At 47.8% G+C, this 142,680-nt stretch overlaps 1 protein-coding gene and 1 long non-coding RNA gene across 4 annotated transcripts; one reads left to right on the top strand and one right to left on the bottom strand.

The window, feature by feature from the left end:
• The first annotated feature begins 42,717 nt into the window (after window positions 1–42,717).
• On the top strand, window positions 42,718–140,324 carry AJAP1 (adherens junctions associated protein 1). 3 transcript variants are annotated; one of them, XR_015797385.1, is made up of 7 exons: window positions 42,718–43,358; window positions 84,674–85,419; window positions 115,032–115,119; window positions 119,993–120,235; window positions 121,663–121,793; window positions 126,167–126,395; window positions 134,699–140,324. XR_015797385.1 is itself a non-coding variant. In XM_088147621.1 (5 exons), the coding sequence occupies exons 1-5, from the start codon at window positions 43,330–43,332 to the stop codon at window positions 121,733–121,735; spliced, it is 1,179 nt and encodes a 392-aa protein (XP_088003747.1). In that variant the 5' UTR covers window positions 42,718–43,329; the 3' UTR covers window positions 121,736–124,177. The 3 variants fall into 3 exon arrangements, 1 of the variants encoding a protein (XP_088003747.1); XR_015797384.1 differs by lacking the exon at window positions 126,167–126,395 and having other exon boundaries at window positions 42,719–43,358; XM_088147621.1 differs by lacking the exons at window positions 126,167–126,395; window positions 134,699–140,324 and having other exon boundaries at window positions 121,663–124,177.
• On the bottom strand, window positions 106,550–111,867 carry LOC112542257 (uncharacterized). The gene is made up of 3 exons (XR_003086064.2): window positions 111,216–111,867; window positions 109,808–110,112; window positions 106,550–107,832 (listed from the first exon to the last, which is right to left on the bottom strand). It is a non-coding gene; the product is annotated as an uncharacterized LOC112542257 (long non-coding RNA).
• Window positions 140,325–142,680: the final 2,356 nt, after the last annotated feature.

Raw genomic sequence — 142,680 nt, 5'->3', positions numbered from 1 at the left:
GGTCTGGGAGGAAGGGTCCGGGACATCTTCCTCGCCCCTTTCGGCCACTGAACGGGTTTAGGTGGCAGCAATCCAGGCCCCCCCTGCAGCCCCACGGCCGAGGGGGGCCGCCCGCTCCTTCCAGATTCCCAGGGTCTGCCGGCTTTGAAAGGGGGGGAGTGTGAACTGGAAAGCTGCTTGGATTAGCCATCCAGGGAGGCTAACAACAGAGCGATAACAAAATTGGCAGGCGGTGGAAGCAGCTGCCAGTTCATTACGAGGGGGCTGCTGCATCTAATTTGGATCAGATAGCTCCATCAGAACAGGGGAAGCTCACACGCTAATCCACCGCATTTGTGCATGTGTGTGCGTGTGTTGCCTTATCAGAGTTGCACAAAGGGCAGAGGGGCCCTGGTGCTTGATTTGCCCGGCTCGGCCGTGCGCTAGGGAGGCCCTCGGCGTAAGCCGGCTCTCTCGGCTTGGCGGAGCTCTCCGGGCAAGGAAAGAGAAAGGCACGGTCCGGCTAATTGAACGATTCTGAATCATTTTATGACTCGGAATCGATGAAGCCAGGTGGGAACAAAAGTCTGCATAAAACACCCGCTTTGTTTGTTTTGAAAGTAGCAATCCATTGTTAGCAGGGGGAACAAAAGTGGCTTAGTCCTTAGCATTTTTCTTGTCTAATGCAAATTCCAGGCTAGAACAGGGAAAGGCAAACTTTCATAGCTGGGGGAGAGGCACTTAAGTATTTGCAGAGGAGGACAACTCCGAAAGCCACGGGGGCTAAAGGAACAGGGAGAGTCTGCCTTGCACGTTGGGCTTTCCTAGAGTTTGGATTTAGCTTCCTAGGCTAAAGGAAGCTAAAGGAGTCACCGCTGACTCCTGAACCTTGATGCTCCCCAACCAGAATCCTGGTTCACTGGATTCTCAACTTGACTTCCTCCCCAACCGGCTGGACCCAGTCGAGACTGGGGCAGAATAAAGTAAAGCCAGGATAGTACTGCTTTGCCAGGAATATCTTTTCCAACCAAAGAGAAGCAAGTGGACAAGGTGGAGGCCAAGAACAAGGACGGTTGGGTGGAGATGGTTGATCCGATGCCTGAAGGAACTTAGATGGTTCTCAGGGGAGACACCCCACTGGTTAAGTTCCTGCTGGTGTCTCCTTGAGACGGTTCTCATTTAGAGTTGGGCAATATTTGATGGCTGCTAATTACTCCCAAAGTTTCCATCCATCCCTACAAAGCCACAGAAGGTGGAGAGCTCCATGGCACAGATGGGACAGCGATGATGTTGATGATGTTTTCCCCTGTTCTTGGAAGAAATGGTGTTTTTCCCCTTGCCACCTCTCTAAAAAAACCTACGTTCTACCTATTTTAAAGCCTTAGCTACATTGGGGGGTATGTTTTCTATCTCAAAAAAGCAGATTTCGGCCATCGGTTTGATGAAATTTAGCAGCTCTGCCTCACATGGTTTGAATGGTGGGCAAAACAAGATGCCTCCCCACCTGTTGTTGTGTGAGTGAACACAAGTAGGCAACCCTATCCATACAAAACGAAGAACAAACCAACTTCTCCAAAAAGAAGCATCGCTTGCCATGCTTCCGAGGGTGGCGTTTTTTCAAAGCTCTTCTGGGGAAAAAATGGCTGCCTTCTCGGTTGAGTCAACTACAAAAAACAAGGCACCCTGGAAACAGCCGGCCCCCGGAAAAGAATGCCTTTCTGTCCCCAACAGAAGTCAAAATTCATCTTTAAATGAAAGTTTCACTTAGCCCTGCTACACATGTCTTTTTTCCCAAGGTCAACAAAGACAAGATGTTCTGCCAGTAAAGATGAGTGAAGACGCCGATCATTCAAGGGAAGCCACAGGCAATGATGAGCCCTTGAGAAGTGAATCGTCATGATGAGATACTAAGTCTGAAAGCTCCCAAGTGGAGAGAAACGCTGGTCGGGCCTCCCAGCATCTCTTTCTCCTTCTCGTTCTTGAGTCTGCTGGGCGGATCTGGGCGGGTTTTATCACCCAGGACCTTTGGGCGTTCAGCTTGGATGCCAAACTCAAGCAGAACAAGGGGTCTCTCTTGTGGTTTGTGTTCTTTCCCGTCAAGCAGCGGAAATGTTGGAAGAGCAGACTGCCAAGCCAGCACGATCTTCCTTGCTTTCACAGCCCATAAACTCAGCTTCTGCCAGTCTGGGCCGAGGGCACAGACTTTAAGAACGAAGCCAACGCAGTTTGGGGCAAAAGTGGCGTCTCAGCTCATTCTCTACCTCAAAGCCTTGGCAAGTGGTGTGGGATTAGACCGAGGACCGCGGTGAATGGTGTGCCTAGCAGGTCTGAACTGCTCTATTCCTTCGTCTTTAGCCACAGTCACAACACAGGGAAACCCCTGATGAATTGCCAGCCTTCCTGCCTCTGCACCACGTTCAACGGCTCAGAGAACCGGCGTAGTTCTAAAGTAAGACCATTTCTCCTGTGAGTCAATCTTCATTCCTGATGACAGGCTTTACAGACACCATTTTCTTGGTGGCTCTTCTTTCTCCAGGGATGACTGCTCAATTTCCCACTTCTGCCTAAAACCTGGGCTTTTCTGTGATCTCCCATCCAAGGACTAACTCACTCCAACCCTACTTAGCTTCCTTGAGATCAGCCCAGATCATCTAGATGGTGCCACCTAGCCAGGCCAGCCCATAAGAGTTGGTTTCACTTTTTTCCCCCCAACTGCAAAAAGGATATCAGCGTGGTGTGCTGGCAAAGACGAGTGCTGAACAGCTGTGCCATCTGCATGATTGCACCAAATATTTGCTTGCAAACATTGTGGGTGCCTTTGCCCGGCCCCCCTTCCTAAAACTGAACCAAGGAAATGTGGAAATTACACAGTTGCAGCTATGTGTAGCTGTTTGCTGTTGGATGGGGCCTCAATTCACAAGGAGAAACGATTTTCCGAGAAGGTTGAGCACCTTGGTAATGTTCTTTTTGCACACACAAAGACCCGCAAATCTTCGCGGAATCTTCCTGATGCTTATGGCGAGTTTTTCTTCTCTGCCATATTTTTGTTGGTTGCCCTTCAGTTGTGCAAATTGAGGAGAGAGTCGCAAAGGAAAAGCAACTTGCAGCAAATGGAGTGCTCTGTAGGACCCCCCCCCCATTCCTAATTAAGGAAGGTTGAGGATTTCCTTATTTTAAAAATCAGCTGTACTAATACGGGCAAACTTCTTTCAGAACAAGGCGGGAAGCTTGAGATTAAAAGAAGAACGAATAAGAGAAAGCAGGCTATCAAAATCAGTTTGAACCGGGCACGTTAAAAATATTTATTGTGTTGGATTAGAATTGCCCCTTTTCCCCCCAGAAGTTCTTCACCTTTAAGAGCTATTGTAATTATCTCTGTGGTGGGAACGACTGCAGATGCCAAATTAATTTGCTCCACGCACAGGGGTGAGAATCTCATTCAGTTCAATGTTTATAAAGACCAAAAAAAAAAAAAAAAAATGAAATTCAGTCAATCCTTAAACAGGTACGGACGAGCTTTTAAAAATGGCATATGGAAATAGGCTAATAAATCAAAATTAATGCTCTCTGGCCTCTGCAACAGTTCAGAAGCTTTCTTCCCCTGCAAAAGGGGCGTCTGTTTTTCCCACCTATTCCTCAGGGTCCTTAGGAATTTCCTTCACATTTCCCCGGGGAGTGTTTTTCACCCAATTTTATAGCAGAAGCCACACTGCTTTTCCATCCCTCCGCAACCTTTCTGGCTGTGGACATTCCCCCAACGGCCCCGTTAAAGGAATGATTGGGGATCTGAGCAAAATGTGAAGCCAGGCAGCTGCAGACTGTTGGAGATAGGATCGTGCAATGAAAGATGGGAAATTCGCACACGCCCCTTTGGCCACTGTACCTCCTCTTCACATCCCTCTAGCCACCGTGCGAAGGCGCCCTGTGAACCATGTTCATCCTCTTAAACTTGCTTTGACTTAGCCCCAACCCTGAGAAGAGGCAGCTTTGCTATCCTCGGCTGTTTGAGTCTTCTCGTCCCTCTTCCCCAATGCTATTTTTGCCATGGACATGGTCTACCATCATGTAGATTCAACGAAAGATGGGACATTCGCATGCGTCTTTCAACAATGTGATTGAAGATATAGTCGGGGTGGGACCTGCCCAGCTCCTGTTGGTCACTTTAGGCTGCTGTAGACATGCTGTCCCTTCTGGCCACTGGTTATTGTCCCCCGTGGCCATTTTGGCTTGTGTTGTGGGACAGACCAGACCCTTGGCTTCCGTTGAGGCATCATGCTGGCTTCTTGATGGATGTAGATGGATGTCGCCCTCCAAAGCAAAGGAAGATGCCTGCTGATGTTGCACCTACTCTTCTGAGTGTAGCAGCTCTAGACCTCTTTTTTCCGAACACGTGTTTAGTGCTCTTCTGAAAGAGGGCTAGACCCATGCTTTTACAGAGGGACGAACACTTTGTGGAGAGGCTGAGACTCCTGTGCAACTCAGGAGGTTGATTTAAACTGGGAACGAGGACTGAGTTCTCAGCTGCCATCTCTGTGTTGTCAGTTCTGCCGCCCGTGAATCCATTATAACTTTTCAGCACCTTCTACCAACGAGGGACTTCTCAAAACTGTGCTTGCCAAAGCCAGTTTCTCCCATCAGACTGAAAGAGAGCTGGTAGGAAAAGCCTTGCTTTGATTGAAATATTCCACAGAGGAAAGGTTTGGATAAGGGGGATCGCTATCCTGTTTTGCAAATCCTAAGGCTACCAGCCCCCATCCCATTTCTGAAGGCTTTTCCTTCACTTCTTCGTTGCTGGGGGGGCGATGCTGCAATAAAGAGGGTTATTCCGACCCGCAGACTGTTGTTCTCTCCAATCCTGCAAGCCAATGAGTTAGAGCGCTCTCAATGTCTTCTGCCACCCCAACGGAAACATATCCAAGGGAGCCACAAAAGCTTGTTGTGCAATAAACCAGAGTTTAAGAACATGTAGGCAAGAAAATCAGACTTGATGAGAACCAAAGAGCCCTGGAGCCGCACTCCGTGGCAGAAAATGCCTGTTTTCCAACAGGCAGAGCTCATTAGTTCTTAAAGGGCTCGGAGCTTGGGAAAAAACCATTTCTTTTCGACTTTTGCTGTTGTTATTAATGCGCACAGGGCCAGCACAAACAGCCCAGCGTCTGTGTTTGCTTTTCAGAGCAAGGCGTTGGGAGACAATTAGGGCGATGATGATTTTTTACCTCTTCAAGGAAGAGGGGCTGCCACCAGGGAAACAAATGCGTTTTTTGGGGAGGGGGGAGCAGATTATGCGGGTCTTAATTGTTTCAGGGGTACTGTGTTCCCCTTGTCTGCAAAAGCGATCATGCAAATGTGCCTCACTGTAGGCAAATGTGATTAATTGCGCGATCAAGCTCAGGGAACGAGAAGGGGATTTCATCTCCTGCTCGTGGTGGAACTGTTTTAGTTGATCTAGGGTCTTCTATCATGGTTGATCTATCATGGTCTTCTCATAGATGGCCTTTGGGCTTCTGTGCTATATCCTAGGCTTCATGTTAGATGTAGCAGGAGGAGAGCCATGTTAATCCACGATGAGTTACCAGCCAACCTGAGCTTTCTCTACCTCCCCCTGCCAAGGATCTTCCCCTCTTTGTCAGAAAGAACAATTCAGAAACCAACATAGGTGGGTGCACAGGGAGGGAGCATCCTCCACTGGTGGTTTCCGGAAGGTAGCAGAAGAATTTCACCAAAGGAAGCGTACCTTGTATTGAAGTTGGAAGCTTATTGATGTATGGTTGATTTGCAGCTTCTGTAATCTTGCAACTATTGTTGAAACTGCATGCTGAAACCTTATGCTTAATCTTCTATAAAGCCCACCCATCCCATTGAAAGCTGGGCTCACTTTTGGGAGATGTCCCACTTGCATCTTTTTTGGCGCAGAAGAAACTTTTGCAATCTTTGCTCTTGGGGTGTGTTGATCGGCTGATTCACACACCGGGTCAACAAGCTCATTCCAGGGACAACCATGGTAGCCAAGAATCCAAAGGATGCTGGTAGCACCTTTTCAAGCTAACATATTTGATTAAAAGGCATAAACTTTAGTGAGGTGTAGCTCGCTTCATCTGAAGTGTGGAATTACCAGGCTTCTTCTGATCTGAAGCTTCATTCTTTCTTCCATCTTCTACTGCATCCATTAGCTACCACAAGGGAAGCAGAACGTTTGGAGCCTCTTCTCAACTTAGAGGACAACTGTGTGCTGAGAAAATGTGATGAGGAGGCTTGGAAGCTTTGAAAGGAAACAAACCGCTTCTCATGGATGCTGATTCTCTAGCTGGACTGGACCAGGAAGAACATTTGCTCCGAGAACCAAGAGAAGACCCTTGAGGATTTGCAAGATACAGTGTGAACATCATGCTCCTAAAAGAGGAAGTTTCAAGAAGAAAATAAACCAAAGGCTGGTTTAGTTTGCCACGCTTGCACTGGAAGGGAGGCAGTTGAAAGATCTGATGAGGAGGAATCATGATTCACAACGGATATCCCGTCAGATTCAATCTCTTAGTGTTCTGCAACAATGTCCCCTCTCTGAAGAGGAGACATGGATTCCCTTGTACGTCTGGACTTCTTCTGACTGTATAGAAATACCCTCTCCAACCTGCATCTATTCAGGTATTCACTTTCCAGAATTCTGCAGCCAGCAAGAAACAGAACACTCTCAGTGTCCATGATATAGATTTATATGGATCCACATAGGCTAAATTAGCATGCCTTTTCATGAGTTGTGAGGTCCAATATGTCAGTGGGGATTGGGGCTACTATCCCAGCCTTGGAGACATCCCATCTAGGAGGTCTGCAGACTTGGGGCATCTGCAAAACCCTTCTAGATTCCTCACAGTGTTTGCTCTACAAAGTTTAGAAGCAAAGGAAACAGTGAGAACAGCCTCTATCAACCATTTTGCCCCAGTGGGAGAAGAAGCAGATTAACCTTCAACTTCAGATCAGCAAACAAAAGAGGAGGAGAAGGAAAAGGACAACAAAGATGAAGAAGATCCAACTTGAGTACAATTATAGAAAGCAAATTACTCCCATCTATTTGGACAAACCAGCCAACTGTCTTAGTTTTTTCTCCTCCTCTCTCTGTTCTCTATGAGCTGCAAAGCATTGGCTGTCTGACTATCAATCATTCTAAGCAATTTTGGGAGTCCGTTTTGGCTGAAAAGTAGAATCAATATGCTTTAAATAAAGGTTAATAGTCTCTGGATCTGTCTCACTGATGCTCTAGAAAGGGTTTGTTTTGCAAGCGTAGCTAAAAAAGTTTTCTCTGGCTGACACAACACCGGTTGGATCAGGTCCGTCTTCTGAGACTCATTCATAACTGGATAGTTCACGCTTGTAGCAACATTCTTCTGAACTCTGCTTCTTGTTCCAATGGAGACGTTCCTCACTAGCCGAGAAGCAATCCAAGACTTGTAGCTCTTGAATGGAAGGCTGCTGATGCTGAAAGAAAAGCTTCTTGCTTTCCAACCAGGTTGTGTTTCGTTTGAAGTTGAAATACATCCTACCCACCTCTGGCTGTAAGTTTAAGATTTAGTTCTCAGGCTCAAAACGGGGGACACAATGAGGCGATGTAAATGACCGGCTGCCATCATGGCTGCCATCTCCTTTAATCCCGAGTCTCCAGTGTGTGTGAGAGGCTGGGAAGGTTGCAAATGGCAATCACTGACTCCGGGACACTGCAACCGTCATAAGCGCGAGCTGGTTGCCAAGTGCCCGGATTGCAATCACGGGAGCACGGGGCCCTGCAACGGTCATCACTTTGGGCATCAGTTGCAAGTCACTTATTTTAACGCCGTCATAACTTCAAATGGTCGCTAAGTGAACAATCGTTAAGTGAGGACTACCTGTAGTTAATTTTCCTTTTCTTCAGGAAGGAAGGTAGACTCACCAGGTGGTTTTTCAAACTTGTCATTCTGAAGATCTCTAATAGCTTTGGAATGGTAAATAAGCCATTTCTGAAAGCGATTAGGAAGTGAGGTTAGTGAATCCAGTGTCCTTTGGAAGGCACTCAGACACATCGGAGACTGCTGTCCTGCGGCCTCCTCGCGAGGAGCAGCCATCCGGAGCACGTGTAGGTGATCTCCTGTCCTCTCCTTGTCTGGAGAGGTTCCGAAGAACCGATCTGCCCACCGGTTATTTGGTCTTTGCCTCGGTCGTTGTCTCTGCTCTGTTGGAGACTGGTTTAGTCTGCCACGCTTGCACTGGAAGGGAGGCAGCTGAAAGATCTGATGAGGAGGAATCATGATTCACAACGGGTATCCCGTCAGATTCAATCTCTTAGTGTTCTGCAACAATGTCCCTTCTCTGAAGAGGAGACATGGATTCCCTTGTATCTCTAGCCCTCCTGATGTCTACTGATGATGGATGTTTACTCGCATTTACCTACCTCACCCGTTCAGATAAATCCCCCAAATTTGGCTGAAGCTGTGGCCCTCGCTCTGACTTGGCTTTTGATCCCGAATGGGAGGAACAAAAAACAGTTGCACGGCCCTTGCTCTAAAATGGCTTTGGGGAGACGTAGTGTGATCCTCCTTGCCACTGAACAGGTGAGAGGGCCGAACCATTATGGCCGTACTCTGGAGCAGCTGATACTCTACAAAATCGCACACAGAAGTTGGGGTAATAAAACAAGTCGAGTTAAGAAAAGTGGGGGATGTCTGTTTACGATATTGAAATATTATTTATGCCTACTTTGAGTTAGAGATCTCTGGGCTCAGGGAGTTCAAATACAGAAGTGGAAATACTACTGCAGAAGTTTGGCCTGGCTTCCAACAAAGCTCCAACAGAAATGGGGACGGCCTTGACGATCTCCATGGAATTTGAATTCTGTGGGGTGGGTTGGTGATTGGAGGGCTGGGAATGGGGGTTGTTACCCGGGTTTAAGCTTCGCTCCATGCAGGTGGGTTTTCTGTAAATTTGGGTATGCAGACAGCCATCCTTCAGCTTAGTGAGGAGAATGTCAAGTTTGTTCTCTTCCTCTGTCTCTACAGTGAATTTGATCCTTAGGCATGTGAAATTAAGTGCGTGAAGAGTGCTTTCAATCTGACATCCTTTTAGGATGATGACAGATGTGTCGCTGGAATATCTGATTCGTGTTTTGCTTTGATCTTAGGGGGGGTGATGCTTAGGTGCTGCGTGACTGCTTCTGCCCTCTATCCCGAGCTCGGGGACCCCATAGCTTTTTCCTGTGATTCGTCTGTAAATGCAGTTGTTGAATTGACGAGTCTAATCATTCCATATGTTGGGGATCAAGATTTTGGTGCATCGTTTCCATGTTTTGTTTTTCTGTTGCAGTCTGTGGATAGTCCCTCTCCCCCCCCCCCCCGTGGGTACTATGGATGCAAAATATTGCAGTGACATCAAAGAATGCCCCGGTTTCATCTTTCCTCTATGTTAACATCTTTGATCCTGTTCGGGAATTAGAGAGGTGATGTGGCAGGCTGTTTTAATCTTTGGGTTGTGTGTCAAAGTATCCTGTGGAGTTCTTTGCAAATTCCATCAGTGGGGGCATTGGGCAACGCGACGAGAGGGTGCGGGGGGCTGCCTCTCTTATGGATTTGGGGGCATCCATAGGAGGTAGCTAAACTGGGGTTTCTGGATCTCATTCTTGGTAGTTTCTGGGAGGGGATCTGCTCTTCTTTGAAGAGGATACAGAGGCAGCTGTGACTGGGTAGTTTGGGGGTGGAGTTGCTCTGGGTTCCCTGGCCGGCTTTGGTGTCTCCAAGAAAGGCCTGTGCTTTGTGAAGGTGGCCAGTTTTGTTCATGATGTCTGACATTATGATCTGAGTTCAGTTTTTCCATGGCTTCCTCTTCTTGCTTGCTGGCCTGGATGCATTTTAAGGATGATGGTTGACCTGAGGTCTGGGGAAAACCTGAGGTCTGCAAGGCTGCTGTGAAGTCTGAGATATCTGCATTTGGGGCGGTTGAAAAGCAGTCCTTTTTTGCAAGTGGCTAGTTTCCTCCGGAGAGTTCTCCATCCGAGAGATTTACGGTTCTCCTTTCGCGGTTGGACTCCAGTCAATTTTACCTCCAGGCGAGTTCACCGTACCTGCCCCGCAATTTGCTCCCTGTGCAGCTAATGATTTGCAGGGCTCCGTCGAGATGGGTTTGTGCAAGCGTTCCTTGGAGCGTATCCTTGCAGGCGTCGATTGTAGAGTTGTATTTTTGTAATTGGTAGATTAATCAGGCAGGTGTGATTAAGCAGTGGGTCATCCTTTTGCTATATCTCTTCCCTGCGTTCCGAGCCGCTTCACGGTTAACCAGGGGTTCTGTACAATATCCATACGCCTTCCATAATGTGTCCATCTGGGGTGAGGCCCTGCCCTTTGCTAACTTCCCCTGTTGCTCAGTCTCCCTTCGTTTTACCCTTTGTTTTCAGAAGGAGAAAGCAAGGAGCATATCTTTGCAAAAAACCAGCAGGATCAACCATCCCAGGATTCCCTGGGCCATTTTGTCCCACAATGCAGCAGCTTTCTTCCAAAAGCTATGAAAAACAAGGAGAGCCATGGGAAACCTATATATAGGGAGCAAAGGGGGGCCTCCATAACATCCCAGCCACCTATCCTTGCCCAAATTCCATCTCTTGAATAAGGGTACGTCAGGTGTAATGCATACTGACTCTGTTCCAGTGCTGTTATTAGCCTCTAGCTAGCCTTGGCTAACTCCAAATTGCTGGACAGACCTGGTTAGTCTTTGGGGGGGGGAGACTCCAGGACCCATGTCTGCTGTAGACAAGACTGGGCAATGTCCTTTCCCTGAGATGTTTTTGCTTGAGACAGCCACTTCCATCCGGTTGCCACGAAACCTCCAAGGACACGTTCATGAACTTCATTTGCTGATATTGGGGTCTGCGACCATTGTTAATAAGGCCTGACGAACGTTGCCTGTTGCGTGACTCCAGTCGCTGCCTCTGAACCAGGCTTCACAGTTCGGGAAGCCAAACGCAATTTATGGAACAAGCCGTCGTTACACAAAATGCAGCAGAATAACGGATGGACCCAGGCCACGGTGGTTGATTCACTAAACCAAGGTTAATCTAACTCTGATGGGATACGGTTCCCCCGCTGCCCTTGAGGACAGCGCTTCTTGAGTGGCGAAAGTGCTCCTTTGTAACTCCCTTAAAGATATTTATTTATTTATTTGTTCGTTTATTTATGTATTTATTTATTGAACTTGTCCCCGCCCACCTCCCCCCCATGGGGGACTCTGGGCGGCTCACAACATATTAAAACAATAAATAAATATACAATTAAAATTTATAACCACACACGTTTACAAAAGAAAAAGAAAAAAAAGAAGGGGAAAAAAAGATATACTGACAATGAAATGTACCCCTAGACTAGATTGGCAAGGATAGCAAAAAGCCCCCCAAAACCGATCGCCAAAGAAAACCAGACAGTTAAAAAGAGCGTTCGCTAAACCAACATCCTCTCATGAGCAATGAGGAAGATCAGCTGGTTTATTTCCAGACACGAGCAAAGTTGCTCCAAGCAGGAGTAAAAGAACACACACCAGGAGTTGTCCCCCCTCCTCTTATTTATGGGACGATCGCCATGATTTACTAAGGATGATCAGAAATATATTTAATGCACCGGAAACTCTGGACAATATTTCAGGCCGTGCATGTCCTCTAGCAAAGTCCCTCTGTCATTTCTCTGTGCAGTGACGCTTTCCCCACTGCTCGATAACCCAGAAGCTGGCTTGCGCGGATGTTCGGAAGGCGTGTCGGCATCTTTGCCACCGTTCGGATTCAGCCCCGGTTTGGGAAATGCTGTTTTGGGCAGGATCCCATCCCAAATTTAGAGCCGTCCCCCAGTCTATTTTATCTATTTTTTGCTCAAGAATTCAAATCATGGCAGCGGAGGCAGAATGCAAATGCGAAGTGACCCTTAGAACATCTGGACACACCTCGAGGGGTGGCGTGCATGAAGAGGCTGAGAAACTGGTTCAAGGCGGACCCCAAATCATTTCTTAATTTGGTAATGGGAGCTTAAACCTAAAGGATTAACATGCTTAACTTGCTTTCCAAATGAACCCGTTTTCTGCCCTTGTGTCGCACGCTTGACTCTGAGATCAAGTGAACTGGCTGGATTAAGGGTGCGTTAAATGAACATCTTCCTCACTCAAGGCACAACCACAATTCCTCTAAAATCAGAATGATCCAACCAAGCGGGGATATCTTCTGGCCTTGTGAACAATATTTTCCCCCCCAATATTTTTTTCTTAAGACATAAGAAGGCATCGCTTTCTTCTTCAGCGGGTTAAGATGATCCTCTTTCGGCAGTCGTGTCGTCATTAACACTTCTATTAATTTGTATGCTGGTTTTTTAAAATGGATCGTCTGGCTGCCGTAAAATTACTCTCCTCCTCCTGTTTTGGGTTTTATGATTGTAAGCCGCTCTGAAGACACCTGCAAGGTGAAGAGATACATGATTCAGTTAAACCGATAAGATATAACTTATTTCTTTGAGCAGATCTTCTAGGACTTCCCGGGTGAAGATTTCGTGTCCTTGTGAATCTGGGCATACATGTTGAGACCATAGATCAGTGTTTCTCAAACTTGGCAACTTTAAGATGGGTGGACTTCAACTCCCAGAATTCCCCAGCCAGCATGCTGGCTGGGGAATTCTGGGAGCTGAAGTCCACCCATCTTAAAGTTGCAAGTTTGAAAAACTCTGCTATAGAATATGTCTTTCTTTATCGCTCTTTAGAGATGTTTGAAGATCTCCCCTTGGTACATCTTTACCAAGTTGCCTTTAATTCCTCCTTTTGATTTGCAATCTTTCTGGAGCCACTTGGATGCTTCAATGAGAATTGGATAAGAAGAGTTAACAGGCCAGACAAAAGCTTCGCTTATACATTTGCATGGCCACACTGCTGTCTCTTAAATTTCGTTTTCCAGTCACCTGGCTTACCCGTTTTATTGTCAGTAGCCTATTTGTATGCAATAATCTTTTACCATTTTCATTTTTATTCTCTGTTTAGATTGCACGGAATCGTATTTTATCACATTTTATTGCTTTTGCGATAGCAGATCTTGATATATTTTAATACATCACCATATAGAGTATTAATATCAATACGAATCACAACTTGCTTGGTAGTTTTTCAAAGACTTTAGTCTTAGAGTTCTGTACTATAAATTTAATGTTTTAGTTACCTTGCTCCTAGCTTGTATAAACAGTTCATTATGTCCGAGTTTGAAATGTTGCCTTCTGCTGGTCTTGGACTAAAATAAGATAAATTCGAAATTAGAATTTGGCCCCTGGCCTGCATCTCAGAGGTGATCTTCCCTGGTGACACTAAAGGGAAATGTCTCCGGGATTTTAACTGGGGATTTTTTCCAACCTGATCTAGAGATATCAGGAACAGTACCTTGGTCTTTATCCATGCAACGTTCCTCATCTGTGGGAACAGCTCTAGCTGTTGGGCAACTGCAGAGGAACCAAGCGGTGCTGGGATGACGCTGTGGGTGGGAAGAAGCTCGGCAGTTCTCTGTTGCTATTCATAGCAAGAAGGCTGCAGGGTCTGACCTCCCCAGGAGGCACCAGGATTTGTCTCTATCCCCTTCCCTCACCCAGTTGCTCTTATTGGATCTCAACAGCTGGACCAGATGGATTTCAAATCCCATGCTACGTCGTAGCATTCCCACGATTCTCTTATGCCCATCCTGCTGCCGGTCCCTATTGACGCTGCATTTTTAAAGCAGGAAAAACCAAGTGCTGGCTGCAAGACTTTTTTGTATTCCCTGAATGTCCCAAACCCATCCGTCTTGCAAGGCCTACGAATTGCCTGCTTGCTGTCCTTTAGCAGAAGGTCACCAATTTCCCCAGACACCCAGGACTGCCTGCTTTATTGCAGGACCACTCAGAAACCTCAGACAGGGCATGTCTTGTTAGCATTATATACTGTCTTTCTCCCCGCAGATCTGTTGTTCTGCCTGTACAGAGTCTCAGGGAGTGAGCTGTACGTTTGTCCAGCCCCCTAACAGCACAGTTTGGTCAAAAGATCCGTCTGCCTACCTGAAGGCTACCATTTCTGAAACAGCATCAGCTTCTCATTTTCATTTGGGCACTTGGGGGACTGTCGTGTCCTCAAAGCAAATGCCTTGTACTTTCCATCCCTTGTGAAAGAGTTTTGGATTTGTTATGCTGTTGTGGGGATAGGGTGAAAATTTCTTTCATACTTCTCTTGGGGACATTTTTGGAGCTCATTCTTTCACCTGAAGTTCTTCTCTCCGGTGGACGATCCTTCTCATCCCTCTGAAGCATTGACGTCTGATAGAAACCACAGGGACACGATGCGAATTATGAAATTGATGGGATTGTTTGTACAGTGATGTCATGACATATGTGATGTTACGTGCCCCCACCCCCATGGCCATGTGTGCTCTGAAGGCTCCATGGCTACCCTCACTTCCCAATCTGAAAACATCCAAGGTTACTGCCCAATGCCTGCCGTTGAGTATTCATGGAAACATGGAAGCTAGGGAGAAGCAGACACTGAAAAGAGCCCTGCTTGATTCAGAGAGGACCGTTTCCCGCACACCCCCTTGTCCCTCCATCGCTAAACAAGTCCAAGAACATCTCACACTCTGCCTGTGACAATTTATCCAAAATTCTCTTCTCCCCTGGGGGAAAAAGATTTGAAAAGCTAATACCCTCTCAACATATTGAATGAGGACCGGGGGATATCATACCACATGCCACCCATATTTAGGCATATCTGCTCAGGTGGGCAACCTGGATTCCAGACAGCTGTCAGGCCTGGTATCAGAAACTCCGTGGACACTCACTTCAGACCTCAGGCATGAATGATCTGCTGAGCTGGGAGAGAGGAAGGGAGGGAGCTCTGTGGTGTAGCACCACCTCTTCATTTTGAAGTCCTGGTCAAATGACAGAATGATCCCATTGGAGAAAGACCCCAACAAGAAAAAAGTGGTCCTGTCTTAAGAAGAAGAAAGAGGAGGAGAAAGGGAAGGGAAGGGAAGGGAAGGGAAGGGAAGGGAAGGGAAGGGAAGGGAAGGGAAGGGAAGGGAAGGGAAGGGAGGAAGGAAGGAAGGAAGGAAGGAAGGAAGGAAGGAAGGAAGGAAGGAAGGAAGGAAGGAAGGAAGGAAGGAAGGAAGGAAGGAAGGAAGGGAGGGAGGGAGGGAGGGAGGGAGGGAGGGAAGGGAAGGGAGGAAGGAAGGAAGGAAGGAAGGAAGGAAGGAAGGAAGGAAGGAAGGAAGGAAGGAAGGAAGGAAGGAAGGAAGGAAGGAAGGGAGGGAGGGAGGGAGGGAGGGAGGGAAGGGAAGGGAAGGGAAGGGAAGGGAAGGGAGGAAGGAAAGGAAGGAAGGAAGGAAGGAAGGAAGGAAGGAAGGAAGGAAGGAAGGAAGGAAGGAAGGAAGGAAGGAAGGAAGGAAGGAAGGAAGAAAGAAACTGCAAGGCTCGAAAAGGGTTAGACAAGAGGAGAATTTCTGGACTGACCATTAAAGATTCATATGCTGACCTTCCAAACCACTGTGATCCCATGGTGTTGCATTATCACATGGTCATTCCAGGAAGTGCTGTAAAGAAACAACGACTTTTGCAGGGGGAGCCATACAGCCCCCCTTTTCTCTCCTGTGAAGGAGGAATGACAGCCACACTTCATTCTTACTACTATTCAGTGAATACGAGTATTCAGTGGTCTGTAGGAAAAACAGAACAAAACACCCTTCACTGCTCTTCCAACATAAGCTGTGGCAACCTACTTCTCCAATCCTAATTCTCTCTTTCCTGGGGAAGAGTCGCAGGGACAAGATACGGTCCTTCTTTTGGGGGGGCGGGGAGACCAGCCCAGCCTGAAGTCTTGCTTGCAGGGGCTGCCCAAAGGGAAAGGGAGGCCCTTCAGGAGTACGCTGGTGTGGATTGAAAGGAATTGGTATCACTTCCCCTTGTGCCAGCCAAACAGCAGCAAGAGAAGGGGAAAAAATCAATGTAGCTGGCACGGTTTTCTCTCCCTTGCTGGGGAAACAAGAAGTATTCAGATCATGTGGATTGGAAGCCTTAATCTTCCCCACCCCATCTTCTCTCCCTCCTGTGAATGACAATCTCCAGCAATTTTATTGAGTTAGATGAAGAGGGGAACAAAGACTTAAGACATGCACAGATCATACCAAATCGGGTGGAGGAGCCAGTACCGTAGAAGACAGAAATAAAATTGAAAATGATCTTGATGGGTTAGAGAAGTGGACTGAGAGGAAGGAGATTGAAATGTCATAGAAACCAATGTGAAGGTCATCCATGAGGGGGGAAAAGAAGAACTGGAGGGATGGATATGGGACGAGAGGCCTCTGGCTCGCCTGGAAAAAGATCTTGGAATATTGGTTGCAGAGAGAACAGGACTGAGCGATGTGACATGGCTACGAAAGCAGGTAAATGAGGTTGAGGCTGCCCCGACAAAAGTATAATTTCCAAATTGTGGGAAGCAGCAGCAGCAGCTCCTTTGTGTTCTTGTAGGTCAACTTCATCTGGAGCACTGTGTCCACTCCTCCTTTCAGAGGGATTCATGCAAACTGGGATAGGCGCAAAGATCGGCAGTGAGGAAGATGAGAAGAATGCCACCTAACCCCCAAAAGGGAGAATATGGAGGAAGAGGCTATATCGCACCTTGAGAAAAGAGCTGGTGGCCCTTCAATGTCCCCTAAAGAAGGCATTGGTGGACCCAACGGTTCTGGACAACTTTCATCCAGGGTCCAACCTTCCCTTTCTTGGGAAATCTGTTGAGAAGATGGCCGGGTTGCAGCTTCAGCAAATGAAGTGGATTATCTGGATCTTTTCCAATCAGGTTTCAGACCAGGACATCGTCCAGAGACAGTGATGTATATTACTCTCCAGAGTGGTATCCCCCAAGTTTTACCTTCTCATTCTTTGAGCAACCACGGAAGACCTGCTCTTCTCCCAGACACCAGGAAGAGGAACTGTTTTTGTTGGATGTTCAAGTCTCCGTTCATTTTGGTTTCCCTTGTTTTTATTCTGGTCTAGAGATTTTTTAGGCTCAAAGCTGCCCTGAGTCAGCTGAGTAGAGCTGCTCTCTGCTTTTGATAAAATAAATAAACGGGAGGAAGGGGGAATATGAATGCCATCTTCAGTAGCTGGAGGGTTGTCCTCAAAGAGGAGACCAAAACCTGTCCTTTATCATCCCAGAGCACAGGGTATGAAGGTCTCAAGTTACTGGAACATTTAGAAATGGATAGATGTTGTTATTTTCGATTATTTCTAGGTTGCCTCTGCTCGCAACTGTAGGTAGCTTGAATTTAGGAGAACTCTCTGAAGGGGAAGGCCACTGAGAAACTAATGGCCTCAGGACATGCTGGGCTCCCACCGCTGTGTATTTAAGCAGGGTGGGCCTCAATGAACCATCTAGCTACCAGGCTTCCATGAAAACACCGATGGTGGGTCATCCACAGAACGTCTTGTTTCTCTTGGCCCCTTCTATGGCTCCCTGTTAATGGAGGCCAGATGACCCTGCCTGAGCACCAGCAGGCCAAAGCCACTGATGGGCAGAAGGACGAAGCATGCAGAATAAGTACATTAGGAGACAGAGGCTCATGCCTGTTTCTCTCCATAGGTGTTGGTAGCATTGGAAAGGCTGCAGTTTCAGGGAATCAAGAACATTAGCATGCCCACGGAGTTGCTGAATGTCATCCATCAATAATGGAGGAATATAGAACAATTTTAAGATCCTGGGTGCTGAGACAACGATGTAGTAATTTTCCATATCACTTGCTGCAGCAGGGAAATGTGATAGCAAGAGCAGAGACAATGAAGCTGATGGTGGAATTCAAATCCAGCCTTGTTTTCATCCTGGTACAAATGAAACATTACAACCTTTTAATTATTTTAAGACACCAAGAAGCTGAAGCTGCGCCTGGAAGAGAAGGGAGCTAATGGGTTCTATGCAGATGTTTTGGACCTCCTTTCCAGCGAAACAGCAGGACTAAGGGGAGAGTCTGGAATTTATCATCTGAGGCACCTTCGGTTGTAAGAATATCAGGTTAAATTTAGCCTCCTGTGAAAGAGAATGGAGTTCTCATCTGGACCCAGTGTATTTATGAGTGTTGAGCAGAAAAGTTCTGCTCTGGCATTTTTCTCCTACATCCAAGGCCTCATGGATGAATTTGCTTTTGAATTTTGTTTTCCCCATGGAAAAGAACCTGGATCTTGCATATTGTTACACAGGGGTATGTCTTTCTTTTCTGTGGCAAACATTCCTCTTTCCCCCCTCTCCAGTTTTTAATTTGGTCAAAAAATGAAATTACAAACAGACAGCAAAATGACAATCATTTCAAGGGAGGGGGGCAGGATTCACTTCCTCCAAATTGCTTGCATTGCCTTTCTCCAACCTGATACTTTCTCCTCTGTAAGGATCTTGTTCAAGTGGATCCTGCATACAGTAGTTTTCAAAGAAATCTGCCGCTGATTTATTTCATACCCAAATGCCACAGCAGTATGTGGTGGGACTGAAGTGCATTTGAATCGATCGAATGAATCACCTTGTGATCGTGAAGTGTAAATCGGGTGGTGCAAATCGGGCAAAATTTGATGAGAATCTGTCTGATTTTAAGCGAAATCAGTTCAGAGAAATCTGAAACCTCCGAATCCTCCCAATCAACGTGAAGGCATCTGATAAGATCGGATGATGCCAGTCAACCATCCAACTTAATTCGGACCGTTGACTTCATTCCCAGGTTTGACCTAATCATCTTCGAATGGGATCTCTGAACTGAGCGTGGGCACATTTTCTTTAGGAACTGAAGCCAATTTTCCTTTATTTAGTTTTCCCCCCAAGCCCCCTCCCCTTCCATGAAGGAGCTTTGGCTGAGAAGCAGCGCGATGGGCTCAAAGCCATCCGGTGACCTTCCATGGCTGAAGGTGGACATCCCTTTGGGTCTGACCAACTTCTAGCCCCCTAACAAGGAAGATGCAGAATCTTTATATCAACAGTGGTGGGGCGGGGGTGGGGGGGGAGAGGTTGTTTTTAATCATTGGCTTTGAAATTGGATGGAAGGGATGAAATATCAGTGTGTGTCGCACTCGCATGAACTAACTTTAGACAGATCCAAACATCTGTACTTCGCGCTGCTAAGCAACCGGGCCCGAAGTGCTTAGCTTTTAAAAGTCTTTGAATTCCTTTGTGTTCAGCCAGATTTGTGATGCTAAATTAAGGTTGCCACCTTCCTCTCCTTCTCCTTCTCTCCCCCCCCCCCCGCAGGCTCTTCCTTTTTAGCAGGCAGGAAGAACATGGCAAGCCAGCATTTGGCGAGCTCCTTTCCTTAAAAAGGACTCACTAAAATTCACTTTATTTTCAACTGGGGACATGCCGAGCATTGAGGTGAGGTGCAGCCTCTCTTGCTGCACCATTACTCCTTATCCTTCTTGTTTTTCTGGAAGAATATTGCTTTCTTCTAGAAAGCCAGCTGTTTTCCTGCTCTCTGCAACTTCCCTGTTCCCACCTAATAGGCATATATTTCTCAGACGTTGTATTACTCCCCGGGGGGATCCGACCAGCCAGAGAATACGGGGAAGATTCATAATTTAAAGGCCATTAGAAAGAGACACAGCCTAACATCTTAAATATTATTTCTCATCGGAGCCCAGAATAGCCGTAACTGCTCCTGAAGTGCAACTTAAAAATCCCACGAGGTGTAAAGATCAAGCTTTTCGAATCCCCAAAAGTCACAGGAAAGGGGGGGCGGGGGGAGCCAGCTCTGTGAAATGGCTGTCTAGCCAAATTCTGGACGAGTTATGCAACCCAGCCTAGAATGAAAAAGGGGAATGGATGCTTCTGGCGGTTAGAAATGTCAAAGGATCTTGCAGCAGACGCTGGTGCAAGCATCTTTCCTCTTGTGGGGGAAGGAAGGGGACTCACACCCGCTTTTGGAAATGCACAAAGGGGATAGGATTCTGTTGCGGGTGTGGGTGTGTTCATTGCATTGAAAACACTTCCACACACAGCAGGGCTTTTCACTTTTGCAGAGTTCCTGCTATGCCATGCACCCTCCTATCACCCCGTGCTCATCCCAGGGAGTGATACGAAGCCGCCGTTGACAGCCAGATGTGGTTGGGAGGGCGCGGGACAATTTGGCTGTGAAAAAAAAAAATTAAACAGCCAAAGGGTCTTGTCACGTTGTATATTTTCAGATGTTGTACCTTCCCACCATTGCCACTCACCCTGAAAATCTGGACCTTTCGATGAAAAAACTCCAAGCGCAAATTTTGGACCTGCAAAACTGGCATTCAGGCGGACCGCTTTCACGCACCCCTCTCTGGCACGAGGGCGTAAAGGTTTGAACGGAGCGCGATTCGGTTGAATCGAACGGAATCAGCTTCCCCGCTTGGAAATCTTGAACTAGTTCTGACGCCCTTAAATGGATTGGAAAGGTTTTTGTGAGATTTGGAATCAGTTCAGACCATTGAGGGCAACCCACTCAATTTCCCCAATGCGTTTCAACGGGGGAACTGGATCCAGCTGGATCCGGATCAAAATTGTGGTTCAGATTGGGCCAGAATGCTATCTTCCTTGACCTCTTCCCAGGTGCTTTCAATGCTGGGGACAAAGGCATTCGGGCAGATAATATCCTCCCCCCCTCCCCCCAAAAAAGACTTCCCCCAAATACCTCCAGTGTTCAGTTCAGATTAGTCAGCAGAGGAGTAATTGGCGAGTGCAACTTAGAATTAAGTAAAAATTGTTCTTCCGCTTCCTGTAATTTCCATCAGACCTAATGATGTCCGAGTGGAAAAGCGGATAATGGCTAATTAGACTCCATTAATTATCCTGGCTAATGCCAATCTGAAATTTGATCTTGCAGGTTTTTCCTGCTCCACACCGCCCCCCCTCCGCCATCCATCCCCCTTCCCTGTGATGAAACAGAATGGGCTTGATTTCTTTCTTTCCCCCCAAAGGGAAGGAGAATTTGGAGGCCGTTCTTTTGGGCGGACGTGTAGCCAAGGGGCACGTGTGACTGTGTTGCCGTACAGTGGACAATCTAGGCCTGTGTGGGATGGCTGTAGCTGGCCTCAAGAAGGAGGCAATATTAGTATGTTCGGTGGAAAGATTGGGGGGGGGGGCAATTTATTTATTTATTTATCTTTCACATTTATACGTGCTGCCCACCTCACTGTACAAGTGACTCTAGGTGGCATGACAAGTAAAAAAAATATAAAACCTTAGAAAAAATATACAGGTGAACAACATTTGCCCAAAGTGCTCTGCATCCCTCCAGTGCTGTTTTCTGGCCCCGGAAGCCACTCTAGGTCTCTCTTTCAAGAAGCAAGGGGTGCTTTACTCAAAGCACAGTGGAAGGGCCCCCCTCCCCTCCCCAATTTGAAGTTTGGGAGCTGTAATGCCCTCTCCAACGATCTCCCTGACATCCCAAACTCCCATTAGCTCCCAGCATCACCTCCTTTCCCTCTCGCATCCAAAACAACCCCCCGGAAAAAATTAGGAAAAAAAAAAATTCAACCCTCAGAGAATAAAGTAGAAAAACAGAAGCCTCTCGGGAAGGAAAGCGTCGCGATCCTAAATGGCAACGCACGACCGAGGAAAGAAGATTCACGGGGAATTCCATCCGCCAGGTTTAACGCCAGGAGAAAGGGGTCTGGATTCAGACCCCTGGAAGCTAAATTGAGAAAGCCCCAGCCTTCGTTTGCTCATGAATTCATTCAAGAGGGATCTCTCCGCATTGCTTGGTCTTCTTCCTCCCAACATCGCTCAACAGGAGGGCCAACAGCTCTTTTGCCAGCCAAGAGAGAAAGGCCCATTTTACTCTTCGTTCCCAAGGCGTCCCTCTCTCTTCCCATCTCCAAAGGTTCTCCTGCAGGAAGGAAAACTTCAGCCCTGGGAGGATTCCATTGCCTAGGAATACCTGCATTTTGCAACCCTAACCCTACCTGGAGGAAGGAAAAAAAAGCTTGCATTTCCCCTGTTCAATAGGATAAATGAAGATGGAACTCTTGCTGGGTGGGGAGAGGCGGGTGGGACTCGCATCCATGCAAAGGCCCATCTTTCTCTCTTGAAAAAGAGAAGAAGAAGAGCGATGGCCGACCCCGTCTTCCTTTCTTGCCTTTGCCCTATTCTGCAGCTCTGATTCATCTCAAGATCTAACACCCACCAGGGCCCATTTGGGGGGCCCCCAAAGCCGCCCCAGACTGCAGGGGGGTCGACGGGGCTTTTCGTCCCCTGGAGAGGGAAGAACTCACGCAAAGTGCTTAGCCTAGTTCTGAAAAAAGAAACCGGAGAAAGAAACCGGCCCTCCCACCCTTCCTGTTTTTGCATTATTCCCCCTGAGACTTCAGCCTTCGTTCTCCACAGAAATCTGGGACACCCACTTCCTTGTAATTAACTGCTTTTATTGCGAGATATTTGGGGAGTGTGTTTGTCGGAACAAGCGTTTGGAGAATGCCTAACCTCAAGCAACGTTTTTAAAAACACCTATTTAAAAATCACACCAGGCAGGGTAAACAAACAAGCAAAACCGAATTTAACCAAAAAAAAAAAACCGAATCCAAGGAAAAGGGATAGGCCGATGGTGATCTCTCCTTTCTGGGGGGGGACCCTTTTGATCATGGTTAACAGAAGCTCTCTTTCCCCAAATCCACCTTCTCTGCACTTGACAGGCTCCAATTCAACAGCTTTTTCTCCCCTTTTAATCAGATAATGGGGCAGATCTATAAAGCATGTCGCTGGAGGTTAAATTGTCCCGGGAACAGTATTTTCTTCTCTCCTGGAGATCCTCACCGTTGATATCGAGACATTGGGCTGTAAGCAATCTTGCACAGAGGTGAGGCGATAGCTGTGATCTGACACTAATTGGGCGTAAAAAAATACAGCTGGGGGAGGAGAGATGCTGGGGAAAGGAGCCAGGGCATTATGGGTAGAAAATTCAAGGAGAGTTAAGGGAGATTTCTCAGGGTAGGAGGGCTGTGGGTCCAGTACTTCCCCACCATCTCCTTATCATGGAGCAGTTCAGAGCTGTCCCCAATGGATGGCTGCCATTCCCTCCCCCCCAGAATGCCCTCTTAAGTCACCCCTGGGCATTCTGGGAGAAAAGTTATAGCTGCCAATTGCTGATCTCATGCTTTTGCTAACCTAATGGCTGCTTTTGTGAGAGTTCTTTTAATGATTTTGGTGGGGACCAAGGACAAGCTGTCATGGTGGGGACGTGGAGCCGGGTTCGCACCACACACTAAGCCACGAGTCCAATGGTGTCTCTAGGCTGAACAGCCCCACGTGGTGTCCTTGTTCCCACTATTTGTCAGTGAGGTCCACAACTGATGACAGTGAGCCTCGGTCTGCCCTGTGTGCTCTTTCTCGCTCTCCATCTTGTGCCGTGGAGTCAGCCTTGATTCCTGGCAACTGCAGTTTTCTTGGCAACACTTTCAGACCTGATTTGCAAGGATCCAGTAGCCCCTTGAAAACGTGGATAATCAAGGCAAGGACTGGTGATGTCAAGGTAGTCCAGACAAGAAGCACAACAACAAATCCTTTATCTTTATTGTAAGGTTGCATTAACAGAATCTTGCAAGTCTGAAAGTATTTCTCCCCTCCTTTCCTTTTACTCTCTGGAAAATCAGGGAGAGTCCCTTCTGAAATGCTTCCCACACCCCTTTTCCTTCTGTGGGCTGAGACACCTTTTACACGCTGGTTGCCCAGTCTTGTGGCTCTTCCTCCTGTCTCCCAAGGTCATTCCCACAGACCATTGCAAGTATGGTTCATGGTCATCCACAGATCTGGGCATTCAACAATGCTTGCCTTTTTTAAAAAGGCAGGGATGGCTTCATAGTAGTTGAAGCATAGTTGTTGTGGCCAACTCCCTGCTCTTCACAATGATTTTGGCTTGCAATCTAGCATTGGGAAGACAGCAGAGGAATAAATATTGCAGCCACAGAGGAAGTGGTCTTATTAACCCCGATGCCTTCGTCACGGCACAAAATCAAAGTCTTCCAACTTTGAAAACCTCATGCATCCCCTGTTCCTTGATGGCCCTGGGCGGGAGGGAAGAAGGTGGGAGACAGAAACGTCTCTTTTGCTTTAAGGAGATGGCAAGGAGGTCTGCGGTCAGGCGTCCGTCACCGCTGCCAAACTGCCAACAAACTGTTGCGTGGGTGTGCAAATAGGTCTTCCCAAGGAAATTAATTTCAGGAGGAATCGATGGATCCATCCTGGCAGAGATGTCAATCTGCCTGAGGGGGTGGGGGGCACGGGATAAAAAATTGTTTCAAAATATAACAAGACATTTAGAGGACACCAAGAGGGAAATGTTAATGTTTCAACTATAAGCAGCCCAAATCACGTTCTTAGTTGCTTCTTCTCTGGCCAGTTTGGGAGGTCTGGTGGCTATTGCTACCGAACCCTTGGAAATGAAATCTGCTTGGCTTCCCACCAGCTTTCGGACCCTCGGAGGTCCTCTCTGATGCCCCCACTTCTCTTCTAGATCTGTCAACTTTTAGGGCTAAATTGGTAGTGTCTGGAGGTAGGAAACAAAGGTGGGTAGAAAAAATCAAAAGAAGGAGGAATCCCGTTAAATTCTCCCAGAACCAAATGAAGGAAGAACTGATCTGGTTAACTCCATGAAAATCCCAAGCTTCTGCTTTGCCTTATGCTCCATTTCCCCTGAACCTCGGTTTCACAAGCAGCATTTCCAAAATAGAGCTAATGAACTTAACCAATTTTTCTGAGTTCTCGTAATACATGGAATCAGAAACAGATTGGCCTTGAACAACACACGCCGTACAGAGTTTTGCATATAATGTAAATGTGGCCACCAGGCCTTTAAAGCTTCAAATATGCCATGCAAACCCAACATGGGAGCGCTGATGCAGGGAGAAATTCATCTGGCTCCCTTGCATCTGGCCCTTCTTTTTAATCTCAGCTACGTACACTGAAAAGTCCTTGGCAGCCTTCCCTCCTCACCTCCTGGCCCATTAGCGCTGGATTGGACCAGGATGGCTGAATTCCCAGGAATTAACCCAGACAGTGCGGATAGGGTAGGGGGTTGTGTGAACATCGAAGAGGGGTCAGTGGACCAAATCAGTTAACCCCCAGGGGGATTAGAGTCAGCCTTACACACACCCAATGGGAACACCAACCTGTAATCTGTTGCCTGTTTGCCTCCCCCAAGGCAATGGTCTGGTCTTGAATTGAATTTCAATTCCAGAAGATTGGAAAAATGATTGGAAAAGCCCACCGATACCTATATAGGTAGTCCTCGTTTAGCAACCACAATTGGGACCAGCAACTTGGTCATTAAGTGAAGTGGTCGCTGAGTGAAACCACAACTGTGCTTATGACCTGACTTCAGCTTTCCTTTGCTTTACAGACCTGCGAAGGTCGCAAATGCAAGGATTTGTCAGAAAGTTACTTTTTCATCACCGCCATAACTGAGAACAGTTGCTAAATGAGGCAGTTGCTAAATGAGGACGACCTGTATGGGCTTCTGTGGGGGGGGGGGAACAGATCTGCAAGATGGTGGGCTTGGTATTGCAATCCAAGCCCCCCTTCCCCTCTCCCTGGACTGGGTTAAAGCATGTTCTGTGCCAACAAGGCTGTGGTGCCCTCTTTCATCCAGGAGTTAATTCAAGACTCCCAAATCTGGGGAGGTGCGCTGGAGTAAAGTAGATGAGAAAAGTCTGGCTCTTGTTTCAGAGTTTGGAAAAAGTTGTGTCAAAACCTGGGTTTGAGTCAAGATAGAAGAGAGTTTCCCATGCTTTTTCCTACAGCAGCCAAGCCAACATTGCCAGAAAATCTGTAAGAGGAGCAGAACAGCCATAGCTGTCTTCAGTGGGTTTGCCCAGAGCACCTGACTTTCTGCAGATTCTAGTGGGAAATGGCAGACTTAATTTCTAATGACCAGGGGAAAACCCCCCATTAACACTGGTACCATGTCACGAGACTGGCCTGCTCTCACCAAACATGCTACACGTGGACAATAGCAGACGGGGCTCACGGACATCTCCTATGATTTCTTCACACTTGTGTCTGAAGAGCTGGGGTGGAACCAACGCCCACAACTCTTCATGCTTAAGCAAGTGCCACTTGATTGGCAACTTGTGTGTAATGGTATGTGGGAAAGACCTTGAGAAATGGGGCAAAGAGATGCTGCCAAAGGCATGGTCAGATAAGAGGGCATAGTCCACAGCTGCATAATGGGTGGGGCAAGAGGCTCAGAAGAGACATTCCCTAGTTTCTTGGGCTGTAAAGGGGGTGGTGGGAGATTTGTGCTTTCAGACTTGCAAGATTCTGTTAATGTAGCCTTACAATAAGGTAGAATTAGCTCCTCTGGCCATGGTTCCTGTCTGGTCTACCTGGGAAGGCTGACATGGTGAGAATTAGGGCACTGCAAATGAAGCTGAGATCTTTCGTTTGTACTTGTCTCCCTTGATGCCTAGGGCTCTCTACACAGTTGGCGTTGCATGGCTGGGATTTCTGGGACTTATCTGAAGAGCGGCAGGTTAGGAAAAGCTGGTCTGGTGGAGGGGGCTGGGGGAGAGCTCTACCCCAAGGAGAGCCGGGTCGGGGGAACGGAGCCATTCTGTGCCGCTCGCCTGCACATTGCCGCACCTGGCTTCTCGGCTCCTTGAAAAGCCTGCCCTCATTTCCCCTTGCTTTCCTACAGTAATTGTCATGGGGAGGGGGTGGAGGAGAAGTGTGCCTGGAGTTCAATTACTCAGTCAGTGGTAATGCAGGGATATTCCACGCGGAGAAAATTGGAACGCCTGAACGGTAGGCTCCCCTTCTCCACGGGAAGAGATAAAGTAAAACAATGATTACAGCCAGGTACTCCAAGTATGAGAGGGCTAGGTAATCCCCTGCATTGATAAATATCAGGTGCAGAGAGACAGGGGAGGTATTAAAGGTTAAGCAAGTTGCAAAAATGACTTTCCCAAGGAAGAAGTGCATTGTTTTCTCTTCATTTCTTGTAATGGTATGTGGGAATGACCTTGGGTGATGGGGCGAAGAGAGGCTGCCTAGGGAATGGTCAGATAAGAGGGAGCCTAGCCCACAGCTGCATAATAGGCAGAGGAAGAGACTCAGAAGAGGCCCTCCCTAACTTCCCAGGCTGTAAAAGAGACAGTAGGAGATTTGTACATTCAGACTTGCAAGATTCTGTTAATGTAGCCTTACAATAAAGTAGAATTAGCTCATCTGGTCGTGGTTCCTGTCTGGCCCACCTGGGAAGGCTGACATTTGTCAAACTGAATCTGAGGTTCATCCAGAGGGAGCTCCTGTGATGGGTGGGAAGTGAAGATTCCCACCTGTAGAAGATACCAGGTTAAGTTCCCCAAACATGGTGAATTCTAAACCTGGGTCAGCAAAACACAGTTGCTATGGTCATGTTAAATCTGATGCTCAAACGAAGAGTTAGATGCGGGCTTCAAGTGATGGCTTGATTCTCATGACAGGTGCCAACACCCTGAATCCACAAACTACACAATTCTGAAGTTGTTCAAACAGGGCTTATTATGAAGGACAACCCTGAACCGGAGGCAATGAACAAGCTCGGTGACCAGTCAAATGTTCATTTGATTCCACTGATGGCTAAGGCGACCTTCTCCACCCAGCGTGGGCACCAGGGACTCAGGGAAAGCACCTCTTTCTTTCCCCTCTTTGGACCTTGCAACTCAGGCACCTGATCCAGAAGATCTTCCCAGCCATGAAGCCCCTCAGAAGAGCAATATCTGTGAGAGGTGGAGCAAGAAAGACTATGGTCCAGATATGCAAGGCTTCAGGGTTGGGTACCTTAGAAGTCAAGTTGTATTCTGGAGCCAAGAGTGGACCATACTCCTTTCAGAGCAAATAGGTCCAGCATGAACTTGGATGGAGGCTTCTACTGCCCTGAGTTTTGGGCAGGAGACTGACAAATGCTCAAAACAACATCAGTTGCACTGACCCATGTGTTTCCAAAACTTTGCTCCAGCTTGCTCACCGGACTCCTGATTCTTGGTGAAGCATTATGCCTTCTCATCTGGATTGGTGGACCGGTTTGAACCATGACTGGGCTGTAATTATTTTTGCTGCCTCTGTGTTCCCCGATCTGGTTCGACCTGGGACACTGGATGTACAGGACCCACTTCGAGAATACAGATCCTGGAAAGTATTCACCTGTGGGACTATGAACCTCAGCTGCTCAGGTGTTCAAACCGATCTGCCCGTCTTCCAAACAGCTGCAAATTTAAGCACAGTTTCCCTACTTCATTTGACTCTGATCCCCTGACAAGTTTAATTAGCGAGTGCAAGGAGGAAGGAAGCTGGATCAGTCTTCAGAAATATCCGTCCCTTGTTTCTCCGTGACTCACCCTGACAACCATGGAGGTGATGGGAAAGCTCGGATAAAATGATTCATTCAGAGATGCAACAGGTTGGTCTGCAGGCCAAATCAGGGTTGGCACGTTGGGGGCTTCAGATCCCCCCCGATCATACCTCCAGGGTTCAGAGGAGCCTGGCACTTTTCAGCAGAGTTGAAGGAATCCAGTGGGAGTGAAAACGGTCATTTCCAAACTATTGCAAAAGAAGAACAGAGGGGCTTTTGGGCAGGGTGGCGGCGGTGATCAGATAAGTGACGAGCATCCTCCCCATTAAACCAAGACTCAGTTAGAAAGAAGATCAAAGGCATCAAGAAGGCTCCGCTTTGATGTATTCACTAATAAATGCAGGAGACATACTCCGTTTCCAAGATTTGGTAATCCACCTCTTTTTTTTTTTAAATCTTGCACCGAACTGTGAGCAACTTGCCCTCTGGGATGGGAGTTGCCTTAAGGGGCTCGACTTTAGCACAACTCTTTTCTGGGCCCCAACCCCCTTCAGGAAACTGTAACAAGAACCGAAAGCGGTTGCCTCCCCCAGTGAGATGACTGCCTTGAAGGCAGGGACTAACGAAAGAGCAAAAGTTTCCAGGACGCTGCGCAAAACCAAGGAATCCCGTTCCCAAGAAGAGCGGCTGTTAACGTGCCCGACCCTTTCTCGGCTCCTGAAATGGGGCGTGGGCGTAGGCGAGCCCCCGTGAAGAGGAAAGGCACTGGCAGTGTGAGCCTCTTGGAGTGGGGCGACGTTAATCCCGGATGGAAATATATCATTCACAGGGATGAACCAAACAAGCCAGGAGAGCGGACGGCCCATCTCCTTCCTTCCAGGAACCTCCAAATAAATCCCCAGGCATGTTGAGGTCTTGGAGAGCTGTGAAATTGAGCTTCATATTTGGGGTCTGGGTCGCTGGCATTCTCCAGTAGTTCGGGAAAGGAGTCTGCGATATCCTACAATGATAATGATTGACTCTCGAGAGGCCTTTCGGCCCGGGGGTAAGAGGAACTAAATTGGCTGGTGAAAGAAATCCCAGACAGGACAGTTCGAGGGCGGGTGATTTTCTTTTTAAATGTTTTCGTACTGGGGATGATTGAATGCGGCGGTCCCACTTTTTCATTAGCCCTGTTTACCTGCTTGACGGATGGAAGAAGAACACGCCGAGATCCCAGCTCTTCCCACGCGGATGGAGAAGTTTCGCATTCAGATTCCAAGTCTTTATTAACAAGTCAGCAACCTGGACTAAATAAAACATATTAAAGAGCCAGGAAAAGTTTTGAAAAGCGTTGTGAAACACTTCCAAATGCTCGCTTTGGGTTTTCCCCTTCTTCACAGGGAAGTTCGCTGGACCCATTGCTTTAACGTTTCTTAAATATCTTCATTTTTGGATGCACGGGGAGGTTCACAAAGGCGACGCGATAGGGGCCCTGCTGGATCGTTCGCAAGATGCATTTTCACGTTGCGGTTGGGCAGATGCAACCGTTTGCAGCCGGCCCAAAACTTCATACAAATGAAGTTTTACCAAAAACCCTGAGAAAAGTTGGATTGAAAGAGAGAGAGAGAAGTTTAGAAAATTTGCATTTGATGTTGCCATGCAGGGTAGAAAAAACTTACATTCCCCCCCCCCCCCCATGAATTCTCATTCATTTTGGATGAAATTCTCCTGGGTGGAGCATGGCCTTCTTGTACTTATTGATTGACAGCTTTGACAACTCTGCGCCCAGCTGTCTGCAGTCACCTTGGCTTCGCTCCTTTCCGTTTAACCCCAGGAAGGACGTCAAGAGAAGTTTCTTCCCGTTTTCAGTTTCCGGAAATAATTTTGGTGTGGCTGGTACCCCTATGAGCTCAACAAGAGATCAGGAATAGATTAGCTTTTTTTTGGCTTTTAAAAAGCAGATTGTGCAAGTTACTAGCCCTCAGTGTGTCAAGCGGGACATTACAAGACTTCCTCTTTTATATGGCAGAGCTTTCCTAATAACGGGCATAAGGAGATGTTTACAAAGGCGTTTGGTTAAAAAAATAAAAAGGTCACAATTCCTGGAAAGGGATAAATTCCTCTAAGGCAAAGTTTCTCAACTTTAGCAACTTTAAGACGGGTGGACTTCAACCCCCAGAATTCCCCAGCCAGCATGCCAACTCTTTTCCTTCCCTCACTTTCCTGAATGTTGAGACCGTGCTCGTTTTTGGGAAATGCAGCTGGAGAGGTGACGATTTCCTTTCCTTTCCATCTCCCGCCGCACTATGGAGAGCCCCCTTCACTTCTTTCAGCCTAGCCCACCTTACCAAACACGGTTCTAGGATATAACGACACAATCCTGAAAACCTGATAGAGATTCTCTCTCTTACCTCCTATACTAAAGAGAATCAAGGCAGGGCGACCTTGAGCTTCTTCCTGACCCCCTTCTCTTTTTCTGGGGTAAGCTGATGCTTAACGTTCTGGCCTTCCTTCTTCAAAGCGATCTCTGTACCCCCGCACCGGTTGGATCCCAATGCCTGCAGCTCCAGAGGGAATGTTCGTCCTTTAAAAAATAAGTCACAGATGAAGGCAAGTTCGGTGAACTTATGAACATAACGATGCAAACTCGACATGGTCCACAGGCGATCGGTCTCCATTTTGAGGTAGATTGCTCTTCTGCGTGGAGGCTCTATTTTGTATTCAGAGGTAATGAAGAGATCGGCTCTTCCCCTGGGCGGAAGAGAAGGAACAGATTCAGGCTCTCCAAAGCCACGGTGCCGTTTTGAAATTTCGCTGCTTCCGTGCTGAAGGATTGCTCCCGAGGAGGCAAACAACACTGGAGCCTGACCTCTTTCGATTGCAGAAGTGGTCCTAAGATACTCCTTAGTAACCGTATCCAGGACAGCATCTTTCATTCCCACCCACGAGCACATTAGGAGACGCTTCTGTCAAGGGCACCATGGAGGGGTGGCAAAATCAGGGCTGGCAACCTTCCCCGAGCACCCCCATTCGGGGGGGGATACAAAAGGTTACAGAGGGGGTGCAGCCCAGTGGACTAGAACAGGGGGGTTATTCATGGGGGAAAAAAGAGAGACAAACGTTCCAGTCTTCAGGAAAATTTAGCTCTTTGGAGAAATAATGCTATGCGGGATTAGCAACTTTCCGATTTGGAGTTCGTGGGTGGGGTGGGGAGAGACCGGAATGGAACGTAAGTTTGTCCTGCGCTGACCGGGGCATCTGAGGATTACTTTAGCAATGAAGGAGAAGCATTTTGCATATGCTCAGAAGCTGTGAGGAAGAAATGAAAGAGCTATTGTACCAATTTCACTATTGCGTTCTCAGATAATCTTGATTAAAATCCAATGTTTGATCAGAATGTGAGCATATATATAGACAAGTAGTCCTCATTTAGCAACTGCTTCATTTAGTGACTGTTCGCAGTTACGACGATGATGAAAAAGTAACTTTGTAGCCAATCCTCACATTGACGACCTTCGCAGGTCTATAAAGCAAAGGAAAGCTGAAGTCAGATCATAAGCACAGTTGCGGTTTCAATTAGTGACCACTTCGCTTAATGACCAAGTTGCCGGTCCCAATTGTGGTTGCTAAGCGAGGACTACCTGTATACACACATGTGAATATGTCTACACATGCACACGCACATGAACACATGCATATACATCTTGGTTACCTCTGTGCGTGTCTCACTGCTCTGCCCTTGCCTCCCTCCAGGCAGCATCTCTAAGAGCAGGTAGTTTTGTGGTATCTCTGTTTGAACGCTGCTTGTGTCATTTGCACATTCCTAATGAAAATTACCTGCAGGAGGATACCTGACGTCCACACGTCTTCAGGCTGCCAAGGCGGAGAAACACCGGGCTATGTTCTGCTAAGGCTGACTTCCAAGAGTTTAGGAAACTACTGTCGACCCAGGAATGATGTCACAGAAAAGCGTCACATTTTTGCCCCAACTTCTTTGGGGTTCAGTTCAGTATTAAGTGCCTGAATTTGGATATTTTGCTCCTGTTCCCCCTTGCCTGGCTCCTGAGATCAGGAGGGGACGTCTGTCTTTGTGACCCACTTCGGAACAAGTCACGATTGATGGTGACAAGAAACGGGGACTTCTTAGTGGTGGCGCCCTATCTCCCTCTCTTGCCTGGCCCTCCCCAGCCAAGGAAGAGACTTCCCTCGCGGCAGTCTTATTCAGACAAGAATTACCATTTTAAATCTTTGCCATGGCTGCATTTTTAATGGGTGCTTTTTAAGAGAGAGTGGAATTTGCTGGGTCGGGCATCCTTGTGGCTTTGAATGGTCGTGCGCCTTGGAGGGCAGCGCAAAGAGACCTGGCAAAACGGGTTATTGAGCGGATCACATTTTCTGCGCCCGCACTTACGTGTTGAACAGCCAAGCCAATTGCGCCCGTGCCACGCACTCAGCCGCCAAAAATGCATTTGCACAGTCTTGCTTAATGGGTTTGCAAACCCAGCCGTGCCCGAGGCTCCATTCGGGCATTCCCTTGCGTGTGGGAGAGCCAAAATGAGTTGGGGGGGGGGCGAAGATCTGCCTGCTAGCTCCGTCCCCAAATCTCAGTGCCTGCCTGGCCCACCGCTCAACCCTCCTCTTTTCTCCGTGGAGCAAGAAAGCTTGAAGTTCACCAGCTCAGGCAGGTTTGGGGCCCAAGGGATGGAGGTAGGGAGGGCTGGAAGTCCAGGGGTGGAGGTCCAGCAGTTGTGCCCCCCCCCCCTGCTTTCAGCTCTCAACCATTCAAGCCTTCTGTCTAAAAATTCAGTGCCTCCACCAAGGCAGGTCGAGGAGTTCAGCAAGGGGGGAAGGAAAGGCTTGGCTCAGCCCGCGACGGTTCCCTTCGGAGCAGGCGCCGTAGGCCATTAAGAGCCACAGCTGGGGCTAATGAGCAGCCCGGGAGCCCTGCGCAAGCCGGCGTGCCCTGGGCTGCTCTGCCAGGTGGTCCAGCCGGAAACTTGGCAGGAGAGGCAGCAAAACAAGCTGGCAGGTTGGAGCCAAGACGCAGAGCTGGCGTCGGAGTCGGAAAGGAGAGCATCGCAGACGGGGCGGCCTTGTGCTTTCCAAAAGCTGAAGCCTGGGTGCGGTTGGGGGCCTCCCTAGCTGTGGCAGGGAAACGTGTGGACTGTCTGATCTTCGGAGGTAGAGATGGGCCTGGTGCTCCTCCCACTCTGTGATGGGCCCCCTGGGAAGGAAGCCGCAAGTTGATCGGCCCCCTTGCTAGCTCCGGTTTGCTCCCATCGGCTCCTGCATTCCTCTTTGGCATCTTTCAGCCCTCGGTGCGCTCGTGTGCAATGCCTGCGGGTTGAGCGTGGGGAGCCGCGAAGGATGGTTTAGTCAACTAGGTTGACACAACACCCTAGACGAGTTAGGACAGGAGGTCACAGCCCCCTTGTCATCGTGCCCATTATATAATGTGTCTGTACTCATGATGTCACTGTGCAGGGCTGTGGTCATTACGCAAGAAGCCCAAATGGTGCAATTTGGGTCGATGGGTGACACTGTCATGCACTGCCACGATGCTGCTGTGAGGTCCTTGTGCAAGCCACATGAATCTGCGTCACTGTCCAAGGTCACTGCACCAAATAGAGACGAGTGTCCCTTGATGTCACAGTGACGTCACTGGGCCTGAGATGACCCCCGTGGTTTGTTTGCCTCGGCCTCACGTGCGATACAAGTAGGCGGGTCCTGCTTCGCTGACCTCTGTTCGGGTTTTTGGGTGCAGCGCAGATGCAGCCACTGCCCTTCTCCCTGACATCTCCAACAGCTCTTAAAGAAGGCGAGTCGAGCGAGCGGGACGGCCCCTGCTCCGGGCCTCCTTGTTGCCAGCTCCCTGCGAAATGATCCCGTGGAGCAGGGGTGATTCATTTGCACCCAGAATAAGCTCGGTTGCGGGCGGCACTGGTGTAAATCAGCTGCACGTCCCTCGGTGCTTACATGCTCAGGCAGAAACCAGCTGCTTCTCTCTCCCCCCTCCCAGCATCTCATGGCCCTGAATGATGTACGTTGATGAGATGTTTGCCCAGTGGTGCTGGAATAGCAAGTCGTCCTCATAAACACTGTCTTCCCTGGATGCCAGTAAAGAACAACAGCGATATTTGGAAAAGTTGACTTCATCTCTGGAACACCATGGCCCACTTCTTTCGGGCTAAGACTCTCTGGGGTCTTGAGGTGGTGTCGCAGGGCCACAGGCCAACAACTTTCATATTCCCCGATTTCCTCTCCACATCTTTGAGCCACCATCATGCCCAAGGGCTGTGGAAAGTCTCCATAGTTCTCCCACCCCCTTCAGACATCTCGAATTGGCAGTTTTGCAACCGTTTTAGAAATTCTCCTGGTGGGGCTGAAACTTGGCGTTGGAAGAGCAAAGGGCAGAGGAATAGGAGAAGAATTGCAAATGGAAATTTGCCTCTTTGCGAGTTACAGACAAGTTAAGCACTGTCCTGACTGGGCCACTTGCTCTTTCTTTGAAGACAAATACCCTACAGTTGCGAAGATTGCCTTGACGAGTTGCGTTGACTCACTGAGACAAATCATTCTACCTCCGTGAAACACTGAAAGGAGTTTGAGTCACCTTGCTCAAGTGACTCACCTCGCCAGTGCGGGCTTCTGTACATGCCCAGATGTGATCAAGTGGTTGATCAAGGGATTTAAAAAGAGGAGCCAATCTCTTTGCAATCTCTCTCTCCTTCCTTAAAAAATCATTTTATTAAGCATTATAATTATGCAGATAAAAAACTAATACAAACTAACCCCCCCCCCCAAAGAAAGAAATAAAAAGAAAAGATAGAGGGTGCAGGAAAAAAAGAAAAAAGAGAATAATATAAGAATAGAAAAGAAGGAAAAAATAAGAATATAGCAAAGAAAAAGAAAAGAAATATATAAAGAAGTAACTTCCCCCTTCATCTTAACAAATATAAACAGTTTTAACAACTTATCAGCTTTTCTTAAAATGCAACATACAATCTCTTCATCCCATATCTCATCTCTTACCTATAAACAAATCCTTACAACCTTGTCTTTCAGCCCTGGTCAGCAAAGGTCCATTAAGGGTCACCAGAAATAAGAACATGATCAAATAAACCAACTTTATATTCCTTCCCTTTACTTTTAACAATTTTGGTCCTTAATCCCTTCAAATAACTTCCTAGAACTTGATTTCTTTTCCTTTTTTCTTTGTCCTTTCTCACCAAGTCTTTCAAAACTTTAACACGCCTCCTTTGTAAATCCAATATAGGAAAATTATCCAAGTCACTCTTCTGGTTTGTTATTTGTATGTCCCTTTTAATTATTAAACCATCAACCGGTTTCATTTGTACATCCAGTATATCGTCTTTCTCCAGTTCATTCTTGTAGCTGGTCATTTTTAAATCCACGTTCAAATTTATTTCAGTCTTGTCCAGTAGAATTTGTTCCATTTCCATAACATCATTTACAAAGAGTCTATCTATGATGGCAGACGTTCTTAAAATTAACTTCTGAGTCCATTGTTCACAAATATCCTTTGTTAAAGTATTTCGCTCCATTCTGTGTTAGCAAGTCAAATTGTAAATTTACAAATTCAAAAGAATGTACAAATTCTTTAATTGTAATCTTTAATTCCTTCTGGCTCCCTCTAGTGTCCAACCTTCAAAATCCCACCCTATCATGTTTTGTTTTGTTTTTTTGAATTCAAAATAACAGCTGTTTCCCACAGGAAGGATTCTTTTAATTAATTTCAAAATCTTATTTCAAACCCATCTGGGCCCTTAGTCCATTTATAATGTCCCCAAAACAATACTAATCACCTTTTTGCTGTTTATTCCCCCAAAAAAGAATTTTTCTGTCCTTAAACTCGTGCTTAAAACTTCTTTTGAAGGAGACTCACCCAGTGAATGCCATAAAACTTGCAATTCTGAAAGTTTTTAATATTTGAAAAGCATTAAAAAATAATTCCAAAAGTTATTAAGAAATGAGGTTTGGCCGAACTTTATGTCCATATAGGCTACATTACGACAGTGAACTGAGATGGACTCAGTTAACTCCCTTAACTCCTAGCCACTTGGCTCACCAGCTGACTGCAAAAACCTTGGTTCCTGCAGTCTACTCATGAGGAGCAGCTGTCTGGAGTACATGTGGGCAATCTCATGATCTCTCCTTTCTCTGGAGAGATTTTGCCGGCCAGGATCCACTCTCTGGCCACCAATCTCTGCCATAACGTGTCCCCACTCCTTCAGGGTTGTCTCACTCACCATGTTCTCACCAGAAGTTCTCTTTGCGATGTCTCTTTGAAGGACTACTTCTCTCTAGCATCCAACAAAATACCCTTGGATATCCACCCAGAATCAAAGTTCCTGAAGGACAGGACTATCCTTTGTTTATTCCTAGCTTGCATCTTTGAGGAAACAGATGGTCTCGTTATGTGACATCTACAACATGTTTTTAAACTCTAGCGTGCATGTGCACTTATTAATTCCATTGTTTGCATGGGTTCAAAGAGGAAGAAGTCAAGTCAGGTCAAGTCTAGGCAACATAAGGAGATAGGAGAGTGAGACCAAGTTGGGAAGGTCCAAATGGAGGAGCAAGAATGAGTCAAAAGCTTCCAGATGCAGAGGACGGACCGAAGGGGAATCCTTCAACAGCCCCATACAAGCCCAGCTGATTGACATCCTCTTCTCCCCTGTGTGGTAGAAAAGGATGTTAATCTCAACTCTGCTTGGAGAAGCTGACTGGATTTCTTCAAGACAAGGCCTTGAAGAAATGTTGACCTATCATACTTTTGTTAATCCGTTCTTATTGCGTTTGATGAAAGAGAATTTGCTTTCACATCTTATTTCAAAGGAAAAAAGAACTTAAGGAGAACATTTTCCAGCTGGAGTGTGGTGGTCTTTCACTTTGTGGCACAATTTATTTACCCCCTAGATCCTGACAACCTCTTGGTGATAACACAACAGGGGAAGTATGTGTGCACCCTCCTGACTCCTGTCTGAAGCCCCCTTGGCTTTCTACCCTTCAGCTGAATCCCAAGACAAGCCATCAAGATGGAACTTGATGTTCCATTTGACCTCCTCAGTCCCATTGCTGCTACTACCATGAATGGTGGCTACCACCATTCCCCACGTTTCTCCGCATGGAAACTGGGTGGAGAATTTCATTAGTCCTGGCCTCTAATTAACTTTGTGTCCTCTACCATAGACTAGAAGATCCCAAAGTATGTTGAGGATGGGGGCCACCATGATTATTAAGCAATGATAGGGCATGGTTCTCCTCACCTTCTCACTGCCGTTTCTATAACTCTCTCTTCCCTGGACTGTAAGTCCTGGAGAATGAGCTGGACCTTGCGTGCCTGACCAACAGGAACAGTTAGAGAGGTTGGACTTGTGAGTACAATGGCTTATGGGCTCTTAGACCCTTCCTGGAGATAGTAGATGGGAACACTCTTTTTGGAATCTGGCGAATGTTGACCTAGTTAGTTTGATTGTGTGCTGCTGGAAGCCCCGTCAGGAGATTTGACTAAGTTAGTGATTGACCAGGCTAAGCGTATGACCTTTCTCATCACACAGGAGCAGAGAGCAACCCATGGCAAGATCAATCCCAGTTGGGGTGAGTTGGCTTTTAACCATATGCCCTCTCATGTCCTGAAATCAGTAGAAACAAGAATTCAGATCTCCCTCACGAAACCCATGCTCCCCCAGTTGAATTTCCACCTCCCAGACTGCTGTTAAAGGAAGAAGAGCAAAGATGCTTTTATTAATTTGCAAAAAGAGCAGCGGAGGTCCGAAGGGTGCAGGCAAGTGGAATTCTGCAAGTTGAGCATCTGTTCTATCAGAAGGTGCCTGGTGGGGGAGGGCGGCGTTCCCTAAAATGGTCCTCCTCGTGAGCATGTTCCTGCACATTCCCTCCCAAAGGGTGACGGAACTTGTGACTGTAACACCTCATTCCAACAGCAGCCTGCTGAAAGCTCTAGGCACGGCTGGTGCGTGTGGGGGATGACATTTGGGGCCCCTTGAGCGCACATCCACACTTCCTCCCAGATCAGTTGGGTCTCTTCTCCTTGGGGACCAGGGCGAGGACATCCCTCTGAGTTCCCGTGGAAGCCCCACCCGTCAACCCTCTGCTCCCGCAAAGCAGAAGACCAAGACGTGCCTGTCCAGAGGGCATCAGGGTCCTGCACTTCCTCCCTTCCCTGCCAGGGGGCAGATGCAGGCCCTGTTGGGGCACCGGCAGGTGGCAGGCTTGGGCATTGGCTGAGGACCCTTGAGGACCTTTTCTCCCAGTGCTTCGATGTGGGATCCACCTCTCCATTCTAACCATCCTCCAGGACTTGGAGAGTTAATTCCAGAAGTGGCTTTCTTTGGGGGGCAAGCCTACCAGTGCAGCTCTGGCCCCCCCTCAAAACTCCCCCTATATTCTCCTCATTCTCAAAGCCGTGGTTTACGAACCATCCTGCCTTGCTTACGTCAAGGGTTGATGTAGCTTGAAACAGAGAAGATCTGCCCATGAGTGATTTTAGGAAATGGATCTAAGAGACGGCCTGGGTGAGTTTCCACAACTGCTCTCAGCCCTGGTTTCTTCTAACCATGATACGAAATAAACCCCAGTTGGCTAGGTTCACACGATATGCTCAGTAACAACCATAGCTCCTAAACCACAGTGATAAAATCCATACCAGCCCTCAAAACAGTTTCGCCTGGGACAGGGGGCAAACTCATGCCTCTGTCCAGTAAGCTTTTGAGAGGAAAGGCAACGTTTGCCCTGTGAATTAGAACCTCCTTGTTTGGAGGCAGTCTATCTGCAAAGGCTGGATCCTGAGGCCAAAGAGGGGAGGGTGGTCTGCCATCACCCCCTGCTTATCTATCATCCAGGGACCCTGCAGAACGGAAGGAGTTGGGGCTAGACTGGTGAGACCCCTTTGAAGTAGAAAAGGATGCAGTTGAGAATGAATTTTGTGTGGGTCTCTTCCCTTTAAAGTTACCCGTGAGTGTCCGTATTTCATTACGGCTTAAATTTTGATATCGCGCGGGAGAGTCAGGGCGACCCAGCCGAAGCCCCAAAAATGTCTAGCCGAGAACTGTAACCAGCGACCAAAAAAAAAAGGTGATTCATCGGGAACATATGATGTCAGCGAATATTTAAATATTTAGCACAGTCCATAGGGGACGCAAGGTGCCAGGTGTGTCATCAGCACAAGCTCCTGACACTTTGGCTTTGAATAACTAAAGTATGGTAAAATGGAACGAAATAGGTTTCTGCGCTAAGGAACCACCGTTCTTTCTGAATGTCCAAAATCACTTGTGGATGCTCCAAGGCTGGGTTTGTGCAATATGATGTGCATTTTTTCTGACTCATCCAGTTCATTCAATCTAAACCAGTGCTTCTCAACCTTGGGAACTTTAAGCTGTGTGGACTTCAACTCCCAGAATTCCCCAGCCAGCAGAGCTGGCTGGGGAATTCTGGGAGTTGAAGTCCACACAGCTTAAAGTTCCCAAGGTTGAGAAGCACTGGTCTAAACTAACCCAGCAACCTGAGTTCACACAGCCTGCTAAACCACAAGGGGGCTGCTGGAATTACAGTCAAGCTGGATAAACCGGTTTTGCGAATCCACCCATTCTTTGATTGCCTTACTCCCTTGTTCTTCTCTAAATGCCTCTTCCTTGCAGTCCTGCCGTAGACATAAAGGCCGCTGCAAGAGAGCTGTTTCCATGTATGGCTCTAAGCTATGACATAACGCAGCTCTGCAAGCCCATGCATGGTGGCTTGCAAACCACGGTCTACTATTGCCTCGACCCGGCCAGCCGTAGTTCAAAGAAGCAAGCCATGACTTAGCGCAGGGTGTTCCAGGCAGAGGGCCCCTGCCATGAAGCCACTGTTGGTCGAACAAGCCACAAAAACTGGTTCCCATATTGGGCGGAGGCAGAAGGTTTACAGAGGGTTTACAGCCCTCGAAGACGTGGCGTGGATATTTGCTAACCCCGAAGCAAACAGAGAAAGCTTTCATAAGGTACAGCTCCGATTTGGTTGCAGAAGTGTGTGGGAGGCGGATGAATATCAATATGGGGAAATTCTCCAGCTTGGAAAAGGGGTTGGAGGAACCTCCCCCCCCCAAATATTACAAATAAAAAGGAAAATTGCTGAACAGGAGAAGGAATTTAAGAGGGGGCTGGTTACACACCACTGTGCCTTTCCAAAAGGGCTGGCAAAGCTTTCTATCGACATATCGGAGCGAAAAAGAAAAGTCTGTATACTCAGGAAGCCCCCAAATGGCAATTAAGCCATTAATTAAGCCAAGGGGCGCATTCTGATATATAAAACAAACTTAAGAAGAGCCGATTTGTTTCCTACATCCTGTATTATTTATGCCACGCTTTGAGAGGCAGTAAGCTTTATTTCGGAGAGAATATATCAGAGATATAAAAGTGCACAGAAGCAAACTTACCCCCCCCCCCAAAAAAAGCAGGACTCCTTCAGAGTTGGGCTACTTTTCCAGTCTTAAACAACAAGTTTGAGGATTAGGCGGAACAAGCCCTTGCCGTTAATTTGTGGACTCTCTTTTAACTAAATAAAGACAACTTAGCTGGTTTTATGTGTTGGTTAGCTCGATACTCTGTTTTTCTCTCTCTCTGCGAATGTATTTGCCCTAAGGATTTTTCTACTGCCTCTCCTATTTTGTTCAAGCCTTTCTTTAAAGAGGTATCAAAGTCATCTTCGCTTTTGTTGCTCCATAAAAAAGAAAGGCAACTTCAAGAGGAGAGGAATATTTTTTGCTGAGACTAACACGCCCCCAAAACCTGCAAACTTCTGAGTTTCTTTTGCACAGGAGAGGACGGTAACCCACGTGAAGCGAGATATACTCTAGTGCAGTGTTTTTCCAACTTGGCCACTTTAAGACGGGTGGACTTCAACTCCCAGAATTCCCCAGCTGGCTGGGGAATTCTGGGAGTTGAAGTCCACCCGTCTTAAAGTGGCCAAGTTGGAAAAACACTGATCTAGACTATCAAAAATGAGGCACAGAGCTGAGTTTAGGACTAAAGAATGACCAAATAAGAATACTAAATTTGTTATCCCACACTTAAAGGATGCTGGGCTTGGACCTAATATATTCGCAGTTCCTAAGCCACAAAAACTTTTTCCCTTTTGTTTTTCTCACCTTCTCCATCCCCCCCCAAAACCAGCCACTTTTTAAGACTTCATGTTGGCCTCGTGGTAAAAGCTTTCAGGTGCCTTTCCCCCCACTCACCCCCAATCCCCCCCCCCAAATTGGCCACCAGATGGTCAGTTTTAGGGAGAATGAAGGGGGAGAATGATTCAATGACATGGGGAGACCTCAGTCCTACCAGCTGCGTTAAATTGATTTAGCAGTAATGAAATGTCAGTGTCAGACGAAATCACAGTTATTAGTGCAACCGGTGGGCAGCTGGGGCAACGTAGGTGCCCCTCTAACTAACTGTGATATGCAAACCATAGTTTAAAGAAGCCCTGGTTTTGCCCAGCGCACAGGCTGTTCTAAGACTTTGGATTCGGGTCAGTCTAAAGTAGGTCCCCCCCTCCAAATTTTACATCTCTCTCCCACACCAAAGCTGACATCCTCCAGCACCGTTAAGAATACCTTTCGGGGATCTACGGATCCGGCAGGAGAACTGCCAACCCCGGTTGCGAGAGCTTTTCTACAAAAGCACAGCTGCGAAGGCCAGTCGGAAAGTTGGCCGGCATCTAAGCAGCGATTGGAGAGGGCGGCGGGCCAGAATTATGGATGCCGAGGATCCCCAGAGCTCCCTCCTGTGGGATGGGGCGGGGGGCATTTGCCCGTTTTAACTGAAACCACTGAAGGGAGTTGTGTTTTTTGAATCCAGCCATTTTCCTGGAGTCATGCGAGGCGTGTAGAACTGAGCGCGGGGCTGGTTGAGAGAGAACCATTAAGCTGCTGGTGGGGCTGGCGGCGGCTGGCTGGTGGCTCGGCGTACTGTGTGGGCATAGCCCCGTGGGGATCCGATGCCCCCCAGGCTTCCTCGGTTCCTGTCGAAAGGGGGCAGCGGTAGGCTCGGGGGAGTCAGAAAAAAATAATGCCAATCTCAGTTAAGGCATGGAACTCCCTGGGGGTGGCCAGCTGCTGGCTGGAGGCTCTCAGGGGTGGCTTGTGGGCATCTGGCAAAGCTGTGGCTAAAACGCCCCTTTCCCCCAAACTGGTGATTGGGGTGCCGTCTTCCCCTCCGCCCCATCCCCCCAAAGGCCAGCTGGCTGGGAAGGATGGGGCCTGGAGTCCACCTTTGGAGGCAGGATTAGGCAGTGCGGAGCGCCTCCACAGCCAGGGGCAGTCTATCCCACGCGGCCAGACGGAACCCTCCCGGCAGCTCCCCGGTGGCCCCGCGTTCCCGGGGCTCCCCTCCTCCCTCCGCCCCACCGCCAGCGGGGGGGCGATAACGGGGTTCATGCCCGCCCGAGCTCCTGGGGGTGACGTCAGGCGGGGCTGGACCACGCGGCGTCGGCAGCGTCGGAGCCAGCCGGCGACTGGCGAAGCTGCAGCGGCGCAGCTGCCGAGCGAGCGAGCGAGCGAGCGGAGCGGAGCAGAGCGGACCGGGCGGCGGAGGCTGGCACGCGGACCGGCAATCATCGGGCACCGCCTGGATGCTGCTGCGGCGGCGACTGCGGCGGCGGCCCGGCTGACCCCAGGCGCCCCCCGGCCACGGCTGACCCCTCGCCGCCAGGAGGACCCCGCCGGCCGCTCGCCGCCTTTCCATGACCGTCGGGGGCTGCCGGGGGGAGGCTCCCTCCCCCCAGTTGGGGGGGGACTGGGCAGAGCGGCGATCCCGGTAGCCTGCTGCCCTCCCGCCCGCTCGGGAAAACTTCGCTGCTTCGGGGCGGGGGTCGCCCTCTCTCTGCCTGCCGGCTTCAGCGGCGGCGGCGACCCCCCCCGCTCCCTGCTCCGGATCGCCCGGCTCCCGCCGGCCCGCGCACGGGCCCCGCTCCGCCCGCTCTCCTGTCTCCCGCATGGTGAGGCGCATGGCTGGGGCTGCGAAGATTTGACCCCCCCAATTCCTGGGATCGCAGACGTGACAATGTGGATACAGTGGTTTTTAGTGACCAGGTGAGAGGGCTCGTGCGCGCGCGCGCGGATGTCGGAGGGGAGGGTGGGCGCGGGCGGGCGGGAGGCTCGCCGGGGCGGGGGGGGGCGAGGTCGGCCCGGAGGGCGGCGGCGGGGTTAGGAGAGGCGGGCGACCTTCTTCTCCAACTTCGCTTGCCCAAGGGGAGCAGTCAGGGTGGGGGAGGCAGTCGCGGTGACGCCGCTGCGCCCCGTTCCTTCTGAAGACCGTGGGCGAGTTCTGCTCCCACTTTTCGCCCGTCGCGCCTGCAAAAAGGGAAAGTGGGCAGCTCGGTACGGCGGGCGGGCTCGCGAAACGGGCGGGCTTCCCGTGGCCCCCCCTCTCTTTGGGCGTCCGGGCTGTGGCCGGCGGCCCCCAAGCCCCTCCGGGCGACCCCCGTTGCGCAGCAGCTTAACTAGCCCGTCCCCTTAGGTGAGAGCGCTTTGCCCCTCGCCTCGGGTGCTTCCGCCCAAACGCCTTTCAGGCGGGGGCGGCGGGGGCAGGGGGATGCGCAGGACCGGCTCGAAGCGGCCCTCGGCTCCCCGAAGCCCAGCGCCAGCCAGTAGTCGCCACAGAGCCGCCGACCCCCTTAGGGGAGGCGGCGGAGCCAGCGGAATGGTGTGCGGCGAAGCGGCGCGTGTGTCGCCCCAGCCGCTGCCAAGGACTTCCCATCTATTGGACAATGGGGCCGACATGTCGCGAGGCGCGTGGAAGCCGAGCCCTAAGTTGCACGGGTGTTTATGCAACAGCCTTCCTCGCACACACCGAAACATGTGCCCGGAGGGGCCGTGCGCCACGCCGCCCGTTTTCCCGGCCTCTTCGGGGCTTTGGACCCCAGCGAGGCCGAGAGAGGGAAGTTGCGTTGGCGAGCGCATCGCTCCCGCCTCCCCTTACCCTAGTTTGGCAGCGCTTGTCGCGGAGACCCCAGGACGGGAACTCTCTAGCAAGTGGGGGGGCTGGGGGAAACCCCCCTCCCGCCCAGACCCCAGGCGCGCGAGTAAACCGCGGTCCTTCGGAAGGGACCGTTTGAAGGTGAACCCGCTCCCTGTGCCCGGGGGCGCTTGCGGCTGTGCGGGAGGGCGTGTGCCGGAGGCTCAGCCCCTGCCCCTCGCGCCTCGGCCCGCCGGACTGCGGGAGGCTTCGGGTGTGGGGAAGCCGGCGCGTGGCCAGGCGTGGTGGCCGCTCGGCGTGCGCCCGGGCAGGGGTCTTGGCGGAGCCGGTCTCCGCTCTTCGCCAGACGCCTCGCGGGGGGCACGGAGGCGCTGCCGCCCTCCTTTCCGCAGCATCCTCGGAGGGGGAAACATCGGTTGACCCTTCGCTGCATCCCCTGGAGTGGCTCTGATTCCTCCCGGCCCTTTGCAGTCCAGCAGAGCAGCCGGGGCCGAGCCGGATGCTGAGCGAGTTGGGACCCGTGGCCAGCTTCCCCAGCTAATCCCAACGCGGGGGCTTGGGCGGCGTTGTGGACCGGCCATCTAAATTCGAGCTAAACTCAGAATGTCTGAAATCTTCGGGATCTCCGGGGTCCTGCTTCCACCCTGGGTGTGGGAATGAGCTGCGATTAAATTAAGATGTTCTTCTTTGTCAGTGACTCCCAAGATCTTGGGTGTGTGTATGTGTGTGTGTGCAAAGTGTGTAGGCAAAAGATCAAATCCCCCTCTTGGCGGCTTGATAATAATGGATGGTAGCAAGTGTCTTTTCTTCATGCCAAGCGTGATATCTAGCCGCTGTCAACATGATGTAGCTCTTTCTTTCCTGTTTTCTTAAAGGGGGGGGATAAATTGAGATGTTTGTTTGGGGGTGGGGGGTTTAAGGTTGGTCTTGGATGCTCGGTTCCCCCAGTCCCATCAACGCAGCTCTCTTTTCGTGGTGTTTGGCTGAAGTCTCCTCTCACGGGCTGGCGTTCCCTTCTGGAGACTCGCTAGGAACTTGGGACGGAGAAGGTGCCACCCAAAAAGGCCGCCTTGCTGGATTCTGGATTCTTTTTTTTTTAAAGGCGTTTGCCAAGTTATCTAGTGGCTGAAGGCAGGGAGTGAAAAGCCGTGGGCCCTGGGGGTGGGAGAATGATGGAATATCAGGTTTGAAGGTGCCTGTAAAATAATATCCAGGATTCCCAAGGGCTTGGTTGGAACACTGAGTTATTCCAGGATTAGCATTTCTCAAATTGGCAGTTCACAGGAAGGACAGCGCCCCCCCCCCCAGCTTTTCCCTCCCTTATTATTTCTAAGAAGAAAATCTTAAATCAGCCCAGTTCTGTGTTAACCCACTCCTTGCCAGGACTAAGGGAAGCAACTCGTTCTGTGATCAAGTGGTGAAGGGAGAAAATCATGCCCCATGTTTCTGGCTCAGTGGGACTCCCTCCCCCCCAGCCCCTCCCCAGCCACGTTACCTTTTTAGAAAAGCTGCTGCTTGAAAGCGGGGGGGGGGGGCAGGGATGGGACCCTGGCGAGTCCCAAGGAAGCCTTCCCAGCACACTTGCCGTGCGCGCGTGTGATTACTGCAAGGCACGGAGAGCTGTGGCGTTCACTGAGCGGCTGCGAAAGGCGATTGTGACTGCATCTGGAAGCAGCGATGGGTGATTTACTGAGCCGTGGTGATCTGCTGTGGGGGCTCGGGAGAAAAGCACATGGCAATGCTCTTGAAACAGAGCTGGAAAGGAAACTATTAACCAGCCCAGGTGGATGTTTAATAGGAAATGAGAACTGGAGTTCATGAAAGGTCTGAATCAAACCCTATGTTTGCACATCCATTTTTTTTTAAGGGCTTTTGTGTGAACAGATAGGGCGGAGAAGTGGGCACCCCCTTGAACTCAGTGCCTCACCCTTCTGAAATCTGGTCCTTCTGATTCTCTGGCCATGTTAGAGCAGCTACACGGTGGAGTGTTTCCACTAGCAAAATCGTGTTTGGGAAAACACTGGCCAGCTGGATGAGACGCCAAGATGCAGAAAACAGGCATTCTGGGGGTAAGGATAACTTTGCCAACAGCTGAGAGCGAAAGAGAGATTTAGCACCATGGGTGAAGCTAGCCCATGGTCGAGTATCCAGAAACCACGACTGAACAAACTATGGCTTAGTACGATGGTGAATCTAGTCGGAGAGGGAGAAACTCTCTGCGTTTTGCGGTAGGGGCGAGATTCGAATGGGAGACACCTTGGTCTACAGCCTCGTCTGCTAGAGCGCTGTGGTTCATCTTCAGAACCGCTTGCAAGTTTCTGGAGCCATTCTGGGGTGCAGGATGCTAGCGAGGTGGCGTGACCTTGGTTTGATTCAGCAAGGCGTTTCCAGTTGCCTGTGTTTGCTCGCGTTCCCAGTGCACCATGACAACTCCGTTGCGCTCTTTCAGTGCAGCAAAGGGAAGTTGAAAAACACTGCCTTGCGCCGTCCTCTTGTCAGGCTAGAAGTAAAGGGGCAAAGGATGTCGTTTCTGTACGGCCCTCTCCTTGCCTTAAAAGAAATAGCAGAAGCCTAGTCTCAGAAAATTCGCAGAAATGGATCAGCAGGAAAACGAAACAAAACAGATTGCGTTGATTTCAAAAGCCAAAGTTCACTGATTCAGAATTAGCAAGGCTTTCGTTTCTGGAATCTGAGTTCTGATTTTAAATGTCTGGAATGATGAATGGTTTTATAAATCAGTTTGATTTGTGGTTTTGCTAATGTTATCCTCCTTTCCCACTTTTTTTTTTAAAAAAATCTCAATGTGTGTTTTTTTCTTCTGCTTTTACATGCCTTCCTTCTGCAGATTTTCCTTTCGTTGTTATATAAACATTTTACGAAAGGCTTGTTGACCCTCTCGGTCTCTGTTGTGATCGCCATTTCCCTGAAAAGAATGGGTTGCCGACCATTCAAAGTTTGTCCGTCTGTCTCTTCCGACTGCAGCCTTGGGGACGGGAAGGTGTGCTCCTGAGGCCACCGTGGCTGTTTACTGTCCCATTGCTGTTCCTCTGCCCACAGCCTGCTAGACTGTCCCTTTTCCGTCTCAGAAAGCCCCTTCCCTGTATGTGTTTGTGGATGCGCTCCTAATGGCTTTCTTGGAACTGAATGAAAGGATGGGACGCCAACTCTGCATTAGACTGTAGTTAAACAAACCATGCTTCACCAGGATGTGCGCATTCAAACCAAGGTTGATGCTCTTGGCGTGGATCTCTTGCATCGTCATCATCGGGGACAGCCCTCTGAGACGAAAAATCTGCATTTGTATTTCAAGCTTACCCTCAGTACTGACTTAAGTTATGTTCTGGATATGCAAAATTGATCGAATGATAAGCTATCTAAAGAGTTGTGTAAAATGCTAAACCGTAGCAGGAGAAGGAGGTAGAGGAGGAGGAGGAGAAGAAGGAAAAAGGTTATTTTATTAATGACTTGGATGAAGAGGTAGAGGAAGGATGATCAGACTTCATGATGACACAAAATTGGGTGAGAAAGCTAATATGCAGGTAGACGGAAATAAAATTCAGGTGAACTTGATAGATTAAGGAAATGGGCTAGAAGGAACAGACTAACATTAAAAAGGCTGGTGTGAAGTTGCCGGTTTAGGAAAGAAAGAATTAATGGTGCTGGTAGAGGATGGCTCATACTCAGCTTTTGTGATCGTTCTGGCAAAGAAGATCTTGGAGTTGTCGTTGATTGCAAACTGAACGTGAGCCAGCAACGTGAAGAGACTGCGAAACAGGCCAATGCAGTTTTGGGAGGCATCAGCAGAAGTGTGGTATGCCAGTCATGAGAAATAGCTCCTGCTTTATCCTGCTTGGGTGAGATCCCGCCTTTCCAGTTTTCAGGAAAGATTTTAGGAAAGATTCAGGGAAAGGGGAACCAATTCAGAGATAGGCTTAGAAATAAAATGCTCTAAAGAGAGGTGAAAAGATCTGGGAACGTTTAGCCTCAATTCCCCTTCCAGTCCTTGACAGGAGACTACATAGAAGACGTCCAAGGCCTTTTCCCCATTTGTCAGCCCTGCGAGGTAGGCCAGGGGAGGGAACAGACTCCACTGGGACCCTGCTTTATTGATAAAGAAACAGAAACTTGAAAGCCTGGCTGAGTTTTCCCCTCCCTCCCTCCCTCTTCTACTCTAGTGCAGTTGGCTGGGGCATTCTGGGAGTTGAAGTCCACACGTCTTAAAGTGGCCCAGGTTGAAAAACGTGCTTCTAGTGAATTGTAGTCTCTGATTCCTGGGCTTAATGTATGTTTTCCCAACCGTCAGCTAAGTCTAGTGTCTCCAAGGTCATCCCTGTGACCATCCACCCCCTTCCCCAACGTGGAACAAGGGGTTTCAATGACCAGAACGGAGAGACCTATGGAAAGTCGGGGAGAACTTCCTAGGAGTCAGAGCGGTTGAAGAGGGGAGCCAAGGATCTGGAGAGGTGGTGGACCCCCCCTTAACTGGATGCGTTCAAGGAGAGTCTGGACAGCCCTTCTCAGCCAGGAGACTTTGATGTTGACTCTTGTGCTGGACTAGATGCAACTCAAAGATCCTGGGGTGGTCTCCAATGCGCTGAGCATGGCCTGCTGTGGGAAGACGGCCTCCTGCTGGGGTTCAGCCTGGCACTATGGGTTGCGTGGCCCCAGTCACTCCTTCGCACGTTACCTGCCCGCCTTGTCTCTCCTTTGAGTCCTCTTGATTGGAATTTCGCCACTGAAGGAGGCTTCTCCTGGGGAGGTCCCTTCTGTCCTTGGAAGAGCTTCTCGGGGCACGGAGAATCCTCCCAGCCCTTTCCTGTCCTCTGGCCTCCCGTCTGCGTTTCTGTTGGGAGAGGCGGTGGGTTCCCCCCTCGGTTTTCCTTTCCGGATTTCCACCCCAGGCTTAGCCTGACCCTGGAGAACAGCAGCTTCTCCTGCTTGTGACAGGCAGTCCCGGGAGACCCCTCCCCACAGCTGCTGGGAAACCACTCCCCTGATGAAACTTATTAGAGGGGAAAGAGGAGCAGGATTTATCCCGGGAATCACAGCCGAGCGAAGGACCCCCCGCGGGATGCATTATTGGAGAGCTAAAAGAGGCCCGATGCCTGTTGCATTTTGAAGAATGCGTTTCAGAAGCCGCCCGGCGGCAGGCGAGGGAGAGGCCGAGGACGCGAATGGTTTTGTGTTTTGTTTGGTGGGGACGCTCCTTTTTCCAGCAGCCTCTTCTCCCCGCCTTTCCCCCTGTCGTTATATCGCAAGGGGAACCTGGGCTGCAAAGGCCTTGGCTGGAAGATGTTTGGGAAGGCTGGCCCTGGGGAGCGGACAGGCAGCCCCTGGAGGCCACGGGCAGTTTTGGGGTGAGGAGGAGGAGAAGGTTTGGCGGGCACGCTCACCAAACGGCTGTTGAGGGCAGGTGTCCATTCTCTGCGGGCAGCTGCCTCTGGTCCTCCTTGTCAGGGCTGCATAGTCCTTGGATAGGAGACCACCAGGAGTCCTGGGGCTGAGCCAGCCTGGGAAGTTCGAGCACATTCTGGAGGAAGGCGATGGCGATCTGCTCCTTGACAGCGTGTCCCCAGTGCAGAGCCACACGCACCCATTTCCGTCCCTACGTGGCATTGCTCACCCAAGCGGCCTTCGACGGCGTAGTTTGGCCCCATGACCCTCAGGAACCTGCCGGCCAGAGTCCAGCTGGACTCTCCACACACAAAGCAGCTGCGAGATGTTTGGCTTCTGCACGCCTCTCCGGCTTAGCCCAGCGTACAACCCCAGGCCTGCGAGCCAGTTGGGAGGACTTTTCAGGAACGGAAAATGGGAAATGAGTGCATTTCAGCCTCTGAAAACCACCGGGCTGCAGGAGTCAGAGCCGCCCGAGACAAGTAGATGGAGCCACCAAGCCTTCTTTTGCTGCAAACCCAAGGCTTGATTTACGGTGCATGAATATTTATGTATCCTGGAACTCGGAAGGCTGGCCTTTGAACTGACGCTCGGCTCGGCTTGGTCTCTAACCTGGTTAGGTGGCCTCATCACGGTTCAAGGCGTTTGGCGCTTGCTTCTCAGACAGTTTGATCTCGCCTACCTGGCCCACCTAACATACCCGTCATCACCGTGGTTCACTAAATCAGTCCCTTTGTGCATCACGATGAACTCCCAATAAGCAAGCGACGTCGTAGTTTAGCGTGGCTTCCCGTGTCCGAAGCGTCTTCCCTTTCGTCCGTTGGGGGAACCAAATGCAGAGTTTTTCTGCGCAGCGCTAATTTTCTCCACCTCTCAGATACAGATGTGCAGAAGGGCAGGGGGCAGAAAGGCTGTTTACATTTTAAAACAAAAATCCAAGTTGCGATTCAGGAATCCCCAAACCAGTCAGAGCCGAAACGGGTCCGGTGAAGATTTGAGCCAGGCACCCCTGTTTTGCCCTTTGCAGGTGCCCCCCCCGGCTTCCCATGGCTGTTCTCTTAAAAAGCAGCTGGTTCAGTCTGCCTTTTTCAAAAGTCTGATTGGTGTGGAGATGGGCCGGGAGACCCAAACGAGGGACTAGATTAAGAAAAAAAAATGTTGCAGCCTTGGAGGGATCGCAAAGAATGTCAAATGTGGGCCAGATTAATAGGGACGCTCCCCCCCCCCCCAGCATTAGCACTTGGTATCTAATACTGGATGGGAAGAAGAAAGCAAGGAAAAAGCCTCTCCCCCCCCCCAAATGTTTGCCCCCTTCCAAAGAGGGAGCAGTTTCTTCCTCCCTTGTAGGCAATAAGGGGAGTGATGTTGTTGGAAGCCAGCGGGGTCGGACAAAGTGATGGATGGAAGCGTTTGCTTCTCTTACTGATCTAGAACGTGAAGATGGCCGACACGGGCACAGGGGCCTGGCCACCCATCTGCTTGCAGGCTGATGGGACGATTGCTCATTTTAAAAAGGGCAGGGCTTCCGTTCCTCCTGAACGGGCAAGACCCGGGCACGGGCAATTGGATCTGCGTTTGCAGGAACAAGGACGTTTGGCCAGCTCGTGCCCTGTTACATCCTACCCTCTGTAAGGATCCTGGGGCCCGCCTTATCATCCTTACCTGGTAAAACACCCAGGAAATTCAGATTTTTTTCTTTTAAATGCACAATTGTGATCAGATCAGTATGAGTCACTTTCCTTGTACGTAGCCGCCTTTTGCCTGTAAAGGTAGACACATTTTGACTGCCCACCAGTGAGCCCACCCCCAACTGCAACATTTGGTGTTTTTATTCTAATTTTTATTTTTCACGTGCTTTATTTTGAAACTGGTCCGTGGCTGTAATCAGCTCTAGTTCGTTGATAAACTATCAAGCTTTGGATAGGGTTGAGTCTCAAGGACGTTGAGTGCACGGAGAAAGTTCCTGGAAGTCACGGGGATGCTGGTTGGCTGTTGAAGATGAAAGGCAGTCTATGTTACACGTGCCAAAAATTGCTCAGTTTGCTCCGAGGCTTAGGGTGGGCAGCAGGTCAGGCAGACTGATAGTCCTGCTGCTCCTTATTGGCTCTGGGTCCTTCGCTGGAACTTCCTCTGGTGCATTCAGCCTGTGACTGCTGGATGGGGGGGTTACGCATACCATCTTGCACAGCTGTCCGTGGAAGCCAATTAACATTTCCTCAGTCCTTGGTATCTTGGCCTTGCTGGCCTCGGCTGCTGGTGAACCTTCTCGGTTAGACTACTTCAACGTACTTTATGTGGGTCTGCCTCTGCACCTTTGAGAGGTCACAACTGTGGCTCTTTGCTCATCCGGCCACCTCCAGTTCCTCATCGCTGATGCCCTCAGATCGATTTTGCTAGGAGTCTCTAACTCCTTTGAGTCCTTGTCAGCTCCTGTCTGTGTCATCAGGGGTAAGCTCTCACCACCTCGTGATCCGCCGCTCTCTTTCTTTAATGGCCTCTGATTTTTCCAAGCATCTGGGTCTTCTCCAATCACCCTTGCCTTTGCTGCTTCTAAATACCACGGGTTGGACATCGAGGTCTGGCTAACCACATGGGTCCAAGATGACTGTGGCTGGAAGAGATATGTCCTTTTTGGAATCCTACCTTGTTGTATCTTCTGTACCTAGAGATCTTTGGCACTGTTGGCAGGTGAAGAGTAGGTTAAGAAAGAAGTGAGCAGGAGCTCAAGACAACTCTGCTTTTCTTTTGGGCCACAGAGAAATGGTGGCCACCTGTGGGCCATTCATCCTGACAATGAACTTCTTCCAGTGGAAGCCGTTGTGGTGCTATCTACACATTCACTAGAAGGCCAACCGGTGAAGCTGTCTCCTGTCCCCTGGGATGTCCTCTGTCCTCTCAACATGAGTGGTCAGGGGAGAGTATCAGGACCATCCTATGATGCCCCAGAGTTAAAGATTCAAGAGCTGTAGATATGCAACGTGCAAAGCTTGGTGGTGTGTGAACTCTGCTTGCTTATTCTGGTGCCATTGGATGAAATCAGTGATCGAGTTCAAGGGATGTGGTGAACCTAACTTATCTCTTGCCAAACAGTAGCTTATTTGGTGAGATGGCATAAGAATTGGAGCTGGATTCAGGCTGGTTTAACCCCAACCCAGCTTCACGTTACTGCTGTGGAGCAACCATGGAGTGATGGTGTCCCATATTGGCATGTTCCTCCAACATGTTAAAACCAGGGCCAGGCATCTGGGCCTGACCAAGGCTGCTTCATCATCCTTTTGCATGCACGACACCTCGAAGGTGCCTGAATGCCTCCAAACATGCACACTCACCCTCCGTGTCTGGAAAGAGAGGGCTTCTTTTCTGCGCCGATCTGCAAACCGCCATAACTCTGAGGAAGGCAGCTGCAGTTACGGCTGGCCAGCCTGCAGGAGCTCTGAAGCTGCAGTTTTATGGACGCTCCTTCCCTTGATAGCTGCATCGTCTGCCTTGTTGGGGCACAGCAGTGAGTTGTGAAGCTGGGCCAACTGAGGGCTTTGCCAAGCTGTTAAAGGGACGGTGAGTTTTCCAGTCGGCTGCACAGGCTGGTTTTGGGTTTCCTGCAAAAGTGCCCCTTCCCAGATTCCGTGTTTGCTGCGGGACTGTGCTCCCCACTTTAAAAATGGCACTTTTCCTCCCTCAGCCTGGCTGACCGGAATCTGCTTCTTCCTTCGGTTTGTTGAGAAGGTACTTTGAGCGTGCGCGGAAAGCATGCGGTTCCCTTGCTTTCCAGGAGCTTCTAATATGCTGCGGGAGAAATACCCAGGTTAGCTGTTGGGGGATCATGACGTCCTTCAAGGTGCATGATATAATATGTGCACTTCTGAGGGCTGAACCCTTGCTAGAGACAGCCACATGTGGGCTCTGGTGGAGTGGCGTCCTGGAAGGAGCCTGAGACACACCGGTGTGATGACGTTGAATTAAACATCAGATGGAGGAAAGGCACTTGAAAGACATCAAGGTTATTTCCAAACTGGAGTATCTGGAAATTGCCCACATGCTTCTGTCCAGACCTACTTTCTGTCACACATTGGCCACCTTCCCACAGCACGTTATTTTCCTGCCCTGCCCCAGTTGCCACTGTTGCAAGAGGAAGGAAGGAAGGAAGGAAGGAAGGAAGGAAGGAAGGAAGGAAGGAAGGAAGGAAGGAAGGAAGGAAGGAAGGAAGGAAGGAAGGAAAACAAAAGAGAAGGAAGGAAGGAAAACAAAAGAGAAGGAAGGAAGGAAGGAAGGAAGGAAGGAAGGAAGGAAGGAAGGAAGGAAGGAAGGAAGGAGAGAAGAGGAAGGAAGGAAGGAAGGAAGGAAGGAAGGAAGGAAGGAAGGAAGGAAGGAAGGAAGGAAGGAAGGAAGGAAGGAAGGAAGTTAAGAGGGACAGTCCCATAATTATAAAGCTGTTTTTCCCAAGATAGGGCTCAGCCCTGTAAAGACGCAGGGCCATTATCTGACCCCTCAACCCTGTGGCCTGAACAGCAGTTCTCCCCCACGCTCGGCTCTGGAAGAGAAGGGCAAGGTGGTTCTTAGGTGTGGGTCGGACAGTGAGGCCCATTTGAAAGGTTCATAGCAAGTTGTGGGGGCTGTCACAAAATGGCAGCCACATGCAGAACTGGCCAAATTACAAAAGGGCTGCCAATGTCCACACGGCCAGACACACAACATTTGTTTACCGGCAGACGAACTGGGGCATTGCTCCCCACCATCTTTTCTCACGGTCACCCCAATATCGTCTATCACCCCTCCATAACTTTGTCTCCCTCCCTCCCTCCCTCCCTCCCCCCCAACATCTAAACCAAGTTCTGAGCTTCGTCCACTAGCCAGTTTTACTTTGTAAGAGTGCCTCTAGGACACCGAGGGATCCCTGGAAATAAAGGCCATTCCACCACTACCATCTTCTAGCATCGTCCAACCATCGTTGTCCCAAAATAACAGTTAATGTGGACAAACTGTATCATTTCAGGGACGACTGGATGACTCTAGGACCTCAGGGGGAATGGCCAAAGGGAATGGCCTTTTTTATTCTTACTGGAACTGCTGACAAGTGCCAGGGAAAGAGAAAAGCACCAGTTCTCCTTTTGCAACGGCGCCCTTGCGTCTCACTGCTGTCTCCCGGCTACGGAGCGTGGGTTCCCATTAATGCCACGGGGGAAGCTTGACACCTCTTCAAAGCCTTCCAGGCATTTCTGCCAGACTGCACAAGCTGGGTCCCCCTTCAGAGGCTTTTTATTATAAGCATTAAAAAAAAAAAAGACATTACAGATCTTGGCCCGAACTTGTCTGCCATCGGCTGGTGAGACCAGCCAAGCGCTTCACTGAAAGACAAAACTTGGCAATGGGATTCAAGCTTTCAGGTATCACTTTATAGCTCTATAAATCAAGAACTCAAAAGCATTGATGGGAAGTAGCTGTACTAGATCTGGGCTGCAATAACTGGACCAACCACTAGAGGAAGCATTGAGCTAAACTCCCCCAGCTCCTCAATCTTTGCTGACATCTAGCGGTTATATCTTTACCTTTGCAACCTGGCTGTGGCAGCTGTAGTAAAGTACAGTAAAAGTACTAGTAAAAGGAAGATTCCTATGTTTGCATAAAAGGAGGGGGGAAAACATTTCTTTTCTTCAATACCGCAAGGTGCATTCCTGTTATTTCCATGTGGATCTAGAAAAATTCAGAGGCCTGAGTTTAAAACTCGTTCGTCTACAGAACACTGAACTAGATGGACAAGGCGATTCCTTGTGTCCCTATTTAAAATAGTCCCTCAGAGCCATGAGGATCAGAATCTTGGTTTAATGTTTATTTCTGCTAGGTGCCAGGAAATGTATCGCTGCTTCTCCTCTTGAACAGAGGTTCTGGCTGCATTTCAGTGGGACACTTAACCAGGTTTCTGAATTAACCCATTTTCGGTCTTTGCATGAAGCCTAGTACCATAAATTAACCAGACACAGCTGGATTTGCATAACACACCAAGGTACACAAAGAATGAACCAACCACTAAACAAATGCATGCTTAACCAGGATAAGCCTTTTGCTTGATTCCAGCCATGGTGATCTTTGTAAGAATAGCTGAAATGGTCAAAATGGTGCTTCCTTTCTGGCTGGGTCTTTCTAAGATGGTTATTCAAGAGAGGACCTCTGGCCTCAAACCTGGACTGTTGCTCCCAACCTGCATTAGGGGAATGAAGGCTTTGACACGGCCAAAGGCTATTTTGGATGTTGCTACATTGAGAGACCCTTCTCCAGTAGTTGAGGGCTTAGAGAAACTGTCTGTCAGCCCTTCAAGGTAGACCAGACTAGGAAACCAGAGTCATGCATGCTCGTACGACTTTTATTATAAGATTAGAGTAACAGAATCGTGCAAGTCTGAATGTGCTTCCCCCCTCCCTGCCTTTATCTTCAAGAGAACCAGAGAGGGTCACATCTGAGACACTTTCTCAAATTACATTCCTGCCCTGGACTCAGTCCTCTTTTATCCGACCGTTGCCTTGGCTGCGGCTCTTCCTCCTGTTCCTCAAGGTTGTTCCTTCTTCCCATTACACCAACACGCATGGGGGTGAATGGGAACTGGGCTGCTGCAAGGAAGACCCACTTTTCTCTTGTGCCATTCAGATGAATGGGGTCTCAAGGTAGCAAGGGGCCTTTGCTAACAATCGGTTTAGGAAGCAGGGAGTTGCTCACCAGCTCGGCAGAAGGAAATACCAGTTCAGACCTCCGGGGTGCCCAGATGCACCGTCTCGTAGTTCTGTCCCCTAATCCATCCAGGGAGAGGGCATGGATTAGTTGCATCTACCCATTCACAGCTTGGTGCCTGAGAGGACCTCATGTAGACAGGTGGACTTACACGTTACACTAAGCTGTGCTGCGGTTTGCTTGGCTTTGTTGTGCTATGCAAGGCTAACAGACTATTGTGGCTTGTAAACTATATTGTTTACGGTTCAAAGTGTTGTGTAAACCCAAGCTGTGGGTTGTTTTGGCTTTGACTGTGCTGTCAGCCCAACCGTTGTGCTTCAGAAGCCATGCTTCATTAACACATTGTGTGAGCCCAACACAAAAATGATAGCAAAGCAGCTATAGCTTGGCTCAACCTGCAAACACAGCCATAATGCAGCATGCCTGGTTTCGACATAAAATATTATCTCAATCCAGCCAACTGGGATTTAGTCAATGAAGCTAAGTTAAACAAGCCAAGATTTTAGCACACTGCCTGTAGCAATGTTTGCATGTTATTTCTGTAGATACTGTGCTGGTGGGAATTTGGAAAGGGTTAAATTCCCCCTCTCCATATCCAGTACCCATATTCCACACTTGGCTGTTTGGCAGTGTGGATAGTCTAGTGATAAAGATGCTGGATTAGGCTCCCTGGGGGAATTTGGGCCAGCCTCTCTCTCTTTCAGCCAAGCCTACTTGACAGGGTTGTTGTTATGAGGACAAATAGGAGGAGGGAGCATGTGTACACTGCCTTGAGCTCCTGTACCCAAGATAGGATAGAAAACCAATACATACATCCACGCAGGTAGTCCTCGTTTAGCGATTACCTCATTTAGCAACTGTTTGCAGTTACGATGGTGATGAAAAAGTAATTTTATGACCAATCCTCACATTTACGACCTTTGCAGGTCTATAAAGCAAAGGATACCTGAAGTCAGATCATCAGCACAGTCGTGGTTTCACTTAGCAACCACTTTGCGTAACGACCGAGTTGCCAGTCCCAACTGTGGTTGCTAAACAAGGACTACCTGTACATATTGTGATCTGTCCATGGTCCTGAAACAGTCTTTCCCTCTTGGTCCACTAAGGTACCTACCATTGATATCATTATCATCATCAAAGCGAGCCACTATCTAAAGTGCCGTGAGAGTCTTAGAAAGTTTCCATGTATCTGACTTCATGTCCTCTTTCCACATCTGTCTTATCGTCCCCATTGTACTCCTGGTTTTGCTCGTCAATTGGTCCTACCGTTTTGGATTCCCAGATGGTGGACCGTACCGTCTGCCTCGTTGGGTTGTCCGGAAGCACAGCCGTTGCGGGATCGGAGACGTGACAAAGGGGTGAGGTCCTACGACCGTCTATTAGCACCCATTTTTAATTTCTTCTCCTCTCCTTGACGGTTGTTAATGAGATGCAAATAACGCCGAAGACCTGAGTCATGAAGCAATTAGGTTCCCCAAAGTTGTGTGCCCAACAAAACCGTACAATATTTTTGGATCTTTTGACAAACACAGAAAGAAGGAAAGGGAGGGGGGCCCACCAGGGGAGAGGAAAGAACTGTCAGGGTGACTCACATTCACCCTTCCCCTGCTGGAATAACAGGGACCCTCTTTGCTCCAAAGAAACTCACACGGGTGCCGGGGAGGGGGGAGCTGCATGTCTCAGGGCCACAGGGGGCGGGGGCGCTCAAGCGAGCGAAATTCCTTCTCTGCAATCCGACCCTTCCTGTGATTCAAGGACTTCCTTTGCAATCGTGCCCTTGAGAACTGCTGGGTCTGCAGATGAAAGCAGATGAAAAGGCCGCTATTGCTTTGCGTCCTGAAAATGCTGAGTTCCCACGAGGCTGGTTCCCTCGCAGAAGCCGCCTGGGCTGTTCTTGTTTCGGTTTCCTTTAGCTTCCTCGGTGAACTTCGCAAACTTCAACACTCCCCTCGACGTGGCAAGACCTCCCCCTCCCAACTGTGAAAAAGGGCTGGGGGTTCTGCCCCACTACCCCACAACCCTTCAGGGGGTCACCCCCACACCCTGTGAGGCCTTGGGAGGCAAAGCACGCTTTTTTCACCTGGTAGTAGTAGATCATTCTGAGAGGTGAGCTGGGGCTGGGCCTCCAGTTGTGTTACCAAGAAGAGGATAACTGTAGCTCGGGGTTGAATTGTGGAGTGCTTGGGGTTCTCGGAGCTTGGTGGTTTTCTTGCTAGCACTGAAGATGTTACCTAGCTGGGTAACAAAACATCTGGAAGAAGACCACCAAGCTCCGAGAACCCCAGGGACCCCAGTTGTGTCAACTGTGATGTCTTGGTTAACCTGGCCAAGAACTTGAGGGCTTCCGACCTGACCCTTTCGGGTAAGGCTCTCGCAGTCTCTATTTCTTGTGGCAAACTTATACGCTTTGCAGGGCGCGTGTAGAAATGGGCAGGGCTCCCATTGCATGCTTGCGGCCCCCACCTTGGCATCTTTGATCTCCTCCCTGCAGACACCCCGAGTCCATCGCTCCACTGTTCAGGTATTCCTTGATGTTGGAGAACCCCCGACTGAGGCTGATGGGTCTTGGATGTGTCAAAGCAGCCTCTGCATGACCTTTCATGCAGGTTCACGTTTTTCCGCGTCATCAGCCACATTGCAGGTCTGCCCTGTTGAAGCTAGCAACGCCTGGGTGATTCCTCTGTGATTTCCTTCTCTCCTCCTCTTTTGCATCCCTGCTATTTGGGGTCCTACCTCTGCTCCGGTTCCATTCATTCTAACGGCTCACTCACTTGTAAAAAGGGGATAAAACTCTTGCTTAATCTCAGTTGGTTGAGGGGATGTTTCTTTACAGAGTCTCAGAAGGACCTTCCTTCTTCCTAGTGATTTTCTGTAAAAAAACACATTCTGTTGAGCCTCTCTTATCCAATCCATTTAGGCACTTGTGCTGATGCTAATAGGCGATGCTAAGCACCCGGGCGCTAGTCATCTTTGCTCCAGGATCCCTGTTTGGCTAGGAACCTTCATGAACGACCTCGACCCACAGCCCTTCGTTGGCCATTTCTAGAGCTTTCCCCAGCGATGTTGTTGGAAAGGAAATTCAGGAAGCAGAAGTTTCTGGAGAAAAGGCCTGGCAAATGTGTCGTCATTGGCAGGACACCATGAACGTTGTCAACTCTGGTGGTGGTTGACGGGAAGGTGCTGATCACCTTCCCAGTGCAAATGGGGTCCTTTGAGGATCTGCCTCGGCTTCCAAGTTTGAAGAGGCTTCACGAGGGACCTGCCCTCCCGGGTCTCCTCCGTGCTGGAAAGGGACATTATGCTTCGTCTTAACCCACCATTGCCCACTGGAAAGGGGACCATGTTGTAATTCAGAAAGGCGAACGCAGCAGCATCCAGGTTGAAAACAGAGGAGCTGGGAGGAACTGCAGAATAAATATTTGCATGATTGACTTGTCAACGTTTATTGCCAGTGGCTTTTTTCCACCCATTAAAATGAGGAACATGTATACTGTCCTGCTCGGCTGGTCTGCCCTAATAGAAGCTGTGACGTTCACCTTGCAGTTTTGCTCCGGGCGAGAAACGATCCCCGTCCTGATAGGTGGGCTGCTCCTGCGGGGCTCTGCCTCCCTAGAAAACAAGCCATCCTGGGTCAAAACTATTCTTTGCATCTGTCACCAAGTTTATTCAACCCTGGCGTGTCTTCCCGTTGCAGGGGAAATTCAGTCAAAAGCAATTCTCTGAATCGGTTAGGCAGACAATACGCACGGGCGAGGAGGCGGAGGGCTTCTGCAAAGCAGGCAGAGCGAGCCGGCAGGAGGCATTTTTCATCCTCCAGCCCCAGGAACGCTTTCGTTCTTCAAGCAGGCCACATCCGTCAGTGTCGGAGATGCCACAGAACACAATCCACCCAGGTGGGCATCCGTGGGAGAGCTGCCCAAAGCTATGGGGAGAAGCTCAAACTCCCCGTCTCTCCCCAGTTCTAGCACTGCATTGCTGGCCTTGGTCGAGGCAGGGGGGAGGTCCAGACATTCCTTCCATCTAGGTCTTTGCTTTGCCCCACGATGCTCCCTTGCTGGCCTCCAAGCTGTGTGAATCTGGCCAGTTCCAGCAGGCTGCATTCTCCATTCCCCACCCCAGTCTTTCTGGGAAGGGCCTCAGCAGAGCTCTCTCAGAAGGTAGGCAGGACCGGGACCAAAGAAGAATCTTGAACCGGCATTTGACCATCATTAAAAATGACCTGCTTTTGTTTATTTACTTATTATTAATATCCCACCTTGATTTTATGCAACTCAGGGTAGATAATGCAACCCCTCCTCCTATTTTCCTCCAGGACAACCACCCTGTGGGGTGGGGTGGGCTGATAGAGGGGGAAAGGAGGCCTAGAATTCCCAGAATTCCCCTGGTTTCTCGTCCAGCACCTTAACCCTGACACCAACCTGGCTCTCAATATTAATGTTAAGATGGTTATGTTAAAGTTAACATGTTTGCTCCCCAAGTTTCCCAAGGAAACATTTGAGGGCCTTAGAAGCAATAAGTGGCTGGGAATTTTTGGATTACAGGTAGTCCCTGGGTGAAGAACGCCCGGTTTAAGGATGACCCGCGGTTAAGAACAGAGCCTGTTGTAGCAAAATTGGAGTTAAATACACAATGGTTCAAGTTCAGTACACAATACTACTCATACGGTATTATACAATAATACTGCTCCAACTTACGTACAAATCCGACTTAAGGACGGACCTTGGGAACGGAACTCGTTCTTAAACTGAGGACTCCCCGTATTCTAAGACTTCTGGAGGCTGCAAAGGTCTGGGTGGCAGTTTGCATCCTGCAAGAATCCAGACTTGTCATCGGAGGAGCAGGAGCGAGAGGGTGGCTCAATAACCTGTAATTAATACCCCTGTCATTTAGGAAAGAGAAGTCAGACTGATCAATACCGCAACGGACTCGAGTGGCAGAGGAACCTTATTTTCTCAGGAGGGCGAGAACGAGGCCAGTGGAGTCCTGAGCGTGCCCTTGGAAACTGGCCAATGCAAATGGAGTCTACGATGTGGTTGGCATTTCCCCACGAGTCCCCCCCCCTCCCAAAAAAGAGTATGAAAATTGCTCTTTTATATGAAGATTAACTTGCATCAGACAAAATACTTCTTGAGGGTTTGGGGAATGCAAGGGAAGCCGTTTCCTACTCAGCTATTTTAGGGCAAACACATGGGTTGTTCCCCCTTTGGAGCTTGGCTTGGCTGTTCTGAAACCCCAACTTAGCATCCATCTTTTAGAATATTTTCTGATTTGTGGGCTGATATACAGGGATTGAATTTTAAAAGAACTTCTAAGCGTACGCTTAAGAGAATGGTTTGCATCCTCTGGTTTGAGATATTTCCTGTATTGCAAATGTCCTCCTGTTTTTATGAGTTCATTGTAGGACAGGGTCCTTGTCCAAGACATATCAGGCTTTCTAGAGAAATTCGTGCCGGCATCTTGTTGGAGCTTACAGAACTATTCAGCTGGAAGAAGGTTTTGATTAAAATAATGTTTTAACTCTCATGTTATGCTTTGTACAGAGGTCAGCCTCTGTTGCATCAATAACATCTTGAATCAAGGCTAACCGGGATCTCTTTTTCAAGTCGGTGGAAAGGGAGAAGGAGGTACTAACATGAGAAGGGCCTACGTATTGGGTCGGAGGCGGAAGCAGGAATTAATGCCATCTATGGGTGGCCGCACCCCAGACACCGTGCAAAATTCTGGCCTCAGAGCAATGTTGCAGGTCTGGAGAAGGGGCAGAGAAGGGTCATCAGATCAAGGAACGGATTGAGGCGAGCGCTCTTGGGATCTTTGTGGTTGCAACGTGCGTGCTCAGTCAGGGAAATTCACAGGGAGATTTTGGCCTAATCTTTCTTTGCTCGGGGATCTCATTGGACTTGGGTTGCAAGGTTAGACTGGGTGTTCACCTGCCCCTGGATACCAGAACAAATCAGTTTCCTGGTCCATGGTTCATGGAAGGTGCCAGTCGTAACCCAAAAGACCTAGAAGTTCCAGATTTGCTTGCCCTCAAGCTGAGCCTTTTAGTGACACCTTCTAGGCCTCTTTAGGTTCAAAACAGAACAAAACGTCTAGAAGTGTAGAAGTTCAGATATGTCGGGAAGAAAGGGGTTAGAAGCTTTTGTGTGTGAGCTGTCATAATGTGAGGATCAGGATCCAACCAGTGGACAGTGAGATATTTGGATGAGGGTGAAGTGGAACACTCAACTTTGCTAGAGCAAGATGGTGTGAGGACCACCAGTTTGGCTGATGCTGGAAGGGGATTGACCCGTGCATGGAGGAGAATCCCAGGTTCAAAGTTGCTGGAGATACTAGTGGAGGAGGACCTTCCACCCATCAGTAGATGATTGGCCATAGCGAGATGGTCTGGTCTCATCTCCAGGGAGGTACTAGGAGACTTCTCTCCTGGTCTTGCAATGAAAGAAAGAGGAAATGCGGTTCCATTCTTGATTGGCTTGGAAGGACTACCTGCTTCCTTCATTTTTCTAGAGCAGAAAGCATTCTTTACAACTTTGCAATGTTGCTTCTTCTCTTCCTTTCGCTTTTCCTCTTCTCTCGCAATGGCTTTTCCTTTTGTGCTGTGCCTTTTCTGAACGCAAGCATGAAAGCAGGATGATTACAGAGGTCTGCAAACCATCTTACTGGATGTTGATGATGATGATGATAACCATTCTTCCCCAAAGCGCTGGATAAAGCATTTAAATAAATCACCTGCAAATAAACTACCTGCAAAGAGCTGACTTCACAGGCTTAGAACAGGTTCGGCAGGGCTTTTTTGAACTGCTAAAGGTAAATTTCCCGTGCTACTCCCTCATCAGTGGCTATGAAGGGGAGAAAGGCCTGTGAATAGAAAACGGTCCTTTTCGAAAGGAGCCTCCAGTCTACCTCGTGAGAAGCGACCGTTCTCTTAAGGGGAAATCATTGCTTAAGGGGAAATAACCGCTTCAACGGTGAATCCACCGAGATGGCTTTCTGGATGGGCTGATTTCAGCTCTTAAATATTTGTGGATTAGAGGGGCAGTTTTGTAGTGGCCCTTCTGCCTGCTCCCTTCCCTCCAGCCAGGGTTTGCGGGTTTGCTAGGGTCTGTTTTCTGGAGCTTCCTGGGATCGGGGTTCACTCCACATTCCTAGTCCCGGGTCAATGCAGAATCAATGGGCTATGTTCACAGTGCTGCCCCCCACCAAATCCGCCATGCAACGGCTGAATGGTTTCAGTCTGGTTCATGTAACGTGCAGATGTTCAACTGATTCAGTTCCCTTTTAGCCTAGCCCAAGTGGCCGTCTGAACCAGCCTCTCTTGGGACCTCACCTTCTGCTTCTCCATCTCTCCTGCTTCCGTGGGGAGCCCAGCCCAACTTTAAGATGGGGGTCTTCAACTCCCAGAATTCCCCAGCCAGCTTGCTGGCTGGGGAATTCTGGGAGTTGAAGCCCCCCCATCTTAAAGTTGCCCAGGCTGAGAAACTCTGGGCTAGATCACTGCATGGGTAAAACTCATCTACGCATGTAGCCCAGATAACCAACTGGTTGCTAAATTAATGCAAGAACATTACCTCCGTTCCAGGAATCCTCAGTATCGGTGACCCACTTCCTGCAGCTGAAGTACAGACGGTGGGGGAGGCAGCTTTGAAGTCTGGATGTTTGGGGAAAAAAAAAGAAATTAAAAATCCTTGGAAAATGGAATAGGCTGGAAGGGTCTGGCTGTTAAACAGAAGAAAAGGGAACATCACCGCTGGCCAGATCTTGGGGTGAATAAATACCAACTTTTTGCTATCATTGGGGATGTTTTCCCCCTACCAGGATCACTTTGGGGATCCTTTTGATCAGCCCCTTGATCAGCTCCTGGACATCCCAACGTTGCATTTTTCGCCTTCCGGTTATGTTGTTTTGTGTCTTTCCCCCCTCTCCCTTTCCCTCGGCAACGAAGCTGCTCTCTGTAGCTCTAAGATTAATTGTATTCTCAGCCTGTCCTCCTAGATATTAAACAACGGTGGCTGTAATGCTCCAGCTTGCTATATTTTCATGATGGCAAAGATTAAAAAAAAATATATATATATAAAAAAAATAAAAAAATAAAAATAGAAGCCCTTTCGGTTTCATCTCCCGTTGTTTAAAAGCAAAATTATTGCGTAAGAGCGGCAAGGCAGCGGTGGGTGAGCAAAGCTATTCTCGTCCTCGCTGAAAGTCATGCGTTTGTCTGGACTTTCTCCTTGGACGAGAGGCCCTTCAGCAGACGCTGCAAGGACGTGATGATCCGGCTCCCTCTGGGTAGCATTGCAAGGATGTAAATGAAGGTTGCCTTTTGGGGAGACCCCAAACCGAACCTGCTCTACGCCGCAGCTTTTCTGGGACAAAACCAGCCCTGTTTCAACCTGTTCTGCGAAACCAAGTGGGCCCTTTTTAGCTGGAGAGGAGAAAGGGCAATTCAGAAGGATGCTGCAGTTCAGAGGTGGTTCACTGCTGCTGTGGTTCCCCATTCCCCATCTGGTTGAGATGTGCACGTTAAGGTCTGGGTGATCTTTTCAACAGCCAAGAGCTGCACGCCCTTGGTATTGCTTTCTTTTTCAAAATCCAAGGACTGCAGTGCCTGAGTCAGTGAGGTAATGATGCAATGGAGTGATAAGACGTCAGCCTTACGGGGTAGACCAGACAGGAAACATGACTAGATGAGCCAATTCTACTTTATTATAAAGCTACTTTAACAGAATCTTGCATGTCTGAAAGTTCAATTCTCCCGTCATCTCCTTTACAGCCTGAGAAACTAGGGAGGGTCCCTTCTGAGCCTCTTTCTCTACCCATTATACAGCTGCGGGCTGTGCCCTCTCTTATCTGACTCTTCCCTAGTCAGCGTCTCTTCTCCCCATCTCCCAGTACCATTACATAGGATTTGGGCTCACTTCTGGGGGCGAGTTGATGCAACTTGAGGAGGGGGCAGGTCCCTGCTCTGAAAAGGGTTCTTTGGGATTTATTCTGAGCCAGAATAAACTAGGGGCTCCTACTTTCAAGAAGGAGATCTTCACCTGCCAGCCAGGAGAACTCCGCCAGCACAGAGGAGGAACTCAAGTGGTGATGTGGCAATGATCAGACAGAACTCCTTCTGAGTAATGGATTACATATAAATAAGGCTCTTTCTTATGAGCACTCTGAAAGCAGGCACCAGGGACTTAGAGTTCAGCACCTTGAAACCTGGTCCTTGGTCTTGCCGTATCGACAGTGTTACTGATCCTTTGGCTTAGATTCCACCCATGGAAACTGAGCCTCCCTGCTGCTCAACTCTCTGCTTGACCTCGGGGAACGAGCCAAGGAACGTGCTGCTTGGCCTCCCGCAGCCTGGCCTTGGTTTCTGGACTGTCTGATCTTTGTGCTCTTCAGGGGACCTTGGGTCTCCAAGGCTGATCAGCCGCTGCGGCGGGTCAGATGTGGGCTTTATGTGGCCCTTGGATGACTTTAGAGAAGATCAGCACCCATGCTTTGCTCTGAGCGTGAACTTTGGATGGTAGGTCATAGGACCAGAATCCTGACAGGTGAAAAGAAAGGCCCCGTCTTTCCTAAATGCTTTCAGATTATGGAAATGGAAAATACTTGTCTGCCGACCCTCCAAGTAAGGGAAGGCTCTCCTGCTCTCCCTTTTGACGAACTGCTACCAGTCTGGCAACCTTTCATGTGCCAGAGATGAAGGAGGGGTCATGGGAGATCCAAGGAACTGAATGGATGAGGCAGGTGCACATTTCAGGGAACACAAAATCGCTTTGTTTCAACCAGACAAATTTTGAACGTCGGGGAGGCAGAGGGAGGGGCTCGCCTTCGATCTGATGAAAACCCCAACTGTCTGTCCGCACTGTGACAAGGCAACCAGTGTTTGGGGAGATCCTTCAGGCCGGGTTCCAGGCAGAGGCCCTGCAAGAAAGGGCCGCATGCTCCAGTGTTGTAGGGAGAGATGGCGAAAGATGAGCAGACCGGATGGGCAGTTATGTGCCTCTCCACCCATCCGTGCATAAAAATCGAGGCCACTGTGTCGTTCGTTGGCCTGTGTGCCAAGGAAAGGGTGTGATTCTTATGGGAAAAGGTTCCTTCTAGCCTGCCCCCATAAACAGTCAGTCCTTGAATTGTCCGTTTGGAAAAAATGCTCCACCAAAGTTTGAAACTCTGGGGAGTGCTTTGCCAGAGGTGCACGGCACAGTCCTGGTCAGGCACAGCCAAAGATGTGCTCTGCTCAGCTTCACGGGAACGATTCCCACGTGCAGCTGTAACTGAATGCGTGAGCAGGGTTTTGAATGCTCCCCCAGATTTGTCTGCAGAGAAATTGGGGAAGGGGGAGACAAGGGCAGGATTCCCCTTTTGTGGGGACATTTTTTAATCTCTAGGAAGTGATTTATTTATTTATTTATTTTGGGGTAAAGATAACGCCCCTCTCCCCAAAATTCAGATTTAAACAGGGACGATTGCAACTGTGTTCATAAGTGAGCACAAGCCCCACCTTGCTTTTGGTTCAACGTTTCTAGACGTTTGTGGGCTGGCCTTCCAAGATAGTATTCTCCATCGTGCCCCCAGTTTGGAGAAATCTTTTGTGGATGCTAGCTATTGTTCTTGAACTTAGCTCATCTTGAAAAGATAAGCAGAGTCTTGTCTGAGAAGTCAAGGAAAGGTCCTGAAGACGAAGACAACAGGAAGCCCACCTCGTCATGGGGAGGGGGGTTGAGCTGTATCATTCCTGTTTTTCTTAATTTATAACGTTTTCCTAAACAAAAAGAAGAAAAAGGAACCAGGAAACAGGCACCTAATATATATAAAGGACATTTCCATTTTTAAACCTGGCATGAGACCTTGACCACGCAATGTAAGATTGATCATTCTTTCCATTACATCCAGGGAGGGAAGTTCAGAAGAGGAGCGTGAACCCACATCATCAATCTTGCCTGTATATCCATAGCTGTTCATGTAGTGATACATTTTTTGTATATAATTCAAAATCTCATCTTTAAACCACGTGGCTCCTCCCAAACCGTGTCAACAAACTTATGAAGATTAAAACAGAATGATGGTGAAACAAGCCCGTCGTGATCTTCACAAAAGCGTCCAATAAAATTATTTTCTCTGGCGTTACTTTCATCTTATCCTAAGAGACATATTCAATACTCTTTAAGAGCCTGCGCCGTTGATTAATCAGTATGACATACCCCAACTCTTTATTCCAGAGTTCTTGCACATCGCCATTATCCGCTTTAACAAAAAACCTCTTGTCTTTTTAAAAAAGTACATTCATAATGGTCCAAAACACATTTCAGTGCTGACCGTAATTCAGTTTTCGATGCTGCTAACTCGTCTGGGCCAGATTGTGAAATCAAAGGATGTTTTAACTGAATATCCTGACATTCCACAGTTTCAGGCAAATGAAATACCTCATGCAATATGCAGATGATTGAAAAATTGGATTAGCGATAAGCTGATCTTCTAGAGTCTTCACACCTCTTTAAACCCATGAATTCCAAAAAAAAAAAAAAAATTACCTGCATTTTTCACAATGGGATTATCCCAGAATATAAATTTTTCCTGGGAATGAGGGTCCGTATAATCCTTCCATCCCAACATCTTCCAAATACGCTGGAAATGCAAGTGAATTTTGACTTAAAAGGAACCACAGCCTGCAAAGATGTCGGTGGTATCACCTAGCAATGATATAATTGTGCCCACCATGGATTTTGCACAGGTTGTCTTGGATCCCATACAGGAAGAGAGGTCAAAATATAAACCTGACGATAAAGCCGAAAGTTACAGTGCCCACCATCTAGGGATTCGTTGTTCCCATAAAAACTTCCCTTATCATTAATCAGCCTGCTTAAAATATCTGAACAACATCAACTTGGGAGTTCCTCTGAGTAGTCTTGAGGTAAGGCACATTTTTATTGGCATTTATCTTTTCCAGAAGCTCATTTTTAGCCATCTATTTATATCAATATTAATTGGAGATAAACAGTTGGGTGTATTTACATCTACAAGCGAATACATTTTCCTTGGGATAATTATTTCATGATATTTGAAGAATTCAAACGCCAAATAAAACCTTGGTCTTTATAAATTCCCATAGATACATCACAGCCTATGGGAAATATATGAGACTTACGCCAACTAACTGTGTAACCTGATAATTTAGCAAACTCTTGTACTATATCAGTAAATATTGGTATTGACTGGCTGATCATCTGTCATCAAGTTAATGTTGATTCTTAGAGACCACATAAATAGATTTTCTTCAGGACGATGAGTCCCCAACCTGATCTCTCAGATCTTCCAACGGTGCCCCCATCGCCACTGTAACTGAGTCCATCCACTTTGCAGCTTATCCTTTTCTTCACTTTTCTTCCAATTGATCAAAGGATTGATTATGTGCCATCAAATCAGTATCAACTCTTAGCAATCCCATAGGCAGACCTTCTCCAGGATGACCTGCCCTCAACCTGGTCCTTCAGATCTTCCAATGGTGCCCCCATCACCTTTTTAACTGAGTCCATCCCTCTTGCTGCTGGTCATCCTCTTCTTCTCTTTCCTTCTACCTTCCCCAGCATTCTCCAGAATACTATGTCTTTGCATAATGTCTCCAAAAGTGCCTTTTGTATCTCAGTTTTGGCAGGCAAAAAATAGGGGAGAGCAATCTGACAGCTGATGTTTGGAAAAGGAACCAAGGGAAATGGTCATCCTTCCAGAAGAGTCGACCCAGTGTCTCCTTCAAGCTCTTTAAGACTTCAAGATCCCCATCATGAAATTTTCATGCTCTGACATTACTTTCTTCTGGGAGATTTTTGTGGGTCTGCCTGTTTGTCTTCCCAGTCTGGTGGTGACCCATCTTACGTCTAACGAGGTCTGTCCCTGCTTGACTTTCAAGATCAGCTAAGCTTGGCTGGATGCCGTGGTGGGAAATCTGAGGTGTGTCGCGACGATATTCAGTGCAGACAAGAACAAACATAGTTATTAAAAATACGATGAGCTCCTACTTGAATTTGGTTATCAGGTCTGTTGACAGTCATTAAAATAACTAATTCATTAATTCATGGTTGGATCTGCTCTTGACTATTCTCCATTTAGGGAGAAATCCAGGCACAGATATCTTTTCCCCAACCCATCAGAACAAGTTGAATTGCACCAACAAGATCAATTACTTCTCCCCCTGCCCCACCCCACCTTGATTGTCTTGAGCACCATGTTTTCCTTGACTTTTCTTTCTTCTCAAGGAACAGTCATGCTAATAATCTGATCCATTTGCATTTTTGAAAAATCTGAACACTTATGGCACGTACACGCAAAGTATCATTTTAAATATTTTTCCCCAAACAGATCTTTCGAATTGTTCTCTCTCAAGATACCTATTTCAAAAGAACAAGTGGTACGTTGTCCAGAGACACAAATGAGCTTTCCCGAGCCTGATGTTGTCCAGCTGTGTTGGTGGGGGAGTCTGAAAATTTGGGGAAGATTATCTCTAGGGCATGGCAGTTGGTGGCATCTGTAGTTGCCTTGCTATGGCCTTAGAAACTAGACAAAGTTGGGCCTAGTTACACCACAGATGAGAGACCATCAGGGGACCCCAAGGTTGTAGGACAGACTTGGAAGTTGGAAGAAATACCCTGGGAAAAAATGATGGCAAGCTCTTTTCTTATTAGTGCCAAGAAAAATGCATACATGTATCCTTGATATCCCCAGGAATCGACCTTGATGTGAATGAGTTGCTACCGTTACCTTAAATCAAGAGCTGTTCAGACCATATTGGAATTTGCAAAGATAATTTTATGTAAAATCCTCCTGCTGTTTCATACAGAGAAATACAGAATAGAGCCCTTCTTTCATTTCCTGATTACATTTGGTACCAGAGGGAGAATCAAGGTTACGTCCTTGTTTCAATTGATTCACGGACTCACAGTGTTTTATGTCCCCAAGAACTGAGCAAAACCCAATAAAAATGAAATATTTGCAAGCCAACTACTGAATGAAAGTTCACTGTATTCCAGCACGTTGAAGGGGCCATCTGAAAACTTAAATGGCACACCGTTGTGGGGTAGAAAGAAAATCTGATGAAATGGCATTTGTGTATAAAGCAGTCATTTCGTTTGTGGGTACTGAATTTTACAGCTGCCCAAAAGCTTGGGAGTTCGCCACATTTCATGAGATTTACACAGTCTTGGCCCCCTCCTTGGAGATCTCTCACCTCCCCAAGTACGACTTGTAAAAACTCACATTCCCTTGAAATCCCACACAATTTCAGCATTCTGACATGAGATCTCATGAGACCTCATGTGAACATTTGACAATAACTTTCAACAAGATTGATCAGAACAGTGCTGGGGCGAAGTTAATCCCCCCCCCCCTTTTAATTTGAGTTTGGTGTGACAGGCATCGCTGCCGGCTCTTTAAGATGCCTCCCCAATCCATTAAGACGCTTTCCCTCTTCCAGATGCGTGTTGCCAAATCCCACATCATCCTTGCATGAAGCTTGAAGAGCTGTGGGCTCAGCCCAGCCAACAGACCTTGACTCAGCATTAACCCCAGCTTCTAAGGGGACCAACTCTGTCTCTCTCATTTGCTCCAATCTGATGCCTACATTCGCATCTCCACTGGTACAAGTGTGCTCAGATTCTAGCCAGATGGAAACATTGCCTCCTGCTGCTTTCATTTTCATCCTGCTGTTTGCTTAATGGACGCTCTCTTCTTGATTAGATCGCTCCTGCCTGACCCAGCGAAACACAGTGCTGCAGCCAAGTGGTTCCTGGCCCCCTCCCCATTTATTTCTTGATCATAGGAAGTTAACATGCTTGGCGTGCCAGCCAGCCATGCTCCTTCCCCCGCTCCCCAAAAAAACTCTCCCCCAGATCGAATCCTCGACTCAGAGAACGTCCTCCCACTGCGGGGAAGTTTTATGTCTAAAGATGTTTTCCTTTTCTGCAGATTTTCTCGTTGCTCTTTCGGTGGTTGTTTTTCTCCGAAGAAGTGTTGTACTTCGGCAGATTTATGGGCCCAAACCAAGCCACCGTCTTTCGCAGGGCTTTCTGTGTTTTGGCTGCAGGAGGATGTGAGCTCAAAAAAAAGAAAAGAAAAAGGAGTCCTCAATATATGATAGTTGAAATAGGGAGAATGCCTGAAAAGGAAGGGCTTGCCTTTGCAGACCCAACAGAGTGGATTCTGCCTGCCTGATCAATTTAACCCTTTTGTAACCAAGACTTCTCTTTCTTTCCTTTCTGTCCTGCCCATTTGTTCTTCCCCTCGCCTTATCTCCATCCATTTCTATTCCTCCTTTCTCTCTTTCCACCCCTCGCAGGTGCAGCCACCTCCTTCTCTCCATCTGCTTTCCCCCCCCCCTTCATTTCAGCTGTTTCGGAAAGAAGGAAGGAAGGAAGGAAGGAAGGAAGGAAGGAAGGAAATATCTGTGTGTGGATCAGAGAGAGGGAGCCATAAACATAGCCCTGCCAAGCTCCATCTTAGTCCAGCTTTTTGTTTCACACAATGGCCAATTACAGATATGCCCTTGGTCATATCACAGGACATGTATCCATGGTTGTTGCATCTTAGTTGTTGTATAAGTTGTTTATCAGTTGTGAACAAACCTTATTAGGTGGAATATTGAAGTTCTGGGGTCCTTCTGACTTGTAGCATGCCTCGGTAAATATGTGTAATTAATAATAATAATTACTAATAAATCTTTATCAAGGCATGGCCAGTGTTTACAAAAGAATGCTGCTGTATTATGATGTATTTTCTTCTGAAGAATGCTCAGCAAGTACTAGTAGTTTAGGATCAATTTAAGCTTTACCTTGACATCGAAGAATTGCCCAAGTCTCACCATAATACATACAGGGTTCCTAACAAAGCTGGTTTTTTGTAAGTTGAATGTCGTGACGTCGAATAATTCTAACATTTTCAGCTGTCTGGACAATTCTAGTGTTACAGCTCCTAACGCTCTATGGGAAAACCTTTTTTTTACATAATTTCAGTCTGTTACTTGTCACGTCCTGATGTTTTACAATCGTTTCCAATTCCAATTCCTCTGCTGTTGTTTGGTATTGCCACATCTGTAAGTAAAGTTTGCTTTTCATGTTTGAGGTTCAGCACGTTATCTTGTAGATGTTGATCTGTCTGCATCCAGAAGTCCAATAAAATGTTTTCATTATCTTTCCCAGAGCACCTTTTCAATGTTGTTTGGGGGTCACATCTACACTTTTTGACATCAATTCCAATGCACCATTTTTTGCCACTCAATTATGTCTTGTCTTATAATCGGTCTGTGCAGTTTTGCTACAACCACGGATTAGGTAGTCAACAGTCTTGTCTTTCTCTTTGCATACTCTACAGTTGCTCTTATTTCTAGTTTTAGGCATTTTTATTTCTATGGCCTTTGTTATTAGTGCTTTTTCTTGTATTGCAAGTCTCCATCCTTCTGTTTCCTCCAGGCCAAGCTTGGTTACTGTTCCTCTCGCCTTCACTTTCTTTCAGGTATTGACCAGGCAGAAGTTGAGTTTTCCAAGTTTTCATTTGCTGTTTCAACCATTCAGTTTTGCGTGCCTTTGATTCTGCCACCTTCAAAATGTTTTCCTGGCAGATGTTTATTAACATCTCTGCTTGCTTTAATGTAATCATTTAAACCTCTGAATTCACCCTCCACTTTTTTCTCCTCTTCCAACAAATGAAGACCCCAATCTGCCTTGGTAAATACAAACTATCTGTATCACTTTTGGGGTAAAATGCATGAAATGTTATCATGAGTTTCCGGGTCCTCCAGTCTAAAGCCTCTAGTTCAGTTTGTATCTGGTTGTCACTACCTGCTGAATAGCATATTAACTGTAGAGCATGGAAGATGATATTAATGGAGGTAATGCAAGATCTGTTGCCAAGGTGATGAGGGGTAAAACATATTTTAAGTCCATAATATTTGGAAGTGGCTCAGACAGGCTGGGTTTTCTCCTTTTTCACCGCTTCCCTAATTTTTTAGAAGTTTTTCCTTTTATCCTGGCCGAGTTTCTCATTTGCATATACGATAAAGGCCATAGCATTCTGGTCAGTTTTCTGTTGATGCCACAGATCATGGGCACCATTTAGCATTAAGTCTAGAGTTACCTTCCATCAGGTCCAAAACCAAAGGCACCATCGTTGAGGGAATTTAAGGAATTTGGCTCCTTTGTGGTGGACAGAGAATGAATGTATCACTCTGTGTGAGGTCCATCCAAGTCTCCATTTTCTTTGCATGCCTCCCTGATTTCTTTCAACATCTCAATCCCACCTCTACCTCTTGATCAGGTGGGTGCCAGCACTAGATCCTAGATCTAAATACCATCCTTGGTGATTCCATCAGAGAACCTGGTCTTTTGCTGTTTTCTAGTAAGTTACATTTGTCACTTTTAGAGCATCACCCTGCCCTATCCTTTCTATGACATTCGTATCCAGGAGTGACTATCTTCTACTAATTCTCTCCTTTCCATTGGGTTTCTGTTACATCCACTATTGTCTTACAATAAACCCAAGGGGGTTGCAGGAAAGTTGTGAAAATAGATTGATTGATAGATAAGAGAGAGAGAGAGAGAGAGGGAGGGAGACAGAGACATACTAGATAGATAGACATGATAGATAGATAGACAGACATGATAGATGAGAGAGAGACAGACAGACAGACATGATAGATAGATAGACAGACAGACAGACATGATAGAAGGATAGACAGACAGACAGACATGATAGAAGGATAGATAGATAGATAGATAGATAGATAGATAGATAGATAGATAGACAGACAGACAGACAGACAGACATGATAGAAAGATAGATAGATAGACAGACAGACAGACATGATAGATAGATAGACAGACAGACATGATAGATGATAGATAGATGGATGGATGGATAGATAGATAGATAGATAGATAGATAGATAGATAGATAGACAGACAGACAGACAGACAGATACTAGATAGATGATAGATTGTTGACATTGGCCTTTTATTTCTTACCTGTTATTCATCTCTCTCTCTCTCTCTCTCTCTCTCTCTTTCTCTCTCTCTCTCTCCCTCTCTGTGTTTCTGCCTGCCTTTTCTCCTGTTTTTATGTCTGCTGATGTTTAATAAATAAACATCAAGTGATATTTTTGCTAGCTGAACTGAATGGCATCTGTGCTTGCTCTGATCTGGATCTAGGGATTGACGAGGAGTGTGCTGCCTGCCAACGAAACTGGAAATTACCCACAGGAATTTTACAACATAGAGAATGACGTGGAACAGCGAACGTGTGCATGCGAGGGGGGGAGAGGAAGCCAGCCGAAGCTCACTGTGCAAATCCTGTTCCAGACTGATGGACAAATTTCTTGGCTCGGAGTCGAGCGCTTGGCCAAGAATTCCTCAGCTGACCTGGCTCAGAATCTGTGGAACTTTTCCCAGCCTTTGTAAGGTTCTTGGGCATTACGTTCTTTGAACGCCTTAGTGCTGGCACACTCATGAAAGGATTACAGTTTCACAGGTCTAGCTGGAAGCCATGGTGCCATCAAAATGACACAGCATGTGCCATGGCCCCTTTTGATCGTCTTGCACATGACGCGGATTAAATATATATAATTTGCGTCCATTGCATGATGACCTGGCGATGCATGCTCCACCCCTTGCCCAAGCAGACTCTTCAAACCTGGGGCTTGGGGGCAACCTTCTTCCAGACAAAGAGAGGTCAGGAGGAAGACAAGGACCTCTGTGCTGCATATTTGGCTGATCATGACGTATGAAATTTAGTCTCAGCTCTGGGGGTGAGAGAGAAACTGTCGATGGTTCTCTGGTTCGTGGCATAGAGATTTTGTTATTGTACCCCGCAACAATCAAGTAGCATTCTGGTAATCCTTGAGGTGTCTACTTCCTGACCTGGCCACCTTGAAGAGTTGATATCAGTCTTGAAAGCCAGCAACAGTTTCCCTCTGTCCCCTCTCTTACCAAACAGAATCAAGGCAAGGTCATTTTGATGGTCTTTCTCAAGACTTCATCCCTTAGCAGCTCCTGTATTCCTTCCTCAAGGTATCTCTGCATTCCTTCATACCATTTTCAGTTCAGTCAATAAATCATGATTAAGCATTTGTAGCTCAGCAGATTGTATGAATCCAGCCACTTGCCTTTTAAGGAGCATACATCTCCATTGGGGTCTCTTCTCCCACCAAGTATGATTTATCCTATCATCAGTTACTCTCTTCACCTGGTCCATCTATAATATTAGGGGGAAATGTGGTAGGCTAAAGAAGATGATTCATGGGGTTTATTTCCATGCAGAGTGGGCTATGGTTGTCTGCATGGGGAGGTAAGTGATATCACATGTGAATTACGTTCTTGCATCATTTCAGCTTCTACCAGATTCTTGATAAGAGTCTGTGGGAACTGAGCAAGAGAGAAGCCAATGTCAATCAATCAATTAATCAATCAATCAATCAATCAATCAATCACAATTGTGGAAATAGCTTCTCCTCATATGGAGATCCCAGAAAGGTTTTCTAGGGGACTGGAGGATGTGCCACCAATAATAAAAAAAAGTGTCTGCATGATTCAGTACTTCTGCAGAAAACTACACAAAATTCACTGTGTCTTCCCTATATTGTAGAGGTAGACAAGCTTTTGCTGGGGTGGGTGGGGGATTAACAAATTTTGAAGGAAGAAGAGCTGCAAACTGAGGGAAGTTGTCTTGGGGTGAGGATACAACGTGTCCTGTGTAGACTTGGGTCTACATATAGGCAGGATCAGAATTTTCTGTTTTGTATTGAAGAACTTTGATCATGTGTCTTTGTTTTGTTAAACCTGATTTTTGGACTTACTCTATTTTTAAAATGCCTTTTATACCTCAGTAGGGTGGGAGATCATGCTTTTCAGCAATTGAAGTCTGATGGAAGGCTCGAGGTCCCTGATATTCCTGAAAGCTCAGGTTGCTCACGCTGCAATATAAGAAGAGCGACAACACTTACTGCAGAAAAGTTGGAGAGATGGCCTAGTGAGGCCATTTTCATTTGTAATGGTATTCTATAACATGGAGTCGTTTCTTGTCTATTTTTTTTTAAATCACAGTGCAATAGGAAAAAAAGGAGAAAAATGGATTCATTTGTTGAATGAGTTTCCTGATTATTTTTTGGCTTTGGAGAGTGGGAAAGCAAAGCCTGCTATACTTCAAGAGTGCAAACTGGAGCTTGAGGCCAGTAAATGTACACATTTACTTGAACAGGTGCAAGCATCCATTATTGTCAGTCTTGCTGTTCTGTTGGTGAAATAACCTTGGCTGAATAATTAAGGCAGACTGAACACCTCTCATGGTTCAATTTTGTTTGTTATCCTGGTGAACTCACCTTGGAATCTACATTAATTTATGGAACTGGTTTCCCTTGGCCTTTGCAGAGAGGGAGAGGGGGAAAAATGCACAAATGTATTTATTTTAGAACTATGGCAAGTATTCGCTCTTCGCTGGCCCTCTTCAGATGTTCTTCAGATGTGGGGCCTCCAACGTGGTGATGAATGTGCCAGCAGAGGCCTCTCAATTGCTGTGTGTGTTGTCTTCCATATGGCAAGGACAACTGCGTTCAGCAGGCACTTTCCTCTCGTCAAGACATTTTGCAGCACTAACCTTCTGGAAATGCCACTTTCAAAATTGTGCAGAGAGATAAGGTTATGCAGGTCGTGTGAACACGGCCAGAATCACCACCCATAGAAAATCATCTTCTTCTTCTTCTTCTTCTTCTTCTTCTTCTTCTTCTTCTTCTTCTTCTTCTTCTTCTTCTTCTTCTTCTTCTTCTTCTTCTTCTTCTTCTTCTCCTCCTCCTCCTCCTCCTCCTCCTCCTCCTCCTCCTCCTCCTCCTCCTCCTCCTCCTCCTCCTGATGAAATTAGATCCACAAAGAAGAAAACTGCCCCCCTCCTCTTTATTTATGGCTTAGCCCAGTTCTGCCTGGCAGCCGTTGAAGATGAAACGTTGCCTTTCCAGAGGCACGATAACTCTGTTCTGACGTTTCATTGCTGGGAAACAAAGGAGAGGAAGAAACGCATGTAAACCTGGGACAGATGGAAGGGGCACGAAGGCCCTTGCAAATTCAGCCTGCGGCTTGCTCAGAAAACACGTACAGCCCAAACCAAAAACTCCTAAGCAACATCTCTCCCTGTAAGCAAGCCTGGATCGTGCTGATTTTAAAATTCTCTGGCCCAAAGGGTTTGGCTTCATGATTGTTACGACGACGGGTTGCTAATGAGATGCCCCGAAAAGCCCTCTTTTCTATCGAAGGATCCTCTGCCTTAACCCACTAATCAGCTCAGTTGAAGCCCTGCTCAGTGTGGCTCCTTTGGGTTAGGGATTTTGTTGTTTGTTTCAGGGATTAGCGTGGTATGTAGGTCCACCCATTGGTTCGTTTATGCCCCCGGGTGTTGTGGAACCCAGAAAATAGGTTACTTCTAGTAAGGAACTTAAGGGCACTCCAGGAGGCCCTGTTAAATTGCTCTGCTCCACTCTCTGAACTAGCAGAAAAGTATGTTGGCATAAATTCTGTTACTCCTGTTGTTGATCTCTCTTCCTCCTCAGTAGAGAGGCCAATGAGTGGCACTCTCCTTACTGGCCTAATGTGTGGCGAGTTAAGCAAAGCTGTTGGTAGATTCACCAAGTTTTATTTCTCCTTCCATCAAGAGTCCCTTCCTAGTGGGGAAAACAACCATCAGCTCCTCTCCTTAACCTATGATGGAGCAAGGCTGAGATGATCGCAGCAGCTGGCTTAGCTGCTGACTAACCGGTTTCAGCCATGGAGATGCTCTGGACCTCTGACCTGTCAGGCTCTTCCTGAAGATGGGCTTAGCGTTCTTCTAAAAGAACCCTAAACACATGCATATAAGGAGCCTCCTGACAAGCCCCTTTGGGAACCCCACTTGGCCATCCTGCAGGCCAAAGGACAGGGTCCAGCTTCTGAAAGGGAGGGGGGTGTCTGCCACAGCCTAAAGTGGCCAACAGCAGCTGGCTAGATCCTAGTTTCTAATCTCATCATTGATTGCATCATCTATGAAGTGTGCTGGAGCAGATCTCTAGCAAAAATTGTATTGGAAGACGAGGGGAAACACAACTTCAGAATCGTTACAGGTGACTTTAACTGCCGCTGGGCTGGGCTGGGGCTGAGATGAAGACAAGGTCATGAGAACACGCCATCTAAAAATAGTGGCCAGGAGGCGTTTTAGGGGAACATGAGGATGAACCCTAAGATTGTGAAATGCTCAGAAGCAGATCACATGAGAAATCCAGCCCCAAGGCTGAAGGATTCCAATAGTTTCCTTTGGTTTTGATCTAAAAAGGTCACCCTCTTGCAGTTACAAACTGTGAAGGGCTAAAAAAATTAGCTGGTTTTATTACTAGAGGACATAAGAAGGTAAGAACATGATTTCCACCAAGTCAGATCAATTTGAAATAGGAAATTGTCTTCCACAGAGGCAGACCTTCATTTGCCTATCTGGGTTTGTTTCTCAGCTGTTCTTCCAGCATTTTCCAGCCCTGCCTGGAAAGGATGGAGGTTGACATTCAAACAACAGATTGTTCCTTCTCCAACCCAGCGTGCTTCAGATCAGTTTGATTTCAACTCGTGTTTGACAAACAGCTTGAGTCTGAAGGAGAATAAAAGATCTTGGGCATCGAGTGGCAGATGAGCAAACAGGACTCTGCAAAACAGCCAGGCTGCGCATGTGTGAATGTGCTCAGTTCAGTTTCCAGGAAGAATGTTGTTGTATTTTGGATCAAAGCAGAACATTGCCATCCTGGCTGGACCAGTTGGAGCTTATGGGGGCTGCAGTTCAAAGCATCTGAAGTATGCAACTAGATTATCAGAAAAACAAGGGTCTAATTTTGTTCTTGACGGCATTTGTTTGATTGCACCCGCCAAGTGGTTTTTGTCATTCCCAAGTCTTTCTGCGTGGACATTAACTGGGCCACGGTTAGGAACATCTACAGAGGTTGTGTCGTTGCCTTCAGAACATGGACCAACCTGACCATGTTCTCGGTTATATTAATATTCTCGGTTAATCAGAGTGCTGAAATCCTTCCAGTTTTCTTTCCTCAAGCTTTGCATTTCTCTGAATGCTGCGATGCATTTCTGACACTCCAAAATTTTGATTGGAAACACCCTCTCCCCCCCACCCCAGCCAGTTTGGGTGGTCTTTGTTCTTCCCTTTATGTTTTAGGATAAAAGGTGGCGAAGAAGAGAGATGTGAATGTTAAGGTTTCTTCTTGAAAAAGATCCGTAGCTTGGGAGCAAATGCACCCAAACGCATTAATTTTCAAGCAGACTTTTTAAACAGAACGATCAGCAGATCCTTGCAGAGATGAGAGAATTACGCGCGGGAAAGTGGCACTTCTAACCTGGGCAAGACACAGGCAGGGTTGTTCATCCTTTGATGTGGTGCTCATCTCAGGCACGGGCAAAGGGGTCCCGTGGCTTTACGTGGTTGGTAGGACCAGCTCCTGGAACACACCATTTCCTTGCACGTCTTCCAACCAATTAATAGTGTGTTGCCTAGACAACCCCAAACTCCCACACATCCCTATTTTATGCAGAAAGACATCTTGTTGGCACTCACTCTTTCTCACCCGTACGTGCACACAGGCACAAATGCCAACACCCAGCACACAGAAGACTTGGGTGTTCCCTAAAGATGATCTTCCCCATCTGACAGGGCTTTCTTCTCCAACTGTGCATGACCCAGAAACCCAGCCCATCGCGGGCATTTGGCCAGAGGAGCGTTGGGCTGACGGGCCACCTGTTCTGCAAAATAGAGGGTGGACGGGCATGATTGAGGAATCTCAAGATGGGCCAGAAAAAGCAAAGGTAGTCGCTTGTTCAGTCAGCAGAAAAAGTTCTCGCTGCCTGGTTAGTTGATAGAGGCTCCTGTGGTCTCCGGGGTCCCCCCCCAAGAAGGGGGAAGGAGCCAGTGGGGAGATGACTCTTCCATTCCCATTTAAATGCAAAATTTAGCCAGTTTTTTCTGGCCAAAAGGAGAGGAAACAAGCAACAGGAGCAAGACGAGGGGGCAGCAGAGGCCGTGACGCGGAAGACACTAAATTAACCATGGTTTGCCCAACGGCTGCATTGGCCTGGCGCGCTCAACCATCACAATCCACATCCGAGTAGCCCTTTTGGCCCAACATGCAACACTTGGCTAGTTTTAACTTAGTTTGATTTGGGAGGGGGGCTCAGTGCACTGAACAACCCCCTCTCCCCAGTGTGTTAGTTTCTGCCATCTTTCAAGATTGGCGTCAAGCTTTGGTTAATTTAGGATTCAAGAGCTCGTGCCAAGCCCGGAAAAGAGTGAGTTGGGGAGCCGCGTCGAATGGGGTTTTGGGGTGCAGCTCCTGTAAGTCAGGCTCCTGCGGATTTACTCACTGAGGCGGGGAGAAGCAAAGCTGGCCTGCCCCACGGTTGGGAGGGGAAGAGGGTGTGATGTTTGCGGGTGACGCGATAGTGAGCCGAGATTGTGCGTCTCACACGTGCATCAAGTGCACTAGAGTGTGCGTGGTTCCCCCCTCCCCTCTTGGAAGAGGAATGTTCAAATCGCATTAAACAAGTTAGATGCTGTTTGGGTTTGAGTTTGACGCGCCGTGATAAATGACAGCCGGGCGAGCAATTTTTAAAGACACGACTTGTTTTCATGTTCTCTCTGGAAGCCTGAACTGCTGACTTTTAGCTGGCGGGGCTCAGAAGTTACCTGCTGACGTGCAACGGCTCCCCGCACTGTTTTTCAATTACTTTTACCTAGGCTCCAGAGCCTGGCCGGTGAGCGTAAATCACTGGAATCCTGCCCGGGTGTTTTTGGAAAAGAGAAGGGATTTAGAATCCACCCCAAATTCAAGGCAAGCGTGCCTCTGAATTTCAGGGCTGCATTTGCTGGAAATTGGGGGGCGAGGGGCGGTTCCCGCTGTTTGGCAACGGGGAGTGCGTGAGCACTGCAGGCTTTGCCTTAAAGTAAGCTTAATATTAATATCGTGAAGAAACCCGTCTTCCATTTCTCCAACGTTTTCTTCCTCTGCAAAAGAGGCTTCTGTTTTTCTACTTTATTCTCATGATGGCAAGGACGATCATGAGGATGACGATGATGGTGATGATGCAGAAAACCCTGTCTAGCCTCACTCCCTAAAGAGGTCTTTCAGCCTCCACAGCTGGCCCAATTCTGACGTTGCACCTCTGGTTCGCTGGCTGGTTAAGGGTGGGGTAGTCACTGCCCCTTGGTTGAAATCAGGTGGCCCCAGTCTCATGGAGTCTCTGATTTGAGCCTCTGATCTGAGACTGTTCCTCTCGGCTGAACCAGCTAAGACTCAGGAGAGACATGGGTGTGGATCTGTAGGTCCTTTAGCCAAGGGGCCTTTTGTGAGGACCCCCTTGACCCTCACTGGTTGCAGATTAGCAACACTCCTGACTTCTGAGCTGCACACCTTGTCCTGAGCATGGGGCATCTAATCAAAACTGTAGTCACCCCCAGCATCACCACCACCACCAGATCCTCAAGCACCAATCACATCTCAACACTTTGAGGTTCTCCAGATCAAGACTCCTACAGAATCTTGCATGTCTGATTTGTGCTTCCCACCACCCCATTGAATCAGGGAGGAACTAGCCTGGACTTCCTCCTAAGACCATCTCCTTTCCCAGGGCTTGAGGAATGTCTGGAACAGCTTCTGAACATTTCCTCAAGGCCATCTCCATGGCTCTCTTCTCTCCCCATTTCTCTCGGAGGACGGGGGACATCTGCAGGAAACCTCCATAGAGCTGGCCAACCTTTCATTTTCAAGACAATGAGGCTGGGGGAGAAACAACTCTGCGGTCCCATCAAGTGTGGGACCCCGAGCTGCTCTTGACGGAGTCTGGATCTGAGCCAGCTTGGACTGTGCCTCGTGCCCAATCAGGCTTGGCCATCTAGCGTTTTTCATTAAAACAGAATTTTATAGCCTATCAGATTGCAGAGGGCTTATCTCCAGAGCATTAAATAGTGATGCTGGGCACAGAGTCAAAATGACTTTGCAGAAAAGAGCAAGGGAGGAGGAGGATCATGGAAGGAAAGAGCCTACCACAAAAATGGAAGCTCACGTGCTAGCAGTTTGTCCTCCAAAGAGTTAGTCCGTTGATAGTAATGCCCTTCCGCTGCAACGTACTTCCTTCTGCTTCTACAGACAGTAGGCCTTCGGTTTATCGTCAGACCAAAGTGCCCCATTTTTCAAGTAAATACAAGCAAGTAGAGCTGGAGACCCACAGAGGCAGCAATTCTGCCCAAACGTCCAATCTTGAAGATAAAAGGCTGAATTTGCTGCACCTCCTTGGTGTTGGAGAAATGGAGTTCTTTCCATCCACTGGTCTTTCTCAATCTTCCTTTCCATTCCATTTTTCCCGGCAGACAAGGCATTTTCTAAAATGTCAAATCCTGTCGAACCATCGCATGTCGCCCGTGAGATACCAAGGCCGTTGTGCGTCGAGTAGCAAAAGCTGTAAAAAAAAACCAGATCTCAAATTCCAAAATCCAATCATCTCTGTCAACGTTCATTGGTGGTCCAAAGCAGACATGACAGTAAGCCTTGTGGCCAAGAGGGGGAGGGAAAACTTTGAGAAACTTGGTCCTTCGATAGGTTCCAGGAAATAACTAATGAGCGTGAAGTTCTTTAGCAGTGTGCAGATTTTGGAATTAAAGAATAACCCAGCTTTACTTAGGGCAGTGTTGTCCAAACTTGGCCACTTTAAGATGAGTGGACTTCAACTCCCAGAATTTCCCAGCCAGCTATGCTGGAGTTGAAGTCCACTCAAGTTTGGACAACACTGCCTTAGGGTGTCGTATTTACACAGACCCCTGTATCTCACTGCTAACTCCTGGGGAAGGGAGAATCAAACACAACTTCCTCTGCAATATGGACACACTCAACATGGGGAAAGTGTTTGCTGCACTCTGGAGTGCTCACATCCTCATGAGTTCCCATCGTAGGAGTTAGCCTGAACATGGACATTGGTCTCCCTGCCCTAGAAAGCCTACTTATAATGAGGCCCTTTTACTTTGGAGATAATGGCCACTGAGATGGCTGCCATCAAAGTGCTAATCTTTCCAAGAATATTTGGGGTGCATGAAGGTGGTAGCTTTGCTTGGAAATGTGCCCATCGATGGAAGAGAAGAAAGTTTAAGACAACATCCAGAAGGGTAGGAAAAGTACTGGGCATTGTCAGTTTACTTCTCATTCCCAGTTTTTTTTTTTTTTTTTAAGTATTAGTTCCTGTCCACTTTAGCAACCATTTTGTGAAAATGCCCACAGCATGTTCTTAACATTTAAAATGGAGCCTCTGGCTCTGAAAGGTTGCCTTTTCTATTCCCCACCTATGTTGATAGGCCTGGAGTTCAGGTTCTAGAATAGGACCCCGTTCAACAGTAGCTGAGTCTGGGAGGAGTTGATTCCATCTCGGTACATCTATCTAGAATGGGTTCTGCTTCTTTCCGTCATGAATCCTTTAGCCAAGAGAGAAAATAAGGTGGATTTCTCACACCGTTAAATGAAGCAGGGGCAAAGATATAGCTGGTTGACCTGCCTGGGGCTAAGAACAGAAATCAGTGAGAAATACAGCATGTTTCCAAGAAGCATTTTTGGTGCTTGTGTTTGAGCGTAAGAGGAGGATTGTAGGAGGAGGCGAGGAGACATTCACCACGGGCATTCTGCTGAGAGGATTCTCAGCCATACAATTTTGCGGAGGAGATGAGATGAGCGGAGGGCACTTATACAGACAAATTAGTTGAAGGCCTACCAAGGGTGGCTCAGAGAAGGCTCTGCTGAAATGGTGAGCCGTAAGGTAGGTTCTGGAGAAGGTTGCAGAGGTGGAACATGACAGAAGGCAAAGACTGGATGAAGAGACCCCAATGCTGGTCAGTAGGCATTATGGAAATGCCATCAGGGTTGGTGCTTGGTGGAGTTGCATGATAAACCCATATGGGGGGCTGTCAAAGACACAGTGGATCATAGATTAGAATATGAAATAAGGACGTTTCAAAGGGAAGAAGATAGAAACACCAGGGGAGAAAATGACAATGAGAGGGGAACTGATTGCAAGGGCAGAGTCTGTGGTTGAGATACAGGCTTATTTTGGACCTAGGATATTTATAACAAGTTGGGTGAGAAACAATCTATCAGCTGCCCGAGGGTTGGAAACCCAGTTGACCTCGATGCTGAGAAAAGTGCCACCTGAGGTTACTCCTCTGTACTGCGGCGGTCTTGAAACAGGCATGACTAGAGTTGGGTTTTCTGGTACGTCTGAATCTAACACACTTCCCTGTCTGTCCACAGGTCAGGTTCTCCTGTACGAAGCCATGCTTGGATTTTAATAGCCATGTTTCAACTTGCCATGGATTTCTCATCTTGTGAATCTTTGGGCCGAGACCATCGGCACCAGTCTTTGCAGAGACCTGCCCGCTGGCATGGGTTCCCTCACCATCTTTTGTGGAGCTTTAGGTCTGGACCACAAGCCAGAAAGCCTGGGCTTCCAGGGAGCCTTGATTTCCCCTACTTGGAACAATCCGATGGACATCTGGCCAACCTATACCATTTCAAAAGGCTACGTAATGTCGCGGACCTCTTTTGGGAAAGCAGGCGAACGCCGTCTTTCACCCACATGAAACCAAACCCTCCCCTGGCAGACAGGAGTACCGTGTCCCAGACTTACTTGAAAAGAAGGAAAAGGTTCCTCCAAGCAAATAGCAAGCCAACGCTGGAGACTGAGGTGATAGTATGGGGATCCACAAGCCCATTGGAAGCCCTGGAGACCAGCACCCTTCCCAGGATTTATAATGGCCCTGCCACCTCAGTTTTGGAAAGTGTGACCAGCAGTATGACCACCACCACCACCATCACCATCACCACCACAACAGCTGCTTCTTCAACCGTACAGTCCAAAGGACCTGGTCCAGGGGTTGGTGCACCTAGGAACCACCCCAGTGGGATCAGCACACTGCTGCCACCGTCGACTTCTGGTGGTAGCAAGAAAAAAGCTGAAGGTCCACCACCGCCACCTAAAATACCAGGAGACACTTCAGGTAGGTGCTTCTGTCTTCTTGGTGTTTCAGTGGATGCTCTTTTTTCTATGGAGGAGCTGGGGCAATCTGGTGGGGGTCACTCGGTAGGCAGGAATGACATGGGTGGTGGTCCCCATTCCATCTGTGATGTGACCCGTGGTGCCTCAGCAGGCTGAGATCTCACTGTCTTTGAGGATGTTTTGAAGAGGGTAAATGGGAGCCAAGAGCTTCTGAGAGACCTTCTGCTTCCACCTCTACCCTTAAGGTCCACCTCAAGAAGTGCTGAAAAGGTTGGGCCACACGTCTTCCAGTGGTATCACTGGATCATCTCCTGCAGCCCTCCAGAGGGTTGGTAGGTGGGACTGAGGACATGATCTTCTCAGATGTTGCCCATCGCATCAGAAATACAGCTTCTTTTCAGCCACTGATGCAATGTGACTTCTTGTTTTATTTTAAGATTCGGAAGAGACACTTCTGTGACAAAATCTGTATCACGCTCTCCAAGTTGGGGCCTTCGTCCAGGGGTGGCACATCTGTTGGGTTCAGTTTTTAATTTTGTTGGTCTGTCAATTTGGCTTTTCTTCCTCTCGCCTGTTGTTTGGTGAATCTGTCAATTTCAGTTTCTCTCGGCATCTTGTTGTCACCAACCTGTCCATTCCAGTTTTTTTCAGTTGGTCTAGTTTCTGTGTTACTTTGAGATTCAAATTGCTATGTATTGTTGGGCGCGTGTTGCCATCCATGCGCATTCCTGGGGCCGCCGCTGTTAAACGTGCGCTGCTCTTGCAAACAGTTTCCCCAAAGATAACGCCTTTGTGTCGTTGGCCAGTGGCAAAGACGAAACTCCCATTTCTAAGGGTGGTGGAATTTTGGTTCTTCTACAATTTAGATAACTTTAATCCCAAAAGGAATTTCCTCCATCTCTCGTAGCTTCTGCTGTGTAATCCACCCGGTTCTTCCCCGTCCTTTCACTGATCACTCCTCCAGCATTTTGCAGCCTTTCAGAGAAAACGCAGCATTGTCATTCCTGCTGTAAAATCTACACCAAGTTGGAGAGCGAAACGCTTCCTCCCTATTCTTCCACCACCCAGCAAGTCCCAAATGGTCTGTGTTATAAGAGGCCCCAGTTGGGAGTATTTTTACTAGCTTAAAAAAAGAAGAAGGGGAAAAAACAAGGTTGCAGTCAAAAACCGATTTTGGCACGAGCTTCAAGAAAATATTCCGGCCGTGAGCAAATTGGGAGTCACACTGATCCTTCGTTTTTGTGCAAGGGGCTTGCTGGGGATTTAAAGGGATTTTATCCATAAACTCAGTAAATCAGTGAGGCATTGGCATAATGAAATTTCAGCAGGGAACTCGACATCGTTTCCTCACACCAGTACCTCTGGCTCAGCTGGTCCGGGGGAGGAAGTGGATTTCCCCACTTATGTCAAATTTTCTTCGCCATGCCAGTGTTGAGGACATCCTTTCAGCGCACCATTAGTAAATTAAATTGCCGGAGGTGGGTTAGAGTTGGCGAAAGCAGCCGGGGGAAAGAGGAGGAGATCAAGGGGAAAAAAAGTGTTGAAAGCAATAGAAAGAAAAACAGAAAGGAAAAGAAATACCAAAAGAAGCTACTTCCGATCTTCTTTACACAGTTACAGACATAATACCTTTCCCCCCTTCAAAATTGCATAATGTGGTTCCTTCCTCCCCAAATACAGCCCTTTTTAATCCATACATTCAGAAATCCAGGTGAATTTCTCTAACAGGCTCATTTTCTGAAGAATTAGACCAACTGTCCCCAGCCTAGCCCCCACTGGGCATGCTGGGATTACAACACCCATCTTCCCCAGACAGGAAGGCCTATGGCCAACCTGGTTGGGAATCCTGAAGCTGGAGGCCCAGATGGAGGTGCCAGGTTCGAAAGGCTGGCATTAACAGATGCTTCATCTAAGCTTTGCCCAACGCCCTCATTGTTTGCACCCACCCATTTTCACTGTACTGAATCCCAAGCAAACACGAAGCCATAAAAAACAAAACCAGGTTTAAGCATGGGGGGCAAATCCAGGGAAGGGGGTTTTCTGCTCTGCTTCTTTTAAGAGGACAGTGATGGAGATACCCGGGAGGTGGAAAGCAGGTTCCGTCCTCTCCTTAGAAACATCTCGAGCATCTTTCAGCCATCCCAAAGAATTCAAGTGTGTCCCAACAGGAAAGTGATTAATTATGTAGAGACTCCCTGCCTTAACTTGATTTTTAACCACGTTTCAGTGCAAATGAAGTCCAGTTTTGCTCTTCTCTCAACCCAACCGGGCGCTGGGTCGAAGAAATATGGTGTATCCTGGTTTTATCACTTCGGCAGGGAGAAACTCCACAGGGGTTTGCCCAGGGAAACACAGAGCAGTGTTAAGGTTGTCACAGTCACCTTCAGCTAGCCGGGGTTGTGAGAGGCATAGCTCGGGAGTGGAGACCACATAGACTCAGAGGTGTGGGTCATTAAGTGAGGGAGATGGATGCTGAGGGATCTGTTGGGAGCCATGATGACATCACACATATCATGACATCATTTACATGCTAGACGACGACACAGGTGATGTCACTTCCCTTCCCCAATTCCCATGGATGGCTGGAGAGTCCAGAATGGACTTAGCTCTTATTGCGTGGTTCTCAATTCACCTCTCGAGAGAATCTTGGAGGAATGTTGGTTTCCTCCAATGCATACCAAGCCTTCTGGAGCTCTGTTGCTCCTGGCAACGCAAGTTGACGCACATTACAAGGGTGGCTGGTTCCACCCACACGCATTCTCGCAGGGAAAATACCCGTGCATTGTTTGGGATAAATGAGAAACCGGCTTTTCTCAGTAGTTCAAAGGCGAGAGGACGAAAGCTGCTAGATGTTCTCTTCGGGGAAAGAAACAGTGAGAATATTCCCTCCCCTGTCCCCAAATATTCCTTCAATCAAACCTTAGGAAAGTTAGGGTAGATGAGGTCTCAATTTGATGATGGTGTACCAACTTAATGTGCGTGAAGTGAGAAGAGGAACAAGGATGATGAGGGGTCTGGAGGCCAAATCCTATGAAGAACAGCTAAAGGAACTAGGTATGTTTAGCTTAACGAAGAGAAGACGGAGGGGAGACCTGATAACTGTCTTCCCATACTTGAAGGGCTGCCCCAGGGAAGAGGGTGTTGATGGATTCTCCATAGCACCTGAGGGTAGGGCAAGAAGCAATGGGTGGAAGCTCGTCAGAGGGAGATCCAACCTGGAAACAAGGAGGAATTTCCTGACAGTGAGAACTATTCAGCCATGGAACGGCTGGCCTCCTGGAGTCGTGGGGGCTCCATCGTTGGAGGTTTCCAAAAAAAAAAAAAGATTGGACAACCTTGTCCAGGATGGTATGAGGACTCCTGCCTTGGGCAGGGGCTTGGACCAGAAGACCTCCAAGGTCCCTTCCAACCCTACAATTCTATGATTCTAAGTTGTATTCATTTGAAAGCTCCAGGACGAGACAAGTTCTTCAGGGCTGTGCAGAAAAACAGTTCCCATTCTTTCTTTTTCAGTTTTTTAAAATAGCTTTTTTAAATGCCTTTCCCGGGAAGACAGCATTGAGATGAAATGCTTGTGGGTTCTTGCAGGCCCCATAACAGAGCTGTGGAGGATGGACTTCCACTGGCCAGCCATCTCTCCAGGAGTCTGTAACCTCTCTGACGCCTCGCTTTCCTACTACGTCCCGAGGAGGGTTAGAGTTCATTCCTCCCCTGGGGCTGTTTCAGATTAAGAGCATCCCCAGAGAATTCAAGTGATGGAAAGATATGTAGCCCAACGCTACTACCAGGAGTAGCATTCTCCAGCACCTAAACAAGAAAGGAGGCTGAAACGCACCCCAAGAGAAATTCAGAAGAAATTCTCAAACTACCTGGGAATAAGGTAGAAAAACAGAAGCCTCTATCGTAAGGGAAGAAAACTTTGGAGACATCATCAGGCAGATTACGGCAGACCTGAACGTTTACAAACACGAGAAGATTTGGCAGGGTCTACTAGAGGTCATCTAGACTGTGCTCAGATGAAGAACAGATGCAACGGTGATGAAGGATGCTTGAAACTGAAGGAATCCTTGCTTAAAAAACAGTTGGTGGGTTATTTACCGATAGAAGAGCAGGGGTTGCAAATGGGCACTGATTAAGCAGATCAACCCTGCTATGGATATCACAGCTGGATTGTCCTTCCATCCTAAAGGAAGAAGCGGAACTCCAGATGAACGTTATCAGGCTGGTGAAGTAGATCGCAGCCTTCCAAATGCACATGTGGGTGTATTTGTGTACATATTTCACAAGTTTCCTTGGAGGAAATGAGATCGTGAAGATCCAGAGTTCAACCCAACCTCTGCGTGAAGGTCAACGGTGGAAGGGCCGGACGCTCCAGACTTTGAGGAGCAAACCTGGCTGCCGAAACATTCAGCTTAATTCTTGGGATTCAGCTTGCTGCTTTGTCCCTCCTGTGCTTTTGGGAGCCTCCGACCAGGGACTCCCTTCTGAGGAATGGGAACATGTCCTTCTTTGCTTGTAAATCCATGCACTACATGGTAAACCAAGACCGCATACAGGGCTGACGACAGAGACCTTCAGCAGGGCCTAACTGGATGCTAAAGGTCTCCAAGAACAATCAGATCTGTTCACGCCGTCCCCAAATCGTCCTCTTTACTCTCCCCCTGCCCTCACTCCTCTCCTTCTGGGCATTTCCATAACTGTTGCTTCTCTCATTCTTTCGGTGCCCAACCCAAACCATGCGCTCAGCACCTCCCGTGCCGGCCTGCTGGCTTTTCCTTGGCAAATGCCTCTGGTTCAGGCTAATTACTGGCTTCCCCCAGGTTCTGGTTTAAGCACAAGTTAATCCTGCCGCTCAATAATAATGATGTCTGACAGGTCCGAATCACTGCTGTGGCACATGTCTGCCTGAACAGCTGTCAAGTGACCGCTCTTAATTGCCAGGGTCCGGTTTGGCCTTCAGCAGAGGCCTTTCGCTCCTGATGGCATCGGAAGGAGAGGGTGGCGCTGTTTGCTGGGTCGCTGGAGAAGAGGGGCAGAAAGTGGCACGGAGGCCCTTTTTTCATGTCCCTTTTTTCTCCTGCAATATCCATGCCCTGCGTGAAGTTCACCTGGTCCATTCAGGCAATTTGGGAACTCCTTAGCTGGGGCAGGACATTTGACTTGGTGGACCATGGCACCCTCATTTAATGGAGCCTATGCTCGCTCCTTCCTTCCTTCCTTCCTTCCTTCCTTCCTTCCTTCCTTCCTTCCTTCCTTCCTTCCTTCCTTCCTTCCTTCCTTCCCTCTTTTGCTTTCCTTCCTTCCTTCCTTCCTTCCTTCCTTCCTTCCTTCCTTCCTTCCTTCCTTCCTTCCTTCCTTCCTTCTCTCCATCTCACCTGCCTGCCTGCCTGCCTGCCTGCCTGCCTGCCTCCTTCCTTCCTTCCTTCCTTCCTTCCTTCCTTCCTTCCTTCCTTCCTTCCTTCCTTCCTTCCTTCCTTCCTTCCTTCTCTCCATCTCACCTGCCTGCCTGCCTGCCTGCCTGCCTCCTTCCTTCCTTCCTTCCTTCCTTCCTTCCTTCCTTCCTTCCTTCCTTCCTTCCTTCCTTCCTTCCTTCTCTCTTTCCCTCCCTCCCTCCCTCCCTCCCTTTCTCTTTCCTTCCTTCCTTCCTTCCTTCCTTCCCTCCTTCCCTCTTTTGCTTTCCTTCCTTCCTTCCTTCCTTCCTTCCTTCCTTCCTTCCTTCCTTCCTTCCTTCCTTCCTTCCTTCCTCCCTCCCTCCCTCCCTCCCTCCCTCCTTCCTTCCTTCCTTCCTTCCTTCCTTCCTTCCTTCCTTCCTTCCTTCCTTCCTTCCTTCCTTCCTTCCTTCTCTCCATCTCACCTGCCTGCCTGCCTGCCTGCCTCCTTCCTTCCTTCCTTCCTTCCTTCCTTCCTTCCTTCCTTCCTTCCTTCCTTCCTTCCTTCCTTCCTTCCTTCCTTCCTTCCTTCCCAAGATTTAGGAAGAATTCCATGCGTTGTCTTTGTTCTTCCTTAATTCCAGTGCGATCTGCAGCCTTTCCAAAGAACAGCTGTAGCAATAAGAAGGACAGAATGAGAATATGCACAGCAGCCCTACGTTTAAGTGCCATCAGACCCCTGTCCTTTTTCACCTGCGCATGTTTTGATAAAACACTATCAAAGAGATAGTGCCTGCCCCCTGAATTAAGGCCCTTGTCTTTGGTAATTCTGTCCAATAGATGATCATGATAGCAACAACCACAGTAGTAGCAGCAGGCAAGCAAATGGGATGTTTAAGAGTTGAGCCACTGACTGGACCTCAGCAAATGGACCTTCAGTCCCACAGGGGTCAGACAAATTGTGTCAATCTTTTGGAAGCCATCCATGAGTTTTCTGGCAACTCCCACTAGAAATTCATCTCACCCTTCTCGTTCCAGGAATCAGGAGCAATAAACATCTTCAGTACAACTTGGCCCAAAGACCTATTGTACACCTTCCCCCCATTCCTGACATTAGTTCAAAGCCAGAGAGGGGGGCTGAAGCTAAGAGCATCCAGTTGGGCCAAGAAGTTCTGTGACTAAGACATAGGAACATTTTGCCCAGGGATGCCCTGGAGTTACCAGACCTACTGAGTCTATGGAGATTCAACTACCTGGGTCCCAACTGCATGTCTGGAGGTTGAGTGGGATAGAAGAGCAAGATCATAATTGATTGTCCTACTATTGCAAACAGCTTCCATCACATACTAATATGAATTCACATGGTGGACCTTCCAAAGATGGGTCCAAAAGAAGGGAAACAATCCACCCTCCAAGCCCTGGTCTTCTCATAGGACTGCAAGCAAGCAACTTTCACAGACAGAGTTAGCTTTCTCTTCCATCTTAGTACCAGGGTGTAGTTAGCCTCTCTCAACTCATCCCATCTCTCACATCAAGAGACTCATACTGGGAGTCTCTCTGCTAAGATCACCAGCCTCTATCATGAGACCTTCGTCTACTACTTCAAGCTCCCACCCAACCTCATTCAAACTTGTCCCTAGGGCACCTGACTTGGAATATGTCATTCCTGATAACCATAACTTCTGCTGGTAGATGTCAGATATTGGTCAAGAAGGAGTTCTGTTTCATCCAGGTGTATCATCTAAGATCACTCTGCATCTAGACCCAAGACACTTGGTGATTTCAGTCTTCACTGGTACCAGAAAGGTTTACTTTATTCCTTTTGCCCCAATCCCAAAATCTACAGCTTTTATCATCCCCAGTTGCTGGACTTTTCCATCATCAAAGATGGAATTTATACTGTGCCTTTCTCTTTGAATAAACACAAACCAAGATGTCATTGTTGTTCTCCTCTCAGGATTTTTCTGGATTTGTGACAAACGTGTTCCCACAAATGGAGAACATTCACACAACAGATCACTACATTACCCTTTTTCTGGTTCACAGGATACACTGAATCATCAACTAACCACACTGGTCTCAGATTACATGAGTTGTGACACCCCCAAATGGCAGAAGATCTTTAAGATGAGCCAGACATACAAGAATGCTAAACATTAACTTCTCATAAATGTTAATGGAATCTGAGCTGAAAAAAAACAGGTTTGAAGGAGGACTGTTTAACATAAAACTGTGATAAACTGGACTACCTCTTGAGGCTATGAACCTGGATTGAGTTACAGAGGACTGAGCTATCAGTAATTACTAGTTATGATCATAGTTTGTTCTCTTAAAAATCACAGTGCCCCTTAGATGCTAGTGACTGTGAAAGAAACCAGTTATCTTTCTTCCTGGGCTTCTGATCTTCCTCAATCCAGCTGGTTGGCTACCAGGAGACACAAAAGGGTGGACCAGATGGCAGTGGGGCCATCCAGCAACGTTCTCATGTTGGCTGTGGAACTTAAGAGTGTCTGCACAATTTTCCCAGCTTAGCCCTCGTGTGTTCAGGCAAAGTAGGCTGACACTAAGATCTGTCCAATGATCCAACCCCTTACGGAAGGGGTGGATCTTCCATCTCTGGAGGCTTTCAAGAAGCTGGGCAGGCACTTCTCATGGATGGTTTAATGGGTTTCCCTGCATATTGCAGAAGGTTGGACTAGATGACCCTTGTCTTGCCTTCCCAATCCTATGAGTCTGTGGTTTCTCTTGATGTAGCCTAAAACCACATTTGCTTTTTGAGCAGCTGCGTCTCACCGCTGTCTCTCGCTGTGAAGCTGGCACATAGAAGAGGAAGGATGACATTGATCCGAAGGAGAACATCCGGCTCTTCTTTTCTGAACCGCTGTTGCTGAAGCACCTTTAGGCAGCATATTGGGAAGAGTTTCAGAAAACAAAATTCCTAGCTTACCTTTGCCACCCGGTGAGGTGATGATACAGCTTCTTTCAGCCGTGTGTGTGTGTGCATCCTACCGTGGAATCCATTACGGGAGAAGTAATTAACAATTTCTTATGCTGAGAGAACAGAAGGATTTCTATAGTTCTTGCCCCTCTGCTGTGGGTTGCTGGCAAGGGAAGGCATTAAGTTTTCCATCTCCAGAACAGTAGGGGGGGAAGAACCACTCACACATGAGCTGCGGGGTGGAATTATTGTTATTAATCAAAGCAGCAAGGAGTTGTCTCTGGTCCCTTTCTTTGGTTGGGACGGAAAACCTTGCTTGGGGCTGTCTGCGTTGTTGGCTGGGCTGATCAGAGCTGGCAGGGGTCGGCACAGGTGTTTCTGCTAATTGACATAATCATCCCCCAAAATGTGCTGAGATCAGGGACCAAGCAAGGGAACCGAGGCCAGACCTAACCGAGAGAGCCATGATGGATAAGCAAGCCTTCATCTCATCATTCAGGCAAAACCTCACCTTGGTGTGGAACATCTGCTGGATTGATTAGTTGCCAACGACTTGCTTTCGCAGGGAAACGGCTCGGGTTGAGCTTCTTTAGAGATTGTTCTGCATCGAAATCCGGAGGATTTCATAGAATGCTAGAGCTGGAAGGAAGCTTAGAGGTGACCTAGTCCAACCACCCTGATTCATGAAGGATCTATTACAGCATCTCTGACAGGTCAACATCCAGCCTCTGTTTGAAGGCCTCCAATGAAGGAGAGCTTGCCACTTTGTTCCATGGGTTGGCCACTGATACAGTCAGAAAGTTCCTCCTGGTGTGAAGTCTGAATTTGTTTCTTGGTAGGTTCTGGACCTGCCCTCTGGAGCAAAAGAGAAGAAGTGACAACCCTTCAGATATATCTCTCCCCAAGTAATCTTTTCTGTGGGCTAAACACACCCAGATCCTTCCTCTCAGGCTTCAGTTTCCTGACTCATCACCATCTTGGTAACTCCTCTCTGCTCCAATTTGTTACTTATCCTTTTCGAATTGTGTTGCCCAGCCCTGGACACAATCTCTCCACAAGGAGCTGGGCTAGGGCAGGATAGCCTGGGTTTCCACCCTCCATGGCCACATGGCAGCAAGTTTCTTATGTGAACACAGTCATTGTGTTTTGTTAGAGGACCACCCTGTGAGTTTTCTTGGAAGGACAATTAGAACAGACAAAAGGAATTCACGGAGAGCAGGTCTGTCAAGGCTTATTCACCTTAAAGACTCCAAGTTACTTCAAGATTGAGACCAGCAGACCTCCAAATCCCAGTTGCAGAAGAACAGTGGTGGAAGAGGGGCAGGTCTTCCGCTCCTAGAAGCATCTGGTTGGCACTGTGGGAACAAAATGCTGAACTAAAATGGACCTTGGCTTGACCCAACATGGCTTCCTTGTGTTCTTACACTAATATCTTTAGAGTTCAGCGAGTTGTGGGAATCGAGCCTGTGTGGAACAGGTTTCAAGAGGGGTAGCACCAACATTAGCCTCTCCCAACCAAAAAAAGAGCGAGAGAAAGAGACTTGTGGGATTTAAAAACTAATGTTGTTGCTTTCTACCAGATAGTTTTGATTGGGTTTGGCACTTTTGACTAACAGATCCTTCCCAAGGTTCTGGGATAGCTAAAAATATCAGAATATATGCACTGTTCCAAGTAATCCACATTGTTGTAATGGATGAGTTGAGATTCTGTCCGTTCCTACTGTGTCCAAGTGCTTCTCCAGATCTTTTGGTATGGGACCAAACGCATACCATACCGACACCTCAAGGAAGTTCTTTTTCCACATTTGCTTGAACTCTATCCGAAGGTCTTCACATTTCGCTATTTTCTCTAGTTCTTTCTCGTGAACCCTCCTGTCTCCAGCTACTGCCCTGGCAGTTATCCATACTTGTTTCTTGTAAGTCATGTCTGGCTTATTATGGGCTAAGTGTTTATCAGTTTGTATTTGGAAGTTGTTATAACTGGAGATGATGATGAAGCCACAGCAAACTGGTTAGTCTTCAAGAAGCTACAAGGCTTATGGTTGGCCTTCTTGTTCACTGGCCCCATGATCTCTGGCACCTCCCGTGAAGGATCCTTTGGGATCTTTCCATTGGAGGCTTCCAGAGAAATACAGAAAGCGGGGTGAGGGGGAAACAGAGGCCTCTTGAAAGCGTCTTGCAAGTGGTAGAGCCAAGAGCTGTCACTTCCCTTAAAAGTGACCCTTTGGAGCTGAGTCTCACCCATACTGAAGTGATGAATTAAAAGAGGAAGGGAAACCGGGTCACTTTCCGTGGTAGTTAGGAAACCTATTGATTCTTCCAGTTTTAAAAAGTCTCTATCCATCACTGATTGAGATCCGTCTGAGGTTTAAGATAGCTCTTTTCATGCTCGAGTTAACCGTAAAAGAGTGGCTTTCTTATTGATTGGTCAACAGACTCATTTTCCCCTTGATTTACCACCAGGTAGGGATTGAATTTGATTCTATTTTCTGAGCATCTTTCCTTTGAGGTCTTTGGTTGAGCAAGGTGGGGTTCTCTGCAGATTGGCACCCCAGGTTTAGGGAGGGTGCTCTTGCGCTGCTTCCCAAGCCCCCTTCCTCGATCAGGAGGAGAAGGAGGAATCTCTTAAATCGTTTCCCATGAAGGAGAAAACCTCAGCCATGGAATCATCTCTTGCTTTGAAAGATGGCAAATTTGACTTTGGCTTGCAGGACCCAAAGAGGACGTGGCATTCTTACATTTCTCTAAGTAGAGCTGCACAGGGTCCTGTGGGTTTGGCCCATGATGATGGCATCCTCAACTTGGCCAAAATACATAAGGGTTTGTGACTTAGAACAGACCTTGTTTACTTTGTGCAACTGAGCTAAAAAAAAAAAATACAGTGGTGATGGTTTCCTTGACATCCTGATCAGAACGAGGTTTTGAGGGTTTCTTTAGAGCAGTTCCAAGATTTGGAGCTTCATCCAACTTCCTTTTCATGTGGAGACCTGGGTTTTGTGTTGAAGGCATCAGTGATGGTGGCCATACGTGGGTTTATTTCAGTTAAAGTGTTCATTCCCCACCTGTGTCCAGTTCTGGGGGTCACGCATGGAGAGCGATTCAGAGCAACTGGAAAAGGCAACAAGGACAATCAAGGGATGAGAAAATTAAGACCTACAAAGTAAGAACAAAGATATTTGGTTCGGTTTAGCAAAAAGACAACTGAGGATTGATAGGGTAGAACTTTTCAAATTCGGGAAAGAAGGTCAAGACCTCTGTCTCCAGCATGCAAGATTCAGACAAATGGGCCTAAATGAGAGGAAGACAACTTCCCTCTGAATGTCAGGAGAAACTTGCCAACAGGAAGAGAAACTTGGCAGCAGGACTGAAGACCAGAGAGGTGGAAAGCTCACCTTCACTGCAGGTGTTCATGGAGAGGCTGCAGAAGCAGCAGTCAAACATTACAAAATTTCATCTTTATTTATGATATCAGTTCATCTTATTGGCACAACGGTAACTTGGTGAGGTAGATGTTAGTAGGAATCCAGCGTGGGATTCTTCCCTAAGAATAAAAGGGGGTTTTAGCGTGTGAGGCCCGACAGTCTTTGAATAAAGAGAGATACATAGATCTGTGCAGCTTCATTCCTGCTATCATAACTTATATGAAGAAACCTCTCTGTCTCTCTGAGACCCAGGTCACAATAGACACACTTGGGAGCGAAAAAAACGAAACATGAAGGGTGTCATTCTTTGTCCCTGCCAGGGGAAGGGATCCTGGAATCCAAAGGAAAAGATTGGGTAGCTGTCCTCATGTCTACGCTTGCAAGGTGACAATTTTACACCCTGCATTGAAGGGGTTGATATGGAGAGAGGGACTTGGTGACCAAACTGCGTTTTCTAAGCCGCAGGTGTGAAATCCTGTGGGTTCCAAGTAGGTGATAATGTTGTCAGCCCAACAAGGTAGACCAGGCTGAGAGATTAATGCTGGCTGGGGAATTCAGGGAGTTGAAGTCCACCCATCTAAAAGTTGCCAAGTTTGAAAAACACTAGAGTAACAGGATCTTGCAAGTCTGGACATGCTTCCCCTCCCTCCCGTTATCTTCGCTAGACAATCTAGCCTGTTGGCAATCAGTCAGCCTTTTAAACATGGACAGAGAGATCTGGGAGGAACAGATCTCTCTGCTGGAAGTTACTACAGTTGCTTGAGTCATCCTGGAAGAAGAATATGGAGGTTTTAGAATGGGTCAACATTATTGACCTGTACGAAGATGAAGTTACCCAAGGTGGAGACCAAGACGCGGATGATCATTTTCAGCTTTGGGCTAACATTATGTTTTTTCCTGAAGGCATTTCCCCTCTCTCATCCTGACTGCTAATTTTGATGTAGCTGGAAACGGATCATAAGTGAAACGCTACACATCCTCCGGTCTTTTCTAGAGTTATGAGTTCCTCGGTGGTATTAGCAGGCTGGACTAATTCGCAGGCAAAGGATGGCGGACGGAGTAGGTCAGAGCAAAGTCTCCCCAAAATTAAGAAAGCAGCCTCACAATTGTAAAGCAAATAGATGTCTCGACTCCAAATACTTTGCAAGATTTCAGTTAGTGCATTTTAATATCACACGGAGCAGATGTAAGAAAATTGCACGATAAAAGACAGCGGGAACATTGGATAGCGTTGTTTGATAGCGCACCTTTTATAGAGATTCTCCCAGTTTAATTATAGCCCCACTTGCTATATTTTTTTTTTATATTGCATCAATGAGTTTTATATTTATTTTGTTCTCTTCAACCAGACCGTAATCTGTCACATAAAGTTCCCCGGTTTTGTAGGATAGCTGGTAAAATTCGACAGCCGATAACGTCTGAGATCATATCAGAATGCCATCTTGTGTAATGAATGATCTAATTCAAATAAATGGTGGTATAATTTTCTTTAATTATGTCATCAGTGTTTGGGTTTCTACAGCGCCTTAGTTATTTATCTCTTGCTGGTCAGTGACTGTAATAAAACTTGATTGATTGAGCGGGATTGTTGGCTGAATATTAACTCCTGAATCACAGGCCGTGGTATCTTCAATAACAGCTGTCAGGGGGCAGGAGTGGGGAAAAGCTATTCCTCTTTATCAGCTTCTTTAATATTCTTGGGCCTTTTGCCTAATCCTTCTACATTTTTATGTTCTCAAGATCATGGCATTGAGGCTGACTACATGTTCCCCATTCAAGCCAACTGATCTTGGCGGCAGAGTGTTGCTAAACAACAATGTCGGGGAGCAGATGGTAAGAAGAGAAAGCACGTCAGTGATTCACACCATCTATGCTTTCCCCCAGAAGACATCTGTCTTGGCTTGTCACCAAAATGGCTGATAAACTATCCATCTCTCCCTTCGCTCACCCTAGAAAGGAGACAGCGAAGCAAAGCTGATGGCAAATTGCTCCCCAACCAGCCTTTCGCAGCTGAATCATATGACATCCACGCTACTTGTTCCCTCTATCTCACTGTCCTTGAAGGACCTCAAGAAAGTGGTAAGAAACAAGCCTTCATGAAGTGGGGTGGTCCACGAAGAGGAGAGCTTCGTGGCTGAACTTGTACTTGAGCACAACCTCTCCTGGTTTGAACCCGGGAACATGGTGGCTTCCAGCAGAACCTTGCTGTGCTGGGATTCATCCAGAGAAGAACCAGGGATGGCCCAGGGGGCTTCTGCCCCACCTAGGAAAACGCATCCTGGCCCCAAACCTTGCTTTTGTCTTCCTCACAAACCCAGAAATTGTGCTCAAAGTTGTTGGACAAGGAAGGTTTCACAAGCCTTGTTGCTTTCCCCTCTCTCTGCCCTCGGCTGCAAGGAAGAGAGACCAACTTGTCAGGTCTGTGTGTGCACGCAGGCTCTTTGTCATAGACGTCATACATAGGTGTGTATGTCCAAGGCAGTGGAAAACATTGCCCACACTGGCATCATGGGTTAGCTTCCAAAGGATTTTATTGTGATTCTGCAGGACCCACGAGCCATGTGTCCTTCTGCAATGCCCCTGCTTGGGTTCCATTTGGGGTGGGGGCTCCCCACTTGAGTCCACCATGAGAAGCACCCCAAAGCACCCACTACTTTCCTTCCTCCCTCTCCCCAAAGGCAGAGCTTAAAAGACTGCTGGAGAGGGAGGGAGGGAGTGAGTTTAGAAACAGGGAAGGAAGAGGAGCTGGGCCGAGCTTGTCTAACACACGGTGAATTTGTTCCAAGGTAATGGAGCTTAGAGGTCCCTCCAGTCCCTGATCTTTCAATTGCAACCTTTCTGATTATTTTGACATTTTCTGTTAGAGTCAATTACACTGTTCCTGCAGCAGCTCCAGCTTTTGACTCTGTCTGTGCTGGGATGAGTTTTTACTTGGTGTGCCTGAGTGCAGAAAAGCTGCTTAGAAAGGACACCGAGGAACCGGAGAGAGGGACGGAGGGTTGAAAGGCACGCCACGAATGCTTCTCCTAGAAACAGAAATCAGGAAACGGCAGTAACTGTAGGAGCCAAAACACTTTTCATTTCATCCAACCACGTGGGAAACAGTGGGACTTCCCAAGGACCCTCCCCGCCATTTCTACTTTGTCTCTCTCATCCAGGCAGGCTGTGTTTGCACAGGAGGCTAAACCTGCGTTGCTGAACCATGTGTTGGGGTGCAAACGACCTTTGGCCACTCTGGGCCCTCCTGCTAAGCCGTAGTTTATGAACTGCTACAGGAGATGGGTTGAGGAGAAAATCGAAGCTGGAAAAAGAGCCACATTTTGGCTGAGCATCTTGTGTGAATCCAGCCGGTTTGTTCTAAAAATGAACGCCAGATGATCAGAAATTTGAAGGGCCTGCTGGAATCTCAGTTTGAAATCAGTATCAGTAACGTTATAGGCCTGGAGTATGGAAGGAGGGGTGGGGCATGGGAAGCGTCTCAGAAGGGACCCTCCCTAGTTTCTTGGGCTGTAAAGGCGAGGGGGGAGAGAGGTCCTTTCAGACTTGCAAGATTCTGTTAATGTAGCCTTAAAATAAGGTAGTGTTATTACTCATGGTTGGTGCTTCTGGTCTGGATTACTTCAAAGAGCTGACAGCGTGTGCGTGCGTGTGCATGCACACACGCGCTATCAAGTCAGTGTCGACTCTTAGCAACCACGTAGAGATAAACCTTCTCCAGGGTATCTGTCCCTTCAGATGTCTCAACGGTGCCCCCTTTAATTGAGTCCATCCACTTTGCAGCTGGTGGTCTTCTCTTTCTTCCCATCGATTAATTGATTACGTGCCATCAAGTCTGCGTCAACTCTTAGCAATCGCATAGATAGACCTTCTCCAGGGCATTTGTCCTAACTTGGTCCTTCAGATCTTCCAATGGTGCCCCCATTGCCCCTGTAGCTGAGTCCATCCACTTTGCAGCTGGTGGTCTTCTCTTTCTTCCCATCGATTAATCATGTGCCATCAAGTCTGCATCAACTCTTAGCAATCACATAGACAGATCTTCTCCAGGGTATCTGTCCCTAACTTGGTCCTTAAGATCTTCCAATGGTGCCCCCATCACCACTGTAACTGAGTCCATCCACCTTGCTGCTGGTCATCCTCTTCTTCTCTTTCCTTCCACCTTTCCCAGTGTTACGGACTTCTCAAGGGTGCTGGGTCTTCACCTAATCTGTCCAAAATATGGTAATTTGAGCCTGGTCATTATATGAAAGATAAATACAGTACAGCTACGGATAGCTACAGATACCGTACGTGTGTCTAAATGGCAGGTCTAAATGGCCCTAACCCTATGAGAAGTTTTGCACAGCCGAAAGATTGCACAGAAAAGCTTTTTAGAGAGGGGAAAGTTGGCACAACACAATTTCTCCCACCCAACGTTTTTGAAAGGGCACCCTTGGGAGCAAGCCGCTTCTCCTGGTGGTTAATTAGCAGCTTTTGTTCTCAGCAACACAACCACACTGAAGGCCTTAGTCCTGCATCAATTTTCATCAGGACTGATTTGTGCCTATGGGGATCACGTGCCCAGAACACTTGCGAAAACTCCAGAGTTGGTGACATTGACATGTCTTTTAAGGGGAGCTGTCTCAAACATTAATCTCACCAGATGTTGATTCCTAGATGGAAAGGATCATTTGGGAAAGAGCCTTGTTTCTTGCAAAAGGCGTTCTTGATGGTCAGGAAGTTTGCTTGTCTCTTCTTGCCTTGGCCTCAAGGACAACTCATTCCAGCAGCCCACCGTAAAATGTGACACCACTGTCTGGTTCACCCCACACCTTTGACTTGGCTGCTGAATTAACCCATTTTGGGGGTTCTCCAAAGATGTTGCTTGGGTTCACACAACATCCTGGTCTAGGCTCCAATGGGGCCAGGGAGTTTGTGGTCTAATATATTCCAGGAACCCAGACATAGTCATAGGATATGGTGTGACCCATCATGACAGGTCATCGTACAGTTTATTTTGGGGGGCACCTGCTCAATTCTGTTCTCTTAATCTGAGCCTAAACCCTAGAGTTTAACGTGTTATCTTAACCCAGACATTGACACTTCAAGGAAACCACCTTGGTTGCCTTTCTGCAATAGGCCAAGCCACCCCCAAATTAACCCAAGATTAAAACAAACCAAGCTCAGCATGAAGCACAAACACAGCTACTAGCTTTTTAACTAACTTGGTTAACTAGCTTGGCCACTGGGCCAAATTCATCTGTTTAAGGACGTTGCAGAGAGCAAGTGTTGGCAAATGCAAGAGAAGGCGAGAATTTTGCGTCTTTCCTCTTTTCGTTTCTAACACGGTCCTAAAAAACGACCTTGCAATGTCTCAAGCTGCCTCCCCCCGCCAAAGGGGCTTCTGGTTTCCGTCTTACTCTCGAGGATGCTCCAGTGTGTCATTTCCCAGAATCCCTAGCTGCTGCAGAGGTGCATCAATTGCACAGATCGCGCAGAGGCATTGATTGCATAGACGCTGGGGTTACCAACACCCCGTTCAGTATCTTTAAATGTACTTTGGACGATGTTCAGTGCCTTTTCGGGGTCTTTTTTCTGTTTTATTAATTGTCTAGGGACACGTAGCACCCGTGCCCGGGGTCAGAGCCCAGGTCCCCCTTCTTTTTCCCTCTCCTCCACTCCTTTTGAGTTCACTGTTCATGGCGGAGCCCGGGAAGCTGTCCCGTGACTACTTGATGGCGTCTCTCTGGCCTTTGCTCCCATATTCATCAGGTCTGACGAGCCAACGGGAAACATTTATTCTCCTCTTCTCTGTGATTTACACAGGGGCCCTTGACGGCCTTTTCGGCCAACCTGAGCGAATCCAGGCCAAACAGCGACATCCGAGCCCCGTTCCGGGCTTGATAACAGCCTCCTTTGTGTTCTTTCCGGAGGCAATCCGCTTGCCTGGTAATTAACATGTAATTAAGCATTCTGGCCCATCATTGAGAATTGGTTACCTAATTGCCTTCGCTATTATTCGCACTTGAACGTTAACCTCTGCGGTCTGAACCGGCAATAACCGATTTCCGGCAGCGCCGGACCAAGCGGTCCATTTTGCAGGGCGGTTTTAACTCCCGCCCCCCCCATTTCCAAGCCAGGAATGCAGGCTGCTTTGCACGCTGCCTTTCAAGGCTGGCTTTAACAGCAACCAGTTCATCAGAGATGAAGCGATTACAAGCTACAAGCAGAGACAGGAGCTAATTTCATTCAAAATCTGCATCTTGGTCTCCCTATTATTCTCACCTCCCCGGGAAACCTGTCCATCATGCATCATTTTTTTAGAGATTGGCCTACCACTCCAACCCCCTGCTCAGTGTGGGCCCCCCCAAAGCATCGCTAATAGATGACCCTCTGCTACAACATTCGCAGAGGGGTCAAAAAAGTCAAACTGGCAGTCGGGGCACGCCCCACTCCTTTTTGTAAGCGCACGAATGGGCTGGGTCTTGCATGGTAATGCCACCGCTGCCATCTTGCCTTTTTCGACCCCCTCTGAGGACTCCACTGACCATCCAGCCTCTGACCGCCAGCGAAGGAGAATTTGCGTTCGGCCTCCATGGAGAAAGGGCTGATGAGGGAAATGGGAAAAAGGTTGGAGCGGCAAGAAACAAGAAGGAAAAAATTTGGCCACCGGTTGGCAGAAAGCTGCAAGTGATGACACACCCGTGGTGGGGTCACAACACCTTTCTCACTCTTGGGGGGGGGGATTCCAGGAGCTAGACTTCTGGAAGGGGGCTCTGGTTGGAGAAACACGCGGGCTTCAAACCACGTAAGCAAAATCTTATCCAGCTGACTTTATCGCTTCTCTGATAGTAATTGGGGCAGACACACCACCCAAAAAACCATTCCAACACCAGGGTGCCCCCGTTGTGGGGATTGGGGGCAATTTCTGTAGTTTGGGGCATTCGGGCTAAGCACATGTGGTGCCTTGAACTTCCTCCCCGCCCCGGCTGATTTTTTCCTGCGTGGTTAAAACTGCATCGTGCTCTCCATATTCTGGCCACGACCCTCTGCTCCAGGTTGTTGCTGACTCCCAACGCGGAGGTTTCATTCTGGCTGTCGTCAGCGGCAATTATTCTGACGCAGGGAAGACGCTGTGGAAGCATCAGCTGTGGCTTCCAACACAAAGTGCCAAGGCTACTTTGCTGAGTAACGATGCTTTAATCCACTCCGAGAGCCTTGCTGCAGGTGGGTTTCAGCTGGGACACAGCATGGGCCAAGAGGCCACATATGGCAGAAGATCCTTCCATATTCAGATCAGCAGATGGGCTTCTCCTCAGAAGATCCTTCCATATCCAGATCAGCAGATGGGCTTCTCCTCAGAAGATCCTTCCATATCCAGATCAGCAGATGGGCTTCTCCTCAGAAGATCCTTCCATATCCAGATCAGCAGATGGGCTTCTCCTCAGAAGATCCTTCCATATCCAGATCAGCAGATGGGCTTCTACTCAGAAGATCCTTCCATATCCAGATCAGCAGATGGGCTTCTCCTCAGAAGATCCTTCCATATCCAGATCAGCAGATGGGCTTCTCCTCAGAAGATCCTTCCATATCCAGATCAGCAGATGGGCTTCTACTCAGAAGATCCTTCCATATCCAGATCAGCAGATGGGCTTCTCCTCAGAAGATCCTTCCATATCCAGATCAGCAGATGGGCTTCTACTTTGCTGGGGGTTCCGTTGATCTATTTGCCTCTGCCAAACCTTCCTTCTCTTTTCTTTTCAAAAAAGAGTTGGATTTGGGGAGAAAGCTAGGATGACCTGTTTAAGTAAAGGGAGAATGAAGTTTTGGTTGATGAGGGTCATCTTGTATGGGGCACAGATTGTAGTGGGCATGGTGATGCAAACTTATAGCCCTGGATTTCCCATCCAAGCACTAACCAGGCGTGTTTCTCCTTAGTGTCTGAACCCATGGAGTTGCTTAAGAGGTTGCTTCATCAGCTCCCCTCCACCCAAAGTGGAAACTTCCCAAAGCCTGACCCTTTGGGAAGTTTCCACTTTGGGTGGAGGGGAGCTGATGAAGCAACCTCTTAAGCAACTCCATGGGCTCAGACACTAAGGAGAAACACGCCTGGTTAGTGCTTGGATGGGAAATCCAGGGCTATAAGTTTGCATCACCATGCCCACTACAATCTGTATGGGCAGATATATGAGCCAGGATATGGACCTGGATATGAGCCAGGTCTTTGGAGTCCTGATTCTCATTGCAGGAGTTCTTCAAAGAGTCAGCTTACCATCCCATTTCTCAATTAGCTGGCTGGGGAATTCTGGGAGTTGAAGTCCACATGTCTTAAAGTTGACAAGTTTGAGAAACACTGCATTAGATAGATCAGGTCTATCAGGATAATCTAAGAAATCAAACAGAGTTTCTTTCTTCAGTGATGGTTAGCCCAATTGAATAGGCTTGAAGTCTATTTTTGCTCTTATCTATTATATCATGATCTTTTTTTTTTTTTACTGCCCACAATCTTTCTAGATGTCCATAATACTGAAAAAGAAAAAGGAAAAGGAAAAGGAAAAAAAATATTGAATTGAATGATGGCCTGTTTTTAAGAGGGGAAGAAAGTGCCTTGCAAAATTGCTCTGAAATCTCCCATTATTTTTATAGCCCCTGTCAATTTGATATAGGAACCCAGCGGGCATGACGCGGGAGGGGAGAAAAAAAATGAAGCAGAGGAAAATTCAAAGGGGTTGGAGAAATAAAGCAGAGGGACGTGACCACTTGTCTAATATTCATCCCAAGGAAACTGGCAAAGATGGGCCTTTTTGGTCGTTTTGGGAGAGCCCACCGGCAAAGACCATGAGGCTGGGGAGCAACGTGGGAGAAGTCTTGCGAGGAAGGATGGTGGGAGTTCATCCAGATGAATGCTTTCCCGCAGTTGAGGGACCCTCATTTTCTAGGCTAACCCCCATGGCTTCCTCCACACATGACCCCACAGAGAGCACAACAGGGGGTCCTGGTTTTGTCCACCGATTTCCTTGGTGGCAACCATCTCCTTGAAGATCTCACCATAGTCTTGGTGTTGCAGAAGGTGGCATCTGGATATGTATTGTGGAGTCCTTGAGGTTCTCTGAGCTTGTGTTACCTAGCCAGGTGACAAAACACCTGCAAGAAAACCACCAAGCTCAGAGAACCCCAAGGACTCCACAATTCAACCCTGAGCTACAGATATTCTCTTCTCTGGATAGACGTATTTATCCCCTTTGTCACATGCTTGGGTGAGGTCCTTCCTTTGGAACTCCATCTTACTTGATTCCTGGACTTTGACCATTCTAAGAGGAGTCAAGTTCTGGATAATGGAAATACCCCAAGATTAGGCTCCTCTGAAGAGCCAGGTCAAAAGGACAAACACCAGCTTCCATCGTAAAGTTGTATGCCTTTGCAACTTTAATTTAGGCTCCTCTGAAGAGCGTTATACAAATATTTTAAACAAAGAAATGAACGTTTTCAGCGTTAGCTCTAATAGTTAGTCTGTCTTATGTCTTCTACTGTCAGAACCTTGACTTAGCCCAGGAAAGGAGAGGGCTGGAGGAAGGCCATCGAGTTAGAAACTGCTCCGAATCCCTTACAGCCTCTTCCGACCACCCCCTGTAAGTCCTGCTGAAAAACAAAGAAATTCTGAGACACATTTAGCCTTTATTGAGTCTTCATCCCAGCAGCTGAGCCATAAAGCTGCGTCAAATCTCCCGGCTTAATTTACTCCCTCCGAGGACAACAGCCGAGAGAGACGAAGAACCTCATTTGTAAACAGCCAGGCGCCTCCAAGCTGGGATCAGCTCCGCCGTCTGCAGACCTGAAACTGGAACCGTAGCCCAGTCCCAGACCAGAGACAGCTAGGCGAGCTGGAAGCGGGCCTCCGTTCAGGAGCCCAAGGGTGCCATTGCTGGAGAGATGGCGGGGAGGGGAGGGCTTTAAAATCACCCAAAGCTCCTCCAGAAAACCCTGCCCCGCGTTTGAAGAGCCGAGGCCTCGTCTGCCCACGCCAGACCATCAGACAAGCCTGTGCAGGATCAGTGAAAGTCGCCTTGGCTCCCACATACTTCCTTAACTCCCACGGACGTTAACATATGATTTTTAAAAACTGGCCATTGGGTTTTTTTTTAAAAGTGGTCCTTATTAATATATTCAGCGACATCTGGGAAACGTTTTCCATAGCAAGGATATGACAGGCCCATCCCTTGCAACTTCTGGGTTCCGTGATGCTTGCGGGGGGGAAGCCCATACAGAGATATGGGTTTGCACAATAACTCCTATGGTATTGCCTACATGTATTGCCCATGTGGAAACTCCATAGCTGGTAGCTGGCCACTGATGGCCTTGTTCTTCTCCATGGAGGGATCCATTTTTAAAGCCTTCTTACGGTACCTAATTCTGCAGGTCATGTGCTGCTTGGAGACGCCGGTCCTTCTGTGTTTGGCGCCTTTCAGCTTTCCTGGATGAGTCTGAGCATTTGCGCTGGAGAAAGGTCTACGGATGCTCCAGCGCATTGGCGCATCTTTGGGAGGTTTCTAACATTGTGCTTGGCTGGCCTCGAGCGGGGTGTTTCCATAGGCCTGTGGATAGATGGAGCCCACCAACCCAAGGAGAGCGCATGGAACGTTCTGTTAGCACGTGCCCAGACATGCCTTCCCTTTTAGCATTTTGCATTTGCTGGCGATTGGTCCAGTGGCCTTGGAAAAAAAAAATGGAGAAAAATTAGAAGCAGCAGCCAGCTGGGTTCCAAACCAGGTTGAGCAACACGTTGGGTTAAGCAACCAAAGCCGGGATTCATCGAACGCATGAAAGCAACAGCCGGGTTGCCCGCAACACCTAAGACCACAATTTAGCCTGCCTCACTGGGTTGCGCGATCCCATTTCTTACTGTTTAGTTTAGCTTCTTAGGCCCGCTTTCATCTTTGCCTCACTTCATTAAAGCTCTCGGGGAAAACTGGACCCAACCTTTGAACCTTGCAGGGTGGCACTTTTTGGCACAGCCCCTGTCCTTAACGGTCCCCTGTTCTTCATGGCACGCGGAGGGGTTCCCACTCCCGCCCGCCTTCCTCCTCCCCCCGCCTCCCTACAAGCAGAGATTCGCAAAGGAAACTGAATCTGGAGTCTGGGCTGGGGAAGGCAAAGCCTCTGTCAAGAGGGAAAGAGAGATGTAAGGGGAGGTTAATCGCCCCCCCTCCAGCTGCTCCAGGCCCCAGGCTTGTAAATCACCTCCGTTGGCTCCGAAGCCGCTGCCAAATTGTGAGATGCAAGGTTGAAACAGAACATGTTGTTCCACCCTTGAGTTGACTAGCTGAGCATAGCGTTATGTTCGATTCAAGTAATAGGAAAAGTGGAGTCTGCTCCTCTCCCTCCAAGGTGATCCCTAAGATTCCCAAGTCCTCCAAAAAGATCCCAAAGATTCCCAAGACCTCCAAGGTGGTTCTTAAGACAGAAGGAGAGCTGAGGTTTCAAGATGCTGGAGAGAAGCCGAGAATTATATTGCGGGGAGGGTCTTCCTCGGGGAAGGTAGGAGGCTGTTTCTACTCCCCCAACCCCTGTCGACCTCTCTAAGGACCTGAAGGCGACGGCCTTCCCTGGTCGCTTCTCTTCAGCATCTGGTACGTTTTTCCCCTCGGCGAAGGTTTCATTAACTGCTGGCGGTGGCTTGTCATTTCTAAAAACAACCAAACCCCAAAACCTCTGTTCTTCCACAGATTGTCTAATCTTCCTTGAAAGACTTCTAAACGGACCGTTAGCACCGGGGTCTCCTAGGAATGAAGCAGGAGGCCCGTCTGCCAACCGGCATTAGAGATCTCCGCTTCTGATTTCAGCACGGTGGGAGCCAGCCTCGGTTGCCGTTCCGTGGCACTTCCCCTGCGTGGCTCACCGTTGAATTCGACCCCCTTTGGATACTATGAATATACATACATACATACATACATACATATATTTTAGCCCTTTGTTTTGAAGCCTTCTCCAAATGCCCCGCCACCACTATGGCATTCCGAAATGTGTTTCTTCCTGAAATATTCCTCTCGGTAGCTTGTGGATCCCAACCACCGTTATGAGATCCAGAGAAGGAGAAGATCCAGAAGATGATGCCAGATCTAATCCGCCCTTCCTGGCCCACTCACCCACTGCTTATGAATTTAGGTCCTTTCAGACTGGAATTCACAGAGTTTTCCAGCTTGTTCTTCATGCTTTTTAGATACCCCCCAAACACCCTGAATCTCTCCCTGCAAAAGAATCTCTCGTTGAAACCCAGCTGCCAACACCGGATCACTCCCTCTCTCATTTGAGGACATCTCTTCCTACCAGAAGTCATCTCTGCTACAGCTCTGAGGGGTTCCTTCTGGTTTACCAGAGCTAACAAAACAACTCGAAGGAGAGCAAGGTTACGAAATGGCCACCCACAAGCCATGATTGGCCAGGAAGCTTGGCAACAGCTGCTGGAGTGATTCACACTAACAAAGGTGACCTTGGCTTTATTGTACAGGATTCTCGGCAGTGATGGTGTCCTCAAGCCTTTGAGTGATCTTTATGGGGTGTCTTGGCAAAAGTGTGGCTTCTAAAAGAGATCGAGTGGCTTTTGCTGGCTGGCCTTTTTAGCCTGGACAGGGCCTCCTGAGCATATGATTCATTTCAAAGCCTGGCCAGGTTTGACTGTGGAGTTACCTGGTTTGATTCTGGAGGGAAGACCAAGTGGGAATCTTTAGCCTGCAGGAGAGGAGACTTCAGGGACCCGTGACAGCTGTCTTCAAGTCTCTGAAGGATGTCATGGAGAAGTTGAACAAAATTCTTCAGAGATGCTCCAGAAGACAGGACAAGGAGGAAAGGATTTAAATTACAAGGAGACAAAGGCTGGTTGGACTTCAGAAAAGATTTCCTAATGAGAAGACCTGCTCAACTGTGGTGGAGTCTCCTTTGCTTGGAGTGCTTCAACAGAGGCTGGAGGGCCATTCTTCAGGGATGTTATATTCCTGCACTGGGGAGGGGGGTAGATTAGATTATCTCCGAGGTACCTTCTAACCTTTCCAGCATGTGATATGGAAGTACAAAACTCAAAAATAAGCTTCAGACAGTTGTACTTGTCCCCCCACCCCCCTCTTTTCCCGTTTGGAGTGATATTTCTAAGGACAACAGAAGTTTCTGAAAAGGTGCTGTCCTTTTGACTGGGTTCACATAAACCCTTTAAACCTGGGTCAACCATCTGGAACACCACCATGCCCAAACCCTATGAAGCTTTCGTGAATCACCTTCTGAAATTCTTCATCAAGGGAGGGGTGGGATGAAGTGGTCCTCCAAGGACCTGACGCACATCTCTTGGCCGCATCATCACAAAATTGGCACAAGAGCACCCCAACCTTCCCCAGGAACTGGAAAAGCCTTCAGAAGGGTGCAAACGCTTGATCGCCCAACGTAATTGCAATCCAATTCACTGCATCGTGCAAAACGGTGCCGGGTTTAATATGTTTGAACATGAACATGATGGCTTGTCAATGCACGTCTGGGGCTTTGCCCGTTTTCTGCACCCAGCCAATTTTGGATGACTCAACAAGCCACATTAAGCAGGTCGCGGTTGAATGCTCGGTGTGGACCAGGTCTTATGGTGACCGGAAGGATTAGCGATGAAAGATGAGAACCAGATCGGTCTCTCTCTGGGAGGACTCATGATGTTCCCATGACAGTGCATTTTTAATCCTCTAACAAGCTTTCAGTCTATGGTTGGGCAAATCCTGAGCCTGACACTTTTCAGGCCCCGCTCCTTCATCCTGTCACTGAGGAGGCAGCCAGGCGGGAGCCAATACGTTGGTGTCAGACGCACGTTGCTTCCTTTTCAGTTGGATTTTGAAAGGCAGTTTCTCTGTCCAGCCACCTTTCTGGAGGCTGCGTCATTTCGGACGACCGTCTTGCCTGGATTTGCAGAGCGTTCCCTCCCTTCTGAGAAAGGCATCTGCCCTCCCTCCTGCCCTTCCCGAATAGCTCCGAATGAATTTGTATAGGTCTGAATTGAACTGAAGCCCCACGTACCCCCCCCACACACACCCACACATACTAGGCACATAGGACCTCTCCACCTCACCGAATCTCTCTTGCTTTTGGCTCTCTGCTCTTGTCAAGGAGCTGTTCGCCACGGACGTTAATGAGAAACAGAGTTAACCTCCTAGTCAAGGCTGTTCAGAAGGGCAGAGCAAGGAGGAGGAGGAGCTGGGGGCCCAGCACAAGAATATCTTTGCTCCGTGCTCAACACACCCAGCTTTTTACCGTGGCAAACCTCTGATGCCTTCTTTATTGAAAGACAGAAACACAGTGCTTTCAAAATTAACGCTTTATTTTATGAACTTATCAGTGGCTCTCTGATAACAACCATAGGTTTTTTTTCACTTCAGGACACGCTCCCTCCTTGCAAGTGGACAGCCAGAGGTATATTACAAGCACATATGTGGAGCGGATTTAGCACAAAGTACCCTTAAAATGTTGTTTTCAGTGGTGCAGAAGGACCACTTGGAGTGAACCAAGGGCTTTCCACCACTCAGTTGCCACTTGTGGTGTTCTCCAGCTGGGTTCTCTCTTGCCAAGTCATCCATATCAATCCCCTTTGCAATCCCAGAAACAGATGTACAGGAAGTCCTCGCTTAACGACCATTCATTTAACGATGGTTCAAAGTTATGACGGCCTTGGGAAAAGTGCTTTATGATCTGTGCTCACACTTATGACTGTCGCAAACTGTTGCACCACCACGGCCATGTGATTGTGATTTGTGACCTTTTTTATGATGGTCGTTAAGCGAATCACGTGGTTGTTAAGCGAATTCCAGCAAAAAAGTCCATTGGGGAAGCTGGATTTGCTTAACGACCGCATGATTTGCTTAATGACCATAATGATTCACTAGATGACTGTCGTAAAAATGGTCGTAAAATTGAGTTCGGTCACATGGTGACTCGCTTAATGACCGCCCCACTTAACAACCAATTTTCTGGTCCCTATTGTGGTCATTAAGCAAGGACTACCTGTAGGTGTTTTAAAGAGCTGCAGACAGATACTACATTCAATCTTCCATGTACACATGCGCACACTCACTTCTTGCATGATCACATAACCAAGTGTGGGTGGTTGCACCGAGGCTGCTCAGTTGAGCAAACTCTCCTCCTTCAAAGATCATCAGAAGCTGCAGCAACCCGAATGGCGTCGAAGATTGCCCAAGCGCTGGTCGGTGGGGGAAATTACAGTGGAGAGCAGGATGACGGAAGGATGCATATTCCCATGATCTTTGGAGGGAGAAATTCCAGCCTGCTGAAATTGCTGGTTCCCACCTGAGAATCGGAGCCAAAGACTGGCCACGGCTGGACCTCTCCCGGAGCTCCGGATTGCTGCAATTGGCTGCGCTAAGCAGGCCCAACAGGAGCCCTCTTGGACTGGAGGGGAGTTAATCAACACAAACAGCCCTTCGTTGCCAGAGACCGTCTCCCGAAGGAAGATGTTGGCAGGATAATAACAGCCTTCTGTCGTGACACATCAGTTCAGCGGCGCAGCAAAGGCGTCCCTCAACTCTCCGTCGACACCGGGACGTGCCGAGCAGGCATCGCTTCTCGCCCGTCGTGGCCCAGACGCCACTCGTCCGGCGACATGTCCCTGCGGCCACGTTGGAGCCGTTTCACCCATCCCGGTCCTACGGACTTCGCAGGTAACGGGACTCTGTCTGCAGCAGAGGACAGCTCCCAGGTGGCCTTGGCACATTTTTAAAAAATAACCAAGTGGAGCTTTAATTGCACCATCGTCCTCTTGACGTTTCGGCCAGACCGTGCCTCTGCAAAGACTCAGCGGTGCCTTCCCCAGGAACCCAGCTTGACTCAAGGGAGATCTAATCCAGGTGCAAGACGACCCAACTCCTGTCCTGTCCATTGATGGTGGGGAGCCGATGCGGAACGCGCTTGGGGCGGGGTGTTATTTTTCTTTTAAAGGATGGTGCAGCTTCGCCCCGCAGTGCAGCAGCAGTTAGTTGGCACCCCTTCCTTCTTCCAGCGGAGTAGCTGGGGTCGTGCGACACCCTAGACCAGAGTAGCTTCAATGTCAAGTGTGGTGGGAGGCCAACCTTCGTCTTAGGCAGGCAGTCACATTAAACAATATAATGATTCATCAGTGGGGACCCTCCAGACTATTCTGTTTGGTTAACCCGGGTTTAGAGTGAAGCTCTAAAAGCTCTTTCTCTCTCTGAAAAACCGCAAGAACAGGAGAACATCCAGACATGTCTGACGTGCCCCTTGCTCTGTTCTTAACTCGGAGATGGCATCTTCCTTGCTTCTGTTGAATTCAGGATCTATTCCAGCTGTTTCCAGGGGTCGTGGGGGGACCCAGGGAAGTGCTGCTTTCCAACCAGGAGGCAATCTAGTCTCTTAGATCGGCAAGACCCACCACCATGTTTGTGACCTTGCCAACTGTCCTGAGGGAATGTCTTTCTCTAGCCACGTGCCAATGCGGGCACACGCGGGGTTTGTCAAAAACCTCACCCTAGAAGTAAACAGATATATTTCTACAAGTTGCAGACCTCATGGGGATCGTCATCATGCTGGGAAAAAGGGCCTTTTAAAAACCCTGCATCTGGGACTAACTAAGAAGAGCCAAGGAAAAGATTGGGGTTAAAAACTCTGTCGAAGAGAGGAGAATTGGTGCAAAAGCTCAGAAAATTGGAGAACTTCTGTGGGTGCGGGGGGAGGGTGTTGTTTTTTAAGAAATGGAAACCTTTTGGGGCAATATGTTGCGCGATAACGCAGACATGAAAATAAATTGGATTTATATTGATCTGTGCTTTGTTCCTATTTTCAGGGACAGGTGTATCCTTTAGCTGGGGCTATAGAAAGGTGTCTGTTTCCCACGAGGGTTGCCAGTTTCTCCAAAGCCCAGGCTGGCGTGATCCAGGCTTACTTATCTTTATTTGAGCTTTATCTGGAAGTTCCCTCTGTTTAAACTCAGCAACAACCTTGTGGGGAAGGTTGGTCTGAGACCAAGCGACCGGCCCAAAGTCGCCCAGGGAGTTTGGAGTAAAAATTAGGAATGTCAACCAGGGTGTCCCCATGCCCAGCCAAGCAAAAAAAAAAGAAACCCCTCATTTTGCCCCTAAGCAATTCACTGACTTCTCTTGTCCTTTGAAAGACATTCAAAAGGCAGATCTTATTCTCTGTTGGATGAAGGAGAATTTTCCCTTGAAACGTCTTTCAGAGGAGGAGACAAAGCCCGATGCTAACTTTTGGGTTCATGTTGCATTCACCAGGACTGCATGATATGCTACTATGCCCAAACTAAAGCTGCTTTTGCTCATTTTATGAATTCTCATACTATAGTCCAGCGGTTCTCAACCTTGGCCCCTTTAAGATTTGTGGACTTCAACTCCCAGAATCCCCCAGCCAGCAAGAGGACTCACAGGTTCTGTAAATTATAACAGGAATTGGAAAAGAGGATGCCAAGTCATCCTACGGGGAATAACAAGCTGATTTTTACAAGGACTAGACATTTCAGTCTTTCAGCCGTGGCTTTCATGAACAAAGCATCCTGCTGGGGACATGTTGTATCTGAAGATGTTACTTAGATCATTCCTTGGTTCCTGGCCAGAACTTGCATGCCCAAGGAGCTGCAAAGAGGTGATGTTTTCTTTTGGTCCCTTGTACTATGTTACTGCTTGATGATCATATTTATTAATAGTACAGCCGTGGGAAATATTAACCCTTTGAAGTTTCTGTTACCTGTTACCTGAGGTTTTCTCCATGGCTTCTCCTTAGGAAGCAAGGGAGCCCTACCGAAGGGGTTGGGGTTGAGGGGTTGCAAGGTGGCCACCTGGTCAGGAGTCGACCCGTCCAAGCTGCGCCCAAGATGTCTCCATCTTCATGTTTCCTCTTTCCTCAGGTCTGGCTCTCCACCAGATTATCACCATTACCGTCTCCCTCATCATGGTAATCGCCGCGCTGATCACGACGCTCGTCTTAAAAAACTGGTAAGGACGTTCTGCCACCACTGTGGGTGAATGCCAAGGGTTGGCACTGAGAGGAACGGAGAGCAGAAAGCACGCCAGGCGGTCTTCCCCAATGTTGGCCGTTCCAGATACGTTGGGGTGCGATGCCCACGATTCTCAAGCTGGGCGCGCACTGGGGGAATTGCGGTCCAATATTCCTCCTGGGTACCGGTTGGGGAACGCTCGGGAGTGCTGACGTGGGGGCATTCGATGTCCTAGGAGTCCAAAGCGATGCCTAAGCCAGCCAAGTCCCACAGCTGCAGAAAAGACCGATTTGATTTTAAAGCATCTTGAAAAATAATCCTTCCGCTTTATTCCCATGCGAGCCTTGCCAAATCCAGCTGTTCGATATGGCCTTGTGGGAACACCTTTCATCTTCTGAATTCATTTTTCTGATTTAAAAAGGCAGCCAATCCCGACAAATTTATCCGTATACGTTGATTCTAGGCAGGCAAGGGCAGTGTTATCCACATAGATGGGCTCTCCTTTCTTGGAAGATTTGGGGCAGCTGTTTCCATAGTTTGGGGCAGTTTGAAGACAATCAAACTGCCATGCCAGCCACTGGAAGCATCCAGCTGTTTTTAGCACCCTGCAGGATCACGGGAGGCTTTAAATTCCCCCAGACGAAGGAGGAAGCTTGAAATTAACCTGCGTGTTCTCCTTTTTTAAAGTCCTTTTTTAGCCTTTAAGTGGAAGACCCAGACGAATTGAAGCGCATCCTGAAACAAACCCTTAATGTTGTTTAAAAATAAGAAAAATAAAAGCACTAAGAAAAATTCCCAAATCCTCCTTAAAATTAGGAAGAAACCAGCAAATCTTGGGCCTCTCGAAGTGTGTATTGCTGCCTTTAGCTTTGCGGTTTTGCAACCCGTATTAAAGGGTTTGCATGTCTGAAATTGTATTTGTACCCCCGCAAAATGTCTCCGCTCACAATTTGCTCCCTTTTTGGGTAACAATTAGAGAATTGTAGGCCCTTTCGCGGGAAGGAGACTAAGACATGAGCCAGGTTTAAAATTTCTGCTTGTGTTCCCTCTGAGTTTTTCCTTCTTGGTCCGTATTTACCCTGACGATGATTTAATGGAGCCCTTTCTGGGCCACAGAGCATGTGAACAGCATACATGTTTCTTTTCGAATGGAAGTTTTCGCTCACTCTTGGAAGCCCCATCCAGGAGTTCACCAGCTGTGTATCTGCATGAGTTACAGGATTGAATCAGCGGGAGCTTTGCGAGCTGAACATTGAAGCTTATGTCACCTCTGGGAATGTCCTTCATCAACTCCTCATTTTCTCATCTGGCGCATGGCGCCTTTTAACGGCGCTCCGCAAATCGAAAAGCGGGTCTTTGGGACGTTCAGCGGCTCTCTCTAGCCGGAAAAAGGCAGGACGTCCAAATAGGAATTTTCCACTGGATCTCTTTGGATATTCTGCGCAAAGCTGAAATGGGACGACTATCCGGGCTGGACTTACTGACCCCCCCCCAACAAATGATTGGAAGGAAGAGGCAGGACCCCACAGAGAGACCCTCTCAGCAGCTCAGATAATCCGTGTTGCCCGTCTGATTGGGGAGCACTACCCCGTTGTGTTTCTGTGAGACTGTGGTAAGAAAAGAAAAGGGTAAGGCCAGACCAGCAGGTTATCCAGAGTCCCTCTGGGCAGCCTCCTTCCACGGGCAAGGACTCTGCTGGGAATGGAAAGACCCTCCCCCTGCCTTCCTCTCTCTCCAAGGCTCTCGTCTAGCCTAATTAGTTCCCTTTCTTCTTGCAGATGAGCTCTGCATATAGTAAACTAGGTTATGTCTTAGCTTCAGGCACTTCTGCCATCACCTCTTTTCCTATTGAAATCAACCTACTTTGAGATCGGCTTGCCTCATTTTCATATGAAGGCAGAACCCCTGGGAGAAAGCGAGGGCTGGAGACGAGTGGGGTGGGGTGGGGTGGGGGCGGGGGTTGCTGTTTTCTGAAGCTGCCTCATGACATCTTGTTTGTCTCCCAAGTTGTTCCCCAAATGCTCCTGACCTGGGGGACATCCTGGTGGTCTTCCCCTGGTGGGTTCAGAAGGTCTCCTCGGATGGTGGATTCTGCTGGGATACGGGGAGAGCAAGTCAACTGCGAAGTTCTCAAAGAGGGTTAGAGCCACGACCCTCGGCTTCTCAGGAAGGGCCACCACAGTCCACATTTCCCCCAACTCCCTTCTGTGGCTGGGGAACCTCTTTGCTGGAATACAGCTTGAAAATCCCCCAGGAAGGCTGGAGCAGAGGTTTTCCAATTCAAAATGGGAAGTTTGGAAGATTCTTCCGGCGTATTGACACTCATCCTGCAGAAGGTGGACCACGGTGAAAAAAGATCAGAGTGAGATGCGCTGTTGCACGTCTAAGAGGAACCCCGTTCACTGCTTGCATCGTCTTTCTTGGACAGCGTAATCCATGGAAGAAGATCAGGCATAATTCTGCTGTCTTCCTCCTTAAATCTCTTCCCATCGTGATTTAAAGAAAAAGGAAGGCGACCTCAGAGGACACCCGAGCCCCTGCCCTGAACGTCCCTTGTCCCAGCCACAAGCAGACATATAAAGATGCAACCCATTCACACAGACATATTGTAGGCCAGGTTTTGGGAAAAAATCCATTTTGTCCATTAATGCGGGGCAGGCAAAACACAGATCTGGATTGGCTGTACATCTGAATTAACTCCAGGGATTTGTGTCTTTGAACTGTTTACAGACTGGAAGTATAACCGCGAATTCAAAATAAAATTGCTGGAAATCCATTTTTTGTCCTCAGGACTCCCTGAACACAGGTCCTGTTCCGCTGTATTGAATTTCTCGGCTATTCATTGTCTTTCCAAACAGTTTTAAAAAATAACCTAAAAATTGCTGCTGGATGGCTCATTTAACTCTTTTCTCAGAAATGTACACATTTTTCCTAAGGAACGACGTGATTCCTTACAAGAAGAGCTTCAGATCTATCCAGGAGCCCCTAACAGTTATGACTTTCAATAATATATGCACTTGAAATGCCCCAATCAAGCTCAAAATGATTTGGGTTAAAATTAAGGCAAAATAACAGGGGCAAAGAGAAAACAAGAAGCTTAATCCAATCTGATTTCATTTTAAAACCAACTGAGTTAATATCATCATTTCCAAATATTTCATCTGTCCCTCTGTTGTCCCTGCTGAGCACGTCTTAAAGAAGGAACAGACTGGGGAGATGGCTAAACATGCTGAAAATGTCTACCAGCTTCTCTAAATGGATCTCAAAAAAGGGAATGTCACCAGGAGAAGACAAAGAGGAGAACTTCTCCCTATCTTTCCTGCTGGCCTGTTAGAAAGTTTGAAGTGCTCCACAGTCAAAATTGATGTTAGAATTCATCTCCATAGGCCAAAATCTGGGAGGGGTTGAGTGCGGTGGGTGGGTGGGTGGGTGGGGGGCTATGCCTGTTGAGGAGGAACCCCAAAGAAAATGAGAAAAAATGGCGGAGAAGAACCCCAAAGAAAATGGGAACCACGGAAGGAAAGGAAGAGATCATCCTCTTTCCAGCTAAGGGGAGAAGCATTTGAGTTGATGACAAATTGGACGATGCGTTATGCATGCTAAAAAATCTTGGCGAGTATTAAACTTTCAGTTGCTGCTTACACGGACACGGTACTTAGCATCAGTAATTTCCCTTTAATTATAAAGGCCCCCATTTAAAATTCAGATTGGATTATGGAAGATAAATAAATACATGCATAAAATATACCTGGAACCGGATCGCTTCATTGAGACCGATGTTTCTCAGGTACTAAAGAGTGATAATTAAATTTGGAATCACAGGTAATTGCTTGTCTCTCAGGAACATGAGGACTGGTTGGCTCCTCTGTGACTTTTCTTATGCATTTATTTACAGGTTTTATCCCACCTTTTCCCTCCCCAAGGAGCACTGAATAGCATGTGTGTTCACAACTCTGCTGAGTTGGCAAAGGTTGTGATTTCATGCTGAGCAAGCTATCTCAAGGGACGGGTGAACCAATTTCATAGATGTTCAATCACAAATCTGTTGCATCCTTCTCCCCAATAAAGCTGGCATTTATGGGACCCTAATATCTAGAAGATGTCTCGCCGGCTATCAGTTGACCCGTCTGTTGGCACGAGCTGGAGAAGCTGAACTTGGGATGCCAATTGGTGGGAGGGGACTGGCCTTCCACCCCCTTCCTGTTGGGTTGACGTTCACCTTCCAGGTGTGGGCTTCAATCCCCAAATTTCCCCAGCCAGCGTGGCCGCTGCTGAAAATTCTGGGAGTTGAAGCCCACACCCCTGGAACTTGGCCACGTTTGGAAATGCTGAATTAGAGTGTCAGATTGAAGAGAGTCAGAAATGAACAGCTTGGTACCAGATCTGGCCATCAGCAGAGCAAGGAACAGATGGGAAACGGCCCCTTCTGCCCAAAAGACATTAACATCCAGCCCTGCACGGAGAATGGGTGGGCAGGAGAAATAGAGGCGAGGATTTTCACAGGGAGAACTTGCCTTTGATAGCCAGCATTTCCTGGAATTCTTTCATAATCACATCTTACTCTTCTACAGTCAGTCTGAAGTCCTTCTATCCTTGGGGGCCTGTTTGCCATCCAGGCTGCTGGCGAGAACCTTGGCACCACCCCAGCCGTGGAATTCCCCCTCCAACCCTGAGGACAATGTCCTCAGCCTCTTGAAAAAACACGGTCTAGTTAACTGGGCCAGGAGTAGTTTCAACTGCTGCATGTTTATGGCCTGGGGCAACGCCCTGAGTTGCTTTCAGTAGAAAGGATGGTATATAAGGGATGGTTTCATGAACAGGGAGCCGTTGGCCAGGCACCCGTCAGCTGGTCTCTTCCCTTCTCCTTCCAGCTGCGCGCAGAGGGGGAACGCCCGTCGGAACGGCCACCAGCGGAAGATCAAGCAGCAGGAGGAGAGTTGTCAAAACCTGACAGACTTTACCCCAGCCAGAGTGCCCAGCAATCTGGACATATTCACGGCCTACAACGAAACCCTCCAGTGCTCCCACGAGTGCGTGAGGACGCCCGTCCCAATGTATGCCGAGGAGACAATACTTCCACCAGGAGACTATAAGACGTCCTTCAACGGAAATAGGTGAGACCTCCAAGGTGGAGCCCCACCGTCAGTGGTTGATGCACTGAACGATTCTTGGGTTGACCTATTCAGATTGGGAATAAATCGAGGTGTCTTCCCTCTGGGGGAATGGATTAAGGGATAGCTTCTGATGACTCCCTTTTGCTGTGAAGGAGATGGCCCAAAACCAGCCAGACATTGGGCCATAGGAAAAGTTGGACATTATTTTCATTCCATTGGGTGCCCACGGCATTCGCTTCTTCCCACACCGGGGTTGGAACTTCTTGGTCCATCTGCTCTGCCATTTTTTGCAAAGGAGATCCCTCTAGATCCCCCATTCTCAGCCTGCCTCCCAAATTTCTTTCCCCTTCCCAGAAAACCCACTCACGTTGGTTACGGTCACCCAGCACGCTGAACAAACCCAGTTTCTGTGTTCACACACGAGACGGAACCATAAACGAACCACTTGGGATGGGCTTGCACAAAAACTAAGCCACACACATACACCAAAAGAAGGCAAAAGCTAATCTAAGTTAAAACTAATCAAGTTCAGCAGCTGATCTGGCTAGGTTTTGTGCGAACACGACCTCGAAGGGCACAAAATCCTGAATGTCAAATTCAGTCCATGGCACGTGCCTTGGAAGCCCCACACTTTGTATGTGTGTCAGGCATGTAAAAAGGAAACAGGGCTTCGATCACATGATTGACACCCCCCTCTTGACTCTTTAACCCCCACCCCCCTGCAGACACCCCAAGGCCCATCCCAGAATCCCTTGGGCACGCGAGAGTGAAAACGGTTGTGTCTGGAGAAGCAACCTTGAAGATCTTTGAGGACATTGGCTGAAAGGCCCCACGGGTGGATTTCTTTAGGAGCAGATTATTGGCCAGGATGTTTGAGTCACTGAAACAAGGAAAAGATGAAACCTTCAAGGCTCTTAGTAACCGACAATCTCTGCTTATGCGTTTTGAACAGCGGTCCCAACCCTGAAAAGCTAAGACTCGGAGGGAAAGAATATCTGCGTGTCTGTGTCTGGGTGTTATTTGTGAATTGTGGGGAAAGGTTTCATAGCGCATCTTTTTTTTTTCTTTCCTCCCCCCCTCTTTCTATTTATTTCCCAGCTGGGGTGTCTGGATTGCAAAGAGTTCACTGCAACCCCTAACCCTTTGTTGGTTTTAATTATGATTTCTGCCAAACGGTAACGCTTTAACCGAACGATTGCTCCTATTGCAACTGACGTTTCTTAGTGCACCAAAATCAATCTGGCGGGGGCCTTTCCGAAATAAAACAGGGCGAGGGGCCAACCTGCGGGCACCGGGATAAGCATTCTTTTAAAAATGGGCACTGCTGTTCTCAAGCGACGATGTTGGGGAAGAGAGAGGGGGGCGCAGAGGCCTTTCTAGCCTTGCCAGGCAAGGGTGCAAAGCCACTTTTTTTCCGCCCGCTGCAGAGTGTCGTCCTCTGACCGTCATCTAATACCTGTGGCCTTTGTATCTGAAAAATGGTTTGAAATCTCCTGTTGACCAGCCAAACTCCGTTTAACTTCCTGGGGGCAGGCGGACGCCCGGTGGCTATTCCACGGTAAGTCCCTTCGGCGGCGGTTCTGCTCTTCTTTTTTTTAAAAAATAAAAACTCCCCCATCCTCATTCTCACGTTCCCGTCCCGCCCTTGCTGTGCTTGCTGCTCCCCTCTCCCTTTGCTTTTAATTAAAATACCCTTCGCGTTTACCGAGGTGGAGGCAAACCTGGCCGTCACCCCCAATGTTTGCCTCTGCGTTAATTGATTGAGTTTTCCTTTCCTTTTTTTCTGAAAACAAAGCGCTCCATTTTAGATTATCCCAACGACACAAGATGCTTATCACATTCACAGTAGGGTTGAAATTGGCTGCCCACCGAGATGGCTCCGCGAGAGCTAAGGTTAAGCATGTTTCAGAGGAACATAAACAATTGCAGCGGGTTAATTTCCTTCCCTTCCCTTCTTTTAACCTGCTGCTATTTAAATTGCTTTATAATAATTGATTCCACATCAGAGTTGCTCACACATTTTGTTGTAACAATATATTCATAGAGAGGAAGAAGGGCTGGGTAATAAACACACACACACAAATAGTCCATGGTGGTGATTTCAAAGATGTGGCAGGTGATAAAATGACATTTAAAAGGCATGTAGGGTGTCTTCCAAAATGGTGCCTCCTTTTTGGAAGGCACCCATATCCTAATCCGGGTCCCATGGGTGCTGAAACAGTAATATCCGCTACCAAAGCCGTTTGAAAGAAAGGAAAACGACAGTTTGCAAGGCTGTTACTATTAGGCGAAATAAAGAATCTGTTTCAAGTCCTAGGCAGGGTGAACAATAACCCTGTACATCGGTGTTGTCCAAACTTGGCCACTTTGAGTGGACTTCAACTCCCAGAATTCCCCAGCCAGCCTGGGAGTTGAAGGCCACTCATCTTAAAGTGGCCAGGTTTGGACAACGCTGATGTACATAGAAAGAAGGTGGTGGTGGGGAAATGTTACAAATGGAGGAGTCACTTCATTGCCCCAGAGTCAAACCATTCCCTAGTGCGTGTGTGTTGCCTTGCTAGCAGCCGTGGTCCACATCAGGAACCCCTTTGGCCACCTCACAAGATGTCATTCCGAAGACCCCCTTAGAGCGTTGACTGTAGTACGATCAGGGCTCTAATGATCAGCTTGAGAGGGAGCATCAGCCCTGTTGCAGCCCTCAAGGAAGGAAAGAGTTGCACTCACAGTGGACATGGCCCCTATCCTCCCTTCTCACCTGGCAGATTGAAATGGGCTGCGTGAGTAACCTTGAGGGACAGGAGGAAGAGCCACCACTAAGACAACAGTCAGATAAAAGAAACTTGAGTCTGGGGCAGAAATGTAGTTTGAGAAAGCGTCTCAGACCAGACCCTCCCTAGTTCTCTTGAAGATAAAGGCAGGGAGGGGGGAGGCGCATTCGGACTTGCAAGACTCTGTTAATGTAACCTTATACTAAAGTAGTATTAGCATTCATAATTTTGGTGTCTTGGTCTGGACTAATGTAATGGTCTGTGGGGATGATCTTGGGAGACAGGAGGAAGAGTCACAGGCTAGGCAACGGTCGGATAAGAGGCAGCTGAGCCCGCAGCAGAATGGGGGCGTGGGAAGTGTCTCAGAAGGCCCCCCCCCCCAGTTTCTTGGACTGTAAAGGCGAGGGGGAAGAGAGGTCCTTTCAGACTTGCAAGATTCTGTTGCTGTAACCTTACAATAAAGGTAGCGTTAGTACCCATGGGGTGTGCTTCTGGTCTGGACTACCTCAAAGGGCTGGCACAGGTATTCCTCCAGGCCCTGTCAATGCGTTTTCAAGGGCATTTCTTTGGCATCTGTTCATCTTTGCCGTTTAACCTTAAGAAGAAAAGCTGTAGAGGGGAGGGAGAATAATAGCATGGCGCTCTTCAAACACTTGAAAGGAGGTCTCAGGGAATATGATCAAGACCTGTTCTTTGTCTCTGCAGAGGGAAGGACACCAAACGATGGGTTTAAGTTACAAGAAGGCAGATTCCAGCTGAAGGTTGGAAAAAATAAGTTCCTGATAGTCACCGCAACTTGCCAATGGGACGAGAGAGCTGCTGGGCTCCCCTCTGCTGGATGTGCTCAAGCAGAAGCTGGGTGGCCAGTCATTTGGGAAGCTTTAATTGGCATTTTTTGCACTCCACGGGGGTTGGGTTTGATGGCCTCAAGGGCCTCCTCCAACTCCAGGGTCTTGTGGCCCTGTGATTTTTGTGACGGTCTTGCTCTCCATGTGCCCCAAAGGCTTTTTGAAACTGTTCCGCAGAGAAAGTGAAAGAAGGACCAGATTCCGTAATTCCGCACCAGTTTCCCAGCAATGAGAGCTCCCATTAGCATAGTTTATTCCCTTTTTCCTGTAGAGAGGAGGAAGATGAGGAGGAGGAGGCATGGAGAAGAAGAAGAAGGAGGAGGAGGAGGAGGAGGAAGGGAAGGGAAGGGAGGAGGGAAAGGGAAGGGAAGGGAAGGGAAGGGAAGGGAAGGGAAGGGAAGGGAAGGGAAGGGAAGGGAAGGGAAGGGAAGGGAAGGGAAAGGGAAGGGAAGGGAAGGGAAGGGAAGAGAACAGGATAACAATCAAATCAATCAGTCAATCATAATTAGCAACGTGGCGCACAAAACTTTGACAAAATTTGCCACGTGGAAATTTTGTTACAAACTGTGAGTGGGCACAATGTAAAAGTAAGCCACTTCTTTCGAGGAAAAGAGTCCTAAGATCGGCGGCTGCCCATCGACCTGGATCTCCCGATGCCCCCGAGTCTGTAAGAAAGATCGGGAAGGGCGGAGGAAGCTGAGCGCTGCCCAGTGGCCCCTTGCAGCGAAAGAAGACCCTCCTCCTGTGCCGCGATCCCGTCTTCTGCTCAGCCACCGAAGGTTTCTTCCCTTTTCTTAGCGTGATTAGCTCTGGAACAAAACAACCCCACTTTCCAGGCAGCCTGTTTCAGTCTTTGGCCAGCCACGAAGAAATGGGTTTCCGGGCAAAGCTGCTCTTTTTCGGCTCTGGGCAATCAATACCCTTCTTTGGCTTTTGCGTCCAGGAGCGATTAACACTGATTCTGTGAAAGCCGAAGCCGGATCCAAACTTTTCTGCATGGCTGGTTGCAACGGACTAACTGCCACTACAGCTGCGCATTATTTCACACGCCGGATCGAAAGTCACACTGGTGTGCTCCAAACGGGCCTTTTTGTACTACCAGGAGAGAGAAGGAAAGTCCCAAAGCCTCAAACGTCCCCATCCTGAGCTCCCTCCCGATTGGTGGATTTCAACTCCCAGAATTCCCCAGCCGGCCGAGAATTCTGGGTGTTGGAAAGTTGCCAAGTTTGAAAAACAATGATGTAGATCGCGTTCCACCAAGGCAACCCAACCCAACCCAACCCAACCCAACCCAACCCAACCCAACCTTAGCTGCTTTGGACTTCAACTCCCATCGGCCACCCAGGGGTCCTAAGGGAAGGGGGTCAACAAATTAAGATGGCAACCATCACCAGGGAGTTGAACCCCTCCTTTTTTCACATGGATTGTGGGCTTTCAGTGCACAGTTGCATTTTTGACCTCCAGCAGGCCCTCATGGAGTCTAGGGTCAAGGGGAACAGAAGGGTGTTCAAGTCTCATCATGCCTGCTGTGGTGTCGTCACACCAATGATGCAAATGATGTCATCTGCACTGCATAATTGGGGTCATTTGTGTGATGACCTTGTACAATGGCCATGCATGACATCATCATGGCTTGTACCAAATGCCTGTGGCCACGCTCCTTGTGGGCCTGTCCTGGCCCTATCTGGGCTCTGAAGTTTGTCTCGAATCTGGCAAATCTTCCATTAGTTTTTAATTTTAAAAAACCGGGGTGGAGTTTGCTGGCCATTTGCTCCCCAAAGGACAGATCAACAGAAGTGGTTGAATAGTTCCTCCCTCCCTTGTAACCAGTTGGGGATGATGCAGATTTAGGATCTCTTGTTGCATTAGCTGCAAACTCGCTCCATCCCAAACACCCTAGGACAGTGTTCCTCAGCCTCAGCAACTTTAAGGCGTGTGGACTTCAACTCCCAGAATTGCCCAGCCAGCATGGTCACTCCAGTGGTCACTCAGGCTGTTCTGGGGGAAGAGAGTCACTAGGTTGATGGACAACTGCCAGGAACATCCCTGTCTTCACCCCTTTCAAGTGCTCACAAGTTGCCCAGATGCTGATGGACCATATCTGGTCAACCATGAAGACGGCAATATGGAAGACAGAACTGGAGGCCATCTCCAGCTAATGAGTTTGGCTCAGTTGGTTAGCGAGATCCAGTTTCCAAGCGATGGAGATCATTTGTAGACTTGCTCACCCTGGAAATAATATGGTAGTCTTTCCCGCCCCTCCTTCCACGCCTTTCTTCTCCTCTCGGTTACCTTTCCTGTGTTCCTCTTTGAAGGTGACCTTGGAAAGGGGGAAAGCCGTCCCACCTCATGTGGCATTTCACCGTAGGGTGCCCGGGCTCCCTTGGGACCAGGAATTCGAGCAAATTAATTGATTGGCCTCCCACCCACCCCGCCCTCATCAGAATGAATCATCGGCGTGCCCTAAATGAAATTTTCCACCCATCGCCAAGTGTGACTTCCTCCGAATTGCCCATTTAACATTACGGAGCATTACAAAAAAAGGTAATTAGATTAGAAGAGAAAAGGAATATAACACGTTAACAGCCTTGGCCAAAGAAGCAGTGCGCAAATGGTTCAGGGCAGGGCTGGGAATCGGAAGGGAAGAGGGAGGCCTCTGGTTTTGCCCTGGGCTTGTCACGAAGGCATGGCATCGAAACGTGTTTCCCGAACGAGGCAGCGGCTGCCATCTACACTGGCGGAATGCCCTCGGGGAAGGTCACGTTCCTGGCGATCTGTGGCTGCCAGTTGGGTGAAAAAGTATTTCCGTTGGGTGACAGTTCCTGGGTGTCAGGTGAAGGAAGGTGACTGGGAGATTGGGTGCAAGCGGGGGGGGGGGGACTTTAGAGAAGACTTGCACTGGGCAACCTGCAGTCTGAAGCAGGAAGGAAGCCCCCTGCTTCAGGGGACTCCCAAGTTGGTCGTGGTGTGTGTGGGGGGGTATATTTTATGTCAAGCATACTTTCGTGCTGTGAGGCGGTGAAGAATATTTGTAGTCCTTCGGTTACAGATCTGCAGCTTCTCTGGCTTCCATTCATTATTCCTTCTCCTTCTCCTGCTCCACCACTCCTTCTCCTCCCCCTCCTCCTCCTTCTTCTCCTCCTTCCCCTTCCCCTTCCCCTTCCCCTTCCCCTTCTCCTTCTCCTCCTCCTCCTTCTCCTCCTCCTCCTTCTTCTCCTTCTCCTTCTCCTTCTCCTCCACCACTCCTTCTCCTTGGAAAATTGGCAACTTTGCAACATTACATTTGCAACTCCTTTCGCTTTTGAAGACACCAGAGGTAAAAATGAGTCTTTTAGTCAGAAGGCCTTAAATAAAGATATAATTGTAACATGTGGGTGTGTCTCCTCTTGACGTGTCACCCCTGGCTTTTCCTGTTTACAGTAATTTAAGACTCTAGATGGTTTAACTGAATTAACTAGGCTCTTAACACTGAATTATATGAATCTTAATGTAGTCATTGCTATCAGTTGTTTCAACAGTGTTTACAAGAAATTGTATTTTGTTCTCCATATGCAGTTCAGTTAAAAAGAATAAATGCATATACCACCTTATAAATGGGGTAGAAATCTTGACCTTCCACTCCCAAAAAGGAATAAGTACCTGCAGCTAAGGAGGCTCTATGATATCTTGATTTCTTGTTCAGTTAGACGAGGCATCTAATTTGAACCATCTAGTTCAACCTGGCTGATCTCAGAAGACTAAGCAGGGTTAGTTCTTGGATGGGAGACAATCAGGACATTGGGGCTTCAGGCAAGATGGGGCAGTCAAAAAAACCAACTTGGAAATAGCATTGGAAAAACAGTTCCATAATGTTGCTTTAAAAATGCAAGGACATGTCCTTGAAATCTTAAGGACATGCCCCAGCAGGACATCCCAGAATGGACACTTCTCCATTCTTACAGAAACTGAGACCAGAAATAACTGTTATAAGTTGCAGCTACCTACATTTCATTTAAATATAAGGAAAAACTTCCTGATGTTGAAATCTGTTCAACAGTTGAAGAGTCTCCCTATGGAGGTTGTGGATTCTCCATCTCTGGAGGTTTTCAAGAAGAGCCTGAGATCTACTTCTCCAGGATGGCTCCATTGGCTTTCCTTCACATTGCAGAGGGTTGGACTGGATGATCCTTGGGATCCCATCCAACTCCACAGTTGTGTTATTCTATGATTTCATGGGAGTGGGGGTCAACTAAGAGAAGACCTGACTTTGTTGAATGAATTGATAGTGAGAACTATTAAGCAGTGGAACAGCTGGCCTCCTGGAGTCGTGGGGGCTCCATTGCTGGAGGTTTCCAAGAAACGATTGGACAACCATTTGTCCAAGATGGTATGAGGACTCCTGCCTTGGGCAGAGGGTTGGAATAGAAGACCTCCAAGGTCCCTTCCAACCCCAGGATTCTGTGATGTTTCTATGAACTTGCCAGCTTGACTTGGAAATCTGACTTAAGGGAATTGACTCTTCAGACTGAATAACCCCTTCTCCTAATGTACTCAAAGCTATAACATTTGCTCGTTGCAATTCACTGGATTCCTTCTGCCGCGTTGACTGTACGCCCACATCTCTCTGCTCTTCAAGATGATGCCTACGATGGCAATGGCAATGGAATATCAAGTTGGTTAATGGGAGATCCAGATGGCTGTATGCACATTGCCTTTACACTCAGCACATCACCAATTTGGATATTCCTTCTGTAACAGAAGATATATCCTGCGGTTGCTCCTAAGGACCAAGTCTGTTGCTGCGGGAAGTGAATTGCTGTTCAACAAATCATCTCCTTTTTGGACGCTGTCCTTGGTGGGAAAACTCTCAACCATCTGTTGACCGTGATTTGCATTCTGTCCAATATTATACCTGACCGTAAATCCTCAGTGACTGCCCCAAGCTCTGGTTTCCAAAGCAAAGACCTCCCAGGGCTGGGAACATTTGAAAAGAGTCAAGTGCGAAGATTTCAAAAGAACGACCCTTTGGGAAAAACAGAAGAACTTGGGCGTGGCGCTCGCATTTGTGAATTTCTGCTGGGCAGGCGGCCAGCCATCGGGGGCAATTCTTGTTCTCCCGTTGAGAATGGAAGGAGGTCACAGATGATCCATGAGAGACATCAAGCGTGACCTAGTTAGCAAATTGAGGGCATGCAAAACCACGCCACCCATCAGGGTGTCATAAATATTCCTGGCTGCTATCATCAAACCTCCCCCTTTGAACAAGTAGGGAGAATCTGCTCTGTGCTGCTCACTTTCCCCCGGTTGTGCACAGAAGGCGTGTGCATGGCTGTGTTTGGGCTGGATGAAGCGAGGGAGTTCTTGGAAGGAGATCAGAAGTCCATCCAAGGAGGACAGCAACCTCAAAAAGAGACTTTCTGAGAAAGCCACTTAGTGGTGGTCTTAAAGACACCGAAGAGCTAAGAAAATGCAGTGAAACACCTTGTCTCGTCCCCACGGAGAAGCAAAGGCACCGTTGCACCAGCAGGAGAAGAGATGGGAAGAGCAACTTTCATTCTGAACCACCCAGGACCCTGAAGATCTCTGGAGGCTTTACCTGAATTCTCAGTGAAATCCAGAACTTGGGGAGGGGGGTGTCTTCGATCCCCCCTTCTAAGATGTCGCTAAAGAGGGAAATCTTGGACGTGTTTCTGGGCGTGGAGGGGTTGGATCAGAACCACTTCAACCCCATTCTGACCTTCAAAACAAACGCTAAATGTGTTTGAAAGGCCGGAATTGGCCCAATTGCTTCAGAGCGACACAGCCTGATCTGTCAAATCGATTTGATGCCGTGAATGGATCCAGATCCACGTAGGGTATCAAATCTTTGCCCAGTCCTAAAACAAAAGCATTTTTGGAGGTTAAAATGAGCTAGCACAAACCAGATCCCCCAAAAAACCACATCAGATCTGGGGGTTTTCAACCCGTCTTTGGGGTAGGAATGTTCTAAGTTGCTCCTTCCCACAATCTAGGGATCAATGAAGGTTAAATTTTACTTATTTCTGGCACTGTGTTTTATAAGGGATTGTTATTTGGGAACTTTTTAACCTTATTTTCTTAAATAGATGTCAGCCCCATAAGGTAGACCAGGCTGAGAAACAGACACAGTGTAGACCTAAGGCTACTTTTATTAGAACAGCTCTAGTAACAGGATCTTGCAAGTCTGAATGTGCTTCCCTTCCTCCCTCTTTTATCTTCGTGAGAAATGGGGATGGGGGCCTGTCTGAGTTCTTTTTTAAACCACTTTCTTGGCTGGACTCAAGCCTTTTTTGTGTTATCTGAGCCTTGCCTTGGCCACAGATCACTCCTCTGTCCTTCAAGGCCATCCTCTATACTCACCACAATAGAGTACATGAACGGTTTCTCCTGGAGCAGCGTAGAAGCCAGGCAAAAAAATCAATAATCCCACCAGTTGTGCTTCTTGGAAATGGCAGACTTGCAACTCTTTCGGGTCACCAGCAATTCCTGGTGACTAGACGGAGACATCCCTGCTGGCAAGAAAATGGAAGTGATTTCCTTGTGGTCTCCTTTCCAAATGCAAACAAGATCCTATCCTGCTTGTTTTATGTATGTGTTTATTGATTGGCAACTAGCCAAGGTCCTCTAGTTGGACTATTTATATCTAGGGTGGTGAAATGAGAAGGGGATTCTAATTTAGGCTTTGCTGAATCCTAATTTATTTTGAGACAACCCCAGCCCTGGAATGCGGTGAGCATCCTTCCTCTTGATTCGGGCCAAACTAGTTATTGTTCAGGGCAGCAGACCACGCCAGATTGATTCTTTCTAGTCAGTTGGCAATTCTAGGCCTCACTTGCAATATGGGAGAAATGGGTAGACTTCAGCCTTATGCAACCATTTTTGTTTTCAGTTTTCAGTTATATTTCACTGTAATAAATTCAAATCTTGTTTTGTTTTGGGTTTTTTCCCCCTCTCCACATGGAAAATGCAATTTGCAAGAAATGCAAAGTGCAGAAAAATCCCACGGCCTCGCAGTTTCACGGCGGTCCTGTTTTTCTAGGCACCCAATTAATTTGCTCCCCGCGAGCCCCTGGAGATGCTTCGTGCCATTCAGAAAGGACAGGGTGCCAGGAAGGATCCGGGCCGGGCCAAATAACGATAATCTTTGCTTCCACACCCCAAATAATAATCTCTGAATGGCAGCAGAGAGTGGGCAGAAAATAATCCCCTTTGATAATAGCTGGGGCGAGATGTGTCTCCTACATAAATACCAATTAACAGGGAAAAAAATGTAATTAAGGCTTCACGGTGGCAGAGGAAACATCTTCTCTATGACTGCGGATTCCTCCGGAGATATACGGGTAACGCTGACCTCCCGTTTTGCAACCACCCAAGGAGGTCTTTGGGAGGTACACCGTCCAAGAAGTTAAGAATGCCCCCCCAGTTGTCTGCAGGGACCTATTGAGAATCTGGGGTGCCAGGAGGCTGCACCCAGGGGGGGTGAAAAAATGGGGTTGAGATGAAACTTTTAGAAAGGGGCTAACGTGAAGATTTCCTAGAGCTGAATTGGATTATGGGATCCGTTACATTAAGAAGGACACTTTGAATCAGGGGTCCCCCTCTCCATATGGCTATGAACCCCCATTCTTGTTTCTGGCCAGAGGAGGGGTTGATGTCCACCTACGTGGTTGTGGGATCTCAGGCAGGGCTGTACCCCATAATCTTTCTCCAGTATCCAGATTGAAAGCAAGGCCTTTTCGGAGTTGAACTCGGCTCCTTTCCTCCATCCCTGGAGTTTTCTCGGCAGGGCTACGAAAGCCGTTACCAGCTGGGGTGATTTTTCAGATTCCCAACCCAACCTGGGATCGTCGGGGGGGGGGGGGGATCCAAGCACTAACCACACTCAACCCGGCGTGGCTTTTTCAGATCAGCCGGTTCTGGCATCTCGCTGGCTAATATTCAGCTTATTATCTGGGAAGCGGCCCCGGCAATTTGGTTTCCAGACTGATGGGCTCTTCACCCAATGTGCATATTCCTGATTTAAAAGCTCTGCCCGCCTCTGCGTAGAGCCCACTGGAGTTGGGTGGCCAATAAACTTAAATAAATAAATAAATCATGCCAGATGCCCTGGAATTTAAGTACATTTAAGCAGACAAGGAAAACACACCCTCCTGCTAAGAGGTACACATGAGGACTAGTCACTTTGGCTACAATTTTACCGCACTTTTCATTCTCCATTTTTATCTTCATCTATCCATCTATCCATCTATCCATCCATCCATCTATCCATCCATCCATCCATCCATCCATCCATCCATCCATCCATCTATCTTTATTGAAAAAGAATTTTATGCCAAATTAAAAAGGGACAGAAATGTAAAGAAAAAAAGGAGAAAAAAAGAAAAAGTTACGAAAGAGAAAAGAAAAAAGCGAGACACCATAAAAGAAAGAATAAGAAAAATATCTACAGAGGCGACTTCCGATCTTCTTTGCAGCCGTGACCGACATGATCATTGCCATCTCCACCCTCCCAAATTACACATCGAGTCTCCTTCTTCCCATCAACGGCCCTTTTGAATCAGTATATCCTGAGGTCACCAATTCATTTTTGTCCGTCTTCAGCAAAAAGTCCATAAGGGGTTTCCAGTCTTTTATAAATGCCGGTATTGTTCTCTCCCTAATCGGACCCGTCCATTTAGCCATTTTTAAAAAAACTTAACCTTCAAAATAATAATTATTAAAAAAAAGGCAGAGAGAGAAAAAGAAAGAGAAATGGAATATTTAGGGGAAGAAAGCAAAAAAGAGGGAGGGGGGTAATGGGGCGTAATGAAGAGAAAGGTCTTTCAGAACTGCCCTTCTTGCAAACAGAAAAATAGGACGAGTTTTTTCCCCAGCGGTTCTCCCTGGGATGAAAGAGGACTGGCTTCCTTTTCAAAGGAGAAATGCTCGCTCGAGAAAAGTGATAAAGGGGGGGTCTCCAAGGGTCCCGGCTCCATCTTCTGAGACTTTCGCGCCTCCTCCGTTCAGTGCAAGGGGAAATTCTTCCTGTCTCAGGAGAAATCCAAAATAAATACTCACCCCCAAATACAGAAAATAAAAAAAGTTTTCAAGAAAAACCACAGGAACCCCTGAGACATGGCAAAGCAGGGGTTGACGCTGTGTTTCCTCTTTCTCCTTGCAAGGAGCTCGTGAGCAATCTGTTCTTTTAAAAAATTCCACCCCCCCCAAAAAAAACTTTGGCTATCTTGCTGCCAACCATGGCAAATAATGTCATTTTTTATTCTTTCACCCACTGGCGTCCGAGCTGCAAACACCGTCTCACTTTCACAGGCTGGGAACGGGTGTGGGAGGGTGAGAATCAGAAAAGGATTTTTTTAAAAAATAACTTTATAAAGATTGTAAACGAGACAGATCAAGTCTAAGAGAGACTAATATTGAGAATAAAGAAAAGAAAGAAGTAAAGAAAGAACAAAGCCAAACGTGCAGAAAGAAAGAGAAATAAAGAAGTAAATTCTGATTTTCTTTTACAGCAGTTAGAAGTGAAAATTAACCTCCTGCTCTGTGGTTACGGCATGACTTTAATTCTTCCTATAATCTATATTTTTTTCTCTGATCATCGAAACTGCATATCGTAAGTTTATTTTTTTCTGTTTCTCGCCAGAAGTCTATAAGTCAGCATTAAAGTTAGTTCAACGTCTTTTCTCTGATCAAAGATGTCAACGTGGCCATAGAATACAAATGACTTTTCAGGCCAGGACCAAAATAAACAGGATGGGTTGGCTCCAGAGAGCCTTCGCCGCCGAATAAAAAGTGGTCAAGAGGCCTCTTTTGACTAGACTACACAGAGGCTTTCTCGGCCGTAATAAGGAAGTGGGCTTGCCCCCATTTTCTCCCAGGATCTTTCTCACTTCCCACTCAGGGGTCTCCTTGTGGTCTCCCATCCAGATACTTTGACCCTGCTTAGCTGAGGTTGCCAAGCTGCCGTGATCTGTCTGGCCAGTCTTAGAGAGTGCGCTCCGTGAAATTAATGGAAGGTATTTCATATCACGTCCGTTCCTATTGATATTAGTTACACAACCCAAGTTCTGCCCAAGTTGGGTCTGAACTGTTTGGAAAACCAAACCCTGCCGGGGTTTTAAGATCTCGGGAGAGGGCGAGGCAGGGCACGCTTGGTAACCGTTGTAGACATTGGAACTCCCTGCCAATGGAAGTCAGGCCGGGTCCCGGTCTGTTATTCACCCCGTGGCATAGCAAAATATTTTTTAGGCAGACCTGTTTGATCAGCGAAAAAAGCCACGCAAACTTTTCTGAAAGTCTGGAAACCGTCTATGGACTTTTGGCTGGAAGAAGAAGAAAAAAATGAATTTATGGATTTGAAGATGAAGAATAAACGAGGATTTGAAGGGACTTTGAAGAGGGAGGAAGGATATTCAGACTGCACTTATCTGTCGACCGGAAGGTCGGAAGTCATTTATATATTTCTTTCGTTTTCTTTTTCTGTTCTTGCACGTTTTTTTCCTTCCTTTTCCTTTGTCTTTTATTATACAAACGCTCCTGATCAATGTAAGTTTTTAAAAAATATGCAGATGGGTTCTAAGCTTACTGGGCAGGTGTTCTGATTTCTTAATAGATTTTAATTGGGCTTTAATCGCATTTTAATGGGCTTTGCAAAGGTTGACGTTTCATTTCTGCCAAGTCCCTTCACGGGATGCTAAGGAAGGGCCTCGATGAAATAAATTTAACCCGCTGCCGAGGTCCGCCCCGGCACGTGGCTACAAACTTTGACCCAGGGCGGTCTATCAATGCTTGAATGGATGACTTTTGCACACGATGACTTTTCCCTTTTCCTTCTTGTCTTTTCTTCCTAACAGGATTCCATTGGTGAACCTGTAAAAAAAAAAAAATTAAAATGAAGGGGTGACCTATATCTACCATTTGTGTTTACTGACGGAAGACTGCAAAACAACCAAATATATTTTTATATTTATAAAAAAAAAAAAAAAGGAACTTGCCCCACCATGCCGCAGATTGTTTTTCGAGGAGTGCATTATTTTTCATGCAAGAGGGAGGGCCTGGAGGAACTCACACCACAAGGTGATCAAAGGAAGACGACAGGAATCCAGACGGACGTCAGTTGGGGACGTGTGAAGAGTCATCCTTTTTCTGAACCTGTGCCAATAATAACCATTATGTGCCATGCATTGCTGGGAAAGAGGGGACGGCTTGAGAAAAACAGAAAAGGACACGTCAAAACTTACGGAGAGTAAGGGTGGGGCAAAATCTTCTAGTAAAGTCAGTATTTCTGGTTACTATACATATAATATATATATAGATCTATATATATATATATATATATATATATAAAAAACACACACACACAAACACATTTTGTACTGTAGCAAATTTTTGGAAAAACAATCTTAATTGTCTGGGTTTTTTTAAACAAAGAAATGGCTATTGTGGGTTATCAGTATGATTCCATTGAACAAGGTCAGTACCTGGACTTCAATAAATCAATGTTTTCTACTTCGGAAATGTAGTTTTCGCAGACCTGTAGACGTCCGTCTTCCCGTTCCCTTAAGAGCATGCCTGACGAGTCTCTGAGCCCCGCGGTTCCACTTTCTCTAAACCATCCTGGTTGGTCCTGGTTGGTCGATGATCGCACGCCCAGCTGGATTGCAGTAAGTGCCCCTGAACGTATGTGGTCAGTTTTTTCAGCAGCTGGGCAAAGTTTCCACCCGATGTGTGGGCTGGGAAACTGAGGAAACTGTTTAGCCAACGTTCCTCGAGGAGGGGAGAAACCCTTCCACGTTTTCTCAATGTTTCATCTCTCTGCTCCTCCTCGTTGGCCACCATGGCAGTTGGCAAGGGGCCCCTTAATCATTGTCCTCTGCCACCCCTTGGTCAAAAAGCCCTTGTAAGGCGTTGCAGAAAAGGAGGAAAAGTGGATAACATCTAGGGGGTCTTGCTGAATATGGAGCTTTTTTGGAAGTTTTGCAAGAATTCGTTTCAGGGGAGAGTGAAAAACGCGGAAGACGCATTCATGGAAGATACCTCTTGGATTTGCAGAGTCGATCTGCACAGCTGCAGGAAGAGCGGGTAGGATACAGTCCGGGTGAAGGACACGCCAGTTATGCCCGAAAGCAACGCTCCCCAATTTAGCACTTTCGGAGTGAGCAGAAGCGATCCCAATCTCAGTTATCCTTTGGAAACATGCACCTTTCCTGGTGTGCGTTGCTGGTCTCAAGGCAGAAAACTGAAGATATATATAAGGGGAGCACCCCCGCCTCCCCCCAAGCCTCCTATCCGAGTAAAATATGTAGCACGCATCATAGTTGGGAAAAATCTTTGCAAAAATATCTGCCCCCTCCGTGCCACCCTGAAAAGTGTGCGCTAAACTTCATTGCATCCAGAAATGTGCCTCCCAGGAGAAAAGCGCCAAACAATCCTGCAGACTTTCAGAGTCTCAGATTAATGAAGAAACGAAGCAAACCAGGTTGAAGGCTGGTAAGATCTGAAACACAGAGGAAAGATTTGCGCGTCTCTAGTGCGCACGAGGCAAGAAGACCTGGCTCTCTCCGACGCACGATGCCACGTAGAGAAACTGCCGGGGTTCCAGGTTGTTTGAAAACGGCACCCTGCGATAAAGTTGATCAGCAAGAGCTGAGAAAAGCGAAGGCGAAGGACATCGAGCAAATTTCATTTAGATTTAGATCTTCTAAGGCGCTGCTTTGCAAAACCATTTGGAAACGTCTCCCGCTTTCACGGTAGAGCAGCCAGGTTTTATCCAAATTTTTAAAAAATCTGAATAGTATCCTTGAATTGGAGAGAGGGGGAAAACAAATCTCAGTTTTCTTTCCTTTTTTCAAAGGAGGCAACGAAACGTGAAATTGTCCTGGGGTGCTCTGGCGCGGATTTAGCAACAAGGAGGCCGGAGGAAGAGCAACCCAGCTTCCTCAGCCACCGTCTACAGCCTCCCTGGCTTTTCCCCCCATCCCACAGCGCCCAGGCAGGGCACCAGAGGGAACACCTTGGTGCTGCTTTTGCAGAGGTTAAACGCGGCATTTGCTTAAAAGCATCCCTTTCTTTTCCCCAAGAAAACGAGAAAGCCCAGCAGAGGATCGGTGAGAAGAATCAAAGCACAGCAAAACCCAGCCGTCTCCCTCCTCTTTCGCGGTCCTAAAGTAAGCTCAGGAAAAAAGAAAAAATGAAACAGAAGGAACTGCAAAGAAACTTTTAAACCACTCTGAGAATAAGGCGGAGCATTTATTCAGTGCAAGGACGAGAAACGTGGAAGGCGGGAAGGTTTTCTCTCTCCCCATAGTGGATCAAAATGTGGGTGCTGCTTTTCGAAATCCACCAGCTCTCGTGGGAAAACAGTCCTCCCCGTAAAAAATCCCATCTTTTGGATGAGGTTAGGCAAACGAATATTTTGGACCGGCATCTCCCTGCTTCTGGAATACAAGGGCTGGGCACGCAGGACTCGGTGGCATCAGCGTTTTCTTTTCGGCTGCAAACAAAGTCCTTCTGCCTCCCTTCGCCCCATTTTTTTAGCCCTGGGGATCCCCCCCTTCTTTTTATTCCCTTGCAATTGTTTTATTGATTTCAGATGCTGGGCTCCGCCCTCCCCTTTTTCCATTAATGTTTCTAAGCTAGTTTATTGATGGTATTGTTAGTTTTAAATTTTGTAAGCTGCCTTGAGCAGTTAGGAGAAACATGAGGGTGATTTATTTCCCTAAATAAAGAAATATACAAACAAAATCTCCTGTAACGTTGAGAAGGGCTAAAGAAGGGAGAATTCCCAAGGATGTGTTTTGTCTTGGCATGAAGCAGCTATGATGGATCCAAAAGATAGTCCGGACCCACAAATGGGGGGAAAGAAAACAGCATCAAAAAATCAGTCCTCCAAACTGGAAGCCTTCTGGTGGGTTCAGCTACAATTCCCATCAGCTCCAGGTTGGTGGATAATGGGAGCTTTAATCTAATACATATGGGGGGGGGGGTCTCAGGCAGGGGAAGCTGAAATATTTTATTTCAGAAGCAACCAACCTTTGAATAGAGAACTTTCGAGGAGTCGTGGGCATATATGGAATTTGGATAGTATATTGTGGGCGCACTCACAAAATGGCTGCCATGTTGGGTGTGGCCTGTCCTGGATTTTCTGTCAGCAAGATGACCTGTTGGTGAGCTGGATCACACAAGATCACATAAGGTCTCGCTCTTTGCTCCTGGAGGAACTGACCCAATCTTAGAGACAATATAGATGGCTATAATACATCTAAATAATAATAGCAACAGCAATGATAATGATGATAATATTGAGCCCTCTCTCAGTCCTGCAGGGAAGATAAATGTGAAAAAAATTTATCAGGATTTTTCTTTTCCAAGCTGAAAGAGTTATAGCAGAGGGAGATTTCATAAAAGTATCTGTCTCTTCCCTCATCCTGTAAATCTGTTGCTCTTGTCAGACTACAACTCCCATATTTCCTAATGAGTACAATCAACAATCTTATAATTAACAAAGAGAAATACATATGCAAGTCTGGAAGCCAAATCAGAGTGAGGGCGATGGTTTTAAATCTCAGGCTTCAAATCAGACTTAACAGTTAATTCTTGGCTCTTCAGGCACTTAACTCCTAATTCAGGAATTGACTTATTTGATCAAAGGTTCTCAGATGTGACTCAGTTTGATCAGTCTCTCCACTGTAGACGAATATAAAGCCCTCCACAGTACATAAGAATCAAAGCCATTATTTAGGTCAGTGCTCCAGGTTTAAACTCCAGCTTTTTTCCTTCCGCCTTTTCAAGGCAGTGGATACTTCACTGTTCTCTTGATGGCCTTAGGAGGCCCCCAATCTATGTTGACATGATGGTTCTCTCTGGCATTTTTTACATGTGAAGCTACGTCAGAGTGAGGGGAATGCTACTGGTCCTTAGATTTAAAAGAAAAAAAGAGTTTACATGGTACTATGGCATTTAAGCAGAGATATATTGAGCCCAATGTCTTCCCCTCGCATGCAGTTTCATCAGATCACTGGAATGCAACCCGTAGCCTGAGGAAGAAGAAGGAGAAGAGAGAAAGAGAGAGAAGGAAGGAAAGAAAGAAAGAAAGAAAGAAAGAAAGAAAGAAAGAAAGAAAGAAAGAAAGAAAGAAGGAAGGAAGGAAGGAAGGAAGGAAGGAAGGAAGGAAGGAAGGAAGGAAGGAAGGAAGGAAGGAAGGAAGGAAGGAGATGCAGAGGAATAATTTGAATGTGTTGTTTAGTCTCTGCTCAAAACGTAGAAAGTCCAAGCGAGCCATTTTTAGGAAGTCACACTTTTCCCACACCTCAAGAGCTGCTTTGCGCCCCATCATTTTCGAGGGGTACCGGAGCACCTCCGATTTGCAAAACCGGCCGGCTGCATCGCTTTGCCGCCTACCAGACTTCCTCCCACGTCTCTGGCTGCTCTCCTGCCCTGGATGACTTTAAGCCAAGGTATATCATTTCTCCTTCATTTACTGCTATTTACTTGCACGCCACCGAGGGCTTGCTCTCCCCCGTCCTCTTTCACTTGGTCATCCTCCATGCCGCGTTGACCACACAAGAGAATAAAGGTGTATCTTCCTTCCAGGAGCATCCCCAGTGGAGAATGAAGAAAGTCAAGATGGCAGGCCCAGCCCCCCAGCGGAAGCCCCGCCCCTTTTAGGCACATTCTAATGCCAGCAAAAGGGGGCGGGGCTTCAGAAATGCAGTTGCAACCCCTGCCTTGAGGTTTATCATTGCCTCTTGCTGCTCTGTTCAAAAACAGGGCAACTGCGAATTAATCTAAACTTATTTCCTTCCCCCAGCATTGGTGAAGGCCCACCTGCCAAATTTAGATCCGGATGCCGGAAGCAATAAAGACCAAGGGTTCTTCCTTCCTTTCTTTATTTCGTTTATAGGGGGAAAACATCAATACACGTGGTACTTCCGTTCCTCCTTCCCTCTTCCCTTCTTCAAACTTTTGGCGGAAACTTGAGGCCTGAACTCTTTTCAAGAGAGGGTATTTTGCAATGATGTGAGGGGAAAACGGATAAGGCCAACTGGTTCCCCGTCCATACATTCGTGGCTGCATAAAACTAAGGTCACCTCAGTAGGACAAAAAGAATTGGTTGCAAAATTGGGCAAGGAAGGTTAAAAAAAAAAAACAGGCTCCCATTTGCTTGCATGTGAGAATCACTTTTGGGGATCAGGTGGGAATGTTTCCAATGGCTAATCAGGCCTTCCCGCGAAAGCTAGAAGAAGAAGGTGAAGACATCACCTTTCCCTGATTGTTTGTCCCCAGCATCCAAAACTCAGCATCAAAAAAATAGGAGCCCTGATTGTTTATGCCCACCCAGTTTTTAAATGCATCCTGTATTGGTGTGCTCCTACGTGTAAGCATTAGCGTGGAAACGCCTGTAAGTTATTATCTCCTCAAAACAGGCTGTCTTTTGGAACTGGGGGGTTGGGGGGGGATCAAAGATTCCTGCAAGTTCATCTCCCAGATTCGATGCAAAATGTAATAAAGTTTGATAGAACTTCCTAGCTCGCTGTGTTCACTAACCATCTGTAGTTGTGCTAATTGCTGGCTCCGGCAATTTCCTGCCATGCTAGAGCCATTTAAGGTTTGCTTTTCAGGAACAAAACACTTCCTGGTTGTATCCCAGCCCGATTTCCCATTTCTCATGCCACCTGCTTTCCAAATTCAGCATCTGCTGTTGCTAAGTTTTTCTCCACGGGAGCGGGGAGTCAAAAAAGGGGATGGGAAGATGGTCTACCACACAGTGGACTATAATGCCACGAAGCAGATTTGACAACTGGAACCCACCAACAGGGAGAGTGGTTTGAATCTCATCTCTTAAAGCCTGAAAATTCACATCCAATGAACTCTTCAGTAACAACAATCTCCTCCCACTTGCTCTAAGTAGCTCTTCTTATTTAAGAATACATAAACTTGTTCAACAGCATCATCTCAGAGGATCTTTCAAGCTTCCCCACTCAATCAGCAGGTGGGGAAACTGGGTGGGTGGTTTCTCCAAAGGAAAAAGAGATCTCAGAGGAGTTCGGCTCTATCAAGGCTGGGCGATTCTGTTTTTCTGTCTGGGTCTGCTCAGAGGAAGTGGGTGGGGTAGAGCAAAATGCAGGTGGGGCTTCCCTCACTCTGTAATGTCTCCTTTGCCTTCTGCTGCACCTTGAAATCTTCAAGTATCCAGTGCATATTCTGGAAACGTGGCTCAAAGCCAACATGTGCTCAGTCCTTCCTTGCTCAGTCCATCCACACAGTGGGGTTCCAACCAGCTGCCTGGTTGTCCAAAAAAACCAAAAGGAAGGAAGATCTTCAAAAAAACCCACAAGGTTCCTTTTCCTTCCTTCCTTCCTTCCTTCCTTCCTTCCTTCCTTCCTTCCTTCCTTCCTTCCTTCCTTCCTTCCTTCCTTTCCATCCATCCATCCATCCATCCATCCATCCATCCATCCATCCATCCTTACTAAACTCTGCTCAAGAAATTCCTTCTAGATTATCCTACCATGAGATAAGAAGAAAACCCTTCTTTGCAAGGATAGGAAATATTCAAGGGAGTCCCAGCAGAGGTTTGCCCAGTGTTAGGCTCAGCCAAGCCCCACCAAAATCCTTTGCACTGAGTGCAGATAGAGAAGATGGGCTGGAAAAATTCAGGCGGCGAAGAAGCCTTATTCTCAGTGTGGGCGGTTTCTTCACTGCAGGCAGCGGGACTGAGTGGGGAAAACAGCAGATTTCAGGCCCTGGAGGAGAAAAATAATCAGAACAGGCCCAGAAAGATGTAGAGTAAGCTGGTTTGGAGCAAGCTGAAGAAAAGTAGACGTCTGCTCCAGCAAGTGGACCGTCCTGTAAATCTGAGGCCGTTTGCTCACAATGTTAGGATTTTTAAAAGAAGTTTGTAAGTTGCCAAGCGTATGATTAATGAAGGGAGAAGGTCAAGCACAAGGTCAAGATGGCAAATTAGGACCTCAGTTAATGGAGCCAGAGGGTAGTTCTTCCCAAGGGAGGTGCAACAAGGTCCATCAATCTTCATCACCAAGAGGGTGGCTTGTCTCCAAGTGTACACTTGGCAGGAAGTTGTAGACCTCTGACAGCCACCAAGAAGGCCAACTGATGAAAACCTAGAAGAACATGAGCTTTATTCTAGCCAGAAAAACAGCATTTGGTCTTATCAACCTTAGACATTCCCTCCAGATTTCTTCTTTTTCTCTCTTTCAGTCCACACAGACAGACCCCAACACATAATCAGTAGACTGGACTTCCTTGGACGATTAAGAGCTGGAGCTCCTAGAGAAGGTGCCCCCTCATTTTGTTCTCAGGAACCTCCTGCCCAAAGATGAATGGCATGGGTTCAAGAGAGGGTGGAGCAACAAGCGGGGGGGGACTAAAGACAAAGAGGCTGTGGGGGCAGTCCGCTCAAGATTTATGAAAATGTGCATCCCAGAGAAAATGGGGTCGATCTTTCCTCAGTGGAGATCTCGTCCTTCTCTAGGGGATGAGCGAATGCCTCCTCTTTCCTTCTCCAATCCTCTCGCCGAAGATTTGCAACTTGGGGTGGAGGATTACAAGAAGCCCATTATGTTTATCTCTAATTATAATCCATTCTCCAGATGGTTTTCTTAGACCCATAGATTAGTCAGGCGTTTGCTCAAACAGATGCCCCAGGAACAGGCTTTTGTACACACGAGTGCATGCACACACACACGTGTGTGCACCTGTAGGATACCCAAACCCTCAACTTGTCTCGAAAAGACCCCCTTCTGTTTCAATAGGGTTTTTTTCCCCAGCAAGGAGATCCAGACTGTGGAGAAGCTCCTTTTCCATTCAGATGTCTTCC

The sequence above is a fragment of the Python bivittatus genome, unplaced genomic scaffold, assembly GCF_059951505.1.
Source record: "Python bivittatus isolate LINGU-HERP-01145 unplaced genomic scaffold, Pbiv_v1 ctg000510_np1212, whole genome shotgun sequence".
Lineage (NCBI taxonomy): Eukaryota > Metazoa > Chordata > Lepidosauria > Squamata > Pythonidae > Python > Python bivittatus.
The sequence above is the reverse complement of the archived record's forward strand: the minus strand, read 5'-3'. Positions and strand labels throughout refer to the sequence as shown.

What these genes read in the sequence shown, in the direction of transcription:
- AJAP1 (XM_088147621.1), top strand. Translation starts at nt 43,330, where the DNA reads ATGTGGATACAGTGGTTTTTAGTGACCAG. An exon ending in CAGTGGTTTTTAGTGACCAG is followed by an intron (nt 43,359 to 84,673) that starts GTGAGAGGGCTC and finishes GTCTGTCCACAG; the next exon opens with GTCAGGTTCTCCTGTACGAA. An exon ending in AATACCAGGAGACACTTCAG is followed by an intron (nt 85,420 to 115,031) that starts GTAGGTGCTTCT and finishes CTCTTTCCTCAG; the next exon opens with GTCTGGCTCTCCACCAGATT.